The 116642-nt window shown below is 34.9% G+C and overlaps 16 protein-coding genes and 1 pseudogene across 30 annotated transcripts; 7 read left to right on the top strand and 10 right to left on the bottom strand.

Moving 5' to 3' along the window:
- The first annotated feature begins 3172 nt into the window (after window positions 1-3172).
- Window positions 3173-5137, top strand: LOC125210868 (large ribosomal subunit protein eL15-like). Its single transcript, XM_048110479.2, has 4 exons — window positions 3173-3325; window positions 3408-3574; window positions 4132-4329; window positions 4692-5137. The coding sequence occupies exons 1-4, from the start codon at window positions 3322-3324 to the stop codon at window positions 4935-4937; spliced, it is 615 nt and encodes a 204-aa protein (XP_047966436.1). The 5' UTR covers window positions 3173-3321; the 3' UTR covers window positions 4938-5137.
- A 218-nt stretch (window positions 5138-5355) lies between these two features.
- LOC125209394 (GDSL esterase/lipase At5g08460-like) lies at window positions 5356-6800 on the bottom strand. Its single transcript, XM_048108998.2, has 5 exons — window positions 6560-6800; window positions 6301-6428; window positions 5946-6188; window positions 5625-5865; window positions 5356-5543 (listed from the first exon to the last, which is right to left on the bottom strand). Exons 1-5 carry the CDS (start codon window positions 6798-6800, stop codon window positions 5356-5358), a joined length of 1041 nt encoding a protein of 346 aa, XP_047964955.2.
- A 3440-nt stretch (window positions 6801-10240) lies between these two features.
- LOC125209392 (GDSL esterase/lipase At1g71691-like) lies at window positions 10241-11827 on the bottom strand. Its single transcript, XM_048108987.2, has 5 exons — window positions 11584-11827; window positions 11334-11461; window positions 10985-11227; window positions 10664-10904; window positions 10241-10580 (listed from the first exon to the last, which is right to left on the bottom strand). The coding sequence occupies exons 1-5, from the start codon at window positions 11825-11827 to the stop codon at window positions 10387-10389; spliced, it is 1050 nt and encodes a 349-aa protein (XP_047964944.2). The 3' UTR covers window positions 10241-10386.
- Window positions 11828-15374: 3547 nt separating this feature from the next.
- Window positions 15375-16914, bottom strand: LOC125209391 (GDSL esterase/lipase At5g08460-like). The gene is made up of 5 exons (XM_048108986.2): window positions 16671-16914; window positions 16450-16577; window positions 16098-16340; window positions 15777-16017; window positions 15375-15696 (listed from the first exon to the last, which is right to left on the bottom strand). The coding sequence occupies exons 1-5, from the start codon at window positions 16912-16914 to the stop codon at window positions 15503-15505; spliced, it is 1050 nt and encodes a 349-aa protein (XP_047964943.2). The 3' UTR covers window positions 15375-15502.
- A 1690-nt stretch (window positions 16915-18604) lies between these two features.
- Window positions 18605-20899, bottom strand: LOC125209390 (GDSL esterase/lipase At1g71691-like; annotated as a pseudogene). Its single transcript, XR_016136328.1, has 5 exons — window positions 20686-20899; window positions 20461-20588; window positions 19263-19501; window positions 18942-19182; window positions 18605-18874 (listed from the first exon to the last, which is right to left on the bottom strand). The product of XR_016136328.1 is annotated as a GDSL esterase/lipase At1g71691-like (transcript).
- A 7161-nt stretch (window positions 20900-28060) lies between these two features.
- Window positions 28061-31969, top strand: LOC125211306 (Tetratricopeptide repeat (TPR)-like superfamily protein). 2 transcript variants are annotated; one of them, XM_089066328.1, is made up of 3 exons: window positions 28061-30784; window positions 30951-31552; window positions 31632-31969. In XM_089066328.1, exon 1 carries the CDS (start codon window positions 28083-28085, stop codon window positions 30651-30653), a length of 2571 nt encoding a protein of 856 aa, XP_088922454.1. In that variant the 5' UTR covers window positions 28061-28082; the 3' UTR covers window positions 30654-30784; window positions 30951-31552; window positions 31632-31969. The 2 variants fall into 2 exon arrangements, with proteins under 2 accessions (XP_088922454.1, XP_047966994.2); XM_048111037.2 differs by having other exon boundaries at window positions 30951-31969.
- LOC125209389 (GDSL esterase/lipase At4g16230-like) lies at window positions 31133-31903 on the bottom strand. Its single transcript, XM_048108983.2, has 3 exons — window positions 31799-31903; window positions 31617-31700; window positions 31133-31390 (listed from the first exon to the last, which is right to left on the bottom strand). The coding sequence occupies exons 1-3, from the start codon at window positions 31901-31903 to the stop codon at window positions 31133-31135; spliced, it is 447 nt and encodes a 148-aa protein (XP_047964940.2).
- A 3272-nt stretch (window positions 31970-35241) lies between the features above and the next one.
- On the bottom strand, window positions 35242-37162 carry LOC125209387 (GDSL esterase/lipase At1g71691-like). Its single transcript, XM_048108982.2, has 5 exons — window positions 36897-37162; window positions 36414-36541; window positions 36081-36323; window positions 35760-36000; window positions 35242-35677 (listed from the first exon to the last, which is right to left on the bottom strand). Exons 1-5 carry the CDS (start codon window positions 37138-37140, stop codon window positions 35499-35501), a joined length of 1035 nt encoding a protein of 344 aa, XP_047964939.2. The 5' UTR covers window positions 37141-37162; the 3' UTR covers window positions 35242-35498.
- Window positions 37163-38633: 1471 nt separating this feature from the next.
- Window positions 38634-42038, bottom strand: LOC125212842 (uncharacterized). Of its 2 annotated transcripts, XM_048113115.2 has the most exons (7): window positions 41526-42038; window positions 41317-41401; window positions 40571-40788; window positions 40217-40475; window positions 39807-39986; window positions 39562-39717; window positions 38634-39115 (listed from the first exon to the last, which is right to left on the bottom strand). In XM_048113115.2, exons 2-7 carry the CDS (start codon window positions 41320-41322, stop codon window positions 38936-38938), a joined length of 999 nt encoding a protein of 332 aa, XP_047969072.1. In that variant the 5' UTR covers window positions 41323-41401; window positions 41526-42038; the 3' UTR covers window positions 38634-38935. The 2 variants fall into 2 exon arrangements, with proteins under 2 accessions (XP_047969072.1, XP_047969071.2); XM_048113114.2 differs by lacking the exon at window positions 41317-41401.
- Window positions 42039-54586: 12548 nt separating this feature from the next.
- Window positions 54587-66874, bottom strand: LOC125214026 (uncharacterized). 9 transcript variants are annotated; one of them, XM_089067570.1, is made up of 20 exons: window positions 66599-66874; window positions 66263-66388; window positions 63789-63898; window positions 63243-63401; window positions 62887-62952; window positions 62704-62793; window positions 62315-62617; window positions 62034-62131; window positions 61349-61384; window positions 61090-61210; window positions 60768-61004; window positions 59935-60030; window positions 59757-59822; window positions 59584-59622; window positions 59380-59514; window positions 58643-59004; window positions 58071-58164; window positions 57141-57332; window positions 56564-56678; window positions 54587-55123 (listed from the first exon to the last, which is right to left on the bottom strand). In XM_089067570.1, the coding sequence occupies exons 3-19, from the start codon at window positions 63885-63887 to the stop codon at window positions 56580-56582; spliced, it is 2292 nt and encodes a 763-aa protein (XP_088923696.1). In that variant the 5' UTR covers window positions 63888-63898; window positions 66263-66388; window positions 66599-66874; the 3' UTR covers window positions 54587-55123; window positions 56564-56579. The 9 variants fall into 9 exon arrangements, with proteins under 9 accessions (XP_088923696.1, XP_088923698.1, XP_047970826.2 ...); XM_089067572.1 differs by having other exon boundaries at window positions 66263-66307; XM_048114869.2 differs by lacking the exon at window positions 66263-66388.
- A 4174-nt stretch (window positions 66875-71048) lies between these two features.
- Window positions 71049-72661, top strand: LOC125211679 (cyclin-dependent kinase inhibitor 6-like). Its single transcript, XM_048111572.2, has 4 exons — window positions 71049-71598; window positions 71759-71823; window positions 72063-72233; window positions 72335-72661. The coding sequence occupies exons 1-4, from the start codon at window positions 71365-71367 to the stop codon at window positions 72411-72413; spliced, it is 549 nt and encodes a 182-aa protein (XP_047967529.1). The 5' UTR covers window positions 71049-71364; the 3' UTR covers window positions 72414-72661.
- A 5265-nt stretch (window positions 72662-77926) lies between these two features.
- Window positions 77927-80335, top strand: LOC125212323 (uncharacterized). Of its 3 annotated transcripts, none has more exons than XM_048112451.2 (5): window positions 77927-78068; window positions 78404-78790; window positions 79356-79665; window positions 79747-79828; window positions 79944-80335. In XM_048112451.2, exons 2-5 carry the CDS (start codon window positions 78424-78426, stop codon window positions 80130-80132), a joined length of 948 nt encoding a protein of 315 aa, XP_047968408.2. In that variant the 5' UTR covers window positions 77927-78068; window positions 78404-78423; the 3' UTR covers window positions 80133-80335. The 3 variants fall into 3 exon arrangements, with proteins under 3 accessions (XP_047968408.2, XP_047968410.2, XP_088924917.1); XM_048112453.2 differs by having other exon boundaries at window positions 77931-78072; XM_089068791.1 differs by lacking the exon at window positions 77927-78068 and having other exon boundaries at window positions 78133-78790.
- Window positions 80336-82719: 2384 nt separating this feature from the next.
- Window positions 82720-86374, bottom strand: LOC125217055 (triacylglycerol lipase OBL1-like). The gene is made up of 5 exons (XM_048118881.1): window positions 86015-86374; window positions 84866-85059; window positions 84103-84136; window positions 83209-83807; window positions 82720-83110 (listed from the first exon to the last, which is right to left on the bottom strand). Exons 1-5 carry the CDS (start codon window positions 86325-86327, stop codon window positions 82829-82831), a joined length of 1422 nt encoding a protein of 473 aa, XP_047974838.1. The 5' UTR covers window positions 86328-86374; the 3' UTR covers window positions 82720-82828.
- A 1357-nt stretch (window positions 86375-87731) lies between these two features.
- On the bottom strand, window positions 87732-91090 carry LOC125208989 (triacylglycerol lipase OBL1-like). The gene is made up of 5 exons (XM_048108546.2): window positions 90716-91090; window positions 89804-89997; window positions 89236-89269; window positions 88310-88908; window positions 87732-88135 (listed from the first exon to the last, which is right to left on the bottom strand). Exons 1-5 carry the CDS (start codon window positions 91026-91028, stop codon window positions 87854-87856), a joined length of 1422 nt encoding a protein of 473 aa, XP_047964503.1. The 5' UTR covers window positions 91029-91090; the 3' UTR covers window positions 87732-87853.
- Window positions 91091-98535: 7445 nt separating this feature from the next.
- Window positions 98536-99816, top strand: LOC125212247 (mitogen-activated protein kinase kinase kinase 20). Its single transcript, XM_048112355.2, has one exon. It carries the CDS (start codon window positions 98642-98644, stop codon window positions 99656-99658), a length of 1017 nt encoding a protein of 338 aa, XP_047968312.1. The 5' UTR covers window positions 98536-98641; the 3' UTR covers window positions 99659-99816.
- Window positions 99817-103343: 3527 nt separating this feature from the next.
- LOC125212245 (PI-PLC X domain-containing protein At5g67130-like) lies at window positions 103344-106559 on the top strand. The gene is made up of 8 exons (XM_048112354.2): window positions 103344-103500; window positions 103570-103695; window positions 103770-103907; window positions 104823-104921; window positions 105003-105306; window positions 105490-105713; window positions 105804-105890; window positions 106148-106559. Exons 1-8 carry the CDS (start codon window positions 103420-103422, stop codon window positions 106319-106321), a joined length of 1233 nt encoding a protein of 410 aa, XP_047968311.1. The 5' UTR covers window positions 103344-103419; the 3' UTR covers window positions 106322-106559.
- Window positions 106560-108307: 1748 nt separating this feature from the next.
- LOC125212244 (filament-like plant protein 7) lies at window positions 108308-114049 on the top strand. 2 transcript variants are annotated; one of them, XM_089068933.1, is made up of 6 exons: window positions 108308-108522; window positions 108879-109034; window positions 109662-109800; window positions 109934-112316; window positions 112385-112442; window positions 113200-114049. In XM_089068933.1, the coding sequence occupies exons 2-6, from the start codon at window positions 108930-108932 to the stop codon at window positions 113668-113670; spliced, it is 3156 nt and encodes a 1051-aa protein (XP_088925059.1). In that variant the 5' UTR covers window positions 108308-108522; window positions 108879-108929; the 3' UTR covers window positions 113671-114049. The 2 variants fall into 2 exon arrangements, with proteins under 2 accessions (XP_088925059.1, XP_047968309.1); XM_048112352.2 differs by having other exon boundaries at window positions 108309-108522; window positions 109656-109800.
- Window positions 114050-116642: the final 2593 nt, after the last annotated feature.

Raw genomic sequence — 116642 nt, 5'->3', positions numbered from 1 at the left:
AATTTTATCATCTCAATTAATTTCAATATAGCTTTATTTTAGATCTCTTTCAAGCAGTTGTTCGACCACCCATTTTTCACTCTCCAATAATGTTTTAATTTTCTCCATCATTGTGGATGCTCCGCAAATTTTAAGCTTTTCTACTTTAACCCTTTAGTGCCATTCCTCCATCTCCCCACATTCTGATCCTTTTTTTTTTTGACGACAGATTTCTGCCTCTTTCCTTTCTCTTAAATTTTTTTTAACATCATAGTTCCTATGTTCATAGATTCGAAATTCGAAGATTCGGATATTTGGGGGTAAGTCTAGTGGTCGGCGGTGGAATTCAAAATTTGGGAGAGTTGGAATGTAAAAGCATCGTTGACTCTTGTGATTTGTGAAGAAATAAGAGTAGTGGTTGGTGATGATTATTGTGTTTAGGGAAGGAAAATTTCTTAGTAGTTTGTGACTTTTTAGAAGGAATGATGAATCGTGGTTTAAGAATTGATAAGAAAGGTTGGAATTCCGCAAGAATGAAGAGAGATTTTTGCATCTCATTTAGCGGAAGTTAAATTCAACAAAAGTTTGTCAATTTGCCATTTTTTTACCTTCTGAGATAAAATTTCAATTGAAACAGAAGCATGAGACTTTGAAATTTGATGAGCTTTGTTGTACACCTATCTCTACTGGACTTTTATGCAAAAATTCTTGAAAATATAGTCAAAACAATGGAAGGATAAAATTATGTAGAGTTCTCGGTTATGTAAAAGAATGGTGGAGAGAGATTATGAAGATGAGTTTCTTTCTCAATTGAAAAAACAAAACGAAGTGGAGCGGTGTTGACGAAGCAAAGAGGTGAGATAATTTAATATTTGAACAAAAAAAAGTAAATAATTGTCTGACGTGGAATGGAAGACGCTCATGTAGCGCTCAAATCAATCGCCCAGCATAACATTTCTAATTGATATAATACCACAACGTAGACATAAATACTAGCTAAAATTCAAAACTCAAAATTTGTATATATTTCCCACAAATGAGATTGATATTTTCATTTCTTATCATGTCATCTCGTATTAAGTACACTTAAAATCAAGTGTCTTTCCTTTTAGTTATTTGTTTTTTATTTTTATTTTTTATTTTTAGAGTTTCCATATTATGCAATTTAATTGTTAATATTAGTTGAACTATTAATTTATTAAATTTCGTAATATAATTCTTTAGTTGAAGAATCGATGGCGGAGGTGTTCATAGCTATCACCAATTTAAATTGGTTATAGTACTAGATGGAGTAATAATTTGTTTGGACAAAAATCTTCATTAAGACTGAGAATTAAGACAAGCATATACATAAAATTATGAGTACGTTTTCAAGAGGCGTGGGGCACATTGCAGCGACACAAGGGGCACGAGTTATGAATGGACAGCCACTCTAAAATGCAGTTTTCATGGAAAACATGTCCGCAATGCACTTGCTTGCCGCCGCCTGACCCAAAGCCCTCTACGCAGACCGCGCATTCTCCACCGCCTCCACCCGTCGTAGGCATCTTCTCCACCGTGAGCCGGGCAGCGGCCGCCCTTGATTGAGCTTCATCAAGGTCACTCTTATTTCGCTCTGTTGTTGAATCTTCTAATTCAGGCATCGTTAAAGCTAAGTCGAGGTCGAACGCTTCATCCATGGCGAGTAATATGGGTGTAAATTAGGTTTGAACTGAAGTTATTGGATTTAGGGTTTACGGTTTAGGGTCTAATTGGATTCTAACTATTTATAGAGAAGATAATGGCCTTTTTGAAAAGTAGATAGAAGCGTCGTGGCAATGACGAAAAGGTAAAGGCTAGTTGTATTACAATACAATGATGTATTGACGAAATAAGGAGAATAAGGTTTGAAGTGTGTGTCTTATTCTTTATTAGTAATCTTGTAGTGTGAAAAGAAAACCTTAATCAATTTTCCTTTTAGACTTTTTTCTTACTCTACATTTGATGGTCTTGGAATTTCAAGTGTGAAAACCTTTGATCACTTTTCTGTTTGGTCTTCTATTAGGACGTACGTCACTCATGTGACGCCAAAAGCAACAAATGTTTTAAAAATCTAAATTCAATTGTTTTTTCTAAAATTTTACAACTATATATTTTTTTTTATTATTTACGATTATAACTCATCAATACTCACTCCGAAATCACAAAATTTTGTTATTTAATGGGAAAAATGTGAATACTTGTAACTATAAAGATAAAACAAAATATTGTGTTGTGAGTACAATAGTCAAAGAAATGTTAAATTAGCGAGAGTAAATTGACCAGTGATTAATTTAATGGTCTTTATGATGCTTGTATTTCTCTTGTTCCTACAAGTACAACTAAATTTGTCTTGTTTGGATATATTGGATTATGCTTTTTTTTTCAACTATCATAATTAATTGTAAACATAACGGTTCACATTATAGTTAGAAAAGTTTACATGATTTATCTTTGAAGGACCAATAACAAACAAGTACGTGAAGTATTAGGTTATCTTCCACTATCTGCATTTCAGAAAATTGACTAAGAGCGTCATGTTTGACTTCAATCCATTCATATATTGGAGTAAATTATTCACAATCGTCAAGTTTGTCATCTTTCAATTTAAAATATTGTTATCATGAACTTTTTAAGGTTCATTTAATGTTGATAGCTTGATATATTTAAATTACCGGTTCAGGTGTTTCACAACTTTTTGTATTTCAGTCATGTTCTATTATTAAATTATTTATTTAACTAGTGACATTCCTAGTGATGATGTTGTTGATGTGGTAGTATTATTTGATTTAACAACGAGAGATAATGAACGACATTACCAATAGTGGATCGCTAGATTTTATTTTTATATTTTTCCCGTCTATAAAAATTATAATTTTATTTTTTGTTTTCGTTACACTAAAATTCATCCCCTAATTATTTGTGATTTTTTTTTGTAATTTTGTAATTTTATTATTCTACATTAATATCTGTATTATTTATATGTGAGATCATTTTTAAAGAACGGAAGGAGAATATATGAATAGTTTTACATGAACATGAATTACGCACTTTTACACAAAAAAAAAATCATTGCAAAATAATTGAAAAATATGAAAAAGTAATTTGGCCTATAAATTTCGTAATTACTAGCGAGATTGCATAAAAAAGAATTTTAGGCCAATTCATTTGTAAGTTCGGCCCAAAGAAATAAGAAGCAAGCTGATAGCGTCAGCCCAAATCTGTGATTTCAAAAATCCCTAAATCTAAAACCCTAGCTGCTCACTGACATATAATCTCACTCCGCCAAATAACTTCGCAGATCGCAGCGGCGACAACACAGCCATGGGTGAGTGCCACACTATCCCCATCCCTCCGCCGTGTATTCCTTCGTCGTTCGGATTCTGACTGATTTTTCTTCGGATTTTCAGGCGCCTACACTTATTTATCGGAGCTATGGAAGAAGAAGCAGTCCGATGTGATGCGGTTTCTGCTTAGGGTTCGCTGCTGGGAGTACCGGCAGCTTCCTGCTGTTGTGCGCGTCACCCGCCCCACCCGCCCCGATAAGGCCCGACGCCTTGGATACAAGGCTAAGCAGGTAATTTAGTACCTTCTTATTAGACATAGTGGCATTTCTTCAATGTTAATTTTTTGATTTATGTGTTCTCTGTTATTCATTTGCTATATATCTAATTGAATTTATGTAGGTTTAAATAATGTAATTATTTTTAGGGTAATGGATTACTACATTTTCCCCCTTGTCCCTAGATTGTGTATCTAGCTTGAGAATTGCATTTGATATTAACTTAGCTTGAATAATCTAACTATGCCTCTATCATAATGTAGTACTGTGTTGCTAGATGCTTAAGAGTAAGAAATGGTGCTGCCAATAGGTGTTAGATTCGTGAATTAGAATCTTAGTGACACAATGTATATTCTCAAAATTTATATTTCAGGAGATGTTTCAGTGAGTTGCTGTTTTGTGTAAATGTCAGTTGGTGTTGTAAAGAATGTGAAGTGTGGTTATCAGTTTAGGTTTGAAATTTAGCTCAAGTTATATGAGATCATGCAATAGATTTTTGTTTTGTTTTTTCTATTTGAATTTGTAAAACCATTATCCTTTTTTCTCAATCATTTTTTGGTTACCTGTTGCAGGGGTATGTTATTTACCGAGTTCGTATTAGACGTGGTGGACGAAAGAGGCCTGTCTCCAAGGGTATTGTGTATGGTAAGCCCACAAACCAGGGAGTTACTCAGTTGAAATTCCAACGCAGCAAAAGGTCTGTTGCTGAGGAACGTGCTGGCCGTAAATTGGGCGGCCTAAGGGTTCTGAGTTCTTACTGGATAAATGAGGTTTGTATTTAGACTTGCTCATATATTTAATGAGTTCTTACTGGATAAATGAGGTTTGTATTTAGACTTGCTCATATATTTAATGAGTTCTTACTGGATAAATGAGGTTTGTATTTAGACTTGCTCATATATTTAACGACTGCATTATTTGTGTTCTCTTCCAATGATTATGTCAAAACACCAAAATATGATTTGATTGTCTTGTTGGCTTCAATAAACAATTACTGCTGTTCAGCATGCATGATCAAGTGCTTTTTTACAAATTGAATTGTTATACCTTTTGGTACTCTTATGTATTTGCAGTATTTTATGAACCTACATATTCTTATCTGGTTACATGGAACTTAATTTGATTATTGCAGGACTCTACTTACAAGTACTTTGAAGTAATATTGATTGATCCAGCGCATACTACTATCCGCAATGATCCACGGATCAACTGGATTTGCAACCCGGTCCACAAACACAGAGAGCTCCGAGGACTTACATCAGCTGGAAAGAAGTACAGGGGTCTCAGAGGCAGGGGCCACTTGCACCACAAAGCACGTCCTTCAAGAAGGGCCACATGGAAGAGAAACCAGACCCTTTCCCTTCGCCGTTACCGTTGATCTTGAACATTTTTCAGTTTTCGATATACAACTGCAACTATTGTTTCTGTGTTGAAGGCGTTTCGTGCACAATCTTTGGGGCAGATGTTTCGTTATTTTTGAACTATTCTATTGAATCTTGGTTTTCATTCGAAAAGTATACCTATTGACAGTGTGCTGCTGTTGATTTAATTAAGAGGCCTAACTGCAGTTCAGTGTTATAGTTATGTGTTCATGTGCATATCTGATTTATATACCGATAAAGCGTTTGATGGACAGTAAGTATATCCAACAACAATGTAGTAACAAGAATAAAACTATTATTATTCAGATATTTATCAAATAGTTACATTTTAATTTAATTGGCCACGCAATTTCTTATTGGTGAAGTGTGAGAGATGAGCAACAATGAATGAAATTATTATGCAGATATTCATCATTAGAAGGAGGTAGTGTTGCGAAGGAGGGCAGCAAGGATTCGGTTGCCAGCCTCAGTAGCATGAGCAGCATCCCAAAACAAGTACTCATTTCTATTCGGACATATTACTGTATCTTTGGAACACCTCGGCTTTGTTCCATTTGAGCCATCTCTCCCCCCACAACAAGCTGAGTCCTTCACCTTGAACCCTGCACCATCCATCATGAGTTAATTCATTTCCACAATAAAAAAAAGCTTCTATTTAAACCAAACCATTAATCTTCAATTACCGTAGGCCTCAGCATTGTCGAACAAGCTTGTAAAGATTTGAAACGATGGTGCATAACTGAATGTAGATCCAGGGTGGTTCGACTTGAGGTCGTGCACAACAGATTTCAGCCGTGTATTAAACATTGCCACTATGTGATTTAATGTGGCGTTACACTTCATGTTGTGAATTGTTATAGGGGCGCAACCTATAGGTGAGGCCTCTAATATCAAGAACTTCCTCAGCCCTAAACCTTGAATTTCCTGCGTCGACAAAAAACTTCCAATTGGTGTCTAGAAGTGACCAATAGGATAATATGTTAAACATAATCAACTAGTGTTACCAATATATGCTTTCTATACAGGGTTATAAGGAGATCAGCAAATTGCTCAAGATTGTAGATATGGCTGCTTGGGTAGTATTCAGCTTGCAAGTAGTTGTTGAAGTAGTCATTCGCTCCAATATCCACAAAAACCAATGCATTTGCCAAATACTTGCTCACTTCATTCTCATGCAGTTGCCCTCTCAGCTGACCCAGCGTTTTCCTCAGGTTGTTAATTTGTTCTTCGAAAGGGATGACGCGGCCCTGTTCGTCATGTTACTACTTTAGATGACTTATAGTACGATATTTCAAGAGCTTAAAAAATGCAACGCCTCAAAAGCTTTATTATAAGCATGTTGTGATGAAGAGAAAATACAAATTGATATCCTGTGTCGCGAAGAATTCCTGCAGCAGCTGAGGCATAATTTACTCCAAATAGAATGCTATCTCCTTTGGCAACAACATCTGCATATGATGGAAGAAGAGGAAGTCCCACCATCTCCGCTGCATGCATGCATATATACATACATAACATTACAATACAATACAACAATACAATAAATTGTGTTGTTCACTTATATATAGGTATATGAAAATGAGAAATAAATCATAGTACTAGATTGATGTGTCCATACCAATGAAGTCTACAAGGATTTTTCCATTGGAGAATCTTCCGGTAGGCCCTCCACTAAAATCTATACCATAAGGAAGGTGGTCGGCTTTTGCTATACTGTCAATGAAATACTTGTTGTTTCCAGCATCCGTTAGTGAATCTCCAAATACGTACATTGCTGTATATTTTGTAGCATCACCATTTGCTTCCAATGCCAAAGAAGCAGCAATGATCAAAATCCACAAAAATGCAACTTTCATCATCATTGTTGTGTGTGTTTCATCCATTCTTAGCAAGTGTCTTTATATATTGTTAAGTGTTAACAAACACTTTCCTCGACTTTTTAACCTAGAATAATATAGCAACTATAAAATGACAATATGCAACGTAAAGTTTGCATAAGTGTATTTGTATTCAATTATTTAAACTGTGTTTAATACATTGTAGTACGCCGCTTTGTAGTTATGAGTAGGGTCTGCTACTCTTATCTAATTCTACTTCTTTTTGTATAGAATAATAAGAACTCTCATTTTGTATATAAAAATAAGAGGAGGAGATAGATTCTAGGAATTTGATTATAAGTTAAATTAATTACGTTCAGTTACACAGTTTGAGTACACCAAGGGTTGATATAATTTCTACTATATTATTGATTTATTTCTTTATAGTCTACTCTTTCTCTATAATCAAGAGTTACTATTGAATTTGATACACGTTTTAATTACAAAAGAAAATTGGTGAAAAAAATAGTGGATATGGATGTCATTTTTATATATGTGAATATTTCCCAACAACTGGTTAAATAATTATTGTGTTCATCTCTTTTACACATGAATATTTTTCCAACAACTGGGTAAATAATTATTGTGTTCATCTCTTTTACACATATGAATATTTTCCCAATAACTGAATATCATGAGCTTAGAGTTTTGGAAGAGAAATTACGATAGTGTTCGACACCAAGATTGTTGTAAACGAATCTGATTTCGGGATTTGGAAAATGTAAATTGAGGATTACTTGAACCATAACGATCTTTATCAACCCCTAAATTTCAAATCTGAAAAGATAGAACAGAGAAGTGGCCGTTGTTGGACAAAAAACAATGATTAGCATAATTCGATTGTTGCTATCCAAGGATATATATATAGTGTATCACACGACTACAACAGCGTCAGCAAAGGAGATCATAAGTTATCCAAGAATATGGTGTATCACACGACTACAACAACATATCATGAAGACATTAGAAGAGATGTATAGAAATCATTCATGACAAACAAGTTACACTTAATAAGACGATCGCTTAGTTTTAGAATGTCGGAGGGAAAACTGGAGATGCAACATATGGAGAGTTAAACATGCATCACATGACTACAACAACATTGACGAAGGAGATGATGAAGACATCGCATAAGACGTACTCCATCCGTCCCATTGGAGATAACCCACTTTCATTTTTAGTTTGTCTTTATAAAGATGACCCATTACTAAAATGGAAACACCTTTTATCTATACTTTATTCTCTCTCTCTCTTACTTTACTCTCTCCACTTATCACAACAAATAAAGCTATATAAAATCTCGTGCCGGCCAAGGAAGGGTCATCTTACTTGGGATGGAAGGAGTATCAAAAACCATCCATGAAAACAAGGTACACCTAATAATATTGCAGCAAAAAAGACGATTTCGTCGCCTTGGCTGCCCCCACACTCCGGCCAGACATCATGTGAGGGGGTTAAATCAGGTACGCAGTAGCCCGTTAAGGTGGAGGCCTTATCCCACTGTCACAAGCCCATCTCCCCAGGCCTCACACTTGTGCCTGAGAGATGGAAGCAACTACACGACAACAGTGAGATTTGAACCCAGGCTCATTGCAGCAAGATCTGCCCCTCCGTTGCCAACTGCGCTATGCCCCTGCGGGCATTACAGTTTTACACCTAATAATATGATTACTCCTTTCGTCCACGAAAAATAGTCTCATACTTTTCTCATTTTTTTCACTCTCTCTCATACTTTACTTACTTTTTTCTCCCTATCTCTCTTGCTTTACCTACTTTATCTCATCTTCTCACCTACCAATTTCTCATTAAAACCCTCGCCGTCCACGAATGAGAATTTTTTTGTGCATGGGGGAGCATTTAATTATAGAATGTTAGAGACTTCTAATTGCAAATGAACCGAAATGGCTCATCGAGACTCTTAATTATGTACAGAGGGAAATTTTCTTTAGAAATGGACCGGAATTATGATTCTCTATATTGCCAATATATAGAGTTGTTCTCATTGTAAATTATACCCATAAATTATAATGAATAATCAAGACTTTGAACGAAATTGTTTAACTACAGTGAGACAATCCGTAATGGAATACGACCCAACTACAGAGGGATAGAGTGAATACATTAATATAATTTCTTTATTAAGAACAATTATCATCTTTGCAACTGCTAGGTTTGATCACAAAAAATGTTACTTCTCTCGTCCCTGCTGAAGTGATCAACTTCTGTTCGGCATGAGATTTTAGAAAATGATATTTATTGAGTTAAATGGTTTGAAATTAGAATATAGTATAAGAAAGAATAAAGCAAGAGAGAGTAAAATTTTATTTTTTGCTAAAAAAATTTAAATAAGTCAATCACTTAAGTGGAACAACTCAAAATAGAAAGTTGATCGCTTAATATAAGACGATTATTTTATTTATATTTTCATTTTTTTCGCTACCAGCTACTGAAACAAGTTTTGTGTTACTCTCTATGTCCCTGAAGTTTTGTCACATTTTTCCATTTCCGTCCGTTCCACAAGTTTTGTCACATTTCACCATTTTTGGTAGTGAACCACACATTACACTAACTTATACTCACTCACATTTTATAATAAAACTAATACTTTAAATGTAGGACCCATATCCTACCAACTTTTTCAACTCATTTTCCATTACATTTCTTAAAACCCGTATCCGGTCAAATTGTGTCAAAATTAGGGGAACGGAGAGAATATAAATTAGGAGTAGGAGTAGGAGTAGGAGTAGGAATAGTAGCAGTAGTATGAACTTTGACACATATGCAGACATAGTGACTTTTTTTTTTAACTTAAAAAAGTTGGTACAAATGCAAATTATATTCATATTCAATGACTCAATCAATAACGGGCATCAAATTTTCAGGCCACCTAAAGTTAACGTAAATTACAGTTTGTGTAAATTTCAAGCTAGAAAGTAGAAACCATTATTAAAAAAAAAAAACAGAAATTGGTATTGACAATCCAGCTTCTGGCCACGTTGGTTAAATAATCGATCAACATAAATAAGTACAACAGTTATTTATAACAACAAATTATCATTTAAATCACAATTTTGATTGAGATTTGGTCAATCCCGTAGCTTATAATAGCTAACTAAATCAAAACTTTTGCACATCTCTTAATTGTCTCGTACAATTGAAATTTTGAAGAAATTTGTTATTTAAATCATAATTTTTGTTTATTTTTTAGATAAATTTAGCATTGTTCTATATTATGATGGTCGGTTTTAGATGATATATTATTAATTAATTGATGAAGATATAATGATGAAAATTACAAAAGCTACAACAAATTTTGTCAAAAATTTAATTGCATGAGATAATTAAGAAATGTACCGAAGTTGTGATTTAATTAACTATTTTTATAAGTTATGGAATTGACTCGTAAGTTAGCCAAACATTGACAGTATCCAACACATTAGCTAGGAAAAGCTTATTCATTCGAACCCAAATTAAATTGTTACTACATTTTAATTCAATCGGCCACACAATTTCTTATTGGTGAAATGTGAGAGATGAGCAACAATGAATGTGATTATTATGCAGACATTTATAAATAGAAGGATGTAGTGTTGTTAATGAGGGCAGCAAGAATTCGGTTTCCAGCCTCAGTAGGATGAGCACCATCCCAGAACAAGTACTCGTTTCTATTCCGACATGGTACTGTATTTTTGAAACACCTCGGCTTTGTTCCATTTGAACCATCTCGCCCCCCGCAACAAGCTGAGTCCTTCACCTTGAACCCTGCATCATCCATCACGAGTTAATTCATTCCCACAATAAAAAAAAAGGTTTTTATATAAACCGAACCATTATTCTTCAATTACCGTAGGCCTCAGCATTGTCGAACAAGCTTATAAAGACTTGAAACAACGGTGCATAACTGAATGCAGATCCAGGGTAGTTCGACTTGAGGTCGTGCACAACAGATTTCAGCCGTGTGTTAAACATTGCTACCATGTGATTTAATGTGGTGTTACACTTCATGTTTTGACTTCTTATAGGGCCGCAACCAATAGGTGAAGCGTCTACTATCAAGAACTTCCTCAGCCCTAATCTTTGGATTTCCTGCATTTACCAAAAAGTTTCCAATTGGTAATTGGAACTAATTAGTAAGACTAACCATTCAACATATCAAATGCGGTTACCAATATGTGCTTTCTGTAGAGATTTGTAAGGAGATCAGCGAATTGCTCAAGATTGTAGATGTGGCTGCTTGGGTAATATTCAGCTTGGAAGTAGTTGTTGAGGTAGTCATTTGCTCCCATATCCACAAAAACCAATGCATTTGCCAAATACTCGCTCACGTCTTTCCCATGCAGTTGCCCTTTCAGCTGAGCCACCGTTTTCCTCAAATTGTTAATCTGTTCTTCGAAAGGGATGACGCGGCCCTGTTCATCATGTTACTACTTTAGATAACTATACCATATTTCAAGAGCTTAAAAAAATGCAATGCCGTTAAGAGCTTTTAAGCACATAGTGATGAAGAGAAAGTACAAATCGATATCCTGTTTCGCGAAGAATTCCTGCACCAGCCGATGCATAATTTACTCCAAATAGAATGCTCTCTCCTTTTGCTACAACATCTGCATATGATGGAAGAAGAGGAAGTCCCACCATCTCCGCTGCATGCATGCATACATACATTATAATACAATACAACAATACAGTAAAATGTGTTGTTCTCTTATATATAGGTATATGAAAATGAGAAATAAATCATAGTACTAGATTAATATGTCCGTACCAATGAAGTCTACGAGGATTTTGCCATTGCAGACTCTACCAGTGGGCCCTCCACTAAAATCCATACCATAAGGCAGGAAGTCGGCTTTCGCTGTACTGTCAATGAAATACTTGTTGTTTCCAGCATCCGTTAGTGAATCTCCAAATACGTACATTGCTGTATATTTTGTAGCAATATCACCATTTGCTTCCAATGCCAAAGAAGCAACAATGATCGAAATCCACAAATATGCAACTTTCATCATCATTTTTGTGTGTTACTTCATACATTATTCTTAGCTTTTGTGTCTTTATATAGTGTTAAGTGCTAACTAACTTTTTCCTCGACTTTTAAACCTAGAATAATATAGGAGTATAAAGTTTGCATAAGTGTATTTGTATTCAATTATTCAAACTGTGTTTAATGCATTGTAGTACGCCGCTTGGTAGTTATGAGTAGGGTCTGCTATAAAAATAATTAGAGGAGGAGATAGATTCTAGGAATTTGATTATAAGTTAAAATTAATTAAGTACACAGGAGTAAACAAGGGTTGATATAATTTCTATTATATTATTGGTTTATTTCATTCTAATATTTTCTTCCCGTCAGTAATTAAGATTTACGATTGAATTTGATACTAGTTTTAATTATAAAAGAAAATGGGTGAAAAAATAGTGGACGTGGATGTCAATTTTGTACATGTGAATCTTTCCCCAACAACTGATATCAAGACTCAAGAGCATAGAGTTTGGGAAGAGAAATTACGATAGGGTTCGGCACCACGATTATTGCAAGAAAAGTTCGACGAATCTGATTTTGGGATTTGGAAAATGTAAATCGAGGATTACTTGTACGATAAAGATCTTTATCATCCCCTAAATTTCAAATCTGAAAAGATAGAATAAGAGAAGTGACCGTTGTTGGACAGAAAACAATGATTAGCATAATTCGATTGTTGCTATCCAAGGATATATATAGTGTATCACACGACTACAACAACGTCAACAAAGGAGATCATGAGTTATCCAAGAATATGGTGTATCACACGACTACAACAACATCGACAAAGGAGATCATGAAGACATTAGAAGAGATGTATAGAAACCATTCATGACAAACAAGTTACACTTTATAAGACGATTGCTTAATTTTAGAATGTCAAAGGGAAAACTGGTGATGCAACATTTGGAGAGTTCAACATGCATCACAGGACTACAACAACATTGACGAAGGAGATGATGAAGACATCGTATAAGACGTACTCCCTCCGTCCCATTGAAGATGGCTCACATTCCTTTTAGTTTGTCCTAATCAAGATAAATTATTTCTAAATATGGAAACATCTTTTATCTATACTTTATTCTCTCTCTTACTTTACTTTCTCCACTTATTACAGCAAATAAAGTTGCATAAAATCCCCTGCCGTCCAAGGAAGGGTCATCTTCTCTGGGACAAAGGGAGTATCGAAAACCATCCATGAAAAACAAGGTACACCTAATAATATGATAACTTCCTCCGTCCATGAAAAATAGTCTCATTTTGCCATTTTGGGATGTCCACAAAAAATAGTCTCATTTCTTAAAATGAAAAGTTTTTCTTTCATAGTTTTCTCACTTTTTCTACTATCTCTCTTACTTTACCTACTTTATCTCATCTTCTCACTTTATTTACCAATTTCTCATTAAAACCTCTATAGTCCACAAATGTAATTTTTTTATAGACGGAGGGAGTACATTAATATAATTTCTTTTATTAAGAACAATTACCATCTTTGCAACTGCTAGGTTTGATCACAAAAAAATGTTACTTCTCTCGTTCCTGCTGAAGTGGTCAACTTCTTTTCGGCATGAGATTTTAGAAAATGATACTTATTGAGTTAAATGGTTAGAAATTAGAATAAAATACGAGAGAGAATAAAATAAGAGAGAGTAAAGTTTTATTTTTGCTAAAAAATTTAAATCAGTCAATCACTTAAGTGGAACAACTCAAAATAGAAAGTTGATCGCTTAATATAAGCCGATATATTTTATTTAAATATATTTTCATTTTTTCACTACCAGCTACTGACACAAGTTTTGTGTTATTAAATTAGTAGGAGTAGCAGTAGTAGCATGAACTTTGACACATATACAGAGAATTTTTTTTTTTAACTTAAAAAGTTAGTACAAATGTAAATTATATTCATGTTCAGAGAGATGATATGTCGCGGGACTTTATATGAGCGATTTGTGAGCGAATATGTTGATGTGGCAATCTTACAATTATTTTTTTTCTTTTTCCTTTTGTAATTTTTCTCTCTCCATTTTTAGTTTTTTCAACCTACATCTCAATCCACCCATATCATATTGTCGATTTTATTTTTATTTCTTTCATTATCAAATTCCCGCGGCTGGTTATTTGCACCAAACCTTTAATTTCTCTCACCTGTAAAATTTTTCCTCCTCAGTGAATATATTAACTAGGGGTGGGTCGATACGATATATCGTATCGAAAACGTTGTATCGTGTATCGTATCGAAAATACCGATATGAAAGAATTTCATATCGTTATCGTATCAAAAATTTTGATATATCGAACTTTCGATATGGATAATATCGATATCATTATCGTATCGATATTTCGATATATCGTTAACAACGGTATATCGAAATATCGTTACCGTATCGAATACCTGTATATCAAAAAATATAATTTCAAAATTGAAAAATAACACAAAAATTAAATGGATTTTTATATATTTTAATTTTAAACTTCAATATGTTTCGATATATACAATATATCGTGTATTTGATGTAAAACGATATATCGAAAATATCGATATATATATCGTATATTCGATATAAAACGATATATCACGATATAAGGAAATTCATATCGTTATCGTATCGAAAACTTACGATATGGTATCGTATCGTATCGAAAATTACGATATATTGAAAATTCGATAATTTTTTAATATTTTTCAATACGATGCGAGCGATATATCATTTTTTTAATATTTTTCCCCAGTCCTAATATTAACCTAATCAATGAATTTTACCACCATAAGATTACCACTTCCCACAATTTAATGAATGCCTAACTATTCTTACTATTCTTGCAGAATTAGTAATTTCGCTCATTATCAATGGGTTTTTGCAACTAATTTTTCTTACCAATTGAGTTTCTACACATGGTTTCTAAAATTTGTAAAATTCAAATAAAGACGGATTTCAATTTTTTTTTAAATGGATTTTTGCAGAGAAAATTTCATAGTGAACATAATCAGTTTTGAAACCATTTCTTTCTATTTAGTTTGCAATAATATCTAGGGATAGTGACTTCTAATATCATGAAATCTTCAAAAAGTTGGATTTTTCCAACGAACTTTGAAATTAACAAATAATATCAGAATTTTACCCTGAGTTTGTTATTTCCCACCAATGAAAAAATTTCGGAATATAATATCATGATACGAATTATTTTTCGTAATTTCTCGACAACAACTTCAAGAGCTTCAAGTTTTTCAATCATTAAGAATAGTTTTTCTTGATGTGAAATAACAAAGTCCGGTTAATGTTCGTGATATTATTTGTCAATTTCAAAGTTTATGGGCAAAATCCAACTTTTTGAAAGTTTCGTGATATTATGTGCCAATAACCCTAATATTTATGATAATAGCAAATTATATCTTCGAAAGTAATAGAGATTGTTAGAAAATAACAAACCCAATAAAACTACAATTTGCAATTAAAAGTTGTGATTTGATTAACTATTTTTATAAGTTATGGGATCGACTCGAAGTCAACCAAACAGTGACAGTATCCAACACATTAGGTAGGAAAAGCTTATTCATTTGAACCCAAATTAAATTGTTACATTTCATTCAATGGGCTACACAATTTCTTATTGTCGAAGTGTGAGAGATGAGCAACGATGAATGTAAATATTATGCAGACATTTATAAATAGAAGGAGGTAGTGTTGTGAATGAGGGCAGCAAGAATTCGGTTGCCAGCCTCAGTAGGATGAGCACCATCCCAGAACAAGTACTCATTTCTATTCCGACATGGTACTGTATTTTTAAAACACATAGGCTTTGTTCCATTTGAACCCTCTCGCCCCCCACAACAGGCTGAGTCCTTCACCTTGAACCCTGCACCATCCATCATGAGTTAATTAATTCCCACAATAAAAAAAAAATTTATTTAAACCAAACCATTAATCTTGAATTACCGTAGGCCTCAGCATTGTCAAACAAGCTTTGAAATAGTTGAGACGTTGGGACGTAAGTGAATGCAGATCCAGGGTGGTTTGACCTGAGGACATGCACAACAGATTTCAGCCGCGTATTGAACATTGCTATCGCGTGATTCAAGGTGGCGTTACACTTCATGTTGTGAACTCTTATAGGATTGCAACCAATAGGTGAAGCCTCTAATATCAAGAACTTCCTCAGCCCTAATCTTTGGATTTCCTGCATTTACCAAAAAGTTTGCAATTGGTAACTGGAACTAATTAGTAATATAAACCATTCAACATATCAAATGCGGTTACCAATATATGCTTTCTATAGAGATTTGCCAGGAGATCAGCGAATTGCTCAAGATTGTAGATGTGGCTGCTTAAGTAATATTTAGCTCGGAAGTAGTTGTTGAGGTAGTCATTCGCTCCCATATCCACAAAAACCAATGCATTTGCCAAATACCTGCTCACTTCATTTCCATGCAGTTGCACTCTCAGCTGACCCACCGTTTTCCTCAGATTGTTAATCTGTTCTTCGAAAGGGATGACGCGGACCTGTTCGTCATGTTACTACCTTAGATAACTTATTCGATATTTCAAGAGCTTAAAAAATGCAACGCCTCAAGAGCGCAATTATAAGCACATAGTGATGAAAAGAAAGTACAAATAGATATCCTGTGTCGCGAAGAATTCCTGAACCAGCTGAGGCATAATTTACTCCAAATAGAATGCTGTCTCCTTTTGCAACAACATCTGCATATGATGGAAGAAGAGGAAGTCCCACCATCTCCGCTGCATGCATGCATACTTGCATTACAATACCATACAATTATGTATATATGAAAATGAGAAATAAATCATAGTACTAGATTGATGTGTCCATACCAATGAAGTCTACAAGGATTTTGCCATTGGAGAATCTTCCAGTAGGCCCTCCACTAAAATCTATACCATAAGGAAGGTAGTCGGCTTTTGCTTTACTGTCGATGAAATACTTGTTGTTTCCTGCGTCCGTTAGTGAATCTCCAAATACGTACATTGCCGTATACTTTTTTGTAGCATCACCATTTGCTTCCAATGCCAAAGAAGCAGTAATGATCAAAATCCACAAAAATGCAATTCTCATCATCATTGTTGTGTGTGTTTCATCCATTCCTAGCAAGTGTGTCTTTATATAGTGTTAAGTGTTAACTAACTTTTCCTCGACTTTTTAACCTAGAATAATATAGCTACTATAAAATGAGAATATACAGCGTAAAGTTTGCATAATTGTAGTTGTATTCAATTATTCAAACTGTGTTAAATGCATTGTAGTTCGCTGCCTCGTACGCCGCTTGGTAGTTATGAGTAGGGTCTGCTACTCTTATCTAATTCTACTCTTTTTGTATATTATAATAAGAATTTTATCTAATTCTTTATGATACTAAAATAAGTCAAGTTTAAAAAACTAAACCCCACATGCCAGGCAACCGATGTGAAATTCTTTTTCATCAATTTTGCATTCTTCTTTTAATTTACCTTTTTTGCTTTCCATTTTTCAATCAATGGCGGAACGCTTAATTGTCACCAAATTGTCCAAATTTTAATTTTTGTAAGAGTATAAAGTTTGCACCCACTATAATTTCAATCTCCTCACCTTTAGGATAAAATTTCTAAGTACAACATTGTAATTAGTTTGCACATAATCTCCATCGATCTAATCCTCAATTAGTTTTTTATTCTAATACATCATTTAACTTAATATTTTACTCTCTTCGTCTCTTAAACATAATTTTTTTAAATGGGTACGAGTTTTGATGCACAATTAATAAAAGAAGAGAGAAAGAAAAAATGATTGAAGCTTTGTTTAGTGGAGAATATGTCACACTACGACATCATTAGATATTAAAAAAAGTTTTTAAAAACAGAAATTTCATAATTTTAAGGGACATAATAAAATAGAAATAGTTTTTAATTTTAAAGGAGTGTTTCTCCATATCCGTGATCACTTATTTATGAATTTCTAATAAAATATTAATTCTTCTAAATTTGAATGCATATTTTTAATTTAAAATTACTTCTATCCAATAAAACTACTTATCTCTCGATTATTGTATTAAAATCTATATGCATTGTTCTTTATCATTCAATCATTTATGTGTCACGTTTGTATTAATTACAGTGGTTGCTTCAAGCCAAGATATAGTAGAAAGATCGGGATATTTGAGATCAGGTTGTGGTCTGATTTTGGCTGAGGTTGAATCATCCATGGCTGACAATGATTCTCCTATTTCATATGAGCAGAGAGAGTCTAGCAACTAAAAGTAAATAGTAGTACTCGTAAAACTTTAGAAGTATGCTTAGCCTTGTTGAAAAAATACCATGTTACGTAGTAATTTGGTTTATTTATTCTGGTTTCTTGGTTAGCCCCAATGAATATCATAGCTACATTTTTTGTGTGAGAGATAAAAAAAACTTGTTAAGTTAGTATTTGTTTGATAAAATAGTTTGTAATTAAGATTAACTGATAGTTTGACAAAATTGACCACAATAAACCGAATAAATTACCATGTTATATTGTGTAAATACCAATAACAAATTTTAATTACTAACAAGTTATAATGTATAAAAGTCCCTAGTTCTTATATAGGATATGATCTAATTAATATAAATAATGTCATGACAATCATATTCAAATAAGTTACAGAAATATATTAATCAAAGTAAAACAACATCAGAGTTGATAATTCACATTTTTCATCTTATGGAATACTCACTTAATTATTATGCACTACGTCAACATAGACACGTGCGATGGACCCAACGCATTCACTCCCAATAACACTCCAACTTGGTAACAAAAACATAACTAAACCAATTAACCAACTTGGTAACATTTTATTTCGATCGACCACTCTATTATTAGAAGTAGGTAGCGTTGTGAATGTAGGCAGCAAGAATTCGAGTGGCAGCCTCAGTAGGATAAGCACCATCCCAGTACAAATACTCATTTCTATACGGACATGGTATTGTATTTCTAAAACACATAAGACTTTGTTCTTTTCAACCATCACCGACCCCACAACAAGCTTTGTCCTTCACCTTGAATCCTGCATCATATGTTAATTAATGCCACAATAAAAAAAAAATTAAACCAAGCCATCAATCTAGAATTACCGTAGGCCTCAGCAGTGTCGAACAAGCTTTGAAACAGTTGAGACGATGGGGCATAAGTGAATGCAGATCCAGGGTAGTTCGACCCGAGGTCATGCACAACAGATTTTAACCGCGTATTGAACATTACTACCGCGTGATTTAATGTGGCGTTACACTTCATGTTGCGAACTCTTATAGGGCCACAACCTATAGGTGGTGCCTCTAATATCAAGAACTTCTTTAGCCCTAATCCGTGGATTTCCTGCATTCACTAACAATTTCCAATTGGTATCCATAACTAATTAGTAAGACAAATCGTTAAACATATTCAAATCTGGTTACCAATATATGCTTTCTATAGAGGTTTATAAGGAGATCATTGAATTGCTCAAGATTGTAGATGTGGCTACTTGGGTAATATTTACGTCGGAAGTAGTTGTTGAGGTAGTCATTTGCTCAATATCCACAAACACCAATGCATTTTCCAAATACTCGCTAACTTCATTCCCATGCAGTTGCCCTCTCAGCTGACCCACCGTTTTCCTCAGGTTGTTAATCTGTTCTTAAAGGGATGACGTTCCCTGTTCGTCATGTTACTACTTCAGATAACTTATACTACGATATTTCAAGAACTTACAAAATGCAATTGTAATAGTATGGCCCTTATAGGCCCAATCTTCTCCACCAGTAACCGGCCCATACTTTGTTGGGTTTGAGCCCAATCTCCAGTGATGCCCTACATGTGGCAGAATGTGGTGGTGAGTTGGGGCTGTGTCTTTTATACACTAGAACCTTCTCTCTTCCGCCTCACTTTTGACTCTGCCTCTCTCTTTTCTCTCTCGGTTGTGAGTGTGGAAAAACTAGGGTTTTCTGTTCCCTTCTCCTCCGGTGTTCTCTCTATGCTGTAGGCTTGAGAGTGTGATCTCTCTTCTTCCTCCTCTGTGTGTGTATACACTGGTGAGTGAGTAAGTTGAGTGTTGGGGAAACCTCTGGTTTCTCTGGTCAGACAAATCTGTCTGTGTGTGAAGCGGTTTCTTATGGTTCCAGAGGATTGGGTGACTGGTGTTTGGCTGTGGCTTTACCTTCGATTGTCTCTGCAACGAGGTGATTGCTGGATCTAGGGTTTCAGTGGATACGGTGGAGTAGATTGGTTATCTGCTAGGGTTTCTCCATTGAGGGGCAAATCAATTCGTGACTAAGGAATTGAGGGTCGGATTTATAGACCTGTGCAGTTGTACCTGGTGCAACTTGAGCCTATAAATTGTTCTTGATCTAGTTTATCTTCTTTGGTTGTTTCTTAGTTCTTCTATTGTCTATTGTTGAGGTGAACGTTTTTGATCCATGTGTTAAGTGTTTCAGGTACAATAGAAGGAGTTGAAGACTATAGATCTAGTAGTTTAACAGCTAGATCAGTTTCTTGGTTGTATTACTTGTAATCTTGGCTGAAGTATAGACCTTACAGCAATGCCTCAAGACCTTATACGTTATCCAAGTGTTTAGGCAATAAAAATATAAGCATGTAGTGATGAAGGTAAAGTACTAATAGATATCCCGTGTCGCGAAGAATTCCTGCACCTGCTGAGGCATAATTTACTCCAAATAGAGTGTTGTCTCCTTTGACAATAACATCAGCATATGATGGAAGAAGAGGAAGTCCCACCATCTCCGCTGCATGTATACATGCGATGTTTGTTAGTTATTGACTTATTTATATATCTGAATCAGACATCGTTGTAAAGAAAGAATTGGACTGATATTTCTTTACCAATGATGTCAACGAGGATTTTGCCATTGCAGAGTCTACCAGTGGGCCCTCCACTAAAATCTATACCAAAAGGAAGGTAATCGGCTTTTGCTAAAGTGTCGATGAAATACTTGTTGTTTCCTACATCCGACATTGACTCTCCAAATACGTACATTGCTGTGTATTTTGTAGCACCACCATTTGCTTCCAATGCCAACGAAGCAACCGTCATCAGAATCCACAAATATGCAACTTTCAAACTCATTGTTGTGTTGTGTTTCATACATTCTTCGCTACTCTATCTTCATATAGAGAAATAACTGAGTTTATCCCTACATTCTAACCTAGCTATCTATTTTAGCTTGCATATTTATATTTGTATTCAATTATGCAAACTATATTTAATGAGTTATGTAGTTCTTGTATGAGTAGGGACTGCTAATCAAGTTAACTAATTTGAATTTTTTATACATTAAAATAAGGGGGGATTTGTTCAATTTAATTAAGTGTACTTAATTCAATTGGTCATGACATATCATTTTAATAGAACTACTTCCTCCGTCCCGGCTAAGATGACACATTCCTTAGCCGGCACGGGATTTTAGGAGTAATTGGTTAATGTGTTTAATTGGAGAGAGAAAAAGTGGGTGGAAGTATTAAAATAGAGAAAGAAAGAAAGATGAATATTTTAATAGGGGTGGAAAAAAGTGGTTGGGTGTATTAATTGGAGAGAGAAAGTTTCCAAAAAAGGAAATGTGTCATCTTAGTTGGAACAAACTAAAAAGGAAAACGTGTCATCTTAAGCGGGACGGAGGGAGTATGATCTAATCAAGAAATGTAGGATCAATGATATATACATGCAAGAATATGAAACATTATAATGGTGCATAAAATGAACTGTGCTTTTATCTATGGTGATTTTGCCTCACGCTCCTCAAAATCAAATAGTGCATAAACATGGCATTATGATTGCACTTGTGAGATACTAGAATTTTGTTGCTATTTTGTAGTACTATATAGTAACCTTTTGTTGGAACACATGTGGATTTGAAAAGGCTAGGCCTTTGGTCTTTCATCTTGTGTAACCTCCAAATGCATTATGAGTTGTCTTAATGCTTAGACCTTTGAGGTGTCTTCCCATATCCTATAAATAGATGGAGTTTTGGGAGATGAGAACACACCAACAATCTTTCTCTTTTCTCTAAGCTCTCAAGCATTCTAGTTCGCATCTTAGGAGCATTGCATAGCTCGGTTCTCGCCTCCAATTCAAGTTTGCCGGAGCCTACGAGTTTGAGGTGCTTCAACTCGATAGGAGGAAAGTCGTTTCATCTTTGGGGGCGTTGCGCCAATTCGTGAGCACTAGCCGGGGCGTATCTCGTCTTGCAAAGAGAGGGATACCTCAACTCGACTTGAAGAAGACAATAGTTTGCATCTTGTTCCTTTTATTGTATATACTTTGTTTTATTTACCTTCTAGTTTTGGTTCTTTTGTAATAGCAAGAGTTTGCCCGTGTAAAGGTTACACTATTTCCAACAATCGCAAGACGAGATACTGTACTCTTACCATCATCATGTCAACCGAAGCTGGAATGAAGAAACGAACAGTTGCAATGTTCATGGGCTACGGAATGATTAATTCCTTGAGATCTATTCTCTTAAGAATAGTGTTTATCGTTTTTTATTTGACAAACAAGACCAATTTAGACTTGGTAGTAGTAATTGGGATGCATAGGTTGTTGATACAAATGCACATATGGTTCAATATAATTGTGTACTTATTGTTGGAGCCAATATTGTGCAAATTATTTGAACATGTTGTTATAAACAACAAAGATCACACAGTGGTCGCAATGGTCTCCGACGTGAACCATGGTAATAATCTAAATGAATGGTTTGTTGATACGGGTGCCACATGTCATGTGTGCTCCGAGAGAAGCGGTTTTTTACTTACAAATCTGTTGGAGGTAGAAAAGTACGCATGGGAAACCAAGCCTCTTTTGAGATGGTTGGTGTGGGTAACGTGTTCCTAAAATTAGGATTTGGAAAGATTCTTACCCTTAAGGATGTGCTGCATGTCCCAGACATCCGAAATAATTTGGTGTCAGGCTCACTTCTAGTAAATCATGGATTTTCACTAGAATTTGAGTGTGAAAAGGTTATATTGACCAAGTATTGAAAGTTCATAGGTGAAGGTCACCTAGTGAATGGCCTTTATGAGCTGAATGTTACGGTTTTTCACCGTGGAAAAGGAATAAGCAATAAGGAAGATGACACATCCACTTATTTGCTTGAGAGCTCTGATTTATGGCATAATAGATTGGGACATGTAAATCTAAATGCTATGTTGATGCGTTTAATTCACAAAAGAAATGTGAAGTATGTGTTGAAGCAAAAATGACCAAGCTGTCGTTCCGCTTGGTAGAACGGAGCACCAAACCTCTAGAGTTGATCCATACAGATATATGTGATTTAAAATTTGTGCAAACTAGAGGTGGTAAAACGTATTTCATCAATTCATTGATGATTGCATAAGGTATTGTTACACTAACTTAATTAAGAAGTAAAGAAGAGACAATTGAAGCGTTTAAAGACTTTAAAAATGAAGCCGAAAATCAACTTAATTTTCGAATTAAGAGTGTTCAAAGTGATAGAGGTGGTGAATATGTGGCGCCGTTTGCAGAAATTATGTCATGCAAGTGGTATAATTCACCAAACCATGGCTCCATATTCTCCTCAGTAGAATGGTGTTGTTGAACGCAAAAAGCGAACACTGAAAGAGATGATGAATGCTCTGTTGATTAATTCAAGATTACCCAAGAACATGTGGGGGGAAGCTTTGGTAACAGCAAATTACATCTTGAACAAGATTCCACTAAAAAATATGGATGTGACTCCTTATGCATTGTGGAAGGGAAAGAAACAATCATATACATACCTCAAAGTGTGGGGGTGTTTAGCAAAGGTACAAGTGCCGCCTCCAAAACAAGTTGCAATTGACCCTAAAACAGTCGATTGTATCTTTATTGGATATGCATTGAACAGCAGCGCATGTCGCTTCTTAGTTCATAAGTCAGCTATTCCCAATGTAGTTGAAGGAACAATAATTGAGTCAAGGAATGTTGATTCTTTGATAATGTATTTCCTTGCAAGAAGCAAGATGATCGTTCTAGTGAAAGAATGGTGGATGAAACCACTAGTTCTAATTATCCAAAAGTGACGAGGCCAAGTCCTGAGGATGTAGAACCAAGACGTGGTAAAAGAGTTAGATTTGCTAAGATTTTTGGTCCAGACTTCATAACTTTTATGTTGGATGGTGAACCAAAGTAACTATCAGAAGCACTGTCTGGCCCAGACGCGGTATGGTGGCTAGAAGCTATCAACAGTGAAATGGAATCCATCATGCTAAATAACACATGGGTGTTAGTAGACTTGCCGGAAGGCTGTAAGGCCTTAGGATGCAAGTGGATTCTGAAAAAGAAATATAAACCCGATGGTACTGTAGATAAGTACAAAGCCCGCCTAGTAGTCCAAGGCTTTAAACAGAAAAAAAAGGGCATGACTTCTTTGATACTAACTTACCTGTTACGAGAATAGCTTCCATCTGGGTGCTTCTTGCGATTGTTACGTTGCAAAATCTTGAGATTCACCGAATGGATGTGAAAACTGTGTTTCTAAATGGTGATTTGGAAGAAGAGATATACATGGAGCAGCCTGAAGGTTCGTTGTGCCCGGGAAAGAGCGCAAGGTATGCAAATTGGTAAAGTCTCTTTATGGATTAAAGCAAGTGTCATTGCAATGGCACTTGAAGTTTGACAATGTGATGTTGACAAATAGATTCACTATCAACGGGTGTGATAAGTGTGTTTACATTAAGAACATAGATAACGAGTTTGTTATTGTGTGTCTTTATGTTGATGATATGTTGATAATGGGAAACAATAATGCCATTATTAACGAGACAAAAAACATGTTGAAAAGAAATTTCGATATGAAAGATATGGGTCTAGCTAATGTGATTCTCGGAATCAAAATTTTGAGGACTAATGAAGGAATTATCTTAACACAATCTCATTATGTTGAGAAAATGCTTAAGAAATTCAATTCGTTTGATTGTAAGACAGCAAAGACTCCTTTGGAGCTCAATGATCATCTAAGCAAGAATATAGGTGAGCCTGTTGCTCAAGAAGAGTATGCAAAGGTTATAGGAAGTTTGATGTTTATCACGAACTTTACTCGACCAAATCTTGCTTGTACAGTGAACAAGTTGAGCCGATTCACGAGCAATCCAAGCAAGGAACATTGGAGAGCTCTGTGCAGAGTTTTGAGATACTTGAAGTATACTATTGACTTTGGACTACACTACATAAGATATCTCCAAGTACTTGAAGGGTACTGTGACGCAAATTGGATATCTGATTCAAGAGACTCATTTCGACGAGTGGGTATGTGTTCATTGGGGGGGGGGGTGGTGTTGTTTCGTGGAAATCAATGAAACAGACGTGTATTGCTCGCTCCACCATGTAATCTAAGTTTATCGCTTTAGATAAAGCAGGGGAAGAAGCCGAGTGGCTCAGAAATTTCCTAGAATGTATTCCATGTTGGAAGAAGCCAATGCCCATAGTAGTGATACACTGTGATAGCAAAGCAGCTATAGGTAGAGCACACAGTGTCTTCTATAATGGTAAGTCTCGACACATTCGTCGACGACATAATGTCGTAAGGCAGTTGATCACAAGTGGTGTTATCGCAGTTGACTATGTTAAATCAATGAATAACATAGCGGATCCATTAACAAAAGGTTTAAATCGTGATCAAATGCATAAATTGCTGAAAGGAATGAGGCTGAAAAACACATCTTAAAACATGAGTATAGTGGTAACCCAACCATACGATTGGAGATCCCATGGGAATGGTTCAATGGGAAACAAAGCTATACAAATCTAGTTGTAACACTCAGAAGATTTTAATCTTCACCCATTCTTTAGAAAACATTGAGTGTTGTAACCTGCACGTGGTAAGAGGTTAAGTCTTTTGACTTTTAATGATTCTTGAAATCTCAACGAGATGCAGTATGGCAGGATACTCATGAAAGAATCACCTATGTAAGTGAGAAGTGGGGCCGCTTTGTGGGTGTGAGTCACTTGTGAATTCCAAAGAGGTGTTCCACGCCGAAACGGACACAAACGTGAGAACTGATGGAGTTGAGACAATATTGTGTTGATGCTATTGACTAGGCATACACCAGGGAGGAATAGTTCAAGGCATCGCGTCCACTAGCCCGCCGGTATGTCCGATAGTGTTGACTATGGAAGGTTCAAAACCACAAGTTACCTCTCCAAAGACAATATCGTTTCTCGATAACTGAGCTAAGAGTCTGCATACATGCATTTGTTTCTGGTGTTGATTTGAGCTTGCAGCGCTCTAACCAATGTGGGGGATTGTTAGAACACGTGTGGATTTGAAAAGTCTAGCCTTTGGCCTTTCATCTTGTGTAACCTCCAAATGCATTATGGGTTGTCTTAATACTTAGACCTTTGAGGTGGCCTCCCCTATCCTATAAATAAATGGAGTTTTGGGAGATGAGAACACACCAACAATCTTCTCTCTTTTCTCTAAGCTCTCAAGCATTCTAGTTCGCATCTTAGGAGCATTGCATAGCTCGGTTCTCGCTTCCAATTCAAATTCGCCAGAGCCAACGAGTTTGAGGTGCTTCAACTCGATAGGAGGAAAGTAGTTTCATCTTTGGGGACGTTGTGCCAATCCGTGAGCACTAGTCGGGGAGTATCTCTTCTTGCGGAGAGAGGTATACCTCGACTCGACTTGAAGAAGACAATAGTTTACATCTTGTTCCTTTTATTGTATTTACTTTGTTTTATTTACCTTCTAATTTTGATTGTTTTATAATAGCAAGAGTTTGCCCGTATAAAAACTACTATATTTCCAACACCTTTTAAATAAAGAAGAAATGCTTTGCGCTCTCAAAATTTTCGGTACATTAAATTAGTCATTTTCAAAAATGGGCTGCTGTGTAAAAGAATTTATTTTATGGTGGGAGTAGGAGTACTTTCGCCTTTTATGTTGATAAAAAGTCTGTGGAGTTTGTAATATAATGTTGTAGATTGGTGGCTAGCTATGTGAAATCTTTTATTGTCTTAAAGTTGTTATAGAACTATACTACTACCTTCGTCTCTTAAAATTTATTCCACTTTGACTCAGCACGAATTTTAAGAAATATAATAGAAAGTGAGTTAAAAAATTAATGGATTATAGGTTCTACTTTTATATATTAGTTTTATAATAAAATGTGAGTAGGAATTAATTAGTGGAATGTGGGATCCACCACAAAAAATGGTAAAAAGTGAAATGCGATAAATTTTGGGAGACGGATGGAAATGGAAAAATGGGACAAATTTTCAGAGACGAAGGTAATATTTGTTATACAAATTTGCTACATCTCTTCTTTCTCGTTTACAATATTTTTCAGTACCGTACTATATTTTATTTAAACACTAAAAAATAAAGTATAACTTTTAATCAAATATATAAATTCAAATATTTATGTATTCTAATTAATGGTAGTGATAAAATGCAAACTCATATATTGTATGAATTCTAAACTTTTCAACACAACATCAACAAAATGTTAACACAGTGTAAAATTTTAAGATTTTAATGTCTAACACAGTGTAGTAATAATATCAAAGATTATTTTTAAAATAAAATAATTAGCTTCGACTATTTAAAGAATAAAATGTTATTAAAAATAATATTGCATCCATTTCCTAAAATAAGAATTTTGCAAATTGCACTAGTTTTAATTTAAAATTTGTATAGTAAGAGAGATGGCGAGTAAAATTGAATAAAGTAACATCGATGAGTAGAAAAGATAGTGGAATTAGTGGATTGTGGATTTTATTTTCTAAAATGGAGAGTCTATTTTTAGGAAATGGACCAAAAAATAGAAATTATATTTTTAGGAAATATAGAAAGTAGTACTCCTCCGTCTCAACTAAGTTGGGTCACAACTTTTGGGCACAGGGATTAAGAAATTTTGTTGAAAAGTAGGAGAGAGGAATAAAGTAAGAAAGATAAAGAGAGATTAAAGTAGGTAATGAAATAAAGTAGAAGTGATTTAATGTTTTGTTTTTTGTCAAAATAGAAAATGACTCAACTTAGTTATGACATCCCAAAATGGAATACTACTCACCTTAGTTGGAACAGAGGAAATATTAAACAAAAAGAAAAAGTACAAAACAAATATAAAATACTATTAAACCAAAAAGAAGACATAAATATAGTATTTGATATCATAAGGAGTAATAATTAATAATTATTTTAATTTATAAAGTTAATTAAGGAAGTGCACTAGCTCCACAATGAAACACAGTTATTTCAATAATTTCCAGACTAGCATGAAATATGCGCGCAAATGGCGTCTTCATCTCTCGGACTTTTTCGACTATAGTCAGAAATCACCACTCTTCATATCATCACTTCAACTCCGAAATCAAATCCTTAGTTCAGCAGGGCAATTATCGACAAGCACTACAGTTTTACTCGGAGCATCTCAACTTCCCAAATAACATCACCTCAAGATTCATTTTCCCTTCTCTACTCAAATCCTGTGCTTCCCTCTCTAATTCCATCTATGGAAGCACGCTTCACTCCACTATCATCAAATTGGGCCTTCTGTTCGATCCTTACATCGTCACCTCGCTCGTCCAGATGTATGTAAAATGTGGCTCGCTCGCTACTGCACTCCAAGTGTTCGACTTTTTGCCTGAACGCGAAATTTTGACTTCCGACGTCGCTCTTTGGAATTCTATCATTGATGGCTATTTCAAGAATGATTTTATTGATCAAGGCATAGCACAGATCCGGCAAATGGTTGCGATGAATGTCAAGCCAGATGGGTATACTCTCTGTATTCTTCTTGGAAAGTCCAATGCTTGTTTAGGTGTATCATTTGGGAGAGAAATCCATAGCTATGCAATCAGGAATATGTTTCTTCACGACGCATTTGTAGTCACCGCAATGATTGATATCTACTCGAGCTATGGTAGGCCGATGGACGCTTGGAATGCTTTCGTAATGTTGGAGAATAAACACAGCATTGCAGTTTGGAATGCAATGATCAATGGCTTCTGTGAAAATGGTGTTTGGAGAAACAGCTTGCAGTTATATTCGTCGGCGAAAAATGAGGCTCTTGAGCTTGGCTCCACCACATTTTCAAGTGTTCTCACAGCTTGCTCACAGGGTGAAGCTGTGGATTTTGGTTGTCAGGTACACTCTGATTTGGTCAAGATGGGTTTCGAGCAAGATTCCTATGCTAGCACTTCACTACTGACCTTTTATGCCAAATGTGGAGTTGTTGAAGATGCAGAGTGTGTTTTCAATTTAGTCAGAGACAGAACTGTTGGGATTTGGAATAGCATGGTATCAGCTTATGTTAACTGTGGCAATGCTAATAATGCTTTGGATGTTTACACCAAGATGCGTTCCGAACAAGTAGAGCCCGATTTCTTCACCGTATCTAATGTACTGATAGCATGTGGTATGATTGGATCGCACCAACTTGGAGAAAGGACACATGGAGAGCTAATCAAAAGGCCAGTGAAGCAGAGTCTTGCTCTGCAGAGTGCTCTGCTGACAATGTACTCAAAGCTTGGGCGTTTCAAGGAGTCCTGTAAGGTCTTCAAAGAGATGAGGGGGAGGGACGTTGTATCTTGGGGATCTATGATATCAGGGAGTTTAGAGAATAGGAAATTCGAGGAGGTTTTGGTTTTGTTCAAGGGGATGATATCCGAAGGTGTGAAGCCGGATGCTAGTGTTGTTGCAAGCTCGATTGTTGCTTGTTTAGCATATGGTGATGAGAAACTAGGTTGTTGTCTTCATGGAATGTCGATTAAGGAAGGCCTTGATTTGGATTCTTGCACAGGTAGAGCTCTAATTGAGTTCTACTCCAAATTCAAAAAGGTTGAGATGGCAGAGGAAGCTTTTTCCAGTGTGTTGGTGAAGAATTTGGCGGTGTGGAATGCTTTCATCTTGTGTAACTCATTGAACGGCTTCCCAAACATCTCGATCAGCCTCCTGCCTCGTGTTCTGCAAGACGGCCTCTGCCCTGACTCTGTTTCGGTCACCCTAGCTCTTGCTGCAGCTGCAGAGCTCGCAGCATTGCTTGTGGGAAAGGCGATACATGGTTATATCATAAGATCCCTTCTATTTAAAGAAAATCAAGTAGAGAACACGTTGGTTGATATGTATGCAAAGTGTGGAAGCTTAGTTTATGCTGAACGGGTGTTCAGGAACATGGAGAAGAGAGACATCGTGGCATGGAACTCAATGATTGGAGGCTACGGATCACATGGTGAGTGCCATAGGGCCATTGGTATGCTGGAGGAGATGAGGGATTCAGGAGAATCACCTGATGGGGTAACGTTCTTGTCCCTCATCTCCTCATGCAATCATAGTGGTCTGGTCGATAAAGGGCTGAGTCTGTTTAGGTCGATGAGGGAGAGCGGAGTGGAGCCTAAGATGGCACATTATGTCACCGTGGTGGACCTTTTGGGCCGGGGTGGGCGCGTGGAAGAGGCTTGGGAGTTTGTGGAAGGGATGGCCATGGCGCCTGAGAGAGGCATTTGGCTGTCTCTGCTTTCTTCTTGCAAGGTTCATCGGAGGTTTGAGCTTGGTGAGGCGGCTGCTTATAAGCTGTTGGAGATGGAGCCAGAGAATGGGGGTGGGTATGTGCAGCTGCTCAACTTGTATGTCGAGGGAGGGTTTAGGCAGAAGGCAGCAGAGTTGAGGAGTTTGATGAAGGAGATGGGAGTGAGGAAGGTGGCTGGGTGTAGTTGGATTGAGGTGAAGGATAAGGTGGAGGTCTTCTACTCGGGTGGGACGAAGATAGTGAGGATTTGTGAGACTCTTGATGATCTTAGGAGTAGTATGAAGAAGGGGGGATGTGGTTGGGGAGTTGGTGAGGCATTGCTTTAATCAGTCTGAGGTTGCAATCAAGTCTTTTTAGGGGAGGAGAGAGAGAGAAATATAGTTTGAAGGATTGGCCTTTTGTAATGTCACTCCGCCACCCAACTTCTCAGAGCGCAGCGGCGACAATACAACCATGGGTGAGTACGACACTATCCCCATCTCCCCGTCGTGTATTCATTCGACGTCCTGGTTCTGATAAATAAGTGCTGATATTTTTTAAGTTTTGTTTAGGCACTACTTTTGCAAAACTATAGATTAGATAGTGCTCTTACGAGCTACTGAATTAAAGCTTTATTGGTGCAGATATATATCATAAGGAGGTTGTGTTGTGAAGGAGGGCAGCGAGAATTCGTCGGGCGCCTCTGTAGGATGAGCACCATCCCAGAACAAGTACTCATTTCTATTCCGACATGGTACTGTATTTTTAAAACCCTTCGGCTCTGTTCCATTTGAACCTTCACTGCTCCCACAACAAGCTTTGTCCTTCACCTTGAACCCTTACCGTAGGCCTCAGCATTGTCGAACAAGCTGTTAAACAGTTGAATCGATGAGGCGTAAGTGAATGCAGATCCAGGGTAGTTCGACCTGAGGTCGTGCGCAACAGATTTCAGCCGCGTATTGAACATTTCCACCACGTGGTTTAATGTTGCGTTACACTTCAAATTGTGACTTCTTATAGGGATGCAACCAATAGGTGAAGCCTCTAATATTAAGAACTTCCTCAGCCCTAAACCTTGGATTTCCTGCATCGACAGATTATTAAGACATTTTGTTGAATATACTCAAATACTGTTACCACGTACCAATATATGTTGTGTATAGAGGTTTATAAGGAGATCAGCAAATTGCTCAAGATTGTAGATGTGGCTGCTTGGGTAGTGTTCAATTTCAAAGTAGTTGTTGAGGTAGTCATTAACTCCAACTTCCAATATCCACAGACACCACTGCATTTTCCAAATACTTGCTCACTTCATTCCCATGCAGTTGCCTTCTCAGCTTATCCACCGTTTTTCTCAAGTTGTTAATCTGTTCTTCGAAATGGATGATGCGGCCCTGTTTGCCATGTTACCACTTCAGATAACCATATTTCAAGAGCTTAAAAATGCAATGGCTCAAGAGCTTATTAGCATGTAGTGATGAAAAGAAAGTACAAATAGATATCCTGTGTCGCTTGTGTCGCGGAGAATTCTTGCACCAGCTGAGGCATGATTTACTCCATACAGAATGCTCTCTCCTTCCTGCCATCTCCGCTGCATGCATACATGTAAATATGTAATCTTAGTTATTCACCACGTTGTTAAATGAAATAAACAAATATCACATGTCGCTATAAAGAGAGAATTGAAAGAATATGAACTTCTATCAATATATGTATATGAAAATGTGAAATAAATCAGTATTAGTTCTTTACCAATGAAGTCTACGAGGATTTTGCCATTGGAGAATCTTCCAGTATTAGTTGTTTCCAACATCTGATAGTGAATCTCCTAATACATACATTGCTCTATATTTTAATCAAACTCCACAAATATGCAACTTTTATCATCATTGTTGTGTGTGTTTCATCCCTTCTTAGCTAGTTTGAAAAAATGATGTTCCCTCTGTTCTATTCTAAGTGACACATTTTCCTGTATGAGATGTCCCATCTTAAATGACACATTTCTCAAAGTAGAAATATCACTCTCTCTACTTTTTCTCACTCTTACTTTATGCTCTCTCCACTTAACTCACAACATAGCACTGCGATAAAATTATGTGCTGAAAACGAAATGCTCCACTTAAGGTAGGATGGATGGAGTAATAAATAGTTAAAGTGAAGAGAGATTTTTTTAAAACGAGTGTAAAAAGAAAGCAACTAACTATGAGGGAACGGATGGAGTAGTTCGTTGCTTGATACTCCCTCCGTCCTAAGATAAGTGAGCACAAACTTTTCGGCACGAGATTTAAGGAAATGGGATTTTGTTAGTAAAGTGGAAAGTGAATAAAGTAAAAGAGTTAATAAAGTAGAGACAAAAAGTAACAGAGAAAATACCAAAAAAGAAAATGACTCACTTATCTTGGGACATTCCGAAAAGGAATGTAAGTCGCTTATCTTGGAACGGAAGGAGTAGTATACTATGAATACGATCTGCTACTCTTATCTAACCCGATTTCTTTTTTTATTAAAATAAGATTTTTTTTATCTAATTCGATTTCTTTGTTGTATACTCCCAAATTAGCAACAAATGAATGCTGACAAAAGAATTTATTTTGAGGTGGGAGTTGGAGTTCTTACAGTTTTTAGGTGGATAAAAAGTTTATAGGCTTTAAAATAATGTTGTAGGTTGGTGGGTAGCTATGTGAAATCTTTTATGTTCTTAATGTTTTCATGAGCCTAAGAATGCTATACTGACTTGCATTTAACCTATGTAACGAGGGGTCGAAAGCTAAAAGCCTAAAACCCACAAATGCTTTTGTAATGTAATTTGACGAAGGGATATACTTACTCTCTTAGTCCATAAAACGTTATCCACTTTTGCAATTTTGGTCGGTTCGCAAAATATTGTTCACTTCATTTATTTATTTATTTTTTAATAAATGGAGCACACTTTCCATTAACTCATTATACTCATATTCAATTATAAAACTATATATGTGGAACTCACATTTCACCAACTTTTTTCACTCACTATTCTTCATATATCTTAAAAGCAGCACTGATATGGACAACATTTTGTGGACATAAGGAGTAGTTAAATGAGCGGCGCACTCCTATACACGCTCTCACACATGGACAATGTATAGGTCCCATCAGGCCCGTAGTCAGGGCCAGTAGCTGATGCAAGATTTTAATACTAAGGGTCCAAACTACCATCAATAATTACTGCATATTTTTCGTGGCAAACCTGGTCAGCTGACCGTATTCTATTTTCTTTTTAACAATAATTTTGATACAGTCCATTAAAGTTAGAAACTTATGGATTATGGAGAGAGTAAAGTAAGAGATGAAATAAAGTAAGAGAGATAAAGAGAGAGTAAAAGTAAGAAAGGGAGTAAAGCTTTTACTAAAAAGGTAAATTGACTTAGCTACTTTGGGACAAACCAAAAAGAAATACGACACGGGTTTTAAGAAATATAATAGAAAGTGATCAAGTTGAAAAAGTTAGTAGATTGTGGATCCTACTTTTATATATTAGTTTTATAATAAAATGTGAGTAGGAATGAGTTAGTGAAATATAGGGTCCACTACCAAAAATGTTAAAAAGTAAAATGAGACAAACTTTGAAGGACGGATAGAAATGGAAAAATATTTGGGATAAACTTTCAAGGGGGAAAAAATTCCCTAGTCCATGTATATATTTGTATCATTTGGTCTTTTTTAGTCAAGTAAATATATTCTTGACTATATTTATAATTTATCGATTATATCTTTATGTATGTTTAATTTTCATATTCATTATTTTATAATTAATTTTTAAGTTAAGTAACTATAAATTAAAGATGACATATTTATGTCTACTAAAGTTTTACTCCCTCCGTCCACGATTAAGAGTCCTGTTTCTAAATGGTGCGAGTTTTAAAAAATGTTAAGAAAGGTGGGTGGAAGATAGTTAGTGGAATATGGTCTCACTTGTATATATTAATTTTAAATGATATGTGAGTGGAATGAGTTAGTGGAATGTGAGGTATTTTTACCATTTATGGTAATTATGAACCAGGACTCTTATTTGTGGACGGACAAAAATGGAAAAACGGGACTCTTATTCGTGGACGGAGGGAGTATCTTCTTAGATTTATAGTTGATTTTTATTTATTAAGATAATCTTATTTTAACATAAAATAAGATTGTAATCCTTAATTTGAATATTTAGTAGTATTTAATTTCTTTAAATTCATAAAGTTTTATTCATATATTGTCTATGGTATAAAATTCATCAGATCATTTTATTAATATTAACTATCTTAATCAATATTTTAACTTAACATATAATTATTTTATATGTTATATGTAACCATAAAATGAAAAAATAGAACTACGCTGTATAGTCATTCATATATTAAATTTATTGTGTGCGATGCTAACATATTTTAATTTATGTATACATCAATAAAAAAGATAAATATTCTCATAAAATAAATAAATAAATAAAATTTATATTTTATATATCTATATAAAAGAATAGTAGTATCGATTAATAAATGGTGGTGCATTATGAAATATCATTTGTGTTCTTGTTAAAAAAAAATTGTATTATTATTAGGGATAGTTTTCAGTAGTATATTACATGAGAATGTCTTTTTCTTTCCAAATATGTATGCTTCCATAAAAAATGAATAAATATATACCCAAGTAAAAAAAAATACATAATTAAAAAAAGGAATGTGCTTAGCATATCTCAACGGCAGTAAACAATGACTTTTATAATTAAAATGAACGATTGATAATTGAAGTGTATTATGTGTGCGCTATAAAAATTTCCTTAAAATATCATTTTATTTCAATATAATCATTTTGACATGTATGCTATATATTTTCATTTGGCAATATATTATTAGTGAGACATTTCAAATAAGATTGTCATGTGATATACATGGACTAGGGAATTTTTTCTCCTTTCGAAGACGGGGTAGTATTATTGATATACAAGCTCTATAATACACATTAACAGGTATGCACTACATCAGCATAAACACGTACGATGGACCCAACGCATTCAGTCTCAGCTCCATCTAACAAAAACATAACTAAAGTCTTAACCAATTAACCTTATTCAACACAAAAGCCTTGTAATAATAAATAGATTTCAACCTCATTCATTTGAGCCTTATTTTGTAGTAGTAACATTTTATTTCGATTGACCACTCAAATTTTTAAAAGGAGGTAGCGTTGTGAATGAGGGCAGCAAGAATTCGGTTGCCAGCCTCAGTAGGGTGAGCAAAATCCCAGAACAAGTACTCATTTCTATTTAGACATGGTACTGTATTTACAGGCTTTGTTCCTTTTGAACCAGCACTGCCCCCACAACATGCTTTGTCCTTCACCTTGAACCCTGCATTATGCATCATAAGTTAATTAATCCCGTGCTAACAAAAAAAAGTTTTATTTAAACCAAGCCATCAATCTTGAAATACCGTAGGCCTCAGCATTGTCGAACAAGCTTTGAAACAGTTGAGACGATGGGACGTAAGTGAATGCAGATCCAGGGTAGTTCGACTTGAAGTCATGCACAACAGATTTCAGGCGCGTATTGAACATTGCTACCACCTGATTTAATGTGGCGCTACACTTCATGTTGTGAATTAAAATAGGTAAGCAACCTATAGGTGAGGCCTCTAATATCAAGAACTTCCTCAGCCCTAAACCTTGAATTTCCTGCATCGACAAAGAGCTTCCAATTGGTGTCTAGAAGTGACTAATATGACAATTTGTTAAACATAATCAAATAGTGTTACCAATATATGCTTTGTATAGAGGGATATAAGGAGATCAGCAAATTGCTCAAGATTGTACATGTGGCTGCTTGGGTAGTATGTAGGTAGCAAGTAGTTGTTGAGGTAGTCATTTGTTCCAATATCCACAAAAACAAATGCATTTGCCAAATACTTGCTCACTTCATTCTCATGCAGTTGCCCTCTTAGCTCATCCACCGTTTTCCTCAAGTTGTTAATCTGTTCTTCGAAAGGGATAACGCGCCCCTGTTTGTTCATCATGTTACTACTTCAGATAACTTAATAAAATGCAATGCCTCAAGAGCTTACAAATAAAATGTGATGAAGGGAAATTACAAATAGATATCCTGTGTCCCGAAGAATTCCTGCACCTGCTGAGGCATAATTTACTCCAAATAGAATGTTTTCTCCTTTGGCAATAACATCTGCATATGATGGAAGAAGAGGAAGTCCCACCATCTCCGCTGCATACATGCAATGTTTGTTAGTTATTGACTTATATGTGTGATCAAATACTAACTAACTTACAGTAATAATTAATAACTAATATCAATTTTGTATGTTAAAAATATCAATACAAAGACATAAATGTATTAATGTTCTTGTGTTATTAAACTTATGTCTTTTGTGTTGATATTTAAATTTACATGTTGTATTGATATAATTATATTTTTGTGTTGATAATTTCAATATACAGAATTAAAAGTTATTAATTATTACTGTAAATTAGTTAGCATGCTAGTGCAACTATTGACTATATATATATATATCTGAATCAGACATCGGTGTAAAGAGAGAACTGGACTGATATTTCTTTACCAATGAAGTCAACGAGGATTTTGCCATTGCAGAGTCTACCAGTGGGCCCTCCACTAAAATCTATACCATAAGGCAGGAAGTCGGCTTTTGCTATACTGTCAATGAAATATTTGTTGTTTCCTGCATCCAATAGTGAATCTCCAAATACGTACATTGCTGTGTAATCTGTAGCACCACCATTTGCTGTCAATGCCAAAGAAGCAGCAATGATCGAAATCCACAAATATCCAACTTTCATCATCATTGTTGTGTGTGTTTCTTTTTATTCTTAGCAAGTGTATCCTTATATAGAGAAATGACTAAATTTTCCCTCCGCATATGTTGCGCTATACGCCCGCTTTGTAGTACTATTATTATTTAAGATTATATTTTTGTACATAAAATCTGATAGAATTTAAACCTAATTGCTTTCTAGGCTCTCCCTCACACACACAATTCTTTCAGTACATTAGTTTGGTTCATAAATTAAAAAGAAATTAATTTAAGGTGGGAGTTGGAGTACTTTCACTTTTGTAGGTTGGCGGCTAGCGATGTGAAATCTTTTATTGTTTTAATGTGTTCATTATAGTTAACCTGCTGATGCGTTAAAACTTGAAAGTTGAACTCAAGATTATAGGTTGATTTTATTAGTTTATGTTTTACTCCTTCCGTCCCGAATAATTCATCCCAGTTTTTTATTTCAGTCCATCCCACATAATTTGTCTCATTTCACTTTTACCATTTTTTATAGTGAACCTCATATATATTCCACTAATTCATTTCTACTCACATTTTATTATAAAACTAATATATAAAGGTAGGACCCACATTCCACTAACTTTTTCAACCCACTTTTCATTACAATTCTTCAAACCCGTGCCCGGTCAAAGTGACCCGAATTATCTCGGACGGAGGAAGTAATTTTTAATAAAACCGAAAGAATCTTGAAGGGACTCTGCATTGAGTACGTCAGATCAAGTTGTCTACGGTGAAAAAATCTTGTGCATGGGCTGTGTGCGGGTCCCATGCCCGTACTCGGTGCAAACCCAGTCGAACCAGACCCAATATCATCATTTCTTCTAAATAATGTTCCCTTCATTCCATGTTAATAGAATGATTTTTATTTTAGAAAGTTCAAAATTAATTGAGTCATTTCTATTTTTAGCAAAATATAATTCTCTTTTTTACTTTATTCTCTCTTACTTTTTCACCACCATTTTTAACATACTATTCTTAACATACTATTCTTAAACTTTGTGTCAAAAATAAATGTCTCTATTAATATGGAACGGAGGGAGTAACTTTTAAAGAGTGATTGATACAATCCCTTTTATTAAGAACAATGTCAGTTGTAAATCTCAGTCATAGTAGACAGATTTTTTTTTTGTTTTTCTTGTAAATTGAAATGAGAAAACAAATCGAGCGAAGAATAAGAAACCGAGGTTGGGTTCAAGCCCACAACATTACGTTACGGAGCTCCACCCGATAACGTACTATGTGCTCGGCGTACGGAGCTGGGTTGTTTTCAGTCAGCCGTTGTGTGGCGTCCGCAGAAGCCGGGTGCGACGAGTTTTATGCTATCTCGTCTTTTTGTCGGAAAACCGATGATTTTCCTAAAAAAATGTCACATGCATTATCCCTTATAAAAGCCAGTGGTTCCGATGCAACGATTACTTACAGTACAACGACCGGTGTGGAGAGACAAAAGCCCTTATAAGGGCAAAAGCTATCCACACTAATACAGATAAAGAGACAAGATTATCACCAAATCCATGTAAGACAAGATTTAAGAGATTTTTTAACACAATGCAAAACAATAGCAATAGAATATTGTGCCTGGATAAAAATGCACAGATGAAATCGAATGATGGCGCTGTAGGTTGGCTTCACATCTCTGTCTATGCACAAATCACAGACCTATACATCCTATGTGCCTTGGAAAATAATAAAGTTAAAGGAAAAGAAAAAGGCTAAGAAAAAACAGAGATCAACAATTGCATTGATCACCTGCGATAAATGTGAAATTCTCCTACAATACATCAGTTTCAAATGAATGGAATCTAACTCTCATTGCTGTAGTCAGTGCTGAGGAAGCTTTCGTATACCGTTCCTCGTAGAGTCTTGTCGATGTCATCCCAATTCTTGATATGCTCCGACAATGATCCTCGGTGTATCTTCACTTGCCGACTGCTTAAATCCATTTCCGGTAGCCCAAGAAATCTTTGAACATCCATCAGTTTCTGCAGCAGATCAATAAATTATAAGCTCCACCAAAAAAAAAAGTTCATCAATCCAACTTATTTTTCGTAATCCTATAAACAACAATCAATACATAGAAATGAATAAAGGAAGGAAGCTCCTTCAAATGAAGAAGGGGAAGAAAGGATAGACACAATAAAGCAAGATGTAAACTTTATTTCCATGATTAAAATGCACAACTTAAGAACTAATTCTAAATAATCAGACCCTAACTAAACATAAGATTTCTATAATATGGTAATCAAGAAATTAAAAGTATATATATGAACAACACTATATTTGTCTACTAAGTCTCTAGACTCAATAATTACTAACAAAGATAAAAAGATTACGAATTAAGTGTTTATCACGTATTCACTGCTCTATAAAAATTGAAACGAATAAGCACAGCAGATAAGCATTTTTAGGAAGATCGAAAGCAACTCACGGTTCGATTCATTATGAGATCTTCGTAATATAAAATCATATGCCTTGTGCTGCTGAAATACTCCAGCGCCTCCAAGACCATATTCTCCATGGTCTTTAAATCCTTCACTAACGATGTTGCGTTGATTTCTGGTTTATATTTGGACAGAGCCTCAGCCTACGATAAGCAGATCAAAGGATTAGAGCCCATAAGCACATACAGTTAGTTAGATGGGAGTTGAACGACGGAAGTTGCACCATACATACCTCCTCATGTGAGTGCACGTGAGACTTGTGCGTCCCATTTAGGAGTTTAGCATAGCGGTCGTAAGAATTGGCAAGAACAGAAACCATCCGCCTAAGAAGATTTCTCCGGAAAAGGAATAATACAGAAACACCTCTGTCGTTGAAGTAATCTGCAATTTCCTTGTGGTACTGCATCAACCCCTGTATCAGCAGTGAAGTAAAAGTTAAATACGTTACTCAAGATGAAGCCTTGAAAGCAAAGCACTCAGGAAATATTTTCACAGCCACATGATTCCAAATTGCTGAGCTAAACTATATATGAAACGGCATCCTGAAAACATGCAGAATCTTTACTATTTAACTTAAAGATGTTCCTGCCATAGATTGAATAATGGCTCCCCGTTTGAAAGTTGAAAGCATTCGTCTCTCACCTGGTTAAGCATCCACTTGAAGCCAACTGCGGCAGAGCATTCATTCTTGGAAGCACTTGTGAACAGGTCCAAATTGTAAACTCTATCCAGAGTCCACATGATTGAAGAAGCATTGCTTCTTCTTTCTTTAACAGAAAATATCTCCCCGTTTGAGCTTACATTGGTATGGTTGTTCAACAATGTCTCAAACCATCCGCTTCCAGATCTTTGCATCGATAGAATAGCAAAAAGCCGCACTGGATTATTAGCACATTCAGCCCTGAGATAAAATTGGAGAAGATTCACGTCTTATTATACATTCCAAACTAGCAAAGCTTTTTTTTTAGAAAATAAGTGTGGAGAGTGGATACTAACCTGCTAAATGAAGTGGGCTTCGGATAGTGCCAGATTGGAGTTTGAGGCCTACTAATGGCGCTATCAAGACATTGCCTCTGACTAACTTCGATGTCGTGGTACTTTGTTTGTTTTAAACATATTGAACAGATATAAATACCACAGGCCATAGCAAATACTATGACTAGCATCCTCATCGAAGCCGGAGATTTCTTGGGAGGTTTTATGATTATGGAATCCTGTCATTAGTAGAAGGAAATGGTGAGTGTAACAATACACAAACAACTTTGTTCCGCAACAAAATTTGAAGCACGAGTTCAAACGAAAGTTCGAAACATTAAAGTTCACATTTTTCTGAGACTTTAAGAAAAGATGTCAAATACTCCTACTGCACTCAACTCACCTTCACATCACCCTGCCATCTCCCAATAAATCCATCACACTATAAATCAATATGTAATTCCAAGTGACTGAGTAAATCAGTCCATTGAAATAATCACACATAAATTCTATAAGATGAAAAAAAAAATGAGATAAACTTATTATAAAGCTACAGGTCTTATGAAAAAAAGGAGCATTATACTATACATGTCATTTTAAATGCAGTAAATACAAATACAGGTAGAAAGAAAATCAACCATATTCAACAAGAATGGAAACAAGTTGAAAGAGAAAACACTTCAATCTCATTTCAGGCACCACAAAAATTTAAAATTTCAAGCAAGATTTCTCAGAAGCCAAACTAAACAAAAACCTAAAAACCTAACCTTCATTGAAACTAACCAAGGATACAAGCTCAAAACCTCATTTTAGTAACAACCCAACCATCTATTGAACTCAAACCTTCAATTTCTGAAACATGAGCAAGAAAAAGAGAAAATCTCAAATTTGATCAACCAAATTTCAATACACTACTTCAACTCAAATAAAAGGGGGGGAAAGGCACAAAAACCAAAATAAGGAACCAAAATTTAACCTTGGTGAAAAGACAGATTCCTTCGACCATAGTAACTAGCTCCCAAGAATGAAGAAAAACCAAAACCAAAACCAAAAGGGTTCTTCTCAAATCTCTTCAGCTACTCCTCCACTAGTTCCAAGAACACATTTTTATATTCTCTTGAACAATGCAATGCATATATAGGTATTACCAAGAACAGAATTCAAGGGCACTTGACTTGAGTCGGAGGCAGAATTAGAAGGGGAGAGCGGTGAAGCTCCTCCTCGTTAAAAAACAAAAACAATAATGACAAACAGCTGGTGGCGCTCATCCCGCTGCTACTATTTCTTTCCTATTCTGCTCTGTCTAATTTATTTAAAACATGGAATCTGAGTTGTGTCTGAATTTTGATGTGTGGGAATTACATTTTTGTCAAATTTCAGTTAAGGGCATCTCTCATTTCATTAAAAACAGTAATTACAAGAGTGGGATTTGAGGCGTGCAATGGCTGGCGCTGACAAAGCTTGATGCTTTTTCCACAACTCATTAGGCAAGAATTGTTCTCTTGGAGTATGTATATTTTGTGATTTATTGATTTTGGAAAAGATGAAGTCTTTTTTGGTAATATTCTAATTGGACTTCAAATTTTTAATATTGAGCAAAAATATTCCAACTTTTAGTTTTCGGAGTTGGAATTGTGAGGTGTAGCATATATGGACCTTGAATCATTACTCATAAATACAGTAATTTGCACCGAAGCGGTTTTGTCTTTTTATCAACGTAGAAAAAGAAAAGTTGGCCATTCACAATGTCTCGAAAAATTCAGTCCCACCCCTATTTTTCAGACGGCCAGTTTTTCTCCAATTTTATTTTTATTTTCAGCCTCAACTTAATTATGCAATCATCATTTATTAAAAAGAAAAAATTACTTCATATTACTTCAATATAAAAAAAATTACATTAATTTAAATCTAAAAATTACTTCCTCCTTCTCAATTAAAATAAGACCGTCTCCGATGACGGACGTCCCGGTAGGACGTCGACGTCCGATGTAGTGGCATCGAAGGGCGTCCACGCCCGTCGCATGGGCTCGCCCGTCCTCCCCACGGACGGGCGGACGTCCGATTTTATATATATATATATATATATATATATATATATATATATATATATATATATATAGGGGTGTATTCAGATGAAAACCACAATGTATATTAAAACATCAAACCATGTAAAATAATGTACATTATACACACTAATAATGTACATTTTATTCATGTATAATGTACAGAATTCATATAATGTAAATGTACATTATTAGTGTGTACAATATTTAGAACAGTACATTATACATGAATAAAATGTACATCATTAGTGTGTATAATGTACATTATTTACATGGTTTGATGTTTTAATATACATTATGGTTTTCATCTGAATACACCCCTATATATATATATATATATAGAAGTGATCAAGGTTTAACTAATTTTAAAGATATAACTAGAGAATAGATCTCAGCCACATATTATCTTAATCCAATGATTAATAAAAGTGCACATTATTAATTAATAAAAATTGCATAGGGGTGTTTTTGGAAATAAACTTTGTTCTCACATACACATTCCATTCACGCATTATCTCTCTCTCTTTCTATTTTCATTCTCTCTCTCTCTGTGCCTATCTCTGGCCGTCACCGAGATGCGTCGGAGGCGCTTCGGCGGAGGAATTTGTTGCTAGAGAGGGAGTTCCGGAGCAGCCTGGAGGGAGAGGAGAGGAGAGGGTGGAGGAGGAGTTGCAGATGACGTGGCAGCACGTACGGTTGGTGGAGGAGTGGCTCTGCAACGAGCTTGAGGAGCTGAAGGCGGAGGCTGTCGATCACGCCATGGAATCTAGGGCTTAGATCACGCTTCTTATGTAGAAGCTTTCTGCTTCTAACAAACTTCTTCAATCTCTCTCGCTCAAACTCAATAATCTATCTCTATCTTTGTAGTTCTATGCGTGTGATGTAGTTAGAGAATGAACATATTTATATTTTGTAGTTTCGTTTGAATTTGAAATCATTTGGATTTTTAGGATTTTCCGTGGGATGAATTGTTGTAACGGAGATGCAGATCTATGTGGTGTTGTTGATAGAAGATTGAGCACTTTAAAACATAATCAGATCATTTTGAACTCATTTTTAATGTAGTGAGCTATATTTTGTCAAATACCTGTTCATATGTGAACAAAATATACTTCAAGCCAATACAATTCATTATACACAAAATATACTTCACTATAAAACCAATATAGTTCACCATCAACAATTAATTAGTTCAATTTGTGAACTATAATTAACAGTGCACTATAAGTAAGGATCACAAACACTTCACTCTAACCATGGAATACTTCACTCTAAGCATGTTTTTACTTCACTGAGATGAAAAAACATATCACTATAAGCATGCATCACAAACACTTCACTCTAACCATGGAATACTTCACTCTAGGCATGTTTTTACTTCACTGGGGTGAAAAAATAGAGCACTATAAGCATGCATCACAAACACTTCTCTCTAACCATGGAATACTTCACTCTAAGCATGTTTTTACTTCAGAGATGAAAAAACAGAGCACTATAAGCATGCATCACAAACACTTCACTCTAACCATGGAATACATCACTCTAAACATGTTTTTACTTCACTATATGCACTATATACATCACTATACGTTCATTATACTTCACCGAAATGAAAACAACATTTACTTCACTATAAACGTTATATGCATCACTATATGCTCAATATACTTCACTAAAATGAAAAAACAGTACACTATAAGGAATGTTGAATATACTTCATTATACGCACAATATACATCACTATATGCTCATTATACTTAACTGAAGTGAAAATTAGTACACTATAAATAATACTCTTCACTGAAATATCAAACATCATATTTACTTCACTATAAACAATATTTACTTTACTGTAAGTGAGTTTTGTTTCGTTGAAAACTTCTTGGTTCACCATACTTATTTCGTTGCGTACCTATTTTTTAGTTCAGTATAAGTTTGAATCAGTTCACTGATAACATGTTTTTAGTTCATTGTGTGCTTATGTTAGTTCACTGTGAGCGAATTGATTCACTTCTTTAGTTGTTTAATTCACATCAACAATTAATTAGTTTATTTGTGAACTATATTTTGTTAAATATCATTTGTGAACAAAAGAGCTATTAAAAATCAACTGGATCTATATATCTAAGAAACTACATAAATAAAAATTTTGAATAAAATATTAATGTAAGTTATGAAACTATTGAATGTAAATGAACCGAATAGGTATTACAGTAAACTGAATCATGTTATGAACTATATCAGTTTCTACAATTGTTTCATTCTCCATACATGCATAAGCTTCTCCTACTCTTTATTTTTCTCTTCGTCTTTCGTCTTTCGTCTTTCTTTACGTATATCAGCAGCTTCCGAAATATTCACTGGTTATCCTATTATATAAAGAAAGTAAAAAATGATTAATAACAACATTCAAACACAATATACTTGAACATAACAACATTCAAACACAAAAAGATCACTATTAACATGCATCACAAACACTTCACTCTAACCAAAGAATACTTCACTCTAAGCACATTTTACTTCACTAAGATGAAAAAACAGTGCACTATAAGTATGGATCACAAAAACTTCACTATAACCATGGAATACATCACTTTAAGCACATTTTACTTCACTGAGTTGAAAAAACAGATCACTAATAACATGCATCAGAAACGCTTCACTCTAACCATGAAATACTTCACTCTAAGCACATTTTACTTCACTGAGATGAAAAATAGATCACTAATAATATGTGTCACAAACACTTCACTCTAACCATCAAATACTACACTGTAAGCACATTTTACTTCACTGAGATTAAAAAAAAAGTGCACTATAAGCATGGATCACAAACACTTCACTTTAACCATGAAATACTTCACTCTAAGCACATTTTTACTTCACTGGGGTGAAAACAGATCACTAATAACATGCATCACAAACACTTCACTCTAACCATGAAATACTTTACTCTAATCACATTACTTCACTGAGATGAAAAAACTGTGCACTATAAGCATGAATCACAAACACTTCAATCTAACCAAAGAATACTTCACTCTAAGCACATTTTACTTCACTAATATGAAAAAACAGTGCATATAGCATGGATCACAAACACTTCACTCTAACCATGGAATACTTCACTCTAACCATGTTTTACTTCACTGAAATGGAAAAATAAATCACTACAAGCATAGATGACATACACTTCACTCTAACACTGGAATACTTCACTCTAACCATGTTTTACTTCACTGAAATGGAAAAACAAAGCACTACAAGCATAGATGACAAACACTTCACTCTAACCATGTTTTACTTCACTGAAATGGAAAAATAAAGCACTACAAGCATAGATGACAGACACTTCACTCTAACACTGAAATACTTCACTCTAACAATGTTTTACTTCACTGAAATGGAAAAACAAAGCACTACAAGCATAGATGACGGACACTTCACTCTAACACTGGAATACTTCACTCTAACCACGTTTTACTTCACTGAAATGGAAAAACAAAGCACTGGAAGCATAAATGACAGAAAATTGGCTCTAACACTGGAATACTTCACTAAATGAAAAACAGAGCAGGTAGTTGTTACTCACGATCGGAGTCTATGGTGGTTGTTTTTCTTTTTCATCGATCAAAACCTACACAAAAAATAGAAGTAGTTAACTGTAGTAATTAACTGTAAGCAGACATTCTTATGTTCAATTTGGATTCCATAATAAACTATTGCAGATGTCACTTATTTAAAACCGTCGATGTTTGAATTTGCATAATTCTCAAAACTAACTTTTATTCTAAAACTAAATCTAATTCAGAATGAGAAATCTAAATCAGAAACTAGTAGAACAACTTACATTTTGAAAAATCTTTCTGATTTGAATTCATTGTTCGACGATGGATGGAGGCGATGGCGATTGCAGTGACGGGAAGACGACGACCATGGATGGAGGCGACGGCGATTGCCGCGACGGGAAGACGGCGACGAAATTTCGAGAATAGGTGAAGAAGGAGAAGATGGGAAGCAGAGTGATTGCGGGATAGATTGAATTCCATAATGAGAAATTATTTCAATTGTTAACCCTAATTTTATTTGTGAAATGTCCATTATACCCCCGCCTTGTATAGTGAAGTAAATCTGTGATAGAGTGAACTGATTTCTCCTTCAAATTCGAAAATCACATGTGTTAAAACTAGCCCTTGATTTTATTGATCTTGTGGTTGTGATTTATTCTCTAGTTATGTACTTAATGGGCATTTGCCCTATATCACTACTCTATATATATATATATATATATATATATATATATATATATATATATATAGGGATGTATTCATATACTTTTCTCATATTTTATTCTTTTTCCTTTTTAATCTTGTCCATCCATTTGCAAGATCTAATGGCCCAAAATAGGGCCTGATTAATTAAATTATATTCATTAAAATAATCGAAAAGGGCCTTATTGTCTTTCACATTTGATTTAGTTATGGTAAGTAGCTTGATTTTCTCCATCAAAAGATTTCAGACTTTATTTTCTCATAGGGCCTGCTGTATTGTATTTCACGATTTATGTAATGTACGAATATCAGTCTATAATGCATTCATTCTTTTCCGTAATGTACGATTTATGGCATATAATGACTATAAATTCTGATATGCATGTTGTTTTGTTTTTATGTGTAGTGTTCGTTATACCAGAATGTTCTCCACGATTGAAGCTTAATTTGCACAAGTTCATAAAACTTGAAATTGTTCACAACTAGCTAACCAACAAGTCTGATATTATCACTTCCAACATTAAGCTATCAAAACAAAAAAAAAAAAGAAAAAAAAACAGTGTTCCAATCCCAAAAAAACATCATATCCATAAAGTATCCATACGATCACTCCCCATACTTCTCCACCCCATACATCCTATCCACTCTTTACGGGATGTACTGGTCTCTGCTTTGTCCTCCGATAATCTATGCCGAAGCTTCTGGGCTAATACAATTAGAATTACATCATCTACTGCTTCATCAAAATCAACGCGACGCTGCTTACTTGCTGACAAAAAAAAGAAAGAGACATGTATTCCATGAGTTTTCTGTAATGCACAAAATCTTGCACATTAATGTTAACAAATGAGTAAATAATGCATAAAAATCAATTTATCCGATGCATAGATAGACACCTTTTCTCAATAATGTAAAATGTCTACTATGTAATGCATAATATCAGCATAATAATGCATAATATGAACTTAATAATGCAAATATTTACTGTTACAAATTGGGTAGCTAATACAAAGATTCAAACTTAGAAATAGTACAGTTTAGCTTATACTTAAAAACGTACACACCATTACTTAATAATGTACATTTTCAACTAAATAATGCATATTATTAACCAAATAATGTACATATTTGAAACTGTTTCAATGTAACCAATGTACATATTATTATCCGTAAACACAATGAACAAATAATGTTCATTTTCAACCAAATAATGCATCAATTCAATTAAAACAATTGCTTCAGATTACACGAACATTACCACATACATCAAAACACAGCCAACAGTCAATAATGTCACACAACCAACAAATAATGCTTCATCTAATTGTGACCCAATCGTTTCATATTCAAACCAAATCATGAAACACACAACATTCACAATAATGCATAATTTATCTATGAATACAGAGTATAAATGCAAGATAATGTTCAATAATGTAGTACAACCAAGGAATAATGCATCAATACAGGGGGAACAATTACGTAACCTTCAGTCATTGTTGGTTGACTCTTGAAGGGTTTGCCTCTCTTCATCATTGATGTTCTGCAATACACACCAACGAAATCAGTTGAATTCCTTCATCCAAATCGACAAAAAATATAGATATAACTCAATAATCAACCAAATCGTCAATAATGGACATAATCGACAACACAGTGAACACAAAATCGACAATTTCCAGAAACATCTACAAAATCTGTATGGTTTCACCCGCAATAATCGAACATATACCAAATACAACTCAACAATAAACTAAAAAATTAAATAATAGACAGAACCCTAGTTCAATAGATTACAATTTCATTTTTTATAGAAAAATTGACCCAAAACCGACGCTTACAAGTGTTTATTACCCAAAATCGAATCTTCAGAAACCAATATCGGAACTTCAGAAACTCAATCGCGCGCGTGAAACTAAAAATCGGTCCTTTAGGCCTGTGAATTGGCGACCGACGTTGATTTTTGCGGCGAGATGACCGATGATTCTACCACGTTTTTACGGCGAGAGACGATGGCGGAAGTTTCTTCTCGACATCAATTTGGGGCGGCTAGGGTTTTTTGTGGAGAGAAGAATTGAGGGAACATGGTTGATGAGAGAGAGTAGAATGATGGAATTAGAATGGTATGTCAATCAGTTTTCCCAATAAATCCCGTAATTATTGTAATCTAGTGCCTTTTTACTCTTATACCCTCATAATGCACAGAATATGACCAATAATGCAACACGGGTTCAGGTTCTTAATCTTGATCTTGACCGTTCAAATCTCTAATCTAATGGTTAATATTATGAAGGAAATAGTATCTAAAGGGGTAAAAGGAGCTTAATGCTCCCCTATATATATATATATATATATATATATATATATATATATATATATATATTTTAAAAAAAACTCAATAAATAGAGCTCGTTGAACTTCATTTCATTCACACCACTTGTGTTGACAAGTTTCTCTCTCTAAATCTACAAATTTCATTTCTACTACAATGGAATACAATAGGAACTCCCCCACCACGAGCGGAGGAAACACACCCACGATTCCCACCGGAACGGACTTTGCGGGGATGAATCCCCAGATGGCAGGGATGAATCCCCAAATGGTGGGGATGGCGGGGATGACTCCCCAAATGTTCTACAATATGTTCAGATGAGTGGGATGATGCCAGGGGCAGCGGGAATGGGCGGTATGCCGGCAAATATGGCGGGGGTGGGTGGGAAGATGCCCAGGGCAGCGGAGATGGGCGGTACGCCGCCAAATATGGCGGGGGTGGGTGGGATGATGCCCGGGGCAGTGGGGATGGGCGGTACGCCGCCAAATATGGCGGTGGGTGGGTCGATGCAGCACAGGAGCCCGAAGACGCCTAAGGAATCTGTCTATCGTCCATATATAGATTTGTTGGCCGATGATTCCCCTAGTACTGTTCCGGAGACTCAGTACGCCGGCATCGAGACTTTCTCTTTTGAGGAGCTGGGAGCGGAGTTGGGGCTATCGCCGATCCGTGAGACTCCCGATAAGGCGGAGCCTGCTGCAACGGGCAGGAGCAAAGGCAAGGGCAAGGCCAGGGGCTGGGGTAGGGGCACGGGCAAAGTCCCGAGCTCTTCCTCGCACACGGGGGCAGAGGAGGAGGAGGATGAGCCGGAGAGGAGGACGATCTGGACCGTGTGGGAAAATGTTGCGCTTGCGAAGGCCTGGATCGGTGTAGTAGAGGATCCCTATGTCGGGCCGAACCAGTATGTTGACCGATTGTGGCTTCGCATTAGTGAGGCCTACCTCATATGCAAACCGTCTGGGGCGAAGCCTCGCACTTCCGAGCAATGCCGGAAACAATGGCTTCGGTTGAGGCCTAAGCTCAGTCGCCCTCTACCAAAACAACATGCGCATGGCAACCAGCGGCATGTCTGAGGATGATTTGAGGAAACGAGCCTTGGCCCAGTACCCCGACAAAGAATTGAAGTTCAAAGATTTTGACCAATGGGAGGCCTTTCTCGTGGTCAGGGATTAGCAAAAGTTTGTTGTGGGTGTCGACTCGGGCTGAAAGCGGACGAAGATCAACTCTTCCGGTGAGTACATCAGCAGTGTTGGTTCGCACGAGCTCCCCGAAGCCGAGGAAGTGGCCCCGCTACCACGATCAGACTCTCGCCGTCATCGTCGTCCGATGGGGCAAAAGGCTGCGCAGCGGATGACGAGGGAAGGCGGCAGCGGCAGCGGGTCCTACGAGGTCGAAATCGGAGGCCCCAGAAGGCGAAGGTAACGACCGTCTCGCCCGCGCGCAGCTAACGAAGACCCTGATGCAGAACACGAGTAAGTGGTTTAGCACGCACGATCATGTGTACAAAAGGCTGTGCAAGGATGTGGTCGATGCATGTCGGCGCGATTTAGGAATGCCACCCATTGATGATTATGGCGTCGGGATTGGGGGCGGGGACGTCGGAGGCGGCAGCGGCACGGGCGACGGGAACGAGGACGAGGAGGAGTGAGAGCCGAGGGTTGTATTTCTCGACTTTTTATGATTATGTAATTTTTAGGTATTATGTATTTTTTTTTAATTATGTAATTTTTTTTAAGTATTATGTAATTTTTTTAATGAAGTATTCGAATTTTCCCGTATTCCGTGTCGACATTTTAATTCCGTAAATTTAAGTCCGTAAATTGAATAATTGTGAATTTAATTTTACTGCGGGAAGTCCTAGTGGGAAGTCCTAGTGCAATGGGAAGTCCTAGTGAAATGGGAAGGACTAGTGATGACGTGGCAGGAAGTTTTTGTGGGAAGTCCTAGTGGGAAGGGCGCCACCGGAGACGCTCTAACACATTTCTTAATTAGCACAGAATTTTAGGAATTATCGGTTAATATATTTAAGTAGAAAAGTTAAGGTATGTATAGTATTAAATAGAGAGAGAAAAAAGTAAAATATTTAATTATAGATAGATAAAGTAGTTGGGTGTATTAATCAGAGAGAATTTTTTTCAAAAATAATAATGTATCATCTTAATAGGGATGAGAGAGTATATTTTAACTTCCAATTTTTTCCCGAGCTTCTCGATCATCTTGGTCATTAGGCGGAGGCGTTCAACTTTGGACAAATGGGAAGTGTCGATAGCAACAGGCTTCGTCGAATCTTTCCTCGGCATAATCCATGTTTTCGAATTGCACGGATCTCACCCTATCCGTATTGTGTATGCATATTGCCCGAACTCTATTTGAGCTCCTTGATTTATTTTCGACAAATTTTAAGATAGACCAAAAATTGGCAATGTGAAAAGTAGAGTGAAGGATGTGAAAAATGAGAAGGATATATGAGTATTTATAGGGGTTGTCTCGAGATTAAATATGTAATGTGTTTGGTTCATGAGATTGAATCTCACAATTCAATGCTAAATGGATAATCATGGAAAAATTAGTCATAGTCAATCCTCTCCAACTAAAATAGTCTCACAACTCAATCTAAGATTATATCTTGGTATTATTTTTAAACTAATTAAAAATCAAAGAAAAGGAATTGATATCGTGGCCGCCGCGCGAGCCACAATATTGTGGCAGCGAAAACCGCCTGGCGGCCGTCAATTCAGCTCTGAGGGAGGCAGGTAGTCGGGCGGCTACATGGTTTCGAGAATCTGCAATGCAGCCCCATCGGCCAGCCGCCCCGAACGGGCTGCATTGTGAATGCCCTTAACTTTCTTTTAACCTTATTATTCCGTTGTTTAAGATATTTTTAGTAAAATGCAAGTAGGATTTTAAAGTGATAGCACTTATTCCTTCTATATTTTGTTTTCTTATTCTTTTAATAATTAGTGTAATCGAATATAAGCATGACTGTATTAAATTTGAGTAGTTCGATATCATTGATTCTGTCTCCCCTACTTAACAAGCCTATCTATGATTGTTGTAGAATTTGATATGGATGATCATTTGAATTATTTGACTCCGATTAATATACCTCCTTTAATAATAATAATAAGCGTGGCATTTTAATAACACTGATAATCGACTAATAATTTGTCTGTTCCCAACATGTAACCCTTTCAAATTTGAATACAATGGATTCACTTCTACACAATGTGCATACATACCTAAGTCCACAAACCATTTGTTAAATTCTTCAAATCCTTGTCCCACATCGGCTTGGTGATGATCCTAACTTCTCTATATAAGTGTGAATAATTTTCCCTCTTATGAGGCCTTTTAAGGAGTGAGTGGCCCATTTCTAATATGGTATCAGAGCATGGCCCAACTCGATCATGGTTTATCTCTTTATCTCTTCTCTTGCCTACCCACGTAATATGGAAGTCCGATGTGTCATTCCGGCCCACACGTGAGGGGGCGTGTTAAATTCTCTAAATCCTTGTCCCACATCGGCTTGGTGATGATCCTAGCTTCTCTATATAAGTGTGGATAACCCTCTCGATGATGGTTTATCTCTTTATCTCTTCTCTTGCCTACCCACGTGATGTGGAAGTCCGATGTGTCATTCCGGCCCGCACGTGAGGGGGCGTGTTAAATTCTCTAAATCCTTGTCCCACATCGGCTTGTTGATGATCCTAACTTCTCTATATAAGTGTGGATAACCCTCTCCCTTATGAGACTTTTTAAGGGATGAGTGGCTCATTTCTAATACCATTATTTTATTTTAGCTAAGAGTAATGAATGTAAATGAACTATTGTTTTTACTTTGGCCAAAATAATGAATGAGATATTCAAACTTTCAATTAATACATTATTTGAATGATAATTACAATTCATAATTTTAATTGCCATCAATCATACAAGCCTATAATTTTGAAGGGCATTTATGTATATATAGATTAGTTAAAACATCTCTATATTAATAAATTAGTACTTTGTTATTTATATATTATTTCTCTAAATTAATAAAATTCTATGGTCACAAGTCGCAACAATTACTTTATAAGGGTTTTACCATATTCTGAACCGAGCAACGAGTAAATTACCAACTTATCATTATGATTTTCGGCATTGCTAAGAAACAATTAATTTAAGTAGTATGTTGTAAGTTTTAATATTTAATAAAGATTTAAATAAATTTATATACATAAACTATCTTAATACTAGATTTTATCCAAATTTAACTATATTTATAGTGGTATGCAGACAACTCCCCTACATGTCACGTTCCTAATTCAATTGTATGAGGTTTTTGGTTAACAATCAAGTTGTCTCCTACATTGGTTAACAATCAAGTTGTCTCCTACATGTCACGTTCTTAATTTATATTTCAACACTTACAAATTTTGAACATAGTGCTATACTATGCTTAGACCAACTTCGACAACTATATTTTGATTGCTGCTTTCAAAATTGTCATGCACGACAACGTACTAACTTTTTTCAACACTACAACTACAATAAGGCACGTTTGCATAATACTCCCTCCGTCCCTTTGTAGTAGATGCATTTCTTTTCGGCACGGATTTAAGAAAAAATGTTTTAAATGAGTTAAGTAAAAGGAGAATAAAGTAGAAAGGAAAAAGATAGAGAGATGAAGAGAAAGTAAAGTATTTTTTGCCATAAAAGGAAATGACTCAGCTGTGGGACAACTCAAAAAAGAATACGACTCAGCTACAGAGGGACGAAGGGTTTATATGTTTTCCAACTAAGGTCATTCGAACATTTGCAATGAATTATTAAACATGAACAAGAGGTTTAAGGCGCACATACGTGGTTGAAAATATTTGAGAAACCATTATATTACAAGTCTTTGCCTTGGTTACATGTGTAGATCTTGTATCTTGCCTTATATTGAGTTTCACTACACATTTATCTATCTTTAAGCATTTTGTTCTTCACTTTCTAACACACGTCTTCAAGTTAAGTGATTAGTCCAAGAACTTTGGCAAGAAATATACCAGTCAAGATATATGCAAGTTGATCATCTCATCTATAATGTATGATAATTCTACAATCCCTACTTCCACAATTTCCTTAATAAAATGTCTCTCTCTCTCTCAATACGTTTAATTGGTTCGATTATGTTGAATCTGTTTCTCCAAACATTTCATTTTTTGTCCCGTATATTTATTAACAAAAGCTGAACTAGATTATTCCAATTAGAAGCTTGACACAAACTAAAGTAATATTTTCTTTTGCTTATATATCTGCATTTCCAGGCGACTTAATTTGTCTTCAGATACTAATTTGATGCAGAATCTAAATTCAGCAACAACAATCAAACCTGAACAGATTACAAGTAAAGTTTAAGTTATCTTATCAAGTTACCAATTAAATAGGAGTAACTGAAATTGGGGAGGCTTTTATTTTTTCAACAAAATCTATCGACCTTCACTGCTTCACAACAGTAGTTTTTCTTAATACAAATCCCTCTTTGGGTAAAATAACCCGTTGAAAAGTTCTCAAATATTTCCACATATGCTTTTAGCTCCCGGCATGTCTGCAAGTTACCGCATAATCAAAAGGCTAAACCCATCCACACCGGTGCTCAAAAAGGAAGATAATCACGCGTCGCATCACAAGACGTTCAGTTCAGAGAGCACTCTGCACAGTTGTGATGAGATTTCTTCTGTCCAGCAACTGCTTCGTTTTCCAAGATTCGGTGATATGTTACATTTCCAGCTTCTGAAGATGGACAACTTTCTGAGTATTTACATGCACAAGCAACCTATCAATCATACTGAGAAGAAGATGCCGATAAACGATCTTGCAACGAACTCTAAGAGACGAAACCAGATACAAGTTGATGAGTGAGTCACATACTACATCACTGCAAAGATGTTCACAATACAAGAAATCAAGCATTGCAAGGAAAACCCCAAAGGCTAAATGTTTGGTGGCCAATTTAGTTCTACTTTCTGGGTTAAACTAGTTGACATCACATGCACATATAAACAACAATTCTGAACATGGTCATGGTGGGTATTGCCATAAGGAATAACACCATTTTGATCTGAAAGACTGCATATAAAACAGTCTCCACCTCAAGAACAATGTCGAGTAAAGTGTATGAAGTAAACCTAAAAAGTAAATATACGGATGTCAAATCGTATACAAGTGAGTACAGGCATACTTCGGGAATTCCATTTGAAACTGAAAAAAAGAAAGATTGTAGAAATATTCTATTGGGATTCTATTGGCCATTGCTTAACTGAACGGACATTTTATATCAGCTAAGCTTTAACCAAATTCAGGGTTCAAAGTCTCATGCGATTTTCTACGAATAAAATTATGAATTGCATTCAGCTTAACACAAAACTCTCTCTCTCTCTCTCTCTCTCTCTCTCTCTCTCCCTCCAATTTATCCACCAAATAGCAATTTTAGTCTTCAAATAGCAAGCTCTCAGCTTTCAACTTGACATGCTGCTAAAATTCAAGTCTATTCCCTCTGTGTACATTGTTGGAAGAACTAGTCATATTCACAAAAATAAGAATGTATAGCCTAGTAGTTTTTTTCCCTTTAAAGATTAGCAATTTAGGGTCATATAAGATTGATGAATGGACTGAGCCATGATTTCATGCTACTTGATATATTTTGAAGTAGAAGGTCTGTGAATAAAAATGGTTAAAGTCGTGTGTCTGCACGCACATGCACAAGCAGAGACACGATCTAGCAGTAAATTAGATGACTTGTTGAATCACATAACCATTTTAGTGTGATGCATACTAAATTTTCCTTTCTCTCAAGAAAAAAAAAACTTTCATTATAAAATCGAAAAGAAGAAATTACAAATGGATGAAAAAATCATCGTCTGTTAAAAACATGTTCCAATGCTAAAAAAAGTTAATAAAACTTCAAGGAAGTTACAACAGAAATGAATTCGCGGATGGGATTTCTAGAATTCCAAAAGCATCATATTCTTATGGTAAACCCCTAAGATTAACTTAATGGACCATCAAGGAATCAATCATAATATTTGGATAGGGACATAGGAACATCTCAATTGGAATAAACAATGTTGGATTATTCCAACAGTTCTTGACTTTTGAATTTCTGTTGGAATATCAGTTAGAATTTTGAGATTCCAAATTTCCAATAGTTAGTTATGATATAGTACCTCTTTTCATTCACTCAATTATTTTCGATTGGAGTATGTCATGGCAGTATTGGCATTTGGCAGCTTGTAACCTATCCTAAATTTTATTAGAATCCAATTTACATCAAACTCACATACAAGATTTTTAGCTTAGGCTAGGAATGTAGCATCACCTGCGAAATCAATTCATCACCTTCCCTGCACAATTCTGTAGTTAAGGATAACGTCTTCAGATTTCTTCCATATGTAAGCCCGAACAGTGGCCAAGCTCATGTCTGGAGGTAAAACCTAGAGCATCACTAGAGAAGTTAACATGGGAGAAAATGAAAACCTCATGCTTCATCCATATGGAAATGTACCATGAAATACACTCCAATAATATTTCATATAATAAGAGAGAGAGATCTGTCAATAAAAAAAGAACTGGAAAAATAGCATTTGAATGTGAACAGAAAACTGCAAGTAGAGGTGCTAATCTGTGGGTCATAAAGACATCAGCGGAAATGATCAAAAGACCATCTTTCAACTATCAGGCCTTTGGAATATCGAAATCATAATATTGCAAGTTCAGGGGCAGTGATGCAAAAACAGCCTTTCAAGATTAAAATTTTCAATAGAGCCTTTCCAAACATAATGCACCGTAAGCTTTTCTTCCGCGAAATTTTTTAAATTTTTTTAGGTATTGAATAAAGAAGGTAGCTTTTCAGATGTGAGTCAGTTACTCAATCGCATAAAAGGTGAACTACTTGCCTGGTTATTGCAAAGAATCTCAATAGAAGGCCTAAGTTTTTGCCAAGGTTTCAGCCCAGATCGTAGTGAACCATCTCCTACAACTGGATGTGGAATCTGGCCTCCAGGTGCATTCGGAACAAAAGTTCCATCAGCATTCAGATTATCCATTGGCTTGTCAAGAAGCATCTTTTCTACCACATAGTTGACAACCTATACAAACAAAAGGCAAGGAAACAGGAAACTCTAAGATGAGCCAGTATAACTATTTGGGATCGAGAAGAAGAAAAATAAACAATGGGGCTGACTAAACTTATTTCCATGCCACTGCTACTGCACTAAGATTCCTTCACCTAGAACCTGTTATTCTGTTAAAGCTCAAAAAATTTTCCTTGGGGCAATTGAATACTTAATGGAGATTCTTATGAGGTTTGTCTAAAAACCAAGAAAGGCAGAACATTCAAACGTCACATAGTGGGTGGTCTTTAACTGGTGGTCTTTAACTGCCAGATTATATTACCAGCATAATTTTAATATTATTGGAAGACTTGTATACATAATGCATCAATGTCCAAGTAGTTGTGGACAATAATATCGAAACTATTGGAAGACAATAATTGTTAGATTCATAGAAATCACCAACTAGGAAACTAGCATAAAATTCACATTTTTCTATTGCAAGCATAGTCACTAAGACACTAACTGAGATAGATCTGCATGGTCAAAATTAGGAAGTCTATTTATGTTTCATCTATTTATGGACAATAATATTGACATTATTGGAAGACAATAATTGCTAGGTTCATGGCAATGGCCAACTAGCATAAAATTTTCATTTTTTTTTGCAAAACAAGTCTGCACGGTCAAAATCTAGATGTCTATTTTAATTTCATTTAAAAAATCAAAAGTACTCAAGAGACTACCCTTAAGGTATCAAGTAGAAATTTTTACCTTGTGTATTCTCAAAATGCGAGGAGCACTTAGTTTCCCTTGTGTGAGGACTTGAACATTGGAACCTTCACATGGATGCAGATAGAAGCTACATCTGCAACAGCAAACAAAAATACATGGCATTCATACAACAAGAGAGCAAAGACAAGCCAACTATATTTGCAAATCACTTGCTCAAAATCGTATAAAGACATTTCAAATAAGGACAAATCAAGTTCAATGTAGCTCTATCTCATTTTAGTGTTGAGTAAAGACAAAACCACATTCATCAAGCAAACACAAAAGTTTGGCAAGCAAGCAGGGCTCACAAGTCATCTGCTCAAGTGCATGAATGAGTTCTCGAGAACTGACGATATTACCAAGGCTAGCATCTTTGAACAATTTATTAGGTTCTAAGATAGTAAGTTCACACCAATCAGGATAAGTTTTCATGACCAATGGCATGCAGCTTCAGACCCATTTTTAACAGACTTCTGACCTTGCATAAAACCACATTATATAAAATAGGTTCCTAGCAGCAGCCTCAGAAATGCACAACAACCAATTTAAACAGACAAGAGGATTGACATTACTTGGTATTTTCCCTTGGAGGAAGGCGATTATTTAGCACACAATCAAGAACCCACCAAGGCAAGTCTTTCTCATCTTCAGTTCCATCTAAGTCAGTAATTTTTTTTCTCCAGGGCCCCCCATGAGAGCCTTCAGTAACAATGGAAGGAGGGGAAGCTGCTAATAATTCGAAGGGTGGATATACAGCAGAGTCATTCTCTGAATTCCCATCTCCTTCTATTCGGGTTAGAGTTAAAGTTTTTGTAGACATTTCCTTTCCTGTGGGAATTTCTCCGTTAGCTGACGCTTGAGATCCAAATCTCTGCCTTCTTTTAGTCAACCAATGTGCCAAAAGCCCTTTGAGGGTTTCTCTAGCCAAATTGACCTACATATTATTAACAAAGGACGATTCAACTTAGTTTCCAACAGTAACAACTTGGAAGAATAAAAGATATAGAAAGTTTGTGCATGTTTATCGATTATCATCGCAATGAAAAGAAAAGTACCATAAGGATCTTATTATCAAAAAAGGGTGATCCAAGGAAAAATATAAGCCTGAGAAAAGTTTAATGGTTCATAGAATGCTATTGAATCAGAGAAAATATGCCGAGAGAAAAAACGTTTTGTATTTTGAAGTCAGTCATAGCTAAAACACTAAAGGTAAGCAGAAAAAATCAGTAGGGATCTTTATGGTTCGGAGGGAGTAGGGATCAAGAGATAACATATATACATAGATATGTTTGTGAGTGTGAGAAAATACCTTGTCATCCTCCGGTTTCCCAGCAATCCCTAGATCTGCAGAGTACATCTCAGCAGAAAAACATTGCGGTGTGTCTAAGTGCACAGACAGACTCCCAAGCCTTGTATCTACTGTGAACCATGTTGGAACATTCACCTGAATAGGGCTGGCTAATAAGTCAAAATGCACAAGAAAACATGGGAAATCCTAACAAGAAGTACATACCATCTCAAACAATTCCTCTTTCTTCTTTTCAAATGAAACCTGAAAAACCAAAACAAACAAACTCAGATAACATGGAACTGGAAAATACCAGAGTACTAACAAACTCCCACCAGACCTCCCACTGAAACTGCTAATGTAAGAAAGTCATAAGGTAGTACATGCACATCACTGACCTCTCCGTAATTTTCTGTGACCAAACCTCTTGTGATTTCCCACAACTTTACTGTACCACCAGTGTCCTTGAAAACGTAAGATTGAACAATCAATTAACTGAATCAACAAGATGAGCAATAGCTGTAGGGAAACTGCAACAGCAGGTTGAGGGTAAAAAAGGAATCAGCATCAAGTTACCTTTGTCAAGACATGTCTTTTATTATTTAAAATCTCATGTTGCACTATAGCCGAAGTTCCACAAATGGTGAGAGACGGTTCCCTATAAACAGGAACCTACAGAAACTTAAATAGTCAATTGCTTACTTTGCAATATTAGTACTGAATTTGCACAAGAACCTACAAAAAATAAAAGTAATACTAAAACCTTGATTACATACAGATCATGAATGACATTAGGAAATCTTTTTTGTTTGTTGGTACATAGACAACATATACAACTCAGTGACTCACTATGATTACTAATTTGTCAACTCAGTGACTCGCTATGATTACTAATTTGTCAACTCAGTGACTCACTATGATTACTAATTGTCTTTTATTCTAAATTTTGATTATTAACAGTTCAATATGGAGCTACTATTACCATAAATAAACTGTGTCAGAATAACTGAAAAGCAAAAGGAATGTTAAGTAACATTTCAACCCTCACTTTTGTTTTTCCCAACATGAAGTGAAAAACATTTAAAACCATTATTTCCCTCCAAAATATTTTGCTCTCTGTCCCCATAAGTTTAATAGAGTTCTCCAAACATTTTGCATAAATCATTTCCCAGAATTCTTCCCCTCCCCTAAAACATCCACAAAAAAGCCGAAGTATTTTACTAAGTAACCCATCATTATCTAACTATACAGAAAACGTTCCGGTTGCAATTTCCCTCTGCAAATTTGTGAAACCAAAATCTGAAGGAAAATTGTTGCATTTAAACAGAAATATGCGTCCAATTAATTCTTATGTTGACACTGAAAGCTGAGAACTGTCACTAAGAGAAGAACATAAATATAAGACTCACAGGTGTAGAACCTTCCAGTGAAACCCTTGCCCTTGAAAATGACAAGTTGCCAGCTAAAAATGAGCCACCTCTTTGGAATACTTTAAGGGGATTATGCGCTTCTGCAGGCCATCTATGTACAGATGAATCCGTTGTGGAAACCCATATACCATCACCGTGCAGTTCCAATTGCAATATAGGATGTTCTTTTGAACATACTAATATGCTTTCTCTTGTTGCCAAATCAGTTAAATACAACTACAGAAAGAGGTAAAGTTATAAACAAAAGCAGCACAGTATGGGGTGGTCGTATAATAATAATACTAAAGTTAGCCACACTCACAGAAAGGTCCCTCCCACCACTATAAACATGACTGAATGATGGAGTAGCTGCTAATGCCCAGACAGAGTCTGTGTGCACAGCATAGGAATGAATGCATCGCTGTTGAGCAAGATCCCACAACCTGTGAAATTTTCAGCCAAAATATTATAGAAATAAAAGAATGAACATTAAGAAACGCATGGCCATACCATGGTTTATAATGACACTAGTTTCATGAATGATGCTTCCAGTAGTAGGTAAATGCAAAGATGCCACGTACCTGATCATAGAATCAGAGGAGCCGGATAAGCAATACCTGCAAATCAACAGAGGTGATATGCATTATATATTTCAACATTTGACATGTAATCGAAGGTCACAGTAAATGCAGGTTACTAGAAGTTCAATAATTCGAACCAAGTTGGCGCACCTTGTGTTGTTTTTTATTGCGACAAACAACAAATAATCAATGGGAGCAATCTCTGCTAAACAAATATTTTGGCTTTACTAGTGTCTGGAATTCATGCAACAGTACTTTTCATGACAACAAAAGACCAACGTTCTAGTTATGGAAGAGTGCCAAAAGAAAAATAGAACTTCAACTTAACTAGGTCCTAAAACAACACTTTGGATTTTGAAAAGAAGACTATCATCATACGAGCAAGTTTCATGTTTTCTTACAACACTAAGTAGAACTATCATCCCACTATGACTGAAATATATATTCCAAGAGTAAATACTCGCCCCTACTACTTTTACTAACACAAGTACACAACTTGATTACCAGCTTTGAGCTAAACATGAATTTCAAGGGCACGTCTGCTACAACTTAAGTGAGTACCCACACCAATTTAAGAGTAATTACCAAAATTGGCGCATTTAATGTTTGTCGGTATAAATATTTGCCACAAGGCTGATATCACAGAACCCTGAAAGTACGCTCAATGGAGGCCCCCTCAACTAACCTGCCTGTAGAATCCAATAAAAGCGCCCTTATGTTATCTGTATGTCCTCTTAGCTTCATGGTTTTAGAACCTGTCCTCGGGTCCCAAACACGCACAACCTAAGAATTTCATCACACAATATGGATCAATTAGAAAACTGTTGGTGAAATAGTAGATTAGAATGTCATCTGGAATCAACACTCCGGGGAATTGAAAAGAAGCATCATTTGATTGATCTTTCCCATGAGACGAATTAAAAACTATATATTGATCAAAATACCAGACAAACAACCAGAGCTCACCTTCTCAGTTCCACCAGATACAAGAAGTGTTCCCCGGTCATTTGTTGCCAATGCATAAACTGACTCTTTATGGCCTTTTGCAGCAATGGGAACATAGCCTTGAGATTGAGTGGCGTGCACAGAAATGTTATTACTTGAGTTGATAGGACGAAGACTAGTACTCGGCAAAGATCCCAAACCATTAGTACTAGTTGAACAATCATCTGCATTTGCATCATTTGATTTGGAAACGGGATTTAGTGAAGCTTCCAGATCCCATATAAAAACCTCGCCACCAAGGCCTCCAGAGGCAAAGACATTGCTCTAAGCATAATAGAGAAGAATCATAAACTTATGCCTGGCACAATATCATATTCTTAGAATCTTAATGAATTTGGCAGAAAGACTACATTTTTTTCTGCTGCTGCCAAGCAAGTGACATAGTCAGAGTGTTGGTGAAATGTCCTCGCGCATATTCCATCAGACAAGCAATTCCATACCTAATATTAGCACCACATAAAAAAATAAATTGATAAATTCATCATTATTAAGAAAGAGAACATCATCATGAAATAAATGCAAACTACATTCACCTTAACAGTACTATCAGAGGAGCAAGAGACCAACGTGTTACCACCTGTCAGAACTGCATCATTGACCTGCCACACCAACAAAAAACTCCAAAATAAACTTCTAAGAAGGTCATATAATGCATTAAGTCATGGACTCAAAATATCAAGCAACAGAAAAATGATAGTCTATAAATCTATATTTTGCTCGACGAAACCAGTTAAATATGAGCTAATTAAAGACCACATAAGGAAGTGACTAGTCAGATTGGGAGAAGATATCATAGACCTCCAATCCTATATTAGCTTCTCTGCATAACCATTACAAAATATGAAAATGGTAAACAATAGACTTAACCAAAAATGAAAGAAACTTGTACCCAATCAACGTGAGACTCAAATGTAGCAGAGAAAGTAGCAGAATCTTCTGATAATGCCCATCTCTTCAATGTTCCATCACGACTACCAGTGAAGAGATACTCATTACCTTCTTGTTCTGTAGATTTTGATAAAGCCAAGCAGTTTATGCCTGCACAGTGCTGCAAATAAAAAATGTGATAGATGTTACTTATATAGTCAACATCACTGAAGCAAACCAAACATATTATATAGAAGTGGTAATTTTAGTAATTATTAATTTATTAACAGTATTCCCTGTTATATATTCCTTTTTGGCAGAAAAAACAGATTAAGATAGGTTTGATCAATTACATTCCCCGTCAACATTTCTAAGCCTTGTAACAAGATGATATCACAAGGAGTACACTTTGATAAAGGGCCAAAAGACACATAGAGGAAACCGAGTCTGGCTATATTCACAGTTACGAGAAAAGCCCATAAAACAGAAGCTCGATGCACCAGCTATACTTCTCTTATCAACGACAATGAAAGGGACAGAATTTTATCTGAACTAAAGTGAGCATTACCTTTGTATCATCTGCATCATTTAATACATATGTTAACCTCTTTTCCTTGCGAGTACGAACTGAATTGGATGTGTTTCCTGAGCTGCCAACGCGATGCATCACTGGAACTTCTGAAGACATCATAAATAATGATGCTACTTTTGCTTGATAATTTGATTGACAATTGAAATTCTACTACCATATTAGACTAATTACAAGATAGGCTAGTGGCATTTTAAAACATGAACTAGACACTAACAAGTAATTGCTTGCTTTTCATAGCTAATTACACTTTGAAATGATCAATACATAATATATTCATTGAAAAAGTACTGCAAAAATAGAAAGTACAAGCGTTTCCCTCGTAAACCAGCTTGCAGATTATAGAAACTAACATTATTACATTATTACTTTATATTGACAAACTATTAATATATTCATATATGATATATAATCTCCAATAGGTGTTAAATATTACCCCCTTTATCCAACTTGACCTGGCTTGTATTCCTTTTCGGATTGTCCCACTTGACTTGGCCAGTTTCATTTTCGGGCAATCACTTGCACAACATTCAATAAGTGGGCCTCACACTTTTAAACTACCACATTACTCTCCTAAATAATTGTGCCAGAAGAAATGAGCCGAGTCGGACGGTACGGAAGGAGTATACTATAAACTTAAACTCCACATATTTATTAATGTCTATATTAACTATTATATTAAAATATTATGTAATTCATGCTATTATATTTAACGAATATAATGATTATTGAATTTTGACTACTGTCATTATCACTTTTTCACAATAAAAAAGAAAAGAACATATGTGACAATCTACTGAATATTAGCCAACTTTATTGCAGTCAGTTGAAAGGGGGAAAAAAAGATGTTGAGCAACCACCAGCCCATGGTGCTCAGGATAAGCGCTAGAAGAGTATTACGTTTCTTGTTGTGGTTTACTGGAACTTCTGAACTTCTATTTTTATCTTTTGGACTTATTTCACCAGAGATAGATAGCATTCAGATACAGAAAATGAAGAATAACTAGGAAAAGGGAAAATTAAAGAAGATGCTAACTTTCTTATAGCCAGTTGCTTGGATAATATATGGTCAGAAGACTCAAAAATAAGTAACTGGAACTGGGGGGTTTCTCAACATAAATGATCAGGAATTGGTCATATTATTATTTAATTTCATCTTCATTTTTTGAAACATGTGAGCCATTAGCATCTATGCTCAACATAAAACCTGCAGAGCCTTAACAACCCAATTATTTAATTTCATTACTTTCTCTGTATCATATCATTTAACCATAAAAAGGGGAAATGAATATAATTAATGTGAGTCATCTGACTGCTTGGTTCAATATTAATCAGCTTTATCCATGTCACTAATGGTATGGAGCAACCAGCAATCTGTGCTGCTCAAATTTAGCACTTCAAAAAATTCTAGCATCAATATTCTTTCAGTTGTGTGCTTTTGTTGCTGACGTCAGTAACATGTGGATCCTAGGAGAGAGTTACAACTTCTCAAACATCTGATGCCAATTGCCAACTGTTAACTCTATTTCAGTAATTTTAAATTGGTTGACAGCCATTCTTTCCTTGTGATATTAATTTTTTCCATATGTCCTAATTAGTTGTGTTTATTGATCTAAAAAATAGCATGCTCCAGCTGTGAGGGGATTGATAAAGAGTACTTAGATATTTGTGTAAGGTCAGGGTACCACTATGATAAAGAATGCAGTCGTCCTTCATAATGAATCGAATGAAAAAAGTTGATACAGGTAAAAGCAAATAACCCAAGTACTTAAACTACCAAAGAAAAACTGTAAGGTATTATTCTAAAATCAAACACTCAAAGCATCCCCACAATGTATTCAACTTCAAGGAAATAACATTAAATCACTCAGCCCTTGACAGGCTATTTCTGAGTCTGATTGATCCAGCTGAGTTTTATGGAATATAGTTAAGTTTTTAAGAACCCTCTAAATACCATGGATACTCCATTCACAAATTTCTTTTGATTTTCTGATTGAGAACGAAAACAAAATAAAACCTTTAATTTACTCTGAAAAGGAACTCTAATAATAAGCATCATAGCAGTAACAATAAAAACAACAAGAATAACAAAAATAATAATGCCCATAGAGAAATAAACAAAAGGATAGGCATTCGCATTTTTGTAGGTTAAATATTTTAATTTTAATGTTTCTATTAAGGCTAGAAAGTTCTTCAATTTCCCTTGTTTTGGCTACAAAGTTCGCTACAATCAGGCAACCAAAAAAAAATGAAGGTGCAACTAATTAGACTTACAATGGAAAGAACAAAGAAGGGAACTAATCCTAAATGAGGTAATAATCAATAATATTTAATGAATGACTATCACCACGCAATACATTATTGTAATGGTCTCTAAACCTTTAAGTAAATGTAACTTCCAGGATTAAAAACGACATATCATATACATAAAACGGTAAATTAAATTGCCTTACCTGTGAATGAAGATTGAGTGAGCCAAGTGAAAGAGAGCCAGAGTGCTGAAAATTAAGAAGAAGGGAAAAAAAACGCACTACGACCATTGAAGACACTGATCATTTAAAGTCAGAGGAAACTCCAATCTAGAAGCCAATTTGCAACGATTTAGAGTGAACAATCATTACAGAGAAGCACATAGCATTCGCAGAGACTAAACAAAGGGCAGGAAACACAAATAAGAGAGAATGAAAAAAAGACCTAAAGAAAAACTGTCCGACAAAACGATCGCAATTGAACAGACTGAGGAAAAACTCGAAATAGCACAAAAATTGAACTGATAAAGAAAGAATTGCCTGTTCTGTTGGTTTGGGCGGCGGAATTTCCAAGTAGAGAACGAGTCAGCGCAGGCAGATTCGTAAGCCGCGAGGTAGAAGATGGCAGAGAAACAGGTGAAATAAAAGGAAGCACGGATACTTCGAGCTCGGTAAAAAGGAGCGAGCTTCGGCGGTTGGAAGGGGCTGCGGCGGTGGAGGACGACGGGGTACAAGGGGGACGGAGAGTGGATGGGGACGAAATTCTGAAGATGAAAGCCAAAAAAAATCCCCAATTTCGTTTCCAACAATTTTTAATAAATTCTTCAAAACAAATAAAATTAATTTAATTAATACTTTACACATAAAACTAATTTATGATTTCCATATAAGTCAACATGTGAAACGTGCTTCCAAGTGGGGAAAATTGTTATAGCGTTTTAATTTATTTGCTTAATCCTTAGATAGGTATGGAGTATATATGTTTTGTTTTATTTTAGTTTTAGATTTAGTTTTATGAGTTGATTATATATCATGTACTCCTATAAAGTAATTTGGAAGCTTAAAAGGAAATTATATATTGGAAAACGTTACTTGGTTTTTTGTCTTCCAGTATCATACTTTGACGACTTATACTAATTAAAAGGATAAGACTAATAAAATTGTTACACTTTGCCATGTTTGTTTACAAGTACTACGATCTTCACATATTATCAATATCTTGATAATATTTGATTAGAATTAAGAATGTAGACATAGGCTCTGTTCGGTTGAGCTGACAGTCCCTGACTGCATTCCTTCTTCTTCTTTAATCTCACGTTCGGTTGGTGAGATTGTTCTTTTTCTAGGCCCGTCTCTCAACCGCGGCCCGCATCTAGGCCCGTCTTCCCAATAGATTTTTGGATCTTATCTCGCGACTACCCATCTGGGGCTGACCCCTCCGATTATTTAATCTCACCGTCTCCGCGCTTCATTTTGTTCTACATTCTCTCTCTATATGTGCATACTTATCATATTTGCATCTGTACGTAAATATTGAGGTGGGAATTGAATATTGACTATTGAGTTACATTGGAATTTGGATATTGTAATTACATATTATGAGTTATTACAATTTTTTATTAAATAGGGGAACAAAAATTGTAAAGCTGCTATTGGAAAGTAGGTCTTTGATGATGAACTGGTATTATTGCTCCTAATTAAATTGCTTCACAATAATCAAATAAAATAATAATTATTTTTATTTAATTAATTTATTAGTTAATCATTTAAATAATTTGATTTAATATTTATTTATAGTGAATTTTTTTTTTTTAATATTAATCTTATTAACAAATAGGAGTATTGTACTAAAATTATCTTGACAACCAAACAACCACATAACATCCTATACTATTATAGTCTTGGATAAAGCCCATCTCCACTTATCCCATATTGTATCTCAGTATTATTTAATCTAATGAACCGAACGCCACCATAGAATATATATTGTTCTCACGGTTCTGGCGTTAAACGCCTCCCCTAGCGCTTCAACTTTCGACGCAATTATATTGGCATGTTAAGGATTAATTGATTCATATCAACAAGCCACCTCATTTCTCTATATTTTCACTCCAAGAAAAATTCTATTCCTATTTTAGTTGTTTTCTCTTCTCTGTACATGGTGCAGAAAAGAAATTATACCTTCATTCGTGGATTGAAACTCCAGTCTCATTTGATTCATAACTCATACTCCATGTTCTTTCTTGTTTCTTTGCAATTCAGCAATGTCATATTGTTCAAAACTCTAACGTCGCTTCAGTTCCCTCTTTGTGAGTTCTGACCAAGTGGTATTTCGTGATTCAGTCCAGATCATCTTCTTCCTATCTAGAATAAGTGGTCCCGCTTTTGATTTTTCCTATGAATCGATTTATATACCATCCCATTGGACTATACATGTTTTAGCTTTAGAGGTTGTCGTTTGGTGTTTAAGTCTATGATTTAAATTTCCAAATGGTTAAGACTGAAATTGGTATGTTCCTTCCATATGCCATGTGTTTTGGCCTGATAAACACCACATGGTTAATTATAGTTGAGGGTTTTGGTTTTGTTTGTGATGCGATCGATCATGTTTTTTTTGCACTTGATATGTTGATTGGTTATTACCTAGTTTATGAACTTTTTCTAAGGATTATTGTTATTTTTAAAGTCACTTGACTCACTTCTATATGAAGATTATGATGTTTTTTACATTGGTAAACATCATGCTTATAGAATTAGTTAGGTTTTGGGTTTATAAATCCATATAGAGGTTTTGGCTTTGCTTACTAGTAATACCCAATTCTGATTCATTTTTGTGGTTTAAGTGCAATAACATTGTTTATATGGTATGTGGCAATTATTTACACACAACCACCCAAAACTAGCTATAAAAACCGTGTTTAAAGGTTAAATAATGACTACTACAAAAACTCACTACCTTGTTGCATGTATTGTAAACACACTACTAAATGCATTCCCATATATTAACACTCCAAAACTCTCTTAGTAGTCCCTCTTGAACTTCTACGTTTTGTTGCAGTGTGTCATTCCCGATATATTTATCACTATTATCATTACAGAATGACGAAACAACCGTTTAATGTTTGTGGTGAATGTTCTTACAAATGACATATATAGCAGCATTTTCATCTAATTACACAATTTCTATCACTCCTTTGTTCCATTACAAGTGATGGTTTATTTTGGATACGAGATTTAATAAAATGAATTATTTTTTTACTAAAATGAAAATTGATCACTCATAGTAAGACAATTAAAAAATATATCAATTATTTATAGTGGGATTGAGAGTACTATTTTTCATATATATCCTTTTGTTAAATAATCTAACATAAAAGCCAATAATTTCCCAAAGAAAATTAAATTAGATTGTAAATGTTTGCATGTTGATATGTAAATTTGCAATAATTTATGTACTATTAGATTGGGTTAGAAGCATGTTGATGTTTAACACTTGTTGTAACTTAGGTTTCAAAACATAACTAGAAGCATGTATTTCTACACCATAGCAAGACCAATGTGATGATTCGACCAAAATTCGGATAAAGTAGCCGATGCTGTCAAGAGAATGACATGATTCTCGAATTCAAGTGTTCTTTAAATCCCAAGCTATGAAATGGAGTAATTTTGAAAGTGTTATTAACTTGGGGCAAACCGATCCCGACCAATTTAAGATTAGGATGAAAATGGCAATTCACTTTAAATAAAATTACTAATTCGTTTTCAGATTGCCAACTCAGTTTACACCTCATATTCAATAAAAAGTCTGAACTCAGAATCTGTCGCCGGTGGAAAATATATAGTTCAAAGTTAATAGATTTTTTTTTTTTAATTTGTGGGATATCAGGAGACCAATAACCATATTTTAGTATAATGAAGGTAAAATCATAAAATATCTCGTTATTTATATAATTTTTGTTGTGGATCTTGCAGCCAGATCCAAGTCCAACAAACATTACCCAGTCATGGAAACCCGACAAATGGAATTGTAGTTTACTGTTTATTACTTTAAGCTATGAAAAAAGATGATTCACATGAAAGAAGTTAGGAAGCCTAGATTAGGTATATAGACGGATATTTCTTTATCATAAGGATATATTTGGCGAATTGAAAAATTACAAAACGGTGTATGCAATTGAAATCTCAATTTATATAGGAGTAGTAATATACACTCCCATATCTTTAAAATAGTACTGTACTATTCTTTTTCTTTTTGAATTTTACACTAAAATGAATTCATTTTTATTTTTATAAAAATTTCACAACACATTACCAATTACCAGAATCATCTTATTTAGAGTAGTACTACAATTTAATAAGATTGGAACTTCCACAAAATAACTAAACACTCCCATTTTTAATTATTTTTTCTTTTTTCTTAATTAAAACTCACGTGAGGACCACTTTTAGGCAATATAATAATTGTATAAGAATAATTTGTAAAGATTTTGACATGAATTCTGATCCATTAGGCTTACCCATTCTATTAAATTCCAAATAATACAATTATTAAGTTGAAGGATATATTTGCACAGATATTTTAGAGAAAAATGTATCCCAAAAAGATAAGTTAATTACGACGATTCATTCATCAACCTAAACGATAGACCTTACCTCATCCATATTACATGTTTCATAATTACGTGATAAATTATGATTATGATTTTGATTTAACTGCAGTAATTATGTTATAGAGCAAAATACAAAACGTCATTATACGGAGGAGTAACAGCCCTTGAGTCACGCGGAAAATACTGGGTAAACTAGGAAAAGTTGCACACGTGTCGCGCGTGTAGAGGGTAGCTCGCGAGTCCACAACGGGGCAACGTGTTCATGCTAGATCTATGTAACGGGAGACCCCATTCATTCCGTCCATCGCCGTTAAAGCCCCCAATCACAATCTTAACACCTTTCAACGGAATTCTGTGCCCATCATAAGCATCTCTATCATCACCATCATCACCACTACCATTCTCTCATTATATATAAAAATAAAAATAAAATTCTCTCTACAGAAAAGAATTTATGCAACAGAAAAAGCGCGGTAAAAAAGCACATCATTTTTTGCAGTCTGAAACGGTACTCGTACGTGCGCAGAGAGGGGGAATATTAGTAATATCTGAATTTAGTGAGCTGCGAGGGTTCAATTTCTTAGCAATCAATTGTGGCGTAGAGAGAGAAGGCTATCAAGAGGAGTTGAAGATATTCTGGAGAATTCTCGCATGGGAAGGTTCTCCTGAAACTGGTAGGAATTGGAGAGATCAGTCATGGAAAGCGCGGCAGCGGCGGGGGAGAGAAAGAGGAAGGTTTATTTAGGTGAATCGGAGTTATCGGCGTCGTCGATTCATCTGAAGGCTCCGCGGTTGGATGACGTGGCGTCGGCGAGTTCAGGAGATTTGTCTTACGAGACAGTCGGAGGAGACGATGCCTTTGCGTCTTGTTGCACAAGTAACGGATCCGGTGATCTGACGAAGGAGACATCGAAATTCGTAGATCTGGAGGTACACATACATGTATATGCATATATTAAAGCTGAATGGAATTTAATTTCAATGATTCTATTCTCACGCTATTCAAAAATTGCTGATACCGGAATTAATATGCTCATATCGCTTTAATTGTTCATGATGCGACATTTGAATTTTGAATTCCGTTTTATAGGACAATGAGGCGACTGTGGAGTTCCTCACGACTTCGGCTGGTGATTCGTTGGATTGCCGAGAGAGGTGAATTCTCTCTCTCTTTTGTTTACTTTTACAAAAAAATTGAATTAAATGGGATAGTCCTCCACTTCTCCTCCGAACCGTTTCTTTAATTCAAAAATTTGAAAATCCGCAAAAACAGTGATCCTCAACGGCACCGTTTTCCAATTGTATGATCTGATCTATTCCAAAATCCTCAACGTCTCTCCCTCTCATATTTCCATGCGATACTTTGAAGATATGACGAATTCCTATTTTATCAGAAGTGAAACGACACCGGTGAGAGAGGCTCGAGGCGAGTCAGGCGAGCTGGAGTCAATACGTGAACCAGATCCTCGCCGTCATTCTGCAGAGACGAAAATGCCATCAGAAGCTGAGCTTGAGGAATTCTTTGCCGCGGCTGAGAAGAACATCCAGCAAAAATTCATTGACAAGTAACACACTCTCTCTCTCTCTCTCTCTCTCTCTCTCTAGAAGCATCAGCATCAATTGCTCATAGAAGTTTACAATCTGAAACGTGCGTACGGATTTGTAGGTACAACTATGACATAGTGAAGGACCAGCCCCTTGAGGGGCGGTACGAATGGGTCCTTGTTCCAGTGAGGCCAGAATAACCAACAACGCCATGTTCTTCCACTAATTTCAATCTGAAGCTTTTAGGTTTGCTTAATTTCTTGCTCAGATTCGTACAGCTAGCTGTTCAATCTCTATCTCTACCGTAGAGAAGAAGTATCAAAGTTTTATTTCCTTTATTTTTTCTAGTATAAGGTAAGTTGTTTAGTCTTGCAGTCGAATGGAAATTCACTCTCTTCTGGGGAAAAATTTGAATATTCAACCACTTCAATAAATGCACTTTCTTTCAGATTTTGGTATCCTTGTTTGTTCCATCAATTTCTTCTTTCTATATTTGCAGTTATTTCTTGACTGCAATTCTCTGCTGCTTGTGACAATACTATTCATAGATTTTACCATATAACTATAAATGCAGTTAATTTTCCAATTTCACCAACCAATTTGTATGTCTTCCTCAAACTGAATTTTTAGACTTTCTCTCTCCCTTTATTTCCTTTTCCTTTTGGTGTAAAAAACCCACCACTCACTTTACACAGACACATGAGTAAGCTGTACTTTTCCAATATGGCTGCGGTTGTTGAATATGAAATTTATTACTCTATTCCAACGGAAGAAGTGCATTTGGGTTAAATTTGGGAAAGCTGATCCGACTCCATGTGGCTCAAGGTGAGTGTGTTCTTGATTTTGAATCACTACCTTTCTCTAACACCCCACTTAGGAGCATCACAAAGTACAACAAAGCAAGTGATGCTATTATTACTTGCATTCTTTAGGTGTTTCACCACATTGTGTGTTTGTGTATTATATCTATACAAAGAAAGAAAGAGGGAGAAGGGGGGGGATTAGGACAGTGTTACTTTTACACAAAGGAAAGGGAACAGGAGCGGCTGGTATGGAGGAGTGGTGGTCCATGGTTTCCTATAGTAAATTGGATGCATGAACTTGAAAGAGAAGGTGACAAAGGTGGTAGGCCAACCCCTCTTACCCTATATGGCTAGTGAGTTACGTCCAACTAATTTTGATTCCCTGTGTTTTAACTTTGAGAGAACTTTATTATTTATGCACCCAACAAGCTGAAAATGATATGCATTAGCCGCATATATATTCTCCCTCGAGAGAAAAACCAAACAGATCCAGATCATTTTTTTCATTTTTACTTCTACCCATATCTTATCAGTAGTTGCAATATCAATATCATTCCACATCATTCCACCTAATTATTTATTATTATCTATTCTTTTAAATTTTCAATCCGCACGTTTTAACCCTCTCCAGTCACTTTATTGCACTCGATTAAACAACGTTTTTAGGTTGGATTTTATTTGATACTTAAAACTTCTATTTCACTTTTTTCACATGTTTTATAGGACGAATATTTTTTCTTGGATGGAATGAAAAAAAAAATTTATAGCAGCCTTTTTGCCGCTCATTTTCTTATTTATGATAATATATCATCATATAGTATTTGATGTGATAGTATTTTCTCTCGACCTCATATATTTTTCACCGGTTCCCCTTGGTTAGAGAAGATGAAGAACATGAGATGAATAAATTTATAACTGAAAAGAAAATTCCTGTTAGAATTTAAAAGACCCACAAATAGTTGATAGAGTATAACAGTGTAAATTCCATTTATTAAAATACAAATCGACAACCAAGGAAATTACTATATGAGTGAGTGGAGGAATTTACATTTGAATTCATTGTTAATGCTGAAAAATTGGAGTATAGTGGCATTGGGATTTGTAAGTGGAATATGTCTTGATCACATGTTGTGAGAGTGAGTGACAATGATTAGGAAAGAGGGGGCACATGCCTGAAGATTCGGGGCATCTTCTTGATTGATTTGGGTGGTAATGCAGAAGAGGATGTAATTATTACATCCAACGATGCCTTTTATATGTGTTTAAAATTGGAATGACATTCAGAATTATTCAAAAGTCAACTTTTGAAATATCATAAAAATATCAAATTTTGATTCTAAGCGTTTTACTCTTTCTAATAAAGAAAACGCCTATTGTTCTTTTGTTTAATCTATTCAACTTAGAAGTAGTGTACAAAAGAAGTTATGATGCAAACTTACGATAGAAGCACGTGCAAAGACCACATTTTTGTTAGTTACTCCCTCCCCTAAGGTGGTGGATCAGGATCCTAAAACGATAGAGGCGAAATAAAATTTATCGAAAGGTAATGGAAGAGAGAGGGACAATGTCGAAAGCTATCGGAGGGGGCGAGAATGAAAAATTCACGTTCGGGTTCATGGTAGCGGATCGCCGGGGAGGGGCGGTTGTCCCCTCTTGCCCCCCTAGATCCGCCACTACAGTCCCCTTCCCTTTGTCCACTGATAACAATATCATTTAGTCATTTTTATCTGTTCACTAATAAATGTCTATTTATTTTTCTACTATTTTTAGTAATGGAACATACATTCCAATAATTTTATCTAACTCACATTTTATTATAAAATAAAACTAACATATAAGAAGTAGGACTCGCCTTACACTATCTTTTTCGATTCACTTTCTATTACATTTCTTAAATCCCATGTCAAGTCAATTGAACTCATATTCATGGACGAGGGAGTAGATTAGAACATTAGTTATAAGTGATGCATATTTTTTTTTTGGAGTCTTGCCTAAATTGAGTCATTTCCTCTTTTAGCAAAAATAACACATTTATTAAGTAAATTTTACTCTATTTTACTTTATTTTCTATTCCCTCCTTCCCATTAATTGTCCACTGTTGTCATTTTCGTCTGTCCCCCATTAATTGTCAACTTTCACTTTTTACTTTAAATGTAGTAGATCTCACATTCCACTAACTCATTTCACTCACATTTTATTATAAAACCAAAATATAAAAGTGAGACCCACATTCCACTAACTTTTTTAACCCACTTTCCTTTATACTCCCTCCGTCCCATAAAAGTTGAGTCGTATTCCTTTTTAGTTCGTCCCAACAAAGTTGAGTCATTTCCTTTTTTAATAAAAAACAAAACATCTAATCACTCTTACTTTATTCCATCATTTACTTTACTCTCTCTTATCTTTCCTACTTTTTTTATCTCTCCTATTTATTTAATATAAATTCTTAATCTCCGTGCCCAAAAGTTTTGTCTCAACTTTTATGGGACGGAGGGAGTATTTCTTAAAACCCGTGACATAACCAAATATTGGGAAACGGAGGGAGTATTTATTTCTTTATTTTATTATTCCTCCTATTTTATTATATCCTTTTTAAGTTTTTAAATATCAATTTCTTAAATCTTATGCCCAGAAGAAATGTCTCGCTTATGACAAAATGGATTAAGTAGTACTCACTCCGTCCCAATAAATATGAAACGTTTACTTTTCGGCACAGAATTTTATGTAGTGTTGTTTTATGAGTTAAAGAAGAGAGAGTAAAGTAAGAGAGAGGAAAAAGTAAAGATAAAGTTATTTCTATTTTAAGAATCGTTTCATTTTAATGGGATGATCCAAAAAGGAAAACGTTTCATTTCTAGTGGGACAGAGGGAGTATTTAGTTATAAGAAATATAGTCTCGGTAAATTTTATTTATTCTCGGAGTTTATTTAAAGTCCACTGTCCAGTCAATAATATAATTATATATTATGAAAATAAATCGTTTGTTGAAGCACTACAAAAAAGCAGGTGTTAGCGAGCACATATTACCAACCATTGCAATTACTCACTAATTATGAAACACCTTCTAAAACACTACTAGACAAGTGTACATATCGGCAAGAACTTAGCAAGCATGAATGCATGAGTCACATGAGTAGAAAACTTTTCAGAGTATACCAAGTGACATGATGCTCGGTAATTGTCATACCTATCGGGATCTTACCAAGCCACAAATATTGTGCTTGGTAAGTTTTGGCGCAACAAAATCTGAGTATCGTTTGTGAGGGACTACTGAGCACACACATGCTCGAGAGGCATTTTAATTTTCTAAAAATCTAAATTATTTTTACTAATTAATCGGTATGTTTTGGCGCAACAAAATACAAGTATCATTTCTGGGGGACTACTGATCACACACTTGCCCGAGAGACCATTTTAATTTTCTAAAAATCTACTATATTATATTTACCATGATCCTCATGCTCGGTACAAATTTTCTTATTAATAAACATAAAATCGACGTTACCAAGTAAATATAGTTTAAGAAAAAGTATTTATTGCTACGTAATATACAAATCCTAACAATTCATTCTAACATGTGAAATGGATTAAAATGAGAACAAGATGCATGTTGATGTCATCACTGCTCTGCGTACACGTGGAAGAATCTATATGTAGAGGTATACTCAAAAGCATGCATGCTTCAAGTATAAGTGAGAGATTGTTGGATTGGATTCTAGTAATTACGCATGATCAAATACTCTATTATCCAGTATATTGGATAATACTACAATTGAAAAAACACAACAACGATAGTCATATTTTTTGCTTGATCAAAATTCCTACATTAAACTTCAATCGTTATGCACCCTATAGATAAAAGAAGAATGAAAGTATTTATAGATATAATAATATACTATTAAAACTAAATAAAACAATGAAAAATTAAAAACTCAATTTTAGCCGTATTTTGAGCCCAAAAAACGTGTAATAAGGCCGTAAAACCAGCCACGCCTAACAGCGGTCCGCCAAGGCTATGGCCAGATATTTTTATTCCAAGGTGTAATAATCATCTCGGCTTAGGAAAATCATGTCGTGTGCAACATTCGAATCTCTAATGAACCATCTCCATAACTGATCACTGGCCTTCGCAACGTAAAAGCAGAATCAATTCACAGAAATGAGAATTCGACATCTACTCTTATGGACTGAATTCAAGCTTCAATGCTAGCTGATATCCATCCTACCACAGATGAAAAGTTGATGACGGACTTGCTGAATCACCCCAGCAACGTCACTCGTCCCTTCCTCCATGTAAATATTAGATTCTTGGCATACACAACCAACATTTTGCATAAACGTTATCTATGTTGCTGTAGCTTTATTGCAAATCAGGAGATACCTTTGATATGTGATCATATACAATTAAAGTATATGAATAAAATTGTGCTGAGTCAAGAATCTATCCATATATAAAGTGACAGTTTTTTTTATGCCACCGTGGCACAATTTTAGCAGGAAAATATAAATTACACTCCTATGTTCCCAAAATAATAATTCACTTTTACCATTTTGGGCCATACCCCAAAATTAGTCCACTTCGATCTTTAGGGAGTAATTTTTTTTTAAAATGAGCCAGGCCTTATTTTCCACTATCAATATTCTATTCATTGTTTTATTTCTTATTTTATTAATTTTGTGTTAATCTCGTATCTTTTCCAAATTTTATGGTCGGACAGGATAAAGTATTAGATTTAGAGATGTATATATAGATAAGACAGAAATAAATATTTTATTAAAAATTTGAATGATATTTGTGTTGGACAATGGTTATGGGATAGCCTTACTAATCCCACCCTCTTTTCAGATAACATCTATGGATATCATGGAACCGACTGTTTCGTCAACATTCTACTATTCTATTTCCCACTTATTCAAATTTTAAATACCAACCCCACTCCCTATATATATATATTCTTTGAAAATACTCTTCATTTAATTTATCGCTGCTATAGTTTATTCAAGCAGTCGACATCGAAAAGTTCGAGAAGAAAGACAAAGCCGAGAACCCGAGTATGTATGTGTTTTTAGCCAATCCAAATTAATTTAACGAAAAGCCAACTTCTTATTTTACTCGTTTATTACTCATTTATATTTGTGTTTTTTTCTGGTGGTAGTGTATGTAGCTGGAAATAAAAAGATGGGATTTCTTTAAAATGAACTACTGTCCAACCATTTCGATGGATGTCATTTCCTCTGTCGATATATTCAAGAAGCTACCATTTTATTGATATCTTCACCATTAATTCCGCATATGTTTTATTTTTCCTCAAATTCAACGTGTGATCGTTTTATTTATTGTAATAGTATTAAATATAAATACTAACTATATTTGCTCTTATTGTTAGATGTCTCTTAATAGAAAGAAATGAAGCGAAATTCGAAAACGGTCAGATTCTCGGGCGAATACGGGAGCCCGGGAGGGGTGGAGTACGGCGACAGAATGCCGACGTCGTGGAGCTCGGAGAGAGTAGCGAATCCGAATGTTAGGAGGCATGTTGGTGGTGCTGCATTCATGCCTTTCAATAGCTTGAGGGCGTTGCCTTCGAAATGGGACGACGCTGAGCGTTGGATCACGAGCCCGATTTCGAGCTATGGGGCCTCCGCTCAGATTCTGCGGCGGCCCAAGTCCAAGAGTGGGCCCATGGGGCTCACTAGTGGTGTGACTCTGCCTCATGGTAGTATCTCCATTCGTTATAATGTGAAGACAAGTGGTGGTGAAATTTCTTCTCGAGGTATCTTTATTCTAGTCAATTTTGATCCGGGACGAGTTTTAAAAAATAGTTTGATTTTATATATGACATGAGTGGAAAAGATTAGTGGAATGAGAGTTTTATTTTTATATATTAATTTTATTGTAGAATGTGTGTAATGTCTGCATACTAATGAAAAAAAGTAACTGTGTCTTTTATTTATGGATGTCCCAAAATAGCAAATTTTAGTTTTGTAGTAGCCCTTGCATTCAGACCTTTTGTTTTCATCGAAGTTTAGTGTTGTATTAATATATTTCAAATGTGAGTATGGAATGATGTTCTGATCCAATCATTTGCATATTAGTATATTAGAAGTGATAATGTATATCTAGACCAATCCTCAATTTGAAAGCTTTCCACATGTTTTGATGTGGGGTGGATGTCATTGAATGCTTGACTTCAATGTGAAGGAATGAAGGAGCTAATTTGAAGTCCAATTCATTCCAAGTAAAATTCACTTTTCAAATCAATGCTTGTTGTGTCTTCTCTCTGCATTCATTCAGCCTCTGCTCAACATCATCTCTCAGTTGTTGAACTGTATGAGCAGATGAAAAACCCGATAGCGTTGCAAAGAAGGAATCTCCGATTTCAGGTGTTAAACACAAGGACGTGAAAACTCAGATCAACCCTGATAGGAGGCTCTCCTTCTCTGCATCACCTTCCTTAGGCCCGGCTTCATTGCACCAGAACGACGTTCCTGCTTCTAAAGACGAAGTTCGAGATGTCCAAGTTGACAAAGGTATCACTACAGCCGGGCAGCCCAAGAAGCAAGAAGTAATAATGGTGAAGGACTTGATTCATATCCAAAACAAGCCTTCACCTTGGAATGCAGCAGAGGATTCAAAAGTGACATCAAAGTATGTCTAATCATTTTATTAATTCAATAAATATTTATATGTTTTTCAATTGTATGTCATGCGCTAGCTATGTTCATATAGGTTGCAAAGAGAGGACGCGAAAATCACAGCTTGGGAGAACTTGCAGAAGGCAAAAGCTGAGGCAGCAGTTCGGGAACTTGAGGTTTGTGTAGTACTAGTACTAATGTTAAGGACCGTTCACACCTAAATACACGAACTATCGCCCAATTATGTTCGAGCGTTTTAAGTAGCCACTCGTGATTTTTTTATCGCTTCAGATGAAACTAGAGAAGAAGAAATCAGCATCCATGGATAAAATCATGAACAAGCTGAGAGCCTCGGAGATGGAAGCTCAAGCCAAGAGAAACTTGCTGTCGGAGAAGGAAGCACCAAAAGCTCGAACGTCGCGGTCTCATGGAGGATTTGGAGTCTCTAAATACAACTGCTTTCTTTGGCGTAGGAATTAGTAGTTTGTTGCAAGATCTTCTCAAACTTAATTAGCTCTCTTTAGTCTTTAAGCCAAAATGATATATACATATATAGAGCAGCCTTGAGCTGGTTAGTGAGCAGAAATTGTTTCTATTTTATGTACAATAATAGTTCAATTTGGCAGAAAAATTGAGCCACATTTCATTTGATATCCAATATATGAAGACTTTGGGGAATCTAATACTGCAGGTATCATATACAGTAGCTAATAAAAATCTTGAATTGTCTTTGAACAAGAGATTTCGAAGTTGATGCTTTTGTGGTTTTCCTACTTCTTATGTTTATTCAATATATAGGAGATCATTTTGTCATAGAATAAAGTAGTACATAAAGGTGGTGTTCGGTTTCTTAAGATAAAATAGTACTACTGCCAGGATACAGTATAATCTACGAGTGAATTGTTCGTGAAATTATTTTAGTTGGAGAGAGTTGACCATGACTAATTATCATATGGTTATTATTCATCTAAGATTAAGTTATGAGATTCAATCTGATAAACCAAACACAATACATAATATTTAATTTCGAGATAAAATTTTGCAAATCGAATAATCCAAAATAGACATGAACCCTCAAAATTGCACTGGTCTTTGAATAAACAAAAAACATGGAAGGTCCCTGAACTTTAATATATATTAGTAGTATCAGTTAACTATAATAAATTTAGTATGATAATAGTAGTAAATACCAAATCTATTTTTTTTTTTTTACATATTTAATTTTTATAAGCATGTGATGTTATTGTAACGTATCGTGGAAACTATGTATTGAGAACCGGCTGGCCGTCATTTAGGCATGCTTATTCGGCCTATTCCGATTCTAATCGGATCGGTTGACCGGCTAACCGGTTTCAAATTTTCATAAATTCTAGAACCGGAACTGATGTGTAATTTTAATCCGAATTTATTTATAATTTTAAATAATTCAATACTAATAAAATAATAATCCAACATCTGAAAATATAACAAATAATACCTAAAAATTCAAATAAATACAAAAAAAAATACAAACCAACAATATAATAATATACAAACTAGTTTATGTTGGCAATTCTTTTATAAAAAAAAGGAGTTCTAAAATTTAGCATTTTTTTAAAAGGAGTTTTAAAATTTGAATTCCATTTTTCTTTTTTTTTCTTTCTAAATAAATATTCAATGAAATTTCCAATACTAATTGATCTTATTGTGACTTTTTGGTTTAATATTGAACAATTAATAAATCATTCACAAACAGGTTAAAATCGTATATTAAATGAATTGGTACATAAATTTGTTATAAAGTTAAATTACTATCATATGAAATGATATTATATTTGCATAGTTCTTTCAGAAATTAAAAACAGACTTATGATGTTCTACTCATAGGAGTTAGTTCATAAAAAATAGATTGAGGAAATAATTGTAGATTCAAAGTATTACGGTTTAAACATTTTAAATACTTTAGAATACATAGCTCACAAATTTAACATTGTTTAAATCTTATAAGCACTAATGTTTTAAATTATTTTTTTTCAATTCAATATTAATTCAATTAAATTAGATTTTACTCCCTCCATTCCATGTAATATAGTCATTTTGTCATTTTGGTACGTTCCAAGTAATAGAGTCATTGTCCTTTTAATAAAAGTCAACACATTTTTATATACTTTACTTTCTCTTACTTTTTTCTCTCTTCATCTCTCTACCTTTTTCATTTTCCACTTTATTCTTCATTTACTTAACTCACCTAATACAATTTTTCTTAATCTCCGTGCCGAAAAGAAACGCCTCCATTACTATGGAACCGAGGGAGTAGTATATTAAATTATAAAAAAAATAAAATTGAATTGTAATTTGATTCCTAGGTAGGAACCGATTGATTCCGGTTAGAATATGAACCGGTTTTATATAAAAAGTTGGAACCAGTACCGGAACTGGTATCGGTTTTCCGGTTCTCAATTCCTCAATTAACAGACCGTTTCTGATTAACTGAGAATCGGAGAACCGTTTAAGAATTTTAAGCTTTTGTTCTTTATTTATTTATTTATTTATTTATTTGATCAATTAAGCTTTTGTTCTTTATTTATTTATTTATTTTATTTGAAATTTTAATTTTAGATATTATATTGATACATGAGTATGCATTATAATTTATTTTAATTGATTTGGAAATTAATTAGTGAGATTTGGTTATAATTTGTGATTTATAATTTGAATGAATTTGATAATATAGATTTATTGAACTTTTATTCATCACCATCATAATGTAAGATTTCATTAAACTTATACAAATATTATGTATTTTAGATGAATAGAAAAAGAGAGTCTCTTTTGCAAAAAATTTTATTTTAGTTAATCATGTATTATTATATTAATTAGGTCAAAATCATTAATCTGGTGTTTACCGTTTGTTTTTAACGGAATCATAAAAGGAGGACCAAATCAACGACGGTTTCATTTGCTATGGACCCGTTTTTCAAAAAGTGAATATTTTTGACCAGATTCGTATTTTGACCATATGTTTAGTTTTTTAAAAAGTGAATGTTTTGGACCAAATTCATATTTTGGTCATATATTTAGGACTCACTTTTGACCTTTACTCTTTACTTTATTTTTTCATCAAAGTACATTCTTCTTTTCTCAACGCATCAATCATAAATAAAAAATACTAGCAATTCACGACACAAATTTGTCCATTATTGCGTCTTCAAAGTTTTCTGTCCATTCGAGGACAGAAACACGTCTTCCGACAATCCCAACCTCGTAGAATTCACATAATCTTGAGGGCAATGCGCCGGCACTCCGGCAACCAACACTCCGATCACCCGAAACAATCGAAGCAGACCCCCTTCCGCGTAATCCGGCCCCTTAAAATACTTTATAATGAAACTTCTAATCAGCTCCCAACACGCATTGAAGAACTTCGGAATCATCCATATTATCGAAAAATAATTCTTGTCGGGCTCTTCCTCAACAATCTGCACAAAATTATATTTCATATAATAATAATAATAATAATAATAATAATAATAATATTTTGTTAATCTAAATAATAAAAAAATGGAGGAGGACTTACTTTTCCTGTATACAGGCTGTTGAAGTAAATGCAGGTGCCGAAATGCTTGAACAAGAAATTGGAATCATCATAAGGCAATCTCGGCACCAAATCGTAGCTGTAAACGAATCTGATGCACGTGAAATGGTGCTTTGCGATTAGATCATTCATGTATTGTCCGAATTTGTCATCTCCAACTCTTGGCTGTCCGAATGTGTAGACGCCTTCCAATCTATCGAGCAAGAATGAATCTTTATGATGACCAAGAATTGCCGGGAATAAAACGGCTAGCGCGCCGCCTAGGCTGTGGCCGGTGACTACGAACTTGGCCTTTTCGTTGGCTTCGAGAAGCTTCCTGAGCTGTTTCTTGATGGCGTAATACGCGGTTTCTTGTTGCTCGGGGTCTTGCTCCTCCGGCCAGCCTTTGCTCTTGATCAAGCCGAGAGCTTTCATGAATCCACCGTGCATTTTTCCCATCCCGTGTAGCTCGTACCAGGAGAGATCGACGTCGGAAGACCATGCGTCCGCGTCAAAGGGCTCTGTTCCTCGGAATGATACGACGATTGTGTTTTTCTTGTCGTCCATTATGAAAGCTTGTGTTGTGGTTTTTCCCTGATAATCTGTGGAAATTTATTTTGATTTTAGCAAAGCATAGTACTGCTAAGATGAGATGAGTTTCATTTTTCACTAACGCTTCTTTTTCTTTCTGTCGCTCTTTTAATTTACCAATTATGTATTAAAACCGGTATAATTACTTTTCGTGCAAGGAATATGTTTTATTTTTTGCTTCATGAAATGATGTTTTTATTACTATTTGATAAAAGTGGAGTAGTGGAGCATAATTAAACTCTATCTATAATATTACTCAATTGTGATAGTATTTGAAAAATGATGAGTGTGTTTTTCTGAACTCACCATTCCAGAAATCGTATGAGTCGACGAAAGTCATCTGCAGGGAAGCAAACAAAAATGTGATTAGAAAAATTCATTTGCCATGACCTAATTAAAATTAAATTCGATACTTATTTTATCGTTTTTACTCAAATGATACAGTGATAGAAATTCAATATCGAATTTATATATATGATAAGGGTTTGGCTCTGTATAATATTAAGATGCATGCATGTGACCACTTGAATATTCTATGTATGGTCGGGTATATAAATAAAGTGAATTGAATATTATTGTTGATTCTATTAATGATATCTTATCGCAACAGCTACCCAATTAAAAAAGTAAATAAATTGAAATTCTGGTTGATTCTAGCTGCCCAAGTGGGTACACAAAATTAAATTACACCAAAACAGACAATTATTAACTATTAGTATGAAGGGGTCCACCTAATAATACAAGAAAAACTTTATAATTCATTTTTATAAATATAATGATATGATGATGTTATCTTCCAATCACGAATCATGTGTTGAAAGGTAACCCAATGTGGATGATAAGGAGTAATAGTCTAAAATATATACTGGAAAGTGGGTGCATTGACCCAAATAACCTAATTAATGAAGTCTTCTAACAAGGGTGGGATATTTCATTTTTATATTCCTTAATGAAACTAACCTGATTGAGAAAAATATAACTGACCTCTTCCATAAGAGTGTACTACTATATTGAGTTAGGCAAAACTGGAGTATTAATTTGACTTAAATAACTTTTTTAGTATACCTACCTTCCAATGGTCCTCAACAACAGATTTGATGTGTTTCTTGTTCTCATAAGATGCCTTGGCCGCCATTATAGAAAGTGCAGCATAATATCTCTTCTCGCCGGGAATGATTGTCGGGTCTAGTTGGATCCGTTTGTCGAGGTTTCCGATGAACGAGAAATAATCCTTCGATGTATTGTCTGGTCGAACAACCTTTGCTGTAAAATGGTAAATATCAATTAAATTTTAAACTATATCCCCTTTACCAAAATGCATCAGTTTTCTAAATTCAATATGTTATGCAACTTTGTATCAAAATTATCACACGTCCATTTATATAATTTTAATTTAAGTACAACCATTTATTAAGGCTGCATATTTATATAAAGCAGGTGACCTGCCGGTGAGATTTATTAGTTACTAGTATGCATGGAAGAAAAATTAAATAATACCTAGTGTTTGGAACATAGATCATCTTTGTTGATTTTGTATAGCTGGCGTGGAGAGTCTTTTAGCTTAATTTAATTGATAATAATCACTAAGTACGATTTGTATTAGTTGGAAAAGGTCCTACAGCAAAGTTCAATCAATGCTAAAGATAACATTTTTTAAAGGACAAGAATATTATAATAATTTATTGGTTTGGAACTATTGCTTTGTAAAGTGTCCACTAGCTAACAATATTTAACCACACTTTATTGAACAACTAGTTAGACATAGGCATTATACTCAATATTCCCTTTAGCACGTGAAACTGGGATTTATTCAAAATAAAACAAGATGTAAAAATCACAAAGATGAAGTAACAAGAAATACATAGGTGTCCTTTCTTGGATGCAAAAATACACTCTTCCCTTAGCTTCCAATTTACAAAATCCATAATCTTAATATGAAGCGAAAACAAAATATCGTGTTCAGATTGACTGTTTTGATTTTTATGAATTTACGTTTCTCAATTGACCATTGACAAATAAATGAAAGCCAACCAATTCTACGTTATTATAAAAAATAACTAAAATAATGCTAGTTGAATATAGATAAATAGAAGACGGAGATGAGAAAATGGTGTCTATATACTAAAAATCGAAATATAATTTTTGTGAACGAACTTAAAAATAATAATAAAAAAAAGACTATTGATCGTGGACTGATGAGAGGTTAGAATGTGTATACCTGTAAGAGTATTCTTGACGAGGCCGAAAAAGCCTCCATTCCCGGAGAGCAAATTGAGCCAATATTCGACACCGGAGCCAAAGGACGCCATAGGCTTAGCCGTTGCCAGCAAGAATTTTTGCGCTAGAATAGAAATAAAAATGATCCATCGGCGGCCTAACGGCTCCTCGGTGCCATCAGGGCAGTCGACGAATTTTCTCTTGGCGATATCGCTGGAGAAGAGGATCTTAAACACATCGCCTAGCTCAGCATCTTCAGGATTTAGCAGCATGTAGTTGCTGCAGAAGGACTTGTCGCAAGGGGGGCTAGACATTGTTCAGATGAATGTACGTGTCTTAGAAAAATAATGTAAGAATTGGGGATGTTGTGGAAAAGAGGAAAATGGGGGTCATATATATAGACTAATAACTTTACACTTTTTATTAATTTATTTTATTTTGTTGCATGGTGAAACACGTTTTTAATTTGAGGGATATTACAGAGAAACATCCTGTCTTGTACCTTGACTTGACAAATTGGGGGGCAGTTGAATAAAAAAGAAAATAATGGAGCTACTGTGCTAAAAATGATTTGATTTTTTAGTTTGAACTTGGTATTATTGCTAAAAAGACAAGATTGAGAAGGAAGTTTCGCCAGCCGAGTATGACCCTCTAATTTGTCGGAGGAGAGAAATATATACACTAATTTCTATTGTGTGGATTTATTTTAATTGAATTTCACGTATAAGATTTAGTGGAGTATAAGTTACATAATTATATAGAATACATTATATTTATCAATTCGATGGAGTTATTGGGGAGAAAATACTGGGAGAGGGAGGAGCTTCACTATTTTTATTACTGTATTGTTAAATTTGTCGAAAGAAACGAATACCAGTATTAATTTTAGCTTTTACTAAACGGACAGTTATGAATGTCAATCGAGTCTACTTATTTGGATTGTAGGGCTATTTGAATATGGACCATTTGGATTATAAACTTTTTAAGTCAATCTGGCTAAAAATAGTACTACTGTAATAATTTTTTAGCTAATACTCTCCTTGTTCATTTTTTTGGTGTGTCCACAATATTAGTCCGCTTGCAATTTTAGTAAGTTTTTAAGGTGGACTTCATTCTCCACCAAAGATGCTTAATTTACTGCTTCCTTTTATCTCTCATATTTTATCAATTTCGAATTACAAATCATATTGTTCCCAAAGTTTATATTTTTAGGGGACGGGGTGAGTATATTTTACTTGATAATTTATATCTATAATAAATGAATATACATATAATGATACAGCTGTGTGTTAATTCAACTTGGAACTAATGTATAGCTAATAGAGATACGAAAATACATTTTTTTTAAATAATAGCAATTATTTTTAATTTATATATGTATATAATTTTTCATAATAAGTGAAAGTAAATAATAATAAAATGTATAAATTTTCAAAAATGAATCTATATAGAATTTTTTACGTACATTACAAAATACATATTGACTAAGTTTTAGAAGTTTGAAAAATATAATGAAAAATTGAAAAATGAATAATGAGAATGATCCCATTTCGAGCCAATCCTGGGACTCAGGTTAATTTTGGGTCTACCCTATTAGATTGGAGAGTATCTGGTTTATGCTCATTCCGATTGTTACTTTTTCGCGTTATAAATTTTTAATGCTAGTATGCATAACAATGTTCTTGACAATGAAAAGCCACGCTATCAATAATGAGAGATTTAACCAAAATGACAATAGAAATCTTATTTAACATCAACGCAACATTCTTGGTCTCCAAAGCTATCTTCAGAATACATCAACCATAAATAGAAAAATATCTCAACATCACTCTTTTATCCATTATTGCGTCTTCAAAATTTTCTGTCCATTTGAGTACACAAACACGTCCTCCGACAATCCCAACCTCGTAGAATTCACATAATCTTGAGGGCAATGCGCTGGCACTCCGGCAACCAACACTCCGATCACCCGAAACAATCGAAGCAGACCTCCTTCCGCGTAATCTGGCCCCTTAAAATACTTTATAACGAAACTTCTAATCAGCTCCCAACATGCATTGAAAAACTTCGGAATCATCCATATTATCGAAAAATAATTCTTGTCCGGCTCTTCCTCAACAACCTGCACAAAATTAGTATTTAATAAAATAATTCTATTAAAATTAGTCACTATTTATTTACGGTAAATTTCACTCTCATTTTAATGAGGTGAGACTGAATTTTTTCCTAACAAAAGTAAAATTCGCGCCATCTATTACTAAGCCTATTTTTTATGGACGGAGTCAGTAGGACTTACTTTTCCGGTATACATGCTATTGAAGTAAATGCAGGTGCCGAAATGCTTGAACAAGAGAGTGGAGTCATCATAAGGCAATCTTGGCACCAAATCGTAGCTGTAAACGAATCTGATGCACGTGAAATCGTGCTTTGCGATTAGATCATTCATGTATTGTCCGAATTTGTCATCCCCAACTCTTGGCTGTCCAAATGTGTAGACTCCCTCCAATCTATCTAGCAAGAACGTATCTCCATGTAGGCCTAGAATCGCCGGGAATAGAACGGCTAGCGCGCCGCCTAGGCTGTGGCCCGTGACTACGAACCTGGCCTTTTCGTTGGCTTCGAGGAGCTTCCTGAGCTGTTTCTTGATGGCGTAATACGCGGTTTCTTGTTGCTCGGGGTCTTGCTCCACCGGCCAGCCTTTGCTCTTGATCAAGCCGAGAGCTTTCATGAATCCACCGTGCATTTTCCCGATCCCGTGTATCTCGTACCAGGAGAGGTCAAAGTCGGAAGACCATGCGTCCGCGTCGAAGGGCTCGGTTCCCCGAAATGCCACGACGATGGTGTCTTTCTTGTCGTCCATTATGAAAGCTTGTGTTGTGGCTTTTTCCTGATAATCTATGCAAATTCGCAGCGAAAAAAAAAATAGTCATATTTTTTCATTTTATCGAAATTAATCCTATTTAATAAATTTATGTCTAATGAGATTGAAAATTTTTCACCAATTTCAACTATTTTTCTCTATATATTTATCTTAATATATTAATTCTGCACTAAAACTCGTATAATATTGATTAGTTTTATGTTTTATTTTTTCTATTTTAGTAAATAATATTTTTCTATTATTTGATAAAGTGATGTAGTGGAGCATGAACTCTATTTGTAAAATTAACTCATTCAAGTGGTGTTTGAGAAATGATGAATGTGTTAATTTTCTGAACTCACCATTCCAGAAATCGTAGGAGTCGACGAAATTCATCTACATGGAAGCAAACAAAAATGTGATTAGGACAGATTATTAAAGAGGAAATCTATTTTCTACTATAACATAATTAAATTCAATATCGATATTTTATGATAAGGGTTTGGTTGGCTCTATACATATATAAATAAAATAAATTGAAATTATTGTTGACTGAATTCACAAATCTTATCGCAACAGCTGCCCAAGTGGATATAAAAAAAAAGAAAAAGAAAGGGACCCACATAATTAATAGTAATACAATACAAACTTTACGACGCATTTGAATATAACATAATGATGTTATCTTCCAATCACGAATCATATGAATAAAATGGCATCTCAATGTGAAAGATGAAAACAATTTAATATTAATCGAAGACTTTTGTCCACAAAAATAAAGTAACCAAATGAACAAAATATCTACTGGAAGAGTGGAAGTTGTGTGCCATTGACCTAATTTTCAAAGTCTTCTAATAAGAGACTTAATTAGATTAATTTTAAATTAAGTTGTGTTAATTTGACTTAATAACTTATTTTTAGTATACATACCTCCCAGTGGTCCTCAACAACAGATTTGATGTGTGTCTTGTTCTCATAAGATGCCTTGGCCGCCATTATAGAAAGTGCAGCGTAATATTTCTTCTCACCTGGGATGATTGTCGGGTCTAGTTGTTGCCGTCTGTCGAGGTTTCCGATGAACGAGAAATAATCCGACGATTCATTGTCCGGTTGAACAACCTCTCCTGCACGTGTATTTATAAAATGTTAAATACTAATTACTTTAAGTTCTAAATTATATCCGTTTATATAAAATGTGTCAAATTTTATTTTTATTTTTCAGTTTTCAAACTATCAACTTTATACTAAAATTGTGTAATGCAGGATTATACGTACGCATGGAGAAAATACATAATAATTTTTTCCATTTTTAATAAGTGGGAATGGTTCATTCGAAATTAGCAAATAAGAAACTTCCGGACTATGAAACAGATCAATACACGATGTACTAACTTATTACCCACATTTTACTACTAGAAAAAAAGGGTAAATAATTTACTTTAAAAATGGAAATTATATTCCACTACTCATCTAGTGTAAACCATCTTTTAGCTAAATATAATTGATAATAATCAACGGGTCACTAACTATCATTAAGTATTGGTTAGGAAAGGCTAAAGATAATCTTTGAAAAGTCTTTAGGAAAATATAATAATCTATTGGTTTGGAACTATGGTTTGGTCCACGAGCTAACAGTAAACCAGATCCTATCCACTTATTCTCATTCCCTTTAATTCATTATTTCTTTACACTTATCCCTTTTATTTTTATGAATTTATGCTACTAGCTCTAGAATGGAGTATTGTTAATTAAAGGTGGATAAATATTAATAAAGAAAAGATATTATCAAAAATAGGAAGAGACTATTGATTGTGGACGAATGTAATGTACGAACGTGTATACCTTTGAAAGTATTTTTGATGAGGCCGAAAAAGCCTCCGTTCCCGGAAAGCAAATTGAGCCAATATTCGACACCGGAGCCAACGGCCGCCAAAGGCTTAGCCGTTGCCTGCAACAATTTCTGCACTAAAATAGAAACAAAAATGATCCATCTGCGGCCAAACGGCTCCTCAGTGCCATCGGGGCAGTCGATGAATTTCCTCTTTGCGATATCGCTGGAGAAGAGGATCTTAAACACATCGCCTAACTTAGCATCTTCAGCATTGAGCAGCATGTAGTCGCTGCAGAAGGACTTGTCGCAAGGTGGGCTAGACATTGTTTAGATGAATGTATGTGTCTTACAAAAACAGTGTAAGAAATTGTGTGATAGTATGAAGAAGAATAAGAAAGTAGGGTCATATATATATAGATGAATAACTTTCTACTTTTAGTATATTTTAAAGTTTTTTTTAGTACTGTATATTTTATGCTTATTAATTACTACTATTGCATGGCGAAACACGTTTTTTTAATTTGGAACCTCCCATTTCCTGCAGGGGCCATGGGAGAAATAATTGAGCTTATAATGTGCTAAAACGATATGATTGTTTTGTATGGTTGTGGATATTATTGCTGAATAAAGATGATAATGAATTGAAAATGACGTTTTGCCAGCCCAGAGTGGCCCTTTAATTTGTCGAGGGAGAGAAAATACAAAGACTACTTTGTGGAGTGTACCGACACTAGTTGGAGTTTTAAATAATACAACCTTTGTCGGTTCTCATTTGGGTCGGTACGAATTTTAAGAAAATGTAAAAAAGTCCGTGGAAAAAATTTGTATGGTAAAATGAAAGAAAATTGAAAGGTGTTGTTTGAAATTTATCAACAACCCTTTGTAAAGTCTATATTGAATCTTATGTGTGTATTTTATAAAGTCTAAATGATTTGTATACTAAATTTGAACTAGTACCAAAGTCTAAAAAGAAAATTATGTAATTTTGACAAAAATTAAAGAGTTAGTAATATTTATACCTAATCGTTTAGACTTTTATCAAATCTGTCATGAGATTCAATTTTGGCATCACACTGATGAAATAGCATACTTAAAGCTTATATATGTGTGTATTTTACCATGTGTCATTTCTAAGAAAAAATATTGTCTATCTAATTTCACATAAATAAGCCTTCGGCATGCATTTGAAAACCTTAATTGGGATAGCAATTATAGTTAACCAAAAATCAAATCCAATTGGTTTGAATCCAAAATTTGGATGATATGCTTCTTGGAGCCCATATCATTTCTTCCCACATTCTCTCTATCCTTCTGCTGAACCTTCTGCATCCTCACAGAGTAAGACAATAAAAGTATGGAAGGTATGGAAGGCTCTTGTTTGATTCTATCTATATTCTTCTTCTCATAGGTATACCTTTTCTCGTCCAACATGTAGAATTGCTATTTTAACAACTTTTTACTCAATTTAAAATTGTAAATTTGTCAATAAAAATTAGCGTGGGTTCAATTCAAAATGTCAAGATTCAGGCCATATAGTAACCCAATATTCAATAAGTAGTACTCAACTACCTCCGTCCACAAAACATAAACTAGTTTTACCATTTGGGTTGTCCACTAAAACTAGACTAATTCTAAAAATAGAAAATTTTAAACACTACTAATAATGTGGACCCCACAATCCATTAACACTTCTTTTAACACCTTTATTCTTCATCTCTTAATTTATCAATTGCACACTGTCTATTTTTTATAGGCGGAGGTATGCAATAGATGGGTGTTCTCTGCCTATGTCAATTTTCCGGTTCACATCAGTCAACTAATCCGATTTTAATGCCCAAACTGGATCGGAGAACGCGCTAATTTGGGGCTGTACTGACGCAAGATATTTTTCAATTTTATTAGATATTCATCCTCACATAACAATACAAGAAAATTTTCCATTAGTAACTTAATTTTTGAAAAACTGTGACAGTTATAAATGACACTAGATAAAATTATTACATGTTGTAAATGAATAGCTATTATATTTGTCAGAAAGACTAAAAACATGTGACAAAATTTATATTGGACTCGAGAGATTCTGTAGTTGCGCCCCTAGCAAATGCACGACAGATTCTGAACTAGGGTTTTAAAATTGGTATCAACAAAACAAATTTGAAAGGAATTAAAAAATCAATTTTGTGGTAATATAGTGGTTTGATCATTTGAGATAATTGAAAACAAAAGTAGTCCACCGACTAAGTTTCATCTACATATTAGAGTGTCCACAGTAGGACCGCCGCGGTGGTCTATTGCTCGACGAGGGGCGCTGCGGCGAGGGGGGCGGAGCCGCGTATGCGGCGTGGACGGGGCGGTGGCGGCGGTCAAAAACGTGCATGCTATTTTTTTTTCTCTTAATTTATTATGTGATGACTAGGCGGATAAGTTTTTGTGGCTGTGGCATGGCAATTCCAACTATTGTGGACACTCTTACCGATTCTTTTAGACGAAAATGCTTTTGGTCAAATTTATGGTGAGTACATTATATGTCCAGTCAATTTGGTATGCTTGAATATATGTTTACACCTCTAATTCAGGTATCTGATATCCGGCGAGTAACGGGTTGGGTTAGGTCTGATACCTGCTACCTATTCTGATAGATTTAAATATAGAGATTGTGGCCCACCAAAAAATTAATATAAATTCAAAAACTAAAACAATCTATACGAAGCCCAACCCACTCAATTCATGACATGTCCATTTTAGTGGATAAGTTGGTCCAGCCCGGCCCAACTCTATATACATTTAGTCAATCTAGACTACTTGTTTAACAGTAAAATAATAGTACTAATTTGTAGCTGTAGTATACTATTTCAAAGCAATACGGCTTATTCAATGCACACGTGCACAAGTTCCTACTAGTAGTATTCAAAATTTCTTGTCCAGAAAAAAAAATTAATCTTACAAAAATTAACCACGTGGTTTTTTGATGCAGTGTGTTTATGCCCATTCGGAATGGAGACGCAATCTATCCATGCATTTCATGTGATGTACCTCTCCTCGCACGTGCGCAATATTTGCGAATGTAATATTCGAATTCGAATAAAATAAAAATACAAAGTTGACACTATGAATCTATGATATCGAGTAGTAATTATTAAATAGTATTTACTAAAATCTCAACCTTATTAATTTTTTTGTTTGTGAAGAAAATTATAAATAAAATTGGTAACTTGGAATCCATAAAATATTGGAATATAGTACTAGTTTCTAAAACTTTTAAATTTTGCACTAGTATAATTTATAGAATTATCATTGATGTCATTTATATCCTACTATATTTATATGAGGTGACTGACAAATTGAATTAATAAAAGGATTTAGCATACCATGCATATAATAAAACAAAAGACGATAGGATTGACTTTGAAAAGGCATGAATATAATGGAAATTAACTCACTCAAAATTATTACACAATAGACCACAACACATGAATGTTTGCAACTCACACCAAATATAAAACTGTTATTATCCCAAAAATCGTCAATATTGTTGTGAGGTTAGTTACACAGCAAATATTGACGATTTTATAATTAATATGAGTATGAAACTAAAGAGATACACGAGCTAGTACTTTATTGTAGATATGACGTCATCAATATAAATACATGGGCGTACCCAAAGAGAAGGAGAGAGGGACTTAACTGCTAAGCCCTCAATGAAATATTACTTTTTTTCTATTGATTTTTTAAAAATTTAATCAAATTTAATGTAAATTCTAATGTAAAAGCCCCTATAAATTATTTAAATTACTTAAATATGTTAGTTTGTTTTTAAGTGAATTGGTTCAACGAGTTAGTCCAAAACCCGAAAGGTAAGTGACAGGATTAAAAATTTATAACCTAATTAACATATAATTGGAATATGTGAAAGAGACATAGAGTTGTATGAGTGGGTAGAAGAGGGTATTGTTAATACACTGCTTACATACTTGTAACACCGACAAGATAGTGTTTTCATATATTTCAACCCATCCAAAATCGATATCTACTGGTAGCAGTGGCGGAACCAGGAATTTAGAAAAGCCGGGGCTGAAATTTATAAATAGTGCGGCATAACATATCTGTTATCCGTGGAAAAGGCCGACCTTTATCCGGACATATCCAAAATTATCCATTTATATATTTGAAATAAATATTACTATCTCTGTCCAACAAGAATATTCACTCTTTTTTTTAGTCTGTCGCATAAGAATATGCATTTTTCAAGAACCTTTTTCACTCTAATGAGGTGAAACTCATTCTCCACTAACAATAGTTTAGTTATTTTTTCTTTTAACCTCTATTTTACTTAATCAATTGTGCATTAAAACTCGTACCAACTAAAAATGTACTCCCTCTGTCCCATTAGAAATGCAACGTTTTTCTTTTTGGGCTGTCCCACTAAAAATGAAACGTTTCCTAAAATGGAAACATCACTCTCTCTACTTTTTCCTCTCTTACTTTCCTCTCTCTTCATTAGATCACAAAATAACACTACATAAAATCTTGTGCCGGAAACCAAATGTTTCATATTTATTGGGACGGAGGGAGTATATTTTTGTGGAATGGAGGGAGTATTATATTTTTATATTGATACAAATAAATTATAAAGATAATATAAAATAAATTATTAAAATACTAATATATATAAACATAATACTAATAAATTATAAAAACAAGAAATTAATATAGTAGGACTACATATTATTACATAAATACAGCTATTTGAATAGTAATTAAAGATATTTAATTTACCAAATCTTCTTAAGAAATACTTACTAATAAAGATTAAAATATACGTAGTAAAACTTTTGTATACCTGTTTATTACACATAGTATAAGTGTGTCATGCCCCTATAAATCTATATCATGTAGATGAATTAGTTTTATTATACTTAAAAATATTGAATATAAAGAAAAATTGACGGGAATCCCAATAAGACAACATTGTGCATTCTGTACCCCTTCTAACTCTCTCTCTCTCACCAGCCCTCTCTGTACCTATATTCTCCACCGCTTCCAATTTAGAACTCTATATAAAAATGGCGGACAGCACCGGCAAGCCCCCGCTGGAGCGGGGGCTTGGCCTTAGCTGGTTCCGCCAGTGACTGGTAGGATTTTGTAAAGCTTGTCCACATTCATTTCATATCTTTCCACCTTTACGTATTCAACTTTTCAATTTATGAAAAAAAATCTTAATAAAACCATTTCAGATCTATTAACCTAATTAAGGAAAATCTCCTTTTATTTATGGTTAGTTATTTCCAAAATTATAATACAACATTATTTTTAGGCGAAATTTATCTTTTCTCTTATATACATATTCTAACTTCTTTTTATATTGATCTTACCATATGAGCTTACCTATTGAATTTATTACTGATGTTTTTATGAGTGGATAAATTTACTTAAATTGATGTTACCGTATATAAAATTGTACAGTATATGTTACCATTATAAACTAGAATATTCCCAAATTAATACTCAAAATATTAATAACTTCTTCAAGATAATATACTCCCTCTGTCCCATTAGAAATGAAACATTTTCTTTTTTTGTCTGTCCCATAAAAATGAAACGTTTCTAAAAATGAAAACATATTCTCTCTTACTTTATTCTTTTTTCATTAACTCATAAAATAAAATTACATAAAATCATGTGCCGAAAAACAAATGTTGTATATTTAATGGGACGGAGGAAGTATTTCTTTACAACCGAAATGGACCCAGTTTTTAATATTAACAAGTTTAATAAACTAATAAGATAACAAATTTTCAGAAAGACTATAAATTAAGCTACGATCATATCAATATCATAAAATGATATGATCTCCTAAATTACAAATTTAAGTGGGATAAGTAACATATGAATGTATTGTTGTTTTTATCCCTTGAAAATTTAAATCAAAATAATTTTGTGTACTACTTATAAAGTTATACTTTTTCTCTCGGTTCTAACCTTAGAAAGTAATTTGATTCGTAATTTTAAATTCATATGTTTAATGGATTTTGTATACACAAACACAAATTATAATTTATAACTAAAATGAATTCTATAGTACTACAATTTTCAAGACATCTTATTTTCTATCTTTTGTTAGGTATATATTCTTCTTTTGAAAATAGGATTTATCCATATTTATATACTAAGTAATAGTATTTAATTTGTATTGTTTTACTTAAATACAAACTATATTAGTTTATTATTATTGTTGTTGTTATTATGTTTAAGTTAAGGAGTAATTAACTTATTAAGCAAATCTCAATATTATTTTTAAAATATGGATCACAACTATAGTACTCCGTATCTTATAAATTGTTGTTGTTATTGGTCATATTATAATGCTTATAGCACCCTAATCCAAAATCAAGACCAAATCTCCACTCTTAGATTTTAAAATGAGTGAATGAGATTAAATTTTACGAATCTCAATAAATAGTAGACAAAATGGTAATATCGTCATTATGTTATCATATGATAATTTTCGTAAATATTTTTTTATATCAACATAGTGTATTATAAATATCAACAATATGACATAAGAATATCAACACTAGAACAACAAAAAATCAACACATATTTATTGAGATTTTTACATGGTTTTATTGAGATTTTTACATGGTTTTATCAAGATTTTTTATATATTTGTTGATATAAATCTGGTTATCAACATTTACGAAAACTAAAATAAAAAATATCAAATTTCATCATCCGAACGTCGTCGGGACATATGCAATTGAGATCTCGTTGGAATTCTTATAAAATTATCTTTAATTTGATATATTTTTTGCGAAAAAATAATTTAAATCAAGAGAGTTACGTAAATTTAAAGTTTTAAGATGATTTTAATGAGAGAGAATTGACATTAATATCCTCTAATTTTATATAGTATTTTTTTTAATTACAAATATAATTCATTTGACATTATTTCAACCACTAGATCTTCTAATCTAATGGCTAAGATTTAGTCTTAGTTTGAGATTACTAATTAGTTAGCAATTGATCGCTTCCCGTCGTTGTTATTATTTAACTAATTAATAATTTAGTAAGAAAAACTTATTTTAATTATTACTGGTATATGTTAACTGATTAATTGTATTCCCCTAACAACACATCCAGCACTACTTTCTAACAAATAAACGAATCCTAACTACGATTTTCAATTATGTTATCACAAGATACAATATTAGACACATCTAGTTCTAATACATTGAATAACTGGATTAAAGTTACTAGTATTTAATTCTTGTGCATTCACCGATGAAATTAAATTCAAGTTCGTTTAATACCTATTTTAATTAGGTAAATACAATTTACCTCTATTAATTAGCACACCAACAATCAATAAAATACATGCATCGCATATGATTTTGTTAGAAATTCGACACCAATTCTTATTCATCATTAAACACGTATATTATGTGTAACAATAAATAATTTAACAATCATTAGTTAATAGTGAAAGTGCATGAATTTATTTAGTAGAAGGATTTCAAAAGGTCATAGCACACAAATCACAACAATATTTAAAAAACAAAAAACAATATACTTGGCGTGTTGACGGCGACCTTCACAAAATTTTAAAATTCATCCACAAATTAATTAACCACGTTTTTCAAACACGAGCCGCGCTATCTCTATTTCCTGTAGTCGTGTACAAAACATCCTTATACCGCCACGTGCTTTTTAATTTTTAAACACCTTTCACACCATAATTAAAAATAAATAAATAAATAAATAAATAAATAAATAAATAAAAATTCACATAAGGCAACTCCTTTATATATGGAAATTCCCCTTTTTCTCATTACATATAGTAAACCCCTATTTCCTTGAATCCCCAAATTTCCCTCTCTTTTTTTCCCTATTCCCTCCCAAAACCCAAACAAGACGAAGCTTCGAAAAAATCTCTCCAGATGGATTGGATTCGCGGCGAGAAATTGGGGCACGGGAGTTTCGCGACGGTGAGCCTCGCGGCGCCGAGAACCCGCAGTTCTCCGCTGCCTCCATTGCTGGCGGTGAAGTCTTGCGGCTTTTCCCACTCGTCCTCTCTCATCAGAGAGAAACTCATCCTCGACGAACTCAGGGACTGCTCCGAGATAATCTCCTGCTTCGGCGAGAGCGTCTCGTACGAGAACGGCGAGAAATTGCAAAATTTGCTGCTTGAATACGCTCGCGGCGGCTCTCTCGCCGACAAATTGGCCAATTCCGCCGATCGCCGGTTGCCGGAATCTGAAGTCCGGCGATACACGAAAGCATTGCTGAAAGGGCTCGATTACATCCACAAATTGGGGTTTATCCACTGCGATATCAAGCTCCAAAACATTCTGTTATGCGGCGACGGCGGAGAAGTGAAAATCGCCGATTTCGGGCTAGCCAAGCGGAAAGGGGAATTTTCCGGCTTCGAATTGAGGGGAACCCCTTTGTACATGTCCCCGGAGATGGTCGCCGGCGGCGATCAGGGCCCGGCGGCGGATATCTGGGCTGTCGGCTGCGTGATCGTGGAACTTTTATCCGGATCTCCGGCGTGGCGGTGCTCCGATTTGGGGGGATTGCTGATGCGAATCGGCGGCGGCGGCGAGGTGCCGGAGATGCCGTGTGAGTTGTCGGAGGAAGGGAGGGACTTTATTGGGAGGATATTTGTGAGGGATGCGGGGGAGAGATGGACGGCTGAGATGCTGTTAGATCATCCGTTTGTTTGTGATGGAGATTTCGCGGGAGTGAAGGTGAGTGGTGCCACGTCGTCGCCGCGAGGGCCGTTGGATTTCGCGGATTGGGTGACGTGTTCGATTGCGTCGCCGGAATTTTCGACGGGGAATGGGTGTTGGTTTGGTGGTGAGATGGGAAGTGGGGCGGCGGAGAGGCTGCGGGGGCTGGTGTGTGATCGGAGTCCGGATTGGTGTGATTCGCGTGATTGGGTCATGATTAGGTGATGGGATTGGGATCTCAATGTTTAATTAGGAACAGATTTTGTTAAGATTTAATCCTACTTGTATATGATAGACAATAGATTTGGGGTTATGACTTCCAAGATTTTGGAGTGTACAGTTGCAAAACATAATTAAATCAATTCAATTATTGATTTTTCTTTTATCTTGGGATATACTACTAATACTTAATTTAAGTACTACTACTAATTGCCTGGATGCCTTGATGCCGCCAAAGAAAATAATTTTACAAGGGAAGGAATGAGTGGAAGAAGTGGGGAATGAGATTTTATCTTTTTACATGAATGAGTGATACTATTATAATTTCATAATATAAAATTTTAAAAAATCTCAAAACAATATCTTCTTCTTACATAAATAAATTTACAAAATCGGGTACCGACCATAGCCTTTTCCTATTGTCCTTGTGAAAAAAATCAGATTTTCCTTCTAAGCTAGAGCGGCTATATCTATTAATTTATTGTATTTCACAAAAAATATATTCATCTTATTATTAATGAAATTCTTTTTTGGGTATAAGATTTAAGAAAATAATATTTACGAAAAAAGAATAAAGTAAATAAGTAAAGAGCGAATAAAGTAAGAGTAAATAAAGTAAGATAGAATAATTATGTTGCCAAAAAATGACTTACTTTAAATGGGGCGTCCCAAAAAAAAGAACATGAATTGATTATAATGGGACGTAGAGAGTATAAATTTTGTGGATAGAACTGGCAAACCGTGCGAATTTTGGTAGTTATCATGTCAACTCGATATCGACCCAAATCAATAAGGTAAAACTCTAAAGTCTAACCCAACCTAAAATCATCGAGTTCTTATTGGGTCTCAACCCAAGAATTTCGTGCATGTTCGTGCGGATTATCATATCATGCAATAAAATGTCAGCCTTACCATTAATTACACAATTAAAACCTGTTATAACATGATTAAAATTTTATTAGGATTTAAATCTAAAGTTTAATATTTTTAATTAATAAAAACCAATAATTTGTTTTTTTAGCATATAACTATAATCCGACCCTAACCCAACTCGATATTATCGGGTTATAATTGGGTTGAGCCTGTAATGACTTAAACATAAAAATATGCCGGGTTAACTTTATATGTGAGGATGTGAACGATAGAGTTCAATTTATAAAAAAAGGTAGGCACCGATTTAATTAGGATTTGTAGTGCGAGTGCAATCGGGTTGGGCCTACGAGTAGGGAATGGATTAAATCATCCTCGAGCTTCACGTATTTGGACCTCACAATTTTCTACCACATTATTCTCATAATTAAATTACATACTTATATAACCCAATTTAATTTTTGCACTACTTTATTGATGTACGAATACAAAAGATTGATGGATATAAATATATAGGAGTAGTGGCCATCTCCAACTATACTCTAAAAATGAGTTTTGGTGTAGAAATATTTTTCAACCACACTAAACTCAAACTTATTTTTGGTATTTTTTGTGAAACAACATCAAATATGGTGTTACTGCAAAAATTTTGTGAGCCCAAAAATAGTGTAAATTTTGAATTTAGTGTAAATGGTTGGAGTAAAACTACTTTATGGTGTGACGTATACTCAAAAATAGATTTGAGTTTGGTGTAAATGGTTGGAGATGGTCTTAGTATTATCCTATTTTTAATCTTCCCAAAAAACTGTTTATTCATCACCACATATCACGTGTTGCAATCGCAGTATCGCACAAATAAAACGAGTGTATTGGTATTACGGAATTAATATTTTCATTAACTAAAAATTCAAAGCATCTTAATTAACCTAAACAATTAAATATCAAGCTTTTGTGTTACAGACAAGTTAATAATTTATGACTTTAACTATAACGTTTTTCTTTTAATTTATAACTTCAACTTTAACATATTTTTTTAATATCATAAACTTTGCAAGAAAGGATTATGGTACGTAGGTACGTAGCTGATTTTTTAAATACCAAAACTTTGGTTTACTCGAAAACATTAAGTTAATTGCAGAATTAAAGAATGACTTCCGATTTAGTTTGAATTATTGACTGGGCCGGGTTTATTGCATTCGGAATGTTTTGACCTTGAGATATGGACACTCCAGCCAACATAATCTGAGGATTGATGGATGTAGTCTCTTCAGTGCTAATAAAAAAATACTAATGTCAAAAAAAAAGTTTTCACATTCTACTTTTATCAAAAGGTAATATTCAAAATCCATTTAGTACCCAATTGGTGAAATTAAATTGTAGAGATGAATGAAAGAGAAAAGTATAAGAAGAAATAGTCTATTTCTAAGATAAGTTACGTGAAGTTGTTATTTAATATTTTCACACTCAACTGGAAAATTAATAGTTGAAGTTGTCATTAGGTTTTATCATTCTTGATCTTGATAAATGGTGCCCGATAACAAGTGAAACAAGCAAATATACTTTTCATATAGTAAAATGTTTAATATAAGCTGAAATTGCTATATAAATCTCATGATTTACTTCACTTGTAATAGTACTACTTGATTTTGTGATAAAATTTCATCATAGTATCAAAATGAGCGGACAATGTGGATAGGAATTTTGACAGTCTCAGTCAGCAATATATATAATTGACTAAAAAAAAATGACTGACTTAATTGTATATATCTAAAATATAATTTAATCCAATTTCAATCAATTAGTTAGAAAAAACCCAAACTTCTCAATATTCATCTTGAAAGAGATTTTACACGTGGTCCAATATGATGAAGGATGGATATGTTGACAAGTTAAACGAATAAATGTCTATATTGATCTGTTGTGAATTTTTGTTTGGGCCTGTTATGAATCATAATTTTATGATATTCATACGTGTATGAATATGAAGAGATCTAGCTAGGAAGATACAAATTATAATTTGATTTTCATTATGACATTAATCAAGACACCTATATATTATGGACCATATTAACACTACACGTGTGCTTCAGTTCTGCGAATTAAAAAGTTATTCTCTATTCTCCCTTCTAAATTAATCAGCTTCAATTTTGATAAAAAAAAGTTACTATACCTTCATTCTCCCTTTTAAATTAATTAACATAGTTATTCGACGACAATACTTTGAATTTGCCGACAAAATTAGAATAAATTTGATTCCTAAAGTAACGTCTCATCTTGAATGTATAGACTCGATTCAAACGCATCATCCTAGCAAATCCATTTGCCTGCCATTTACCGATTTTAGAATGACTTAACTCCAAAAGATTATTTCTTAGTTAATAGTATTTCATTAGAATCGATAGGTTATTGAGTAATCTTTTTAGTTAATACACTCTAATTAATTTAATAATTTTCGCATTAACTTTACTTCTATGTTGTATAACATTTCCCTAAAAATGAGTCCGTGCATCATATCCCCAAATCGCTCCCTTCCAAATATTCCTTCAAACCTATTCATTTATTTGTTTATATTAATTTGAAAAAATTACCCCACTTGTTTTGTCAAAAAGTATTTCCGTCATAAAAAACCGTAGAAAATAAAGAAAGTCTATAAAAATCAAAGTATTCAGTAACAAATAAAAATCAAAGTATTCAGTAACAAATAAAAATCAAAGCAATCGAGATACTCCAACGCGTTAATACCAATGAAAAAGTTGATAAATGTAATTAGTCCAATTTCAAAAGCACAACCACTCCATATGTATATATGTCTCAACTCCTAATTAAAATCTAAACCTTCAAGCATTTATTTCACAACCCACCAAATTCCTCCCTCTCTCTCTCTCTTAAATTTTAAGATGCAGGGTCCAAATTCTCTGCACACAACACTGTTCTTATTCATAGCCTTCTTCCTCCTGGGCTATTCATCCTGTCTCAAGGTGATGATCTTGCCATGCCAGTTATCATTAAATTGCTATATTTGGATTGAATTTTACATTTTTGAACAGATTGGCGAAACATGTTCAACAAGAAGCAACAACTGCGACACCGGCCTAACATGCGGAACTTGCCCGGCCAATGGCAACACAAGGCCACGGTGCACCCGGATCCACCCGATAATTCCCACCTCCACGGTATAGTAATAGTATGAACACAATACTTTTCAATTTATATTTTTGTTGACAAATAAAATTATTACCTTGAACAGGTAAAAGGGCTGCCGTTTAACAATTACACATGGCTGACTACCCACAATTCGTTTGCTCGGACCGGGTCAAATTCGGGTACCGGGTCGTCTCTTCTAGCTCCGACCAATCAGGAGGATTCCATCACTGATCAGCTCAAGGTAAGGACTAACTACTTTTATTTAGTCATAATTTTAAGTTATTAACACTATAGTACTTGGTCTAAAATATACACATAACCGTGAACCGTCCTAATCCTGCTCTAGTCATTGTAGTTGTCATGTGCCTATCAACTACTCTTGCTACTTTAGTGGTTAGTTGGACTGAATCAATTATGTTACTCCATGTTTTAACAAATTAATGTTAGTTATGACTATAAGTGCATTATTGCTGTTGGGATGATCATAGATTTTTCAAGACTCAATAATTTGAGGTCGTAACTTAGGGAAGATATTGATTCTCATATATCATTGTGTTCATCATCCCTACACTAACTATTTCAATAATATCTATATTACGAAAATAAAATAAAATATTATATTATACACAGTAACTAATGTAGTACGGAGTACTATTTATTTGAAAAATTAGAATTTTAAAAAGTCATATACGCACTCTGCTTATGAATTTATCAACTTTAACAATCAATTTTTATCTAATGAAAGTGACACTGTACTTGACAAGAATAACCATGTATCCTAATCTGGTGAAATGAATTCTTGTTAATAACGAAATTCAACTAAAGAAAAAAATATTAAAAAAATGAAAGTGGCGATATAAAAAGTGGACCACTGTCCGAACAAGTTGGTGCACAGGTTATTTTGGTAGAACATGTCCTCAAAATTATTAGACAGAGGTGGACTCCTACGCATGTAATTGTATGATGCGATCAGATCTAATGGTTAAAAAACAATTTTTAATAGAAATTAATTCATAGTACTATTATATTAGTACTATTATATAGAAATACAAATCATACTTTAGTCTATAATTGGAGTTATGTCTCGGATTTGAGGAAAAAAAATGGTTTGTTGCCATATTATATCTAAATATAATTTCAATTTTTGGATATGTAGAATGGCGTTCGAGGACTTATGCTTGATTTGTACGATTTCAACAACGACATTTGGTTGTGCCACTCCTTCAACGGCCAGTGTTTCAATGTCACAGCATTCGTAAGTACATATACATATATTTGTGGATTTCAACAACCTTGAATAAATTTTGTGGTAATTAATTAATTGATTTATATGCAGCAACCAGCTATCAATGTTTTAAAAGAAATTCAAGTGTTCCTTGAAGGAAACCCCACAGAGATTGTGACCCTCTTCATCGAAGATTACGTGTCGTCGTCTCGAGGCCTCTCCAGAGTGTTCAATGCATCGGGCCTCACCCCGTACTTGTTCCCGCTCTCGCGAATGCCAAGAAATGGCCAAGACTGGCCCACGGTGGATGATATGGCACAGAAGAATCAACGTCTCGTCGTCTTCACCTCTAAGTCATCCAAGGAATCCTCCGAAGGGATCGCCTATGAATGGAACTACGTCGTGGAAAATCAATGTGAGTCGAAAAATATTGCTATCATGAATATTTTCTGGCTCCGCCCCTGTCCTCTTTATGTCCAAAATGCTCTTCCTGATAAAACTTTCTGGCTCCGCCACTGCTAGGAATATATTTCCATTGTTCTCAATTAAAGATATTGTACCCTTACTCTATCGTAAATGAGTATGATGTATGATGTAGATGGAAACGGCGGGCTGAAAGGCAGCGCGTGCCCTAGTCGCTCCGAGTCATCTGGGATGAGCACATTGTCAAGGTCGTTGGTGCTGATGAACTACTTTCCAACTAATCCGAATACATCTGAGGCTTGCGTCGACAACTCTGCGGACTTGATTAGCATGATGAGAACTTGTTATTCTGCTAGCGGCAACCGGTGGCCTAATTTCATTGCAGTTGATTTTTACAAGGTACTAAAACTATTCTCACAATGTTGCTTTTCAAACACAACCAACTGAGTAATGCTAGAAATATTTATGTCCAAAACTTCTTGGCTGCAGAGGAGCGACGGTGGGGGAGCCGCGGAGGCTGTCGACCAAGCAAATGGTCAGCTAACTTGTGGCTGTGGCAACATTGCCTATTGCAAGGTATGCACCCATGTTTCTTGCTTTGTGCCTTGTGTGTGTTGAGAATATCGAATCGGGGGTGCTAGGGGAGGCACCAGCACCATCAACCAATTGTTATTTATATCAATAGTGTTAGCAGTGGATGACACAAAGTTTTAATACAAAATTAATAAAATACAAAAATTAAGGTAAATGTGATTGAAACATTCTTAATTGAGAAAACAAACTATCAGTTTGTTAATGAAAAGTGAGTAATGAGTTAGTATCAATGGGTGCAGGCAAATGCCACATTTGGTACGTGTGATGTGCCAGTGCTTTCGCCTCCGCCTCCATCGCAGTTATCTCCTACGGAGACACGAGAAGGGCCTATCAGTGGTTCTCCGTTTACCAGGCCGTGCCGATCTTGTTTGTTTTTCGTAACACTTTTGACACTTCTTCTTACGCGCCTTTGATTCTACAAACGGGGAGATGTGTTGTTGTATTCGAGATTATTATTGAGAGTGCATTTTCTACATTGTTTTCCAGCCTCTCTTTTAGGATGCTCTGTGTTCTAGTACTAGTGTATTATTGAGCATGTGAATGAATCAATGTATAGCCTGTATAATAATTCTTGTACATTATGAAAGAATTTTGAACATGAAAGGGGAATAAATTTTACATCCAAATTTTTAGGATGTGGCTAAAGCAGAATCAATTTTTTTTGGAGCCAACTTGGAGATTGCCCAATATCCACAATCCGAGTAATTTTGCAAGTCCTCGGTGACATTAGAATAAAAAAGTAGTAACTAACAAAATATTAAAAAAAGGACGATATGGTCAATCCACCACTAGCATCATTTACATAGGTAGATCGATTTTAGGGATTGGTTAGCATAAAAATGATTTGTGTACATGAGAATATTTTGTGAATATGTCAAGGAAAAGTTCAATTTTGGGGTGAGTTTCGTAAAAAAAAGCTGTTCCTTTCCTTTTTTTTTTTTCCTTGCATTATGTAAATAAAAAAAAATGCCAATTAAGTTGGCGGGTTCAAACACACCAATAGCATTGACACTGAAAACTATCAAGTCAGTAGCGTAGTTGAGCTGTGTCTTGAGCAAAAAGAAAGACCTGAGTTTAAATCTTTGGGAAGTAAATGTAAATGTTGGCATCATGACTCAAACCCAGGTTTTCCATTCGCCCTAGGGCATCCACAATAGGATGGACTATACGGCGCCCTAAGCCCCGCCCTATGCATCACCACATCAGCATTTTATCATCCGCCCCTTCTACCTGCAATGGGGCGGACTATAGCTCGCCCTAAGCCCCGCCCTAAGCATTTTATTTATTATTTGAATATTTAAACACTATAAAAATTCATTAATTCTATTTTTTATGTTTGCAAATATATCAATTAGCAAGAATAAAAATATAAAAACACCACAAATTAAAGGCATATCCTATTGTCGGTATTTATTTTTTATATTTTATGCTTGCAAATATGAAAATCGTTGGGGAGATTGAGATGGGGAAGAGAGTGGAGTGAAAAGTGTGAAATGAAGTAAAAAAACTGGTGATATATATAAGAAAATACAAAAAAAATTAAAAACAAAAAAAAAAATGTGTGCATAGCCTAGCCTATAGTCCGCCCCCCTTGCAATGGGGTGGACTCTAGGCCGGACTATGCAAAAATGTGTGCATAGTCCGCGGACTAAGGAGTGGGCTTAGAGCGGGATGCTGCAATGGCGGACTATGTGATGAACGATGCGATGCATCGTCCGTCGCATCGTCCGCCCCATTGTTGATTCTCTGAAACATTGCTTGCCATAATTGATATAGCAAACAATAATAAGTAGATAGAAAAATCGAAAAACGCTAATGGCATTGGCATGTTTAAGCATGCCAATAAAACAATTAAATATTGGCATCAAAACTCTAACTCCTGTCTCTAATTCGTTCTAAAACATTTCTTGCCATTGAGCTGCCATAATTGGTATGTCTAACAACAATAAGTACTCCATATAAAAAATAAAAAGTACTATAACTCGATAAATACTGAGAAATTAATCATAGTCAGAGAACATGGTGTGAAGCAAAAAATACTGTGAAATCAATTATAGTGTGACTGACACCCATCTTGATCAAATAAAACCCCAAACTCAATAAGAACGAATCTCCATAAACCCATTGACATATAATGGGGAAGTGGAAATTAAAATTGGAGCAGTAACATCCACTATTACAAATGAAATATAAAAAAAATTGAGATACTTGAAAATATTTAGCATGACACATTAACACACTATTACTACTAGTATATATTTAATCAAAGAAACATATAGCTAAAGTTATTTTATGAAATCTAAAATAAAAATCTAGAAGATGGTGTAGTGTTTGTCCGAAAAGAAGAAGCTTAGTGTATAAGCCCACGTTTCTATGTAATAGTACTAGTTATTTGGATGTATGGTTGGTGGAAGGCATCGTCATAAATGAAAATGAGACCTCTCTCTCCCTGCCCTTGAGGTTAAAGCAACCCGCCCACACTCCTTTTCAAACCAAACCCAATCCGCTCAACTCTCACATGTCAGATCCACTCCATTCAAAGAGAGAGACAGCATTTGGTCCTCGACCTCGTTTCTCAAATTTACTTTTGGATTGAAGTGCATTTTGCTCAAAGGTGGAGTAATTTATTAATTGCATTATTCAATTGAAAAGTTGTTCAGCTTTTCAAACTTGTGTTGCCAGTTTTCATCCTTTTTTCAATTAGCATTCCGTGAGTGTGTGCAATGTATTTGAAATATCCACTTCCTCCTCTTCGGTAATTTTCATGCTTATTTTACTTCAATTTATCCCCTTGCTTGTTTATTAATCAGAGTGTGCTGTTATTTGTGTTTTTTTGTTCGTTTGTGTTGAAAATGATTCACTAATTGATTTGTGATGTGATCCAACTTTTTGTCTTTTTGAGGAAAATAGTTGGTGAGGACCAGTGATTAGGGCAGATTTTTCAACATGTGATTAATGTAATGCTGTCAGGTATAATAATGTGATCATTTGAATCGATCGTAGCTGGAAAATACTAGCACAATGGATCAAAAGTCATGGCTTTGGAAGAAAAAATCTACTGAGAAGACTTTAGTTGCTGATAAAGCAGGCAACTCTTTGGGCAAAAACGAAGAAGAATTAACTGAGGTCTGTCTTTTACTTACTCAGTTCTTGTTTCTTATTTGTGTTTGATTCCTTCTGGATGATGTTGGCATTGCCATTTTAAGATGATAGTGTTAGTACTTTTGTGACTGGCAGCTTCTTTCTGGAATTCATTAATATCATGTGATTCCCTCTTTTGAATTGGTAACAAAATCTAGAATGGATCTGATGGTGATGATACTTCAACCATAAATCTTTTGTTATTGGCTCTTTTTACCTACATCATAATGATAATCACACTGGAAACTACAACCTTCGAGGCAGTTAATACGTAGTGTAATCAAACCTAAAGAGACTTGTCTTCTACATAATGCTAGTTTTCTAATTAGGCCAAAAGTCACTAGTTTGGTGAGTTTGGCATTCAATTAGAATCTTGTTCTAGGCCATATCAGCGCGAGCTTTTTCGAATGCTGAGGCTTCTCTTTTTTTGCTATTTCTCTAAAGTAACAAGTGATGTATTGCATCGAGCCTAATGCTTTGAGGACAGACACAGGGAAACGTATAACACTCAAATAGCAAGTAGCAAGTGATGTATTGTTTGTCGAAACTCCTGATTCAAGAGTTTTGTTGCCTGAGATGGAACGAAATGAAGATATTGTTTTACAGGTGCAGAAACTTACGAATGAGAAGACATGTCTTGAAAAAGATATCCAGATATTGAATGAAAGGCTTTCATCTTCCCACTCTGATTGTATTGCCAAGGATAATATAGTGAAGAAACAGGTCAAAATTGCAGAGGAGGCTATTTTAGGTGATCTACTGTCCAACAGTATTTTAAATATCTTCTCGTGTCCTTTTTGCATTACACATTTCATTGTGCTGAGTTGGATTTCTGGACTTTGATGCTGATTCTTTCCTTTCGCATCTTTAATTTATTTGTTTAGGCTGGGAGAAGGCAGAGACGGAAGCTATAGGTTTAAAACAAGAACTTGATAGAGTGTTACAGCAGAAAGCTTCTTCTGAAGAAAGAGTGCACCATTTGGACGCAGCACTGAAGGAGTGTATGCATCAACTGCGATTTGTTCGGGAAGAGCAGGAGAGAAGAGTTCATGGTGCATTGACAAAATCATCCGAGGATTTTGAAAAGATACAGATTGCTCTACGTGAACAGATAGTGGAGGCAAGTGAAAAACTTGCCAAACTAGATGCTGAAAATGCACAGCTAAGTAATGCTTTATCAGAGAAGGACAAGGTGATTGAAGACTTGGGAAAATACAGTACTCGATTAGAGGCCGACTTAAATGCCGTTTTGTTAAGATCAGAAACCACTGGAAAAGAAAATGCCTCTCTGAAGTATGAGGTTCATGTTTTGGAAAAGGAGCTTGACATTCGTAATGAGGAGAGAGAATTCAATCGACGAATAGCTGATGTTGCTCAAAAGCATCAGCATGAAAGTGCTATAAAGATTGCAAAATTGGAATCAGAATGTCAAGGGCTGCGTCTGCTTATTCAAAAGAGGTTGCCTGGACCGGCAAGTTTGGCAAAAATGAGGAATGAAGTCAAATCACTTGCTAAGGACCATGCTGAAATGAACCAAAGAAAGTCGAATCTTTCTCTTACTAGTTCAGCGGAATTATCCTCTGAAATGATTCCTGAGGTTTCAAGTGAGAGAATAAATCTGTTGACTGAGCAATTGTATACCATGGTAGAAGAGAACAAGGCTCTTAAAGAAGCCCTTAACAAGAGATCGAGTGAGCTTCAAATTTCTCGGAACACGTATGCTCGTACATCTTCCAAATTTTCACGAGCTGCAGGACTTATTAGAGAACCACTTAAAGGCCAAGTACCTGCAGAACAAGGTAAATACCCATTTTTCGTGCAAGAGCACTCACTAGCTGCTTCATCTGAGGTGGGCAGTTATGACAAATCTAGTTGTGCTGAATCCTGCTCTTCTACTATGATATTGGATCTCGAGGATTTAAAAAATGAGAAACAATTAAGTACACCATCTCATAGCCATATGGCGACTTCAGACATGAATCTCATGGATGACTTTGCTGAGATGGAAAAGTTGGCAGTACTTTCACTCGATGATCCAGCTGGAAGTCCCAAAAGTTCCTCTGAACTAAGTAGAGCAGTTCATGGTAGTCCTGGAATTCCATCCGGTGCTATCTTTTCATCTGAACTCGCCGGGGGCTGTGCGCCAATATGTGATATCCCATCAGAACATGTTAGCCCAAAGAAGGAAACTCGTTCCGGGTGTGTAGCAGGAAATGGAACTCCTGAAAAGGTTGGTGACCTGGTGAAGATGCTTTTGGAGCATAACCATTCATCTCAACGAAATCCTCAAGAATTACTAGAAGAGATTAAATCTGCTTTGGCCCACTATAGTTTAGACTCTACTGTTTTTTGCGGCAGTGCAAATGCTCATCATGCTGAGGCGTTATACAATGGAAGAGGCGATAATGTTCAGGAAAATGAAATTTCAAGTATGGAGAATGGAAATAATATAACTCTATCTGCCAAAGAGGAGAGTGGGCAGAAAGTTGGGCCAAATATCAGCATACCAATACGTAAAATTCTTGAGCTACTTGAAGGAATAAATATACACTCTCAAGATAATGGTACAGATAAGAATTCAGGGAACCCAACAGGATACACAGTTCGAATGTTTCAGTGGAAAACTGATGAGTTTTCTGCCATTCTGCAGCAGTTTGTTGAAACATGCAACGATTTTTTGATTGGAACTGCGAATCTCGAACAGTTTGTCCTCCAGATAGCTTCTAGTTTGGAGTGGATCATGAGCCACTGCTTTTCCCTTCAGGACGTTTCAAGCATGAAGGACGCTATCAGGAATCATTTAGATTGGGATGATTCAGGAAGTGAGAGTGAGGAAGAAACCGAAGCAGTTGGCCTCATGCCTAACAGTACTAATAAAATGGAGGCGCTTGAGCTTCCTTTCAAGGAAGAGGTTAAAATATGGAATGTTGACTGGACAAATAAGGGATCAGCAGAGGCCACAGGTTCAGAAGGCTGTCTTCACTCAGAAACCTCCATGCGTGAGTGCCTCGTTATTCAACCTCAAGAATCTGAAAATGGGAATACGAATCTTCACACTGAAATGGAAGGTAAAGAGCAATCGGAGGGGATATTTGGGAAGGAAAAGATGATAAAAGAAGACCTTGAGGCCCAACTTATGGAAAGTAATCAACAACGAGTAAAAGCCTGCGAAAGGATTTCACTTCTGGAAAATGAGCTGAAAAATAAAAACAACTGTTATAAGGGACTGGAAGAAACATGCCATGAGTTGCAGATACAGCTAAAAAGGTACATGTGTTCGTGATTTTTCATTTGTAAAGTAGTTGGGACTTTTTCTAAATTTATTCGCTTTTCAGTATGACAAGCAAGGAAGTTTCAGATGGCGGAAAACACCAGGAGAAGCAACTCTCACATGTAAGTTATCCCTATTCAATCTGTGGCACCTGATATCCAAAAATTTAGGATGTTGGTCAAGTTTTACATCTTGAGTGACAGTTTTAGATATTACAAAATTGGTCAAGTCCCCAGCACACTTGTGTATGCAATGCTATAACTATTTACGAAGTTATCGAACAATTCCAGGAGAATAGCTGGAAAGGTGAAACCATTACATTAGCTTCATGAAACCATGTTCTTAAGCTGCCGTGCATCATCAATGAGTAAACTAGCTTCCTTGAACATCATCTTTTTCTCTCCAAGAAACATGTTTTAGTTAGATCTTTTAGGCAATGATGGGATGGTCATTTCAAAATATCATGGATATAGGGTGCATTGTCTTTGATGGAAAAGAGTGCAAAACATATATTTGAACCCTTTTTCTACTTATTTCACATATTTTGTCGGGGTAGATTTTTACACCAGATAGGATGGAAAAAGTTTTGAGCGGTCCCTTTTGCCCTCATTTTCATTTCAATTCTTGAGTTGTTGATGTGATAGTAATATTTTTCCATGCTTTCCACCATAGAGAACATGGGATTTATATGTGACGTTGCTTTTATTGTCTCTCCTTCTTTTATGATACATTTGCTACCAGAGAAAACGAGCCTCTAATTGTTTTGACCAGAAAACTTATGCAGCGAAACCGTTTCATGTTCATTGAGCTTAGACATTTGCTTCTAACGATACATTTAGATGTAAATTCACAACACGACTTATCTCATGCATGTTGTAGGATTGGGAGATCACTGCAGCTTCAGAAAAATTAGCTGAGTGCCAAGAAACAATCCTAAATCTCGGGAAGCAATTGAAGGCATTGGCTTCACCTAGTAATGCAGCTCTTTTGGATAAGGTCATATCTGCACCTGCTGGCTCTCCTGTTGCTGCGAAAAATATCTGCCGGCAATCATCCCTACTCAACAAAATGCTGGCTGAGGACAATGATACTCGCGGTGCTTCTCCCTCTCCCAATACTAAAAATGAGAAGCGCAATGGAATTGTAAACTCCGGTCTAAGTACCAATAAGGCCACAGAGTTTTCGGCCAAGTATGCTAATCCAAATGGGATGAATCACGAACAAAAGACTAAAACTGCTGTTGCTCCAATGGACATTGTCCCTCGTAAGAAACATGGTGGCATGAGTTTCTTCAAGAGGTTATTTTGGCGACGTAAGAAAGGTAAAAACAGTAACAACCATATCTCATAAGCTGCAGTGATTCCGTGAAGCCTATATCTGATTTTTCTGTTCCATGATGCACTTCATACATGCCTGTTTTGTCTTCTTCGTTTGATTCTCGGCCGGTGAGTTTGTATGTCTCTCGTGTTGAAAATGCTGACAAATGTTTTGTGCCTTTTTTGTAAATATAGCACGAGAATTTTTTTTTTTGAAAAGGAAATCTATATTTCACCTTTTCAACACTATAGTTAAAGTCCAAGCTTAATGGCTGTCTCTAGGTTTGCTAGGTTTTAATCGGACAGCTGGTTTTGGTTTAGTAACCATAATCGACGTTTCTGGCTCAATCGAATAAACCAGGGCAAAAAACTGTTGAAAACCTTGGAAAAGCTATTGAAAATCGTTCTCCCTATGTGAACATGTTAAATATAAATACCAGCATTTTATTTAACCAGTCGCGATCATTATTGACCAAAAAGGACGTTGTCCCTTAAGGGGATCGATTGTTACAAACTCTGCGTGCAAGTCTTTTGGAATGAGTTCTATTGTCAGCATAGTAAATAATACTAATAGATTTTACATATGTATAGTGATTCTTATGAATTTGAAAATTTAGACCACAAATAAATTGATCACTGTAAAAAAAAACGAGAGTCAAATCGACAAGTCCCGATCCGATTTTACAACAAGTGGATACATTGTATATATATCACTTTAAACTTTTCACCTAGGACAATAATATCCTCAAATGGATGAATGGCTAGAAATGAGGGTGTGCCCACATTTCCTTTCCCTTTCATCCAAACATGGAAAGTCTTCAAAATAAACGTTTGGAGGTGAAAATGAATACCTTTCGTATACAAGGAAAACTGCACAACTGCCTTTATTTATTCTTACTCCATCTTTTCTATCTTCCATTTGGAGAAAGTAAATGAGCATGCAAAGTCATTGTCCCTCCAAATAAAGAATATTGTACTATTACTTGCAAAATAAATTCACTATGCAATGAAGATTTAACTGCATATGATACTATTATGATAAGATTACTAATATCAACAGTCAATTTTGTGAGTGTAACAAATAAACTTCATATTTTCACTAAAGTGTCTTCTCAATGTGAAACATAGCTTTATTTGATTTGATATCATTGTGATTTGTTGTTTCATCTAATTAGAACTCATTAGATGATAAGTCAACTTTATTAACTTAATGATTGATTGTGACAAACGAACACTGATGGTTGATTGAAAAAAACATGATATCTCTCTCCATTCTTCAATTTTTGATTCATTTTCTTTGCATGGTTTACTTTAGTAGTCCGAAAATGATGATTTTTTCCCGACAACTCAAGGATGGTGCTTTATTGATTTTTATGGCCGCATCTCTGGTCAGTTTTTTTTCTTCTTGAAAATATTCTAAAATTTATAAGAATTTTACTAATGTTTCTACGTATGCCACCAATAAACCCAGAATTTTTGGGCAATTATCGATATCATCACTTCATGTGGAAAAAGTTAGTATTGTTAATAAAATTACTCTTATATTAATAAAAAAGTTATACTACTAAATTTATTTATTAATTAGGACTCTCTCCGTCGCATAGAAATGGACTTTGAGAACGACATGAGTTTTAACGTAAAATTAGTAAAGTACGAAAGAGAAAAAAGATAGTATAATTAGATAGTAGGACCCACATAATTTATAGTGTAATGTGTGGTAAAAATATTTCCAAAAAATAAAAGAGTACTAATTCTCCCTTTGTTCCATTAGTGTTGGCCAAACATATTCTTTTTTGGGATGTTTCATGAGAGTTGGCACATATCCTATTTTGATAAAAGTCAATACACTTATCTTTCTTACTTACTTTCACGATCTTACTTTACTTTCTCTTATACTTTACTTTCTCAATCTAACTGCACTTAACTTTTTAAATATGTATTCTTTATAAATCTCTATGCCCATAGAAATGCTTCAACTCTACGGAACGGAGGAAGTACTAATTTTGATTGATGGACTAAAAAGTACTCCCTCCATCCTATAGTCTCGGAGTATTTCTTTTGGATAGGAAGATTACAAAATAAATATTTTAATAAGTAAATGGAGTGAGAATAAAGTATAGAGGGGACATTTTTTTTCAGCGAACTTTGTCAAGGTATCAATTTTGTTCATTAACATTTGAAAGTATCTTCTGAGTACCATGAACTTCGATTTAATATCATTTAAGTCACTTTTTCCCTGTTTCAAACTTATTTTTGGGCGAAAATACTCTCAAAAAGGGCATTTCGGCCTATTTAATATCTCTTCATTATTAAAATATTGAGAGAACATATGTTTTGGTCCACCAAGTTTGCCATAATATCATTTTTGGTCTAAGTAGAGTAGTAGTAATATTTTTTTGCGTTAACTCAAGAATGTTTACTCATCTAATCCCGTGCCACTCAAGAATTTATAGCCTTTTATTTTACATAGGTCATATACATTTAATAATATTTACTCATCTACTAATTAAAAATGCTCCATTCACACCATTGAACTCAAACATTCCAAAGTGGCAACAACTCTTGCCAACTTTTTACCACAGAGGCACAACTCAATATTGCAAAACTGTGGGTAGGATATGAAATTCACCTAGATTCGATTTTAGGAAAAAATAAATGACAATACATTCATTTTTATAATAAATACAATTGTATTAACTTAATGTATGAGACCCTACTATTTATTATTGAAGGAACTGGCAGCGGTAGCGATCGAAAATTTAATCGAACAAATAAATCACATTATAATCAGATATATTTAGCAGATTACTTAGACAAATTCTATTCGCGTAATTCTCACATGTATCATGCTCATAACTTGAATTGATCATGCTTTAAGTATAATTGAAACCTAAAACATGCTTTTCTACGGAGCAGAAATACTCCCTCCGTCCCGCTTTAGCAGTCCCATTGACTTTTCTGCACTCGTTTTGTAAAAATGATAATAAATAGTTAAAGTGGAGAAAT

This window comes from Salvia hispanica, chromosome 3 (genome assembly GCF_029641045.1).
Source record: "Salvia hispanica isolate PSC_SH4W2 chromosome 3, Shi_PSC_v1, whole genome shotgun sequence".
NCBI lineage: Eukaryota > Viridiplantae > Streptophyta > Magnoliopsida > Lamiales > Lamiaceae > Salvia > Salvia hispanica.
Note: the sequence above shows the minus strand (reverse complement) of the source record. Positions and strands in the feature narration are given on the sequence as shown.

What these genes read in the sequence shown, in the direction of transcription:
- LOC125210868 (XM_048110479.2), top strand. An exon ending in TTGGATACAAGGCTAAGCAG is followed by an intron (nt 3,575 to 4,131) that starts GTAATTTAGTAC and finishes TACCTGTTGCAG; the next exon opens with GGGTATGTTATTTACCGAGT. An exon ending in GTTCTTACTGGATAAATGAG is followed by an intron (nt 4,330 to 4,691) that starts GTTTGTATTTAG and finishes TGATTATTGCAG; the next exon opens with GACTCTACTTACAAGTACTT.
- LOC125209394 (XM_048108998.2), bottom strand. Translation starts at nt 6,800, where the DNA reads ATGATGAAAGTTGCATTTTTGTGGATTTTGATCATTGCTGCTTCTTTG. An exon ending in GCGACACAGGATATCAATTT is followed by an intron (nt 6,189 to 6,300) that starts GTATTTTCTCTT and finishes CATGACGAACAG; the next exon opens with GGCCGCGTCATCCCTTTCGA. An exon ending in TGTATAGAAAGCATATATTG is followed by an intron (nt 5,866 to 5,945) that starts GTAACACTAGTT and finishes TTGTCGACGCAG; the next exon opens with GAAATTCAAGGTTTAGGGCT.
- LOC125209392 (XM_048108987.2), bottom strand. Translation starts at nt 11,827, where the DNA reads ATGATGAAAGTTGCATATTTGTGGATTTCGATCATTGTTGCTTCTTTG. An exon ending in AATCCTCGTAGACTTCATTG is followed by an intron (nt 11,462 to 11,583) that starts GTACGGACATAT and finishes GCATGCATGCAG; the next exon opens with CGGAGATGGTGGGACTTCCT. An exon ending in TCTACAGAAAGCACATATTG is followed by an intron (nt 10,905 to 10,984) that starts GTAACCGCATTT and finishes TGGTAAATGCAG; the next exon opens with GAAATCCAAAGATTAGGGCT.
- LOC125209391 (XM_048108986.2), bottom strand. Translation starts at nt 16,914, where the DNA reads ATGATGAGAATTGCATTTTTGTGGATTTTGATCATTACTGCTTCTTTG. An exon ending in AATCCTTGTAGACTTCATTG is followed by an intron (nt 16,578 to 16,670) that starts GTATGGACACAT and finishes GCATGCATGCAG; the next exon opens with CGGAGATGGTGGGACTTCCT. An exon ending in GCGACACAGGATATCTATTT is followed by an intron (nt 16,341 to 16,449) that starts GTACTTTCTTTT and finishes CATGACGAACAG; the next exon opens with GTCCGCGTCATCCCTTTCGA.
- LOC125211306 (XM_089066328.1), top strand. Translation starts at nt 28,083, where the DNA reads ATGCGCGCAAATGGCGTCTTCATCTCTCGGACTTTTTCGACTATAGTC.
- LOC125209389 (XM_048108983.2), bottom strand. Translation starts at nt 31,903, where the DNA reads ATGCAGCGGAGATGGCAGGAAGGAGAGAGCATTCTGTATGGAGTAAAT. An exon ending in GCGACACAGGATATCTATTT is followed by an intron (nt 31,701 to 31,798) that starts GTACTTTCTTTT and finishes CATGGCAAACAG; the next exon opens with GGCCGCATCATCCATTTCGA. An exon ending in GGCAACTGCATGGGAATGAA is followed by an intron (nt 31,391 to 31,616) that starts GTGAGCAAGTAT and finishes CTGTCGATGCAG; the next exon opens with GAAATCCAAGGTTTAGGGCT.
- LOC125209387 (XM_048108982.2), bottom strand. Translation starts at nt 37,140, where the DNA reads ATGATGATGAAAGTTGGATATTTGTGGATTTCGATCATTGCTGCTTCT. An exon ending in TCTATACAAAGCATATATTG is followed by an intron (nt 36,001 to 36,080) that starts GTAACACTATTT and finishes TTGTCGATGCAG; the next exon opens with GAAATTCAAGGTTTAGGGCT. An exon ending in CGACAATGCTGAGGCCTACG is followed by an intron (nt 35,678 to 35,759) that starts GTATTTCAAGAT and finishes TGCATAATGCAG; the next exon opens with GGTTCAAGGTGAAGGACAAA.
- LOC125212842 (XM_048113114.2), bottom strand. Translation starts at nt 41,555, where the DNA reads ATGGTCGAAGGAATCTGTCTTTTCACCAAG. An exon ending in ACGTGCACTCACATGAGGAG is followed by an intron (nt 39,718 to 39,806) that starts GTATGTATGGTG and finishes TGCTTATCGTAG; the next exon opens with GCTGAGGCTCTGTCCAAATA. An exon ending in ATCTCATAATGAATCGAACC is followed by an intron (nt 39,116 to 39,561) that starts GTGAGTTGCTTT and finishes GATCTGCTGCAG; the next exon opens with AAACTGATGGATGTTCAAAG.
- LOC125214026 (XM_089067565.1), bottom strand. Translation starts at nt 63,911, where the DNA reads ATGATGTCTTCAGAAGTTCCAGTGATGCATCGCGTTGGCAGCTCAGGA. An exon ending in TGGCAGCAGCAGAAAAAAAT is followed by an intron (nt 62,618 to 62,703) that starts GTAGTCTTTCTG and finishes TATTATGCTTAG; the next exon opens with AGCAATGTCTTTGCCTCTGG. An exon ending in GGAAACCGGAGGATGACAAG is followed by an intron (nt 59,005 to 59,379) that starts GTATTTTCTCAC and finishes AATAATATGTAG; the next exon opens with GTCAATTTGGCTAGAGAAAC.
- LOC125211679 (XM_048111572.2), top strand. Translation starts at nt 71,365, where the DNA reads ATGGAAAGCGCGGCAGCGGCGGGGGAGAGAAAGAGGAAGGTTTATTTA. An exon ending in CGAAATTCGTAGATCTGGAG is followed by an intron (nt 71,599 to 71,758) that starts GTACACATACAT and finishes TCCGTTTTATAG; the next exon opens with GACAATGAGGCGACTGTGGA. An exon ending in TCGTTGGATTGCCGAGAGAG is followed by an intron (nt 71,824 to 72,062) that starts GTGAATTCTCTC and finishes CTATTTTATCAG; the next exon opens with AAGTGAAACGACACCGGTGA.
- LOC125212323 (XM_048112451.2), top strand. Translation starts at nt 78,424, where the DNA reads ATGAAGCGAAATTCGAAAACGGTCAGATTCTCGGGCGAATACGGGAGC. An exon ending in TGGTGAAATTTCTTCTCGAG is followed by an intron (nt 78,791 to 79,355) that starts GTATCTTTATTC and finishes CTGTATGAGCAG; the next exon opens with ATGAAAAACCCGATAGCGTT. An exon ending in GATTCAAAAGTGACATCAAA is followed by an intron (nt 79,666 to 79,746) that starts GTATGTCTAATC and finishes ATGTTCATATAG; the next exon opens with GTTGCAAAGAGAGGACGCGA.
- LOC125217055 (XM_048118881.1), bottom strand. Translation starts at nt 86,327, where the DNA reads ATGTCTAGCCCCCCTTGCGACAAGTCCTTCTGCAGCAACTACATGCTG. An exon ending in TTGTTGAGGACCATTGGAAG is followed by an intron (nt 84,137 to 84,865) that starts GTAGGTATACTA and finishes GCTTCCCTGCAG; the next exon opens with ATGACTTTCGTCGACTCATA. An exon ending in CTCATACGATTTCTGGAATG is followed by an intron (nt 83,808 to 84,102) that starts GTGAGTTCAGAA and finishes AAATTTCCACAG; the next exon opens with ATTATCAGGGAAAAACCACA.
- LOC125208989 (XM_048108546.2), bottom strand. Translation starts at nt 91,028, where the DNA reads ATGTCTAGCCCACCTTGCGACAAGTCCTTCTGCAGCGACTACATGCTG. An exon ending in CATCAAAAATACTTTCAAAG is followed by an intron (nt 89,998 to 90,715) that starts GTATACACGTTC and finishes ATACACGTGCAG; the next exon opens with GAGAGGTTGTTCAACCGGAC. An exon ending in ATAGCATGTATACCGGAAAA is followed by an intron (nt 88,136 to 88,309) that starts GTAAGTCCTACT and finishes AATTTTGTGCAG; the next exon opens with GTTGTTGAGGAAGAGCCGGA.
- LOC125212247 (XM_048112355.2), top strand. Translation starts at nt 98,642, where the DNA reads ATGGATTGGATTCGCGGCGAGAAATTGGGGCACGGGAGTTTCGCGACG.
- LOC125212245 (XM_048112354.2), top strand. Translation starts at nt 103,420, where the DNA reads ATGCAGGGTCCAAATTCTCTGCACACAACACTGTTCTTATTCATAGCC. An exon ending in CCATCACTGATCAGCTCAAG is followed by an intron (nt 103,908 to 104,822) that starts GTAAGGACTAAC and finishes TTGGATATGTAG; the next exon opens with AATGGCGTTCGAGGACTTAT. An exon ending in TTGCAGTTGATTTTTACAAG is followed by an intron (nt 105,714 to 105,803) that starts GTACTAAAACTA and finishes TCTTGGCTGCAG; the next exon opens with AGGAGCGACGGTGGGGGAGC.
- LOC125212244 (XM_048112352.2), top strand. Translation starts at nt 108,930, where the DNA reads ATGGATCAAAAGTCATGGCTTTGGAAGAAAAAATCTACTGAGAAGACT. An exon ending in TTGCAGATACAGCTAAAAAG is followed by an intron (nt 112,317 to 112,384) that starts GTACATGTGTTC and finishes TTCGCTTTTCAG; the next exon opens with TATGACAAGCAAGGAAGTTT. An exon ending in AGGAGAAGCAACTCTCACAT is followed by an intron (nt 112,443 to 113,199) that starts GTAAGTTATCCC and finishes TGCATGTTGTAG; the next exon opens with GATTGGGAGATCACTGCAGC.